The 125,629-nt window shown below is 44.6% G+C and overlaps 1 protein-coding gene and 1 long non-coding RNA gene across 6 annotated transcripts; one reads left to right on the forward strand and one right to left on the reverse strand.

The window, feature by feature from the left end:
• Positions 1-7,162: 7,162 nt before the first annotated feature.
• LOC125635107 (uncharacterized) lies at positions 7,163-47,893 on the reverse strand. 2 transcript variants are annotated; one of them, XR_007356148.2, is made up of 3 exons: positions 47,595-47,893; positions 37,794-37,910; positions 7,163-7,758 (listed from the first exon to the last, which is right to left on the reverse strand). It is a non-coding gene; the product is annotated as an uncharacterized LOC125635107 (long non-coding RNA). The 2 variants fall into 2 exon arrangements; XR_007356147.2 differs by lacking the exon at positions 37,794-37,910.
• A 77-nt stretch (positions 47,894-47,970) lies between these two features.
• Positions 47,971-120,409, forward strand: RNF24 (ring finger protein 24). 4 transcript variants are annotated; one of them, XM_048846350.2, is made up of 6 exons: positions 47,971-48,103; positions 89,239-89,388; positions 98,903-98,945; positions 102,769-102,810; positions 110,452-110,531; positions 113,625-120,409. In XM_048846350.2, exons 2-6 carry the CDS (start codon positions 89,246-89,248, stop codon positions 113,761-113,763), a joined length of 447 nt encoding a protein of 148 aa, XP_048702307.1. In that variant the 5' UTR covers positions 47,971-48,103; positions 89,239-89,245; the 3' UTR covers positions 113,764-120,409. The 4 variants fall into 4 exon arrangements, with proteins under 4 accessions (XP_048702307.1, XP_048702308.1, XP_048702309.1 ...); XM_048846351.2 differs by lacking the exon at positions 47,971-48,103 and adding an exon at positions 59,907-60,003; XM_048846352.2 differs by lacking the exon at positions 47,971-48,103 and adding an exon at positions 59,918-60,015.
• Positions 120,410-125,629: the final 5,220 nt, after the last annotated feature.

The raw sequence follows: 125,629 nt of genomic DNA on the forward strand, positions 1-125,629 counted from the left end.
AGTATCCTATCTTCCAACAGTGGTTAATGCCAGATGCTTCAGAGGGAATGAACAGAACAGAGCAATTATTGAGTGATCCATCCCCCATCACCTAGTCCCAGTGTCTGGCAGTTGGAGGTTTAGGGACACCCAGAGCAAGAGGCTTTTGATGGCAATTCATCCACACTTTTTCAAACAAACCTTACAGATGATGCAAGTTAATTGACACCTAAGGTCTGATGGTGAAGGGATAGATTTCTCTTGACGATTTCAGGATTTTTCCTCTTTTGAACTGTTATTTTAAATGTCCAGGATAGACACTTTGGGGGGGTTGGTTGAGGGCTGTCTATCCATGCAAAATATTATTGTGATGTAACGTTAATACTGCAGTTGGCATCCATTGTGCTAGTGCTCGGCAAGCAAATAATAAATGATTCTCTGCCCCAGACAAATGTGACAAGGTGGATGAGGTAATATCTTTTATGGGATCTGTGACATTGCACCCCATAATGCTTTATAAAAATATGCTTATGAGTGTAAATATGACATAACTGGAATATGTTTTATGCTAGATATGCCATGTAAAGTATCTTTGCAAAGGTTATGTTCTTCTGCATGTATTCATCCTATTTGTATGACTGTACCATTTTTATATCTGAAGTTATGAGCACTGGCTCTATGCTTGTATTTAAAGTGTTTGCTGTAGAAAGCACCTAAGGCAGATTTGGTCAACATAGTGTGAAGGGGTTATTCAAGTAATTGGGAGTACTTGGTTAACAATAGACCCTGATAGATCCAATCCACATCTGAGCTTTCCTGGGAATCTGTAGATTCTGTAGAAAGTTGATATATGCATGGACACGTGACTTGCCCATGTGACTCCAAAATTCCATTTTATAGCTGGATTCTACACAGGGGAAGAGAGCGGTTTCCACCCACAAGAAAGAAAATATATATGCCCCTAGGAAAACCCCTCCATTTTGTCTTCAGCTGGCTCAAGAGGTAGCCTCTCCACTCCAAAGAGGTGCCTGAAAGAAACTGGAACAAAGGCCAGTAAGTACAGGGGTGTGAGTGATTGCTGGACCCAGACTAGAAGGAGGCTAGTCTGTCAAAGAAGCTTATTGGAACATCTCTGAGGGTGAGATTTACCTGCACTTAGTTTCCTACTGTATTAGGTGAAGACTTGCGTGTTTTATTTTATTTTATTTGGTAATTTACTTTGTTCTGTCTGTTATTACTTGGAACCACTTAATCCTACTTTATGTATTTAATAAAATCACTTATTAATTAACCCAGAGTATGTATTAATACCTGGGGGGAGAGGGGGAAGAAACAGCTGTGCATACCTCTCTATCAGTGTTATAGAAGGCAAACAATTTATGAGTTTACTGTGTATAAGCTTTATACAGGGTAAAATGGATTTATTTGGGATTTAGACGCCATTGGGAGTTGGGTATCTGAGGGCTGGAGACAAGAGCACTTCTTAAGCTGTTTTCAGTTAAGCCCACAGCTTGTGTGGGACGTGGTTCAGACTTGGATCTGTGTTTGCAGCAGGCAAATACGTCTGGCTCAAACAAGGCAAGGCACTGAAGTCCCAAGCTGGCAGGGAAAACAGGGTCAGAGGTAGTTTAGGCACATCAGGTGGCAGTCCCAAAGGGGTTTCTGTGATCCAACCCATCACAGGATCCACTTCTGTTATTACCTCACCTGCCTCGTGTCTCTAATATCCTGGGACTGACACAGCTACAATACACTGCCTACATACTGTGGCAGTGAATCTGGGACCTTCAGCACCAGAACCACAAGCCCTGTCCCCTGAGCAGCTCTGCTAGTGGTCAGTAAGTAGCAGGGTTTTATTCCTGCTGGGACCAACCACTAGAGGAAGACGTGATCACATGCAGTAGCTCAGGCTATTATGTGCTGTAGCGACTGAACGATCCTTTGTCAGTGCTGCTGAGTCAAACCATGGGAGATAAGGGGAAGAAGTAAAAACGAACAATGGCTTTCAATGGGGCATGCAGAAGTGTGCCTAGAAAAGCAGGTCAGTTACTGCCGCACATTCGGGTGGCATTTGCTGTGACTTCTCCATGGCTTACTTCTAATTCTAGTGGGCCAAGTTCTGTCCCCAGCTGCACAGGATGGTGTCGGCTTGGGACCAGCGAGCTGCCTTGCTGTGTCATATTGGACTGGACAAACCAGGGCTCTGCTCCTGTGGGGCAACGCCCAGGGACAGAACTAAACGGTGTTCAGAGTCCTGCCCCATGGGCAGTAGCAGAGGAGGGACAGGGTACTTGAGAGCAGAGGAGCTAACTCTGATTTTGCTGTCCCGTCTCCTAACCCCAAACCTCTTGCAGGAAGAGAGAATGATGGAGGAGAGAAGGTGGGGGGAGCGGAAACAGCATGTCCTGTACTGAGCAGGCTGCTTGTTGTGCAGGAAGGAAGGTGAAATGTAAAGCAAACTCCTGTTTTACCTCTCTACCTGGGCTGGGCTCTTGTGGGGTTCTATCACTTATCTCTGCTCTCCACTCTGCCCTGAGAGCCACTGCTCACTCAGCCTGCACCCCACTTCTCTGTCCTCTGACCTCGTATCCCCTCATTCCTCCACATGTCACCCAGAACACATCAGTCTATTCAGCTTCCCCTGGGGCTTCCTTTGGTTTTCCCAGCAGGGTCCTTCAGTCCCTTCTGGGAGAAATGAGGGTCTTAACTAGCATACTTGTTCGGGTCTAAACTCACCGCATAGACTCATTTAATGGTAGGAACAATCATTTCTCCTTCTCCACTCCCCTGCCAACCAGCCTTTCACCCACAAGGCAACCGCTTTGCTTTTCTCCTGGTTTTACGGGGGGGATTTTCTCTTCTCCCCATCCCACTGCCTGGTCCAATCAGGAATCCCGCCCTCTTCCTGACAGGCTTTTACTACCTTGGCTACCCTCGACACGCACACTTTCCCAGGTGTGGCCTCTCTTTGCCACTGACCCTCAAACACCGTCCAGCATGCAATCTAACTCTCAGCAAACCATGCAAATGTGATTGCTGGGGAGAGCTGTGCAACAGTTTTGTCCCACCCTTGCCCAGCACCTTTCATTCAGAGATCTCCAAGCGCTTTACAAACCATCATTAGGGCTCATAATATCCATGCAGGCTAAAAAAATCAACAGTACTTCCATCTGACAGCTGGGTGACCACAGGGCCAAGTTCACTCACTGAACGGCCCTGGGCTGATGCCAGGAATGAATCTGCTCCAGAGGCGATATGGCATTTTCAGTGGAAAGCCCTCACCCTGGAATTCACGTCCCCCACTGGCCTTGCAGAGGCACAGCTTGCACTGTTTGACATGGCGTAAAGCCCACCTCCTTGAAGAGGTCCGTGTGTGAAGGGTGCTGGGAGCAAGTGAGGATGTGGGTAATTGCATTGGAAAATGCACTTTGGCTCAGGACAAAAGTAAAAATGGCATCATGGCATTCCATGGATTTATTTTTTTTACATTGTTTTTACTCCAGATCAAATGTGATCAGTCTTCATGTAAAAAGCAAGAGATTTACTCATTGCCATCCCTGCAAACACCACTAAGGGGACCAGAGTAAAGCTGGAGTCTTTTCATCTCCTGCATCATTCCCAGGAATTCCATTGCACTGTACTGGGATGCAGGAGATCTAGGTTCAATGCTCAGCCCTGCCACAGACTTCCTGGGTGACCTTGCGCAAGTCACTTAATCTACTCTGTGCCTCAGTTCCCCAGTTGTCCAATGGAGACAGTGCTTCCCCCGACTCAGAGCTGTTGTGAAGGTGCTTGAAGACAGTGATGACAAAGGCTCTATAAGTACCTAGATAGATTCATGTTACTGGAGTAACTGATCGGTCTTGCATGGAAGCTTTGCAACCAATTCTATTTATGGAACACAAGAAGGAGTGGAATCCAGTTCACGCTGGGTTACTGGGAGTAAAAAGCAAGAAGAAATTATTTTTCGCACTAAAGTCAGCAGCTCTGACCCTGAACACAGCCAAGTGACAGTTCAAATATTGTTATTATGTAGTCCCTTTTCACAGTAGAGCTTCACTTAAAAAGTAACTTGCAACATATTTTGTATTCAGCATTTTAAAAACTGAGGGGAGGAAAGTCAGTGATTAGGCTGGATATAGAACCCAGGAGTCCTGGCCCATCCCAGGCCCCTGCTTAGCCATTTTACAGAACAGGCCGGCAAATTGCAATGAAAATGTTGCAGGCATTTTGGAAGTTAGAGAGGCACCAACTCAAAAAAAAAAAAAAATCACAATGGCCTGCACTATATTTACCTGCTACTGTTTCAAACAACACTGAAGATGACAATGGCCCTGAGCCAAAGCACATTTAAGTCAATCGAACCGTCCTGTTAATATTAGTGAGCAGTGGAGCTATTCCTTGTAACTGAAAGGGATTAGAGAGAGACACATTTGTTTTTAGTGTATTTATTGTGTGTGCACGTTGTGCTTGTTAGGGGCTTATTCCTTCACCCGCTCACTTCCCTGGTCCTTCTCGCATGAACAGAGAGCAACAATACACGAAGTCCAAAGGTGCAAACAATTTGATGTTTATTGGGGTGAACTTCCAGCAAGCATGATTCCAGTTTCCTTCCTCAGTGTCCCCCTTCCCAGCTCTGACACCACAGAGCCTTACACCTGTGTCCCTGTTCCCATTCCTGCCCTTAGCCAAACATGATTCCAATTTCCCAACCCCCATTCCCTGTTCCCATTCCCCCCCCTTACTTCCTGATTGACTGCAGACTATGTAATAAAACTTGAGTTCTGCTTAGCTATACCTTAACCAATCGTTTTCCTGAAATTTAACTAACCAATCCCAACATATTGTAACATGATTATTTAACCAATTATATCCCACCACCTTAATTAGTTTACACCCAGCAAAATTAATTACACAGCAGACAGAAACAATCACAAAACCAGACAGAGACCATGCAAATAAATAACAGCAAAGTGGGAACTATAATGACAAAACAATACAGAAGTGAGGATTTCACAACTACATCTATAAAGACATCCAATGAATGTAGCTCACAAAAGTTTATGCTCAAATAAATTTGTTAGTCTCAAAAGTGCCACAAGTCCTCCTTTTCTTTTTGCGGACACAGACTAACACGGCTGCTACTCTGAAAAAAGACATAAGGATTTCCCAGCTGTGTCTATTGATAAGTGAGTTCTTACCAAACAGAAAACTATCAGACTAAACTTCCTTTTACATCTTCTAGGCACTTCCCTTTCTCTGGAGGCGATAGGCATTATCAGGACAGGATTGTATTTCTAACAGCCCAATAGCACCTTATTTCAATGAGACTAGTTTGGAATGTGAGGATGTGACCGTTCGTTTCCCAGCTTATGGCTGCCTCTGCTGCTTAGCCAAAGATCTTAGCCTAAGGGTACGTCTACACTACAAAATTACTCCGATTTTACAGAAGTCGATTTTTGGGAACAGATTGTATAAAGTCGAGTGCATGCGTCCACACTAAGCACATTAATTCAGCGATGTGCGTCCACAGTACCATGGCAAGCACCGACATTCTGAGTGGTGCACTGTGGGTAGCTATCCCACAGTTCCTGCAGTCCCCGCTGCCCATTGGAATTCTGGGCTGAGTTCCCAATGCCTGATGGGGCCAAAAATTTGTCACGGGTGGTTATGGGTAAATGTCGTCAGTCAACCCTCCCTCCGTGAAAGCAACGGCAGACAATCATTTCGTGCCTTTTTCCCTGGATTGCCCAAGCAGATGCCATAGCATGGCAAGCATGGAGCCCGTTCAGCTCACTGCAGCAGTTATGACCATTGTAAACACCTCGCGCGTTATGGTGCAGTTTTTGCAGAACCCGAACCTGAAAAACCAGGCAAGGAGGCAACGGCAGCGCAGTGACGAGAGTGATGAGGACATGGACACAGATTTCTCTAAAACCACGGTCCCTGGCAATTTGGAGATCATGGTGTTAATGGGGCAGGCTCATGCCGTGGAATGCTGATTCTGGGCCTGGGAAACAAGCACAGACTGGTGGGACCGCATACTGTTGTAGGTTTGGGATGATTCCCAGTGTCTCCGAAACTTTTGCATGCACAAGGGCACTTTCATGGAACTTTGTGACTTGCTTTCCCCTGTCCTGAAGCGCAAGAAATACCAGGATGAGAGCAGCCCTCACAGTTGAGAAGCGAATGGCAATAGACCTGTGGAAGCTTGCAATGCCAGACAGCTACTGGTCAGTCAGTAATCAATTTGGAGTGGGCAAGTCTACTGTGGGGGTTGCTGTGATGCAAGTAGCCAATGCAATCATTGAGCTGCTGCTATCAAAAGTAGTGACTCTGGGAAATGCGCAGGTCATACTAGATGGCTTTGCTGCAATGGGATTCCCTAACTGTGGTGGGGCTATAGACAGAATGCATATCCCTATCTTGGGACTGGACCACCAGGGCAGCCAGTAAATAAACTTCAAGGGGTACTTTTCAATGGTGCTGCAAGCACTGGTGGATCATAAGGGACGTTTCACCGGCATCAATGTGGGATGGCCGGGAAAGGTTCATGACGCTCGCGTCTTCAGGAACTCTGGTCTGTTTAAACGGCTGCAGGAAGGGATTTACTTCCCAGACCAGAAAATAACTGTTGGGGATGTTGAAATGCCTATAGTTATCCTTGGGGACCCAGCCTACCCCTTAATGCCCTGGCTCATGAAGCCGTACACAGGCACCCTGGATGGTAGAAAGGAGCTGTTCAACTATAGGCTGAGCAAGTGCAGAATGGTGGTAGAACGTGCATTTGGACGTTTAAAGGGTCGCTGGCGCAGTTTACTGACTCGTTCAGACCGCAGCAAAACCAATATTCCCATTGTTATTGCTGCTTGCTTGTGCTCCACAATATCTGTGAGAGTAAGGGGGAGACGTTTATGGCGGGGTGGGAGGTTGAGGCAAATCGCCTGGCTGCTGAATACATGCCGCCAGACACCAGTGCGATTAGAAGAGCACAGCAGGAAGTGCTGCACATTAGAGAAGCTCTGAAAACCAGTTTCATGACTGGCCAGGGTACCATGTGACACTTCCGTTTGTTTCTCCTTGATGAAAACCCACCCCTTCGGTTGACGCTAATTCCCTGTAAGCCACCCATCCTCCCCACTTCGATCACAGCTTGCTTGCAAAGGAAATAAAGTCACTATCATTTAAAAAACATGTATTCTTTATTAATTGATTATAAAAATAGGGAGATAACTCACAAGGTAGCCCAGGTGGGATGTGGGAGGAGAGTAGGAAGGAAGGAAAAGGCCATTTCAAAACTTGTTGAATGACAGCCTTCTGTTGCTTGGGTTATCCACTGGGGTGGAGTGGTTGGGTGCCTGGATCCTCCCCTCTTCCCCCACGTTCTTGGGCGTCTGGGTGAGGAGGCTATGGAACTTGGGGAGGAGGGAGGGCGGTTAAACAGGGGCTGCAGCGGCAGTGTGTGATCCTGCTGCCGTTCCTGAACCTCTACCAGATGCCGGAGCATGTCCGTTTCATCCCGCAGTAGCCTCAGCGTTGCCTCATGCCTCCTCTGATCTTCCTGACGCCACCTCTTATCTCAAACGTCCCTCCTGTCCTCATGTTCATCGGCCGCTTTCCTGTACTGTGCTACTGTGTCCCTCCACACATTCTGCTGAGCTCTGTCAGTGCCGGACGACTGCATGAGCTCAGAGAACGTTTCATTGAGCATGCGTTTTTTTCGCCGGCTTATCTGCGATAGCTTTTGGGACAGAAGAGGGAGGCTTGAAACATTTGCAGCTGCGGGAGGAAAAAAAAGGAGTGAAGTATTTTAAAAGATACATTTTACAGAACAATGGTTATACTCTTTCACAGTGAACAACACTATTCACATTACATAGCACATGTGATTTTGGTACAAGGTCACATTTTGCATCTTATATTGAGTACCTGCGGCTTTGTTGTTAGAGATCACACACACAGTGCTGGGCAACAGAATTCGGCTTGCAGGCGGCCATGGTAAGCCATAGTCTTTCAGCTTCGCCAGCAACCTTCATAACAGCAGCGCTCTCCTTTCCCAAACCAAGCAAAGCTCGTTGAGTTGGCCATTAAGTGCTGCGGTTTTCGTGTTAACATGCAGCAGCAGAAACCAAACTAACCCCCTCTCCCACATCCAATTCTCTGGGATGATTTGATTTAACGCTACTAAATTCGACATAAACTCATAATGTAGACCAGGCCTAAGAACAGGGCCTCAGACTGTCACTGTAAGAGAAGGCCCGTAAACAGACAGACTGTGATTTTGATTCTTTCTTTTATACCTCTATAACTAGCTAAGTGATAAGAATACACCTAAATTCTTAAAGTATAGGCCTTCGCAGACAGGCCTGAATATCTATATCCTAACAGTGCTTAGTCACTTTCACCTGTGTAATCAATTTCCCTTGTTTGTGTGGGAGATCTTCCATAGGAAGGAGAGAGAAATATCTTTACAAAAAGGGAAGTGTGATTGTAAAACCACAAAACTGGCTGGGTGCCTTCCGTAGATGTCAACTCATTGGGGCAGGGAGTGTCGTTTTGGTCTGTGTTTGTACAGCCGATAGCAAACAGAGCCCTGGGACATGACTCCTAGGTGCTGCTGTAATACACATCATAAATAAATAACAACAAGCATAGGGGCAGAGGGAGGGGGTGAAACTCTTCAACTCTGCCTTCTTTTTTCTTTTTTTAATTGAGTAGGTTTCAGGTTGCCGGATTCCTTTTAACAATATTTTAAATGGAATTATGAGGGCAGGGTCGCATTTTCATTGCTGGTGCCGTAAACAGACACAACCCCGCTATAATTAGCCCGAGCTCTGAGAGCACGCAGCTCACATGACCTCCAAACAAGGCTTTGCCCCAAACCCACATGGCCTTCCTGATCTCCAGGCAGAACTGAACAGTTCCTGCTGCTACAGAGTTCCCCTGCCAAGGCAGTGGCCACTTAATAACCTTGTAAGATGCCTGAGAAGGAAACATGATGTCCTAGAAGCATGACTGTCCTGTCAAAACACAAGCTTGGGGCATAAAATGGATGGATAGGCTGCAGCTGGGTTTGGAAGGTAAAAAATCAGGAGCCAAGTGGGACCAAGTAAAGTCAGCTCAGTTCTATGTGTAATAAGCCTCCAGCTTTCAGCTGTGTTCTTATCAGCTAAGCAGCAGAAGATCTGGTCAATTCTTGGTTGGGAGCCCTCCAAGGAGAATCCAGCAGGGAGTGGAATTGGTAATTCAGTAGCCACTGGTCTTTCCTCTGAGTCAGTGCTCCAGCTTTGGGAGAGCTCTGATAGTAGAATACCAGGGGTCAGATGTTCCTCTCTGATACACTTGGTGCAGCCCTTTTAATATTCATGGGATTGCGTCTGTATAACTCAAAGGACAATAGGGGCTTGCATTGCCAAAGCAAGGTACAAACATTGTCTGACCCTGACACCACTGCTGGGGAGATCAGTATCATCATCTTGGTGTTACAGATGGGGAAACCAAGATAGGTTCAGTGAATTGTCCAAGGCCACACAGCCTATTGGCAGCAGAGGCAGGACTAGGTCCTAGGAACTCCTGGCTCCAACCCCTATGCTCATTCTGAGTCTTCTTAGACCATACAGGGTGTTGTGTTTTATGGGTGTACTATATAACCAAAGTCCTGACCAACTGTTTGCTCATTAAAAATCAGATGGAATTTTTCATAGCAGGATGTGGGCTTCGGCCCTGGATTCCTGGCCAGAACTGAACCCCTCTACAGTTCTGTTATGTGCAGATCTGGAATTTTAATTTGGGCCCCATCGCTAGGTGAGTCCTTGCCATTCTGGGATTTGGAATGTCCCCAGTCTGACGAGTGGCGCTCAGCCAGCCTGGCCTATTACAGTTCCTCCATTGATATCAACTGTTCTACTGTCTCTCCAGGTGCGGTGGCCCGATATCCTCCTTTGGGTGATCGCTTCCCAGTGAGCCAGCATAACACTGACAAACCCCGGTCACCAGCGGGCAGAATCGAACCGGGGACCTCTGGAAATTACTGCATGAGCCTCTACAGCATGAGCTAAAAGCCAACTGGCTGGTAGCTCAGGCTGTAGAGCAGACTCATTTAATCTCTCTCTCTAATGGTCTCGGTGCCACTAGATGGGAAAGAACACCACATCCAGGAGGTGTGTGGGTTACACCAGCATACATTGCGCCTGCCCCACTGGAGAGGAGATTCACACTGAGCCCAGGGAAAACTTGCTCCCCCAAATTGCGTGTGCTTATAGAAGAGCGAGGTGAGAGGTGATGAGCAGGACAGTGAGCAGAGGGGAATCCAACCCAGCCTGATGTGAGAGGGCTGTTGTGCAGCCACCCAGTTAGTCCTGCTTAGGGACATATTTAGCTAAATGCCTCATTGACACGCTTAGCATCACACTTAAGTCCATGCCTCTTCAGAGATGCCCATTCTCTACCTCTACCTCGCCCTGGGCACAGGCAAGTAAGCCATCAGGTGTCAGGGGGTTGAGACTTTTTTTAGTGCCCAGTGCAGAGGGGTATTTTATCTTACTAGGGCTAGCAAGCAAACTCCATTCACTCTTGGGTTAGACCGCAACAACCTTGCATGCTTGCAAGATCAGAGCAAATTGTGTAGCCTGATACAGAACTGTCCCAAGACAGTGGCTTTGTGGCTTCACCTATTGTGACCTTGCTGTTACATTCCCAGAGATTTTCCCTAAAGTTACGTAACAGTGCAACCACTTTTGAAAGAGAGAATCATATGATAGAAACTGAAGATGGACAAGAGCTACGAGATCATCTAGTCAACCGCCACAGGGATCAATGCAGAATTTTCTGCTACAATAGTTATGTTCTATTAAACCCTCCATCAGCTATTCTCACTGTGTGTGCTTCAGATGCTCTCTGGAGTTTTACCCAGTCTAGTTTTAAAGAGACACTAGCTGGTTAAATTAGGTCCTAGGATGAAGTTTTATAAAAAGGTTTAAATAAAATAACAATGAGACATTATCTTTCTAGAGCACCTTCCATTTAAGGATCCAATCCCATGGAATTTACATGAACACATTCTGATTTCACAACACTCCTGTAAGGCAGGTAAATATCACCTCTATCTTACAAATTGGTGGGGGAAACAAGCACAGAGCCGCTAAGTGATTTGACCAAAATAAGACACCAAGTCAGTGGTGGAGCTTGATTAAAAACGCAGCTGTCTTTGCTCCCTCCCAGGCTAGTGTTTTGACCATAAAAATAATGGAAATTTTGCCCCAAAATTTTTGTTTAAAAAAAAATTCCTCTGAAAGCAGAGTTTTGTTTGGATAGAAATATTGCCTTGCTGTGTTTGCAACCCAAGCAGTGGAGCATTGTGCAAGGGGCAGAAAATGAAATGGGCTGAACAAAAGTGAAACTGTCTATTCAATTTTATTGTTCTGGTTGATGGAAATGAAAAAGCATCCAAACAAATAGCAGCAATGGTAGAAAGTCAAATAGATTTTTAAAATTATTTCACTGGTCATAAATCTTCGGTGATATTAATATTTTAGAAAGGAAGTTCAAGTCTGGAGTAATAGGATTGAGGCTCTGTGGGAGTTTTGCCTGAGATAGGACTGAAGGATTTAGACCATGATTTTTAGTGTTGTTTTAAATAACCCAAGCGATGGAGCTCGAATGATCTCCTTTGGGAAATGACTGCACAGTCTAATCATTCTTACGGTTAGGCTAAATACCAGGAATTTTTTCTTAAGCTGTACTGCGATTAACTTCACTCCATTACTGCAAGTAATATCCAAATCAACATACTGGCAGCTCCACTAGAGATAAGGCTGAAAGTCACTTACTGTTTAAAAGACGGATTCTGAGTGCTTTAAAAGCCACATGCTGACTCAGGTGGTCTTGAAATTTGCTACGTTCATGGGGGTGCAGGGTAGGGACAGTGGTCCAAATTTGGAGTCCTAATATCAAAGCAGCTTTGTCCTCTGATTCACAAAGGTTTCCATGTGGACTCTGGGCTGGCTTTCTGCTATGCACTCTGGTTTAATGGTTGTCCTGGATAATTCTAGTTACAACTCCTGACCCCTCATGCAGCTGAGTATCTTCCAATCGTATCCAAACCATTCGAACTGCATTTGAACTATAGGCACAGTGAGGCAGTTAGTGTCTATATAGAGAGCAGAATGAGGGACAGTTTGGAAGAACTCTGAATTTACAACATTCCATTCTCTGTACGGTTGATTATATCCAGATGGTCCATATTGCAACCTATGTTTAGAAGTGAACTAATATCTTAGGGCTAAGAGTGAATTCCTCTAATCCCCAGATGCCTTGCTCAAGCAGTCAGTAGTTTCAGAATGGTTCTTTATACATCTTGAGATTTCTTATTTTTGCATAAGAACAGCCATACTGGGACAGACCAATGGTCTGTCTACCCCACTATCCTGTCTTCTGACAGTGGCCAATGCCAGGTGCTTCAGAGGGAATGAACAGAACAGGGCAATTATCAAGTGAGCCATCCCCTCTCGTTCACTCCCAATTTTTGGCAATCAGGGGTATAGGGACACCCAGAGCATGGGGTTTTATCCCTAACCATCTTAGTTAATAGCCATTGATGGACCTATCCTCCATGAACTTATCTAATTCTTTTTTGAACCCCATTATAGTTTTGGCCTTCGTAACATCCCCTAGCAAGGAGTTCTACAGGTTGACAACGCGTTGTGTGAAGAAACACTTCCTTTCGTTTGTTTTAAACCTGCTGCCTATTAATTTCATTGGGTGACTTCTGGTTCTTGTGTTATGTGAAGGGGTAAATCACACGTCCTTATTCACTTTCTCCACACCCCTCGTGATTTTATAGACCTCAATCAGATCCCCCCCTTAGTCGTCTCTTTTCCAAGTTGAGCAGTCCCAGTCTTTTTACTCTCTCCTCACATGGAAACGGTTCCAGACGCCTCATCATTGTTGTTTCCGTTCTCTCTACCTTTTCCAATTCCAAGAAAAAACAACTGAGATGGGGTGACCAGAGCTGCACGCAGTGTTCAGGGTGTGGGCGTACCATGGATTTATATAGTGGCCATTATGATATTTATGGCCTTATTACCTATCCCTTTCCTAACGGTTCCTAAAATTCTGTTAGATTTTTGATGGCTGCTGCACATTGAGTGGATGTTTTCAGGGAACTATCCACAGAAACTCCAAGATCTCTTTCTTGAATGCTGAGAGCTAAAGATCACATCATTTTAAATGTATAGTTGGGATTGTTTTCCAATGTGCATTACTTTGTATTTATTGATATTGAATTTTATCTGCCATTTTGTTGCCCGGTCACCCAGTTTTGTGAGATCCCTTGGTAAACCAGGACCGGCTCTAGGCACCAGCAAAGCAAGCACGTGCTTGGGGCGGCACAATTCCAGGGGCAGCATTCCGGCCACCATTTTATTTTTTTTTGCTTGGGCAGTTGCGCTGTCGGAGCTTGGGGCAGCAAAAAACCTACAGCTGGCCCTGTCTGTAACTCTCTGCAGTTTGCTTTGGATTTCACTATCCTGAGTAATTTTGTATCATCATAAATTTGTATCATCAGTAAATTTTGCCACCTCCCTGTTTACCCCCTTTTCCAAATCATTTATGAATATGTTGAACAGCTCAGAGATCCTATTATTGTACCACTGTCATGTAAATATCCTACCATTCCATCCTCTCTTGTGTTTACTTCACTGCTGTTGTTTATATTCTAGTAGCATTTAGGAATTCCAGTTGGAGATTGGCGTCCTGGTGTGCTAGGTGCTGTACAGACAACGAGACACGCCCCATCTCAGACAGTTGACGATCTAAGTTTCAGACAGAATGCAACAGGCAGAAGAAATGCAGATGGGGCAAGTTGGAAGGACGAGGTTACAATACAATGAATGGAGGTTCGCAGAAACGAGCAGAATTCCTTAGCCTAACTAATGCTAGAAAGAAGTTTTTTGGAGGCATCGCAGCAGGGGCAGAATGATCAGACGATCCAACTGTTTTTACTCTTGTTGTATTACTGACGCGGCACTCCTTGTGCATTAATATTAGGTACATTTTGAAAGCCTGCCAGGAGACAATGGCTGTTTTATTGGGTTGTGTCTTTTTCTTTTAAAATGTTAATGGGAGGAAAGCGCTCCAAAAAGTTGCCAGCCAGGGAGTGAAATCTTCAGAAGAAGTGTAGCATAGACAGCAACAGCTATCCCCTGTTAATGTGCTTCACGTGAGCTCCAGTTACTGAGCACAATACAGGGGTAAGTAGGTTGGATGTAATGTCCTGTGCTATACAGGAAGTCAGAATAAATGACCTAATGGTTCCCTTTGTTCTGAAACTCTGTTAATCTAACCATGGGAAGGGAATTCCTTCTCTATGCTCCTTCAGTCTTCAGCCTCTCTGCTGTGGTTACCATTAAAGGTTGTTCTATGTGCAATGAGTTTGGCAATTCTCAGTGTAGGTCCAAGTGGACAAGTATCTATGCGACAAGAAAACACCCCCCACACTTGGTACGTTTTTTGTCTGTGTCAGCAAAGAGGACAAATGGGCCGCAGAGAATGAATTACCTTTTGCCCCTTACAGCTAGCTAGTTCTCTCCAGGACAGGGCTGGAATATATTGGCAGGGCAGTCTGGTGAAGCCTGGGCTGCTGCTGCCAGTTCTGTGTCTGTTCTGGGGGTCAAGAAAAGACTTTGTTCTTCCAGACTGCCACTCTGACACCTTCATGAAGGCCAAAACAGCTTTTAAAGAACCAGGCGCTGGCTTGCACTGCCGCTCCCCACCTGGAACTGTGATGTGGTGTAAGGAAGGCTCTGTATCTGGATTGACTACAGAATCAGACTCCAAAACATTTCATCTTCTGCTACCAGTCTGTGGCTAGAATAACTGAGATAAATCTAATTGCAGCATTCTGTGCACGTTAGTCATTGGCCCCTGGAGCCAACTTGCACATTGTCTAGGACAGCGGCCTTCAGATACGGAACTTCCACATCTTCCATCTTGATTTGAGTGCTTTCAAGGATGTTGGTGGGTGGTTGTTTTGTTTTTGTTCCCCCCCCCCCATTTGTTACATACTTTAACAAAACTGTAACAGCCCCTTGCTTAGATCCCTCGAGCATGGTGTGCAGCTGTTGGGGGGAAGAAGGGGGACTGAGGAATCCACACAACCGCTGGATCATTGTCATAAGTTCTGGGCTCTGTCCCATGTCTTCCTCAGCCTTCCTGTGGGATCTTGGACCAATCACTGAGGCCCCTCAGTCACTGGCCTGATGCTTAGAAGTGCTGAGCTGATTTTGAGGAGAGTTTCCGGAATCTGGACAGTTTGCAGGGTCAGGGACCCCAGCATGTCAATAACATAAACCCTTCCCACAAACGGTGGGACCAGGGATGACAAGCTCAGCTCTTAATGAACCCAGGCTCCTAGAGGAAAACACCTATAGACCAGCCAATGACAACTTCTCGGGGGGATTCCATGTAGGGAGACCATACAGCTCGTTTTGGCCAGGACAGTCCCCTTTTTAAAGCCCTGTCCTAACTTTTTTGGCAAAACTGACCATTTGTCCTGTTTGCTTTTGCCAACTTGATCAGCGACACCAGCCCCAGCTGTGTGGTGGAGGCAGGGCTTGGGCCAGCCCTGCAAGGAAGCGGGCCTCAGGCTAGCCCCACGCGGTGTCCCATTTTCCCTTGGGGAAATATGGTCACCCTAATTCCACGGCAGGGGAACCTGTGGCATTGCTCAATGCTGTGCCCTCTCGTCCGTAGCGGAACAGATTCAGGGGAAGCTTGCATAGCAGAGTTCTTGTAGCTATAGGCGGAAGGCAGGAGGAGACGCAGGGAGGGAAAACGGGCAGAGAAAAGAAAGCATCCTGCTTTCAAGGCTTATTTGTAACACCCGCAGTCCCAGCATGCTTCACTCCCCTGAAAGGAACCAAACCCTGAGCTCCTGGGTGAGATTTCATTCAGACCGTACTCAGATGGAGCTCACTGACTTCACTTCCTGGGGACGGAGCAGGTGAGACCTGTGGATGTGGCCCCAAGCGCTTAAGGGAATAATCGTGAGTCACCTTGCAGCAGCTGATATCTGGGCTGTAACTGAATGGACAGCTGCAACAACACTGCAAACTGCCTGTCTGAGTCAGTGGCGGGAGGGAGAGAACAGGTCTCTGAGCCATAACACTGATCAGCTCTGGGACTGTGAGGGGAAACAAATGTAAGTTCAAGCGTCGGTTTGTTGCTATTCCCCACCCACCCGATCATGCCCTTCCTGACAGGCTGTGGCTGTGCTATGAAACTTGCTGCAGCCCGTGGACTACTCTGCATGGTCTAAAGCCATTGATTTACCCGCAGGTGATGTGCCATCTGTACTTCAGTACGCTCATCACTTACGGCAAGTGCTTCTTCTAGCCATCACCCTCTGCCTGATCCTTCCCCTGCTCCACACAGGGCACCCCATCCACACCCAGCACAGCACCGATGAAGTGAGCTGTAGCTCACGAAAGCTTATGCTCAAATAAATTGGTTACTCTCTAAGGTGCCACAAGTCCTCCTTTTCTTTTTGCGGATACAGACTAACACGGCGGCTACTCTGAAACCAGTGTTACTCTGGGAGGTTTCCCTCCACCATATGGAGCCTGTGCACCACCAGAGTCCGATCAGGGCCAAGTGAAAAGAGTACCAGGATGAGGCACAGTAAAGAATCAGTTGTCTGCCCTTCCTATGTCCATCTCTTTCTCTCATGTACAGAGCAGCAGAACTGGTGCTCTAACTCTATCCAGGGCTTATATTCTCATACAGTATTTCCCGGAGCCCCCACCCACACCCTGCATTTGGGGCGCCAGGCTTCAGCTGCAGGGCACCAGGGCTTGGGGCTTCAGCCCTGCAAGTTTGAAAATATTTACTGGAGCTCCACTCTGGCCAGCTCCAGCTGAATTTAAGCCCTGACTCTATCCTTCCGCCCGAAGAGCAAGCCTTTATCCCTGGAGCTATAACAATCACTCTAGGGAGCTGGGACTAGTATCAGGTCTGTTATCCTCTCGGTGGCCCTCCCCTTAGAAGACAGCCTCATTCACATGAGAGCACATGGCTCCAGCTTGCACCAACTTATTTTGACTCTAGTTAATTTTTGTCCCTACGCTCTTCTCTTTCCTAGCGCTCTGTTCTCTGTCCTCTCTTGCGCTCCACTCTGCCCACTCCAGAGGGAGCATGTTCCGGCTGACAGGACTGGATTCCAGAGACTTTCGGTTTTACTTTTTTTTTTTCCCCTGCTGGCTCATGCAGTAGTGCAGCAAAGTAGATAGAAGAGATGCACTGTCCTGCCTGACTCCGCTGTTGGTATCAGAGGGTGGGAAGGGAAAGCTTTAATAACTATCTTTCCGGGGGTGGAAGAGCAATCACTAATATTTGGTGTGCAGAAGTGACAAGCTGATAACTGTTTGATAGTGGGTATGTTCGTAATGGGATTCCATCATTTGGTGACAGTACAAGGAGTATACAATCCAGATGAGACAGCAGTATGTGCTGGACCTAGGCATGTAAAGAGAAATGACAGGAAGGACCAAGGTCCAGTGTTGCCCATCCCTGCTAAATTACAGAAAGTTGATTCTGTGTAATGTGCCTGTTTGATCTGACCAGGCAATCCCTGCTCTGAAAGAAGACAGAAAACACCCAAAAGTTCCTGCCAATAGCACTTAGAGGAAAATTCCTTCCCGTGGCCAGATCTGGCAATCAGGTCCACCCTGCAGGTGAGTGCAGTCCTACAACAAGCAAGTCTCACTGAACTCAATGGAGCCGGGGTTTGCTCAGCGCTTTGCAAGATCAGGTGCCAGGGGAGCAACAACCCCTGTGGCCAAGTGTCTGACTCCACTTATTCGCTGAGTTTTTTTCCCCATTGAATCCTGTTTAAACTCTTCAATTCTCTGTGAGCTTGTACCATGGCTAACAGCACACTGCCTGCAATTGGAAAGGAAGAATTTGCTACATTTTTATTATCCATCCATAAACAATACCTATTCCACTTGTTAAGCTAGATGTGACACAATACAAAATCACCCTGAAATTCCTTCGCCCTGTATGCAGGGTATGATGCATAGATTCCGCATTTCTGCAACTATTTATAAAATGTTCCCAGTCCACCATGGCTGTAGGTGCGCACACAACATCTGGTTTAAAAAACAGCCCATGTTTTGACTCTTCCAAGGAGCTAGAATAGCTGAGGACTTTCCCCTAAAACAAATAAGCAAATGCTGGAGAATAGGGCTTGGTATGAGGCCCACATCCTAAAAACACACTCAGACAGTTTAGACCAGCAAAGGAGGCAAATTCCACAAGGGAGAGCTGTTCCTTGAGCCAGCAGCTCCCAGATGTTTAATTACAGAGACTGTGACAGATACAGCAATTTACTGCCATATTCTTAAAATACCTTATTGAATTAAGCTTAAGTATCTTTGGTGTCCATTGTATTAAATGACTGGTTTATGTATTATTGCAGGCCAGGAGCGTATGGAACCTCTCCAGGGGGAGATGAGAGAAGTAGGGGTTCCCTGGACTATACTGAACAATGTGCCAGACAAGAATGGACTTTTGGAACAAAAAGTCTTAAGTAGTTTTCCTGGGTAAGGTCTAGGGGAAGGTGAATAAAAATTCCCCACCTCCAGTTATGCAAAAACCCAGCCTTTTCAAACAAGGCCCTGAGGAGTGGGCCTTTGTCTGCTGATCCCCTGTTACATGGGCCCAAGATCAAAGGCCCAAGCAGTACAAAGGAAAGACTAAACTGTTTATGGTGGTTCTGGTTCTGAATCTGAGACAGTTCTGAACTTTTAACCATGGGGAAAACCCAGTTGTGGACTGGTCTGATGACAGTTTGAAGGACTGACACCTACCAGAGCCTGAGGTTGGAGGTGGGGTGCACTCCGGTCAGCTTTTTAGAAAGTGTGAGGGTTCTTTGACTGTTTTTAGTATATTTTCTCTGTACTGCTTTCCCCTTAAGAATAAATGTGCGTGCTTAGAAAAAGCTGTGTGGTAATGGATAACGCTAGGATGGGTAAGGTAGGATAGCAACTAGGCTGAAGCCAGAGTGGGTAGGTGGCAGTGCGGCAAGGCTCCAAGAAGAGTGCCATTCAGTAATCCAGGCCTGAGGTGACAATGCTATGAATAAGTAGTGTGATACAGTCTGGGTCGAGGAAAAAGTACTCTTGGCCATCCAGGACAACAGGGATTCGGGAATAGTTGGAGACACAGGAGCACAGACACAAATGGAAAACTTCTTGGACAAAGGCTGGGGAACTCAACAACAGGGACGAGGATACCCTCAAGATTCCCACCAACAGCTGCTCCTCCAGCCTCATCAAACCACTAGCAACATCTCTGTTGGGTCTGGACTGAGCCTCAGCCAGCAAACTATCACCTAAATCCTAATCTCAGCCAAGCCCTGGGAAAGCACCAGCTGGGTGTGACGAAAGCACAACCGGGCTGTGTGTCATCTGCACAGTAATAATGCTGCAGCTCTGATCTCACCATGAGCCATTGTCCCACTCCACCCCCTGAGCCCTATCAAAGAGGGAAGAGTGGAACCATCAAGGGACTCTGCCTACCCCAGCGAGGGACATCAGGAAGGTTAGCAAAGCCACACAGGAAGCGGTATCAGAGGCTACTCTGGACAGTTCTGGAGGATCAAGATCAGAACACTCTCCCCTCCAAATCCAGGCCGCAAAGCCAGCAGAGAAACGTAAGGACTCCAGAGCTGCCTTTAATATCCTTCTAAAAAGGCAAGATTAGGGACAGAGCAAGGACTGGTGAGAGCCAGTGACACGACTTCCTGAGAGCAAGGATGATGCACGAGCACTTCGTTGGACTTTGGAGACCTAGGTTCAAGCTTCTGCCCTCCCATGGGCTTCCTGTGTGACAGCGGGCAAGTCACTTACTCTCTGTGCCTCAGTTTCCCATCACTTCAGTGGGGATAACCGCACTGCTCGATCTCACAGCAGTGTTGTAAGGTAAATACACTAAAGATTGTGAGGTGCTCAGATAGTCTGGTAATAGGGGCCATGTACGTACCGTAGACAGTAAGGGTCTAATGACTGCTCATTTGAGGGAATAAATTACTATACCTTCTCATATAGAAATGTCCATCTCAGCCTTTCCTGTCACTAGCCACGAGGGGCATACATCCAACTTGCAGGTGGTGAGCACAAAGCGCCCCGTCCTCTGTGACTGAAACTAGTTTGAATGCCGCCAAAGATGTTGCAGCTCCCTTCACTACAGCAGTCAGCCCTGTCTGGATCCAACAGACCCATCTGCAAAGACAGCAGAAGATTCCTCATGGCACGTGGGATGGGAGAGGATTCACCAGGATGCTGACAACTCAGGGCAGCTCCACTGGAGAGGACTTTGCAGACACAGTGGTGGAGAAGGAAGATTTTTTCCCCCTATACCAGTGCAGCAAGACAGGGTTTTCAAATTCTGTGCCACAGCTGACCATAGTCGGTGCATGATTCCCACCAGCCATGTGCTAATCTCCACCCCACATCGCTCATTGTACATGCAGTATGTTCTGTAGAGTGTACAGCTGTTGCCTGTTCCCTTTTTAGCCTGGGATCATCCCACTTGTAACTCAGTAATTGGGGGTCACAGCGTGTTAAAGGGTCCCAGAATGACTTTCAAGGATGCCCAACGCTGTCATGTTCGGAATGGTTCCGAATCCAAACCTGGATTAGGATCAGAATTTCACAATTGATCTTATTTTTTTTCCCCAGTATTGCCCACAGTGTGATAAATGCTTCCCACACAAAACAGCTCCATCTTTAAAATGGGTCGGATCTGAACTTTGGAACGTCCAAAACCCAGATCAGAACTGAGGAGCATGGCCCTGTCTCTAGGCACAAGACGGCAAGTTACCGTGAAGTGAACAAGGCATGTGAGGACTGTGTGGCACAATAGTCCATGAAGGAAGTATCCATCAGAGATATCAGTACAATGCATTTTTTATCTCCCTTCTCACGTTGACATGTTTGCCCACTTCTAAAGTTTGGGAGAGTGTTGGATTATCAGCTTGTGAGCACCAGTCTGTCCGCCCACCCCAGCCTCAGCATGGGTCACAGAAGAGCAGAAAGAGAACTGGAAACAGGCAGGGAGCCTGGTGGTGGAACATGAGCAGGGCCACACCAGGCTGTTTGGGGAGGCTCAGCCTCCCCTGGCCTATGATACCCATCACCCATGGTCTCCTCTAAAAGACCCCTCCCATAGCAGGCTGCATGGAAATAAATTTATCTACCTCACACAAAGGGCTCAGTTAACCCTGCCAGGATTTGAACCTGAAGGCGTCTAAGCAACCTAAAACTGACACTTAAACCACTAAAAGAAAAGGAGTACTTGTGGCACCTTAGAGACTAACCAATTTATTTGAGCATGAGCTTTCGTGAGCTACAGCTCACTTCATCAGATGTTTACCGTGGAAACTGCAGCAGACTTTATATACACACAGAGAATATGAAACAATACCTCCTCCCACCCCACTGTCCTGCTGGTAATAGCTTATCTAAAATGATCAACAGGTGGGCCATTTCCAGCACAAATCCAGGTTTTCTCACCCTCCACCCCCCCAAACAAATTCACTCTCCTGCTGGTGCTAGCCCATCCAAAGTGACAACTCTTTACATAATCAAGTCGGGCTATTTCCTGCATAGATCAAGGTTTTCTCACATCCCCCCCACCCCCATACACACACAAACTCACTCTCCTGCTGGTAATAGCTCATCTAAACTGACCACTCTCCAAGTTTAAATCCAAGTTAAACCAGAACATCTGGGGGGGGGGGTAGGAAAAAACAAGAGGAAACAGGCTACCTTGCATAATGACTATGCAAGGTAGCCTGTTTCCTCTTGTTTTTTCCTACCCCCCCCCCCCAGATGTTCTGGTTTAACTTGGATTTAAACTTGGAGAGTGGTCAGTTTAGATGAGCTATTACCAGCAGGAGAGTGAGTTTGTGTGTGTATGGGGGTGGGGGGGATGTGAGAAAACCTTGATCTATGCAGGAAATAGCCCGACTTGATTATGTAAAGAGTTGTCACTTTGGATGGGCTAGCACCAGCAGGAGAGTGAATTTGTTTGGGGGGGTGGAGGGTGAGAAAACCTGGATTTGTGCTGGAAATGGCCCACCTGTTGATCATTTTAGATAAGCTATTACCAGCAGGACAGTGGGGTGGGAGGAGGTATTGTTTCATATTCTCTGTGTGTATATAAAGTCTGCTGCAGTTTCCACGGTAAACATCTGATGAAGTGAGCTGTAGCTCACGAAAGCTCATGCTCAAATAAATTGGTTAGTCTCTAAGGTGCCACAAGTACTCCTTTTCTTTTTGCGAATACAGACTAACACGGCTGTTCCTCTGAAACCTGTCACTTAAACCACTAAGTTAGCCACTTTATCAAGCAAGCACATTCACCCACCGCAAGTATGAAAGTAATTGTCTCTTCTTCTTTTAAATGCCTCCCCACATATCCAATGCGGCCATTCAGTTTTTAAACTGAAGTTTGTTGCTGTGCATTTACAATCCTACTGATCAGGGAGATCCCTAAAAGAAATCGTTAACAGGTTTTTGCAGAGGAAGATAGTTTTGGAGCGGGGGAGTATCTCATGGAGCAGAGAAAGGTGATGGGAATACATACAGTGGAGGCAGACGGGGGAAGGAACAATGAAGGAATTCATATTTTAGAAATCCTAGAAGCTCGTATTACTCATAAGCCTTCCTTGCTGCTCCATTTATCAACCAAGATAAACACAAGCGCCACAAAGCTTCACTGTTGAACCAGAGAGAGGATGTATCTGACAAGCAATTCCCAAACAGCCAGGCACTCCCAAGGATATCACATAACATCCCCCTTACGTCATCCAAGGAGGAGAGCCAGACCAACTGGATTACATTACTTCTCTTGCCTGCTGCACATGGCAACAGCCAGTAGAGATGTGGCAGGGCCCATTTCGCCCACTGTCCTTTCAACTGGAGCCCTGCTCAAAACTCCACTCGCTTTATAAAGTGCACACGGGACTATCACTGTGTTGAGCTTTTGCAGCACGTATCTCAAAGCGCTTTGCAAGCAGGAATGGGAGCTCACAGAAGTGAGATGGAACAAGCCAGTGAGCTCACCCAGTCTCTCTCCCTGCTAATGAAGAATTGTTCCCTTTCTTGATACTCAGTTTACACTTCCCCATTATTACTGATTTGCAGTAGCACCTAGGAGCCCCCGTCATGACCAGAACCCCATTGTGCTAGGTGCTGCACAAACACACCACACACAAAAAAACGGTCCCTGCCTTAAATGCATTATATGAGTCCCAGCAGTCTGTGTCATCCCAGCTCCGCTCCCTCCTTGGAATGACCATCACCATTTTACAGAATAGGGAACTGAGGATCACTGAGTAACCAAAGGTCACAGAAGTCTGTCGCAGAAGTGGGAACAAACCTGTCTCCTCATCCTTTGCCTTAGCACCAAGTCTGACCAGCCCCTTCCTGATTTCTGTATGTATACCCAGTATCTGACACTCAATGGGTTAATTTCTGGCCCCACCCCACTCCCCCGGTACATCATGCAATTCTGCTTGACTTCAGTTGGATGCACATATCTGTGAACAAAACTGGATCTTAACTAAAACAATAATAGTTCTCACATTATCTTGCACTTACAGAGACCTTTTTATTGCAAAGGACTCCTGCGCTCTCTACACGCTTCAGAGATGGGAATCACTGGGCAGGAATGCAGCGTCTGTTTAATATCATGCAACACTTCACTGTAGTGTGCGACAGGCAGTGGGAAGGAAACTGTGTATACAGCTGAACCTGTAAGCAGTATTTCAGGAGCAGTAGGCAAGAAACAATTGCCCACAATAGGCTTTGGCCAGGACATTTTGGTCAATGATACTATTCCCAGGGAATCTTTAGTAACACATAGTCAGGGCTTTGGTCCTCCATCTCATCCAAAATAGAATCCCCAATTTACCAACCCTCTGCAAAGGTATCGAGGTCACTGGCTGCTCTGAGGGAGAGAGTCAGCATGGTTATTTCCTACAGCACTCTGAGTCTTCCATCCGATCCAAGTACTGACCAGACAGGAGACTGTTTAGCTCCTGAGGTGCCTTGTCCCTACCTAGGAGAGGCTGTCTCTGTAGGAGCAGCAGAAAGGATTAACCCCCTCGGACCAGCTACATCCTGGATATTTTCCCTGAACCTGCCAGTAATGGTTAGGGGTTGTGTGATGTGGACCCATGTCCCCAGTGGACATCTTGAGATTGCTAGGTCATTTTACAGAAGAGGCCCCCTAAACAGCTCTCAGATGGTAACACCGTCCAGTCACTGCCAAGTGAGTGTAGCTTTAAAGGGACCAGCCAGAACTAACAGGTGCTGGGGTCACCTGATAACGGATCTATGCCCTGCCAACAGACACCACTATCGTATAAACCATATAAACTTTCAGGATCTGAAAGCTGAATTCTGGACCTGGGCATTTGTGTACACACATATGCCCCTGACCAGCTAATCCCCCTACACATCCTGTTCCCTTTGCAGCCCTCTCTTTATGGATTTTGATTTCTATCCATTTTGCTCAAGTTGAGCTAACTACCCAGACCACATCCACTCTAGGCGTAGACTTTTCCATAGGACTTTGGGGCCCCTGAAGTCCTGTAGCTATAACATCCACTTGCAAAACTGCAAGTTGATTATAGCGATGTACTTAAAGGCTCACGCCTGAGAGGTGAAGTCAGCAGTAGCTGAGGATAATCAGAAGCTTGCTGGATTGGTCCCTTCCTCCGACATGATCTGCAAAAGGAGACAGATACAGGATGAATCTATTACAAAGGCAAATATTTTTGCGGGGCGAGGGGCAAAGGAGGATTGCATCAAGCTGTGAATTCCTTGCTGACACCTGGAACAAAGACGTATCTGTTGTGCCCCATGGCCTTGGTCTCAGGGATTTAAAACGCATGTGTTTATGTTTTGGTTTCCTTGACTTAGGCTGAGTACACAGAGTGGTGGTTTCTTTCTGAGCTGTGACTGGAGCAGAGTTAGCCCTTTGTTAAACATCACCCCATCCTTCCATGCAAGCATCTTAAACACTCATTAAACCCCAACACCCCGACACTATTTACAGAAGGGGAAACGGAGGCACAGAGCAGGTAAGTGACCTGCCACAAGGTAAGTCACTGACAGAGCCAATCAGAGAGCCCAGGAGTCACGACTCATACTCTTCTGCTCTGGCCACCAGCCAGGGTTCCCGCCTTCATCCCTTTGTGGTTAACCCCTTCCGTCCACAATTGGGCAGCTTCTGTGTTGGAGGCAGAAGCAGAACGTTGTGGGGCTGCTCTCCCCGCGCTCCTGCGTTTGGAGAGACAAGTGTGCATGTGGCTTAAATGAAAACAGACCCAGGGACAGGGAGTCATTTCCTCAGGAGGAGGGTTTAAAAAAAACCCGAAGAGCAGGCACGGGAACCACAGCTGTGGGCCTGTCGTCCAGAGCGTGCAGTCCTGGAAACAGTTCGGGCTGGACTAATTAGGCCAAGAGTTAAAAACTAGGAAAGGCCAAAGGAGGCTCCTGAGTCCATATTTCAACATGTAAATAAGTGACCTGATTTGCAAAAAGCACTGAGCTCCTAGCAACCCCTGCCTCCATGGGCCTTTGCAAGCAATTTCAATACTGGTTAGCAGGAGGAGTGTCTGTCCTCCAGCGTTTCACATGCCATCACGTCCTGTCACTTCTAAGCACGACGAGGCAATACAACGTGAAAAACGTGGCACATGGTGACCCCGAGCTACCATCTTAGGCATTAGAGAGGGGTGAGAGGGTCCATCTCCCTGCTAGGGATGGCTTCAAACAGGAGACTGAGCCACAAAGCTGCCCTGCTCCCAGCATGAACCATGCCAAGCTCCCCACAAGATGGCAGTGACATGATCAGAAGCCACAATGATGGGCGCAGCACAAGACCCTTGCTAGATGGATAAATAACAAAGGAGCTCGAGAATTGCCAGCAGATGGAGGGAAGTGATTGTTCCCCTCTATTTGGCACTGGTGAGGCCACACTGGTGAGGCCAAAACTGGAATACTGGGTCCAGTTTTGGTCCCCTCACTACAGAAAGGATGTGGACAAATTCAAGAGAGTCCAGTGGAGGGCAACAAAAATGATTAGGGGGCTGGGGCACATGACTTACGAGGAGAGGCTGAGGGAACTGGGGTTATTTAGTCTGCAGAAGAGAAGAGTGAGGAGGGATTTGATAGCAGCCTTCAATTACCTGAACGGGGGTTCCAAAGAGGATGGAGCTAGGCTGTTCTCAGTGGTAGCAGATGAAAGAACAAGAAGCAATGGTCTCAAGTTGCAGTGGGGGAGGTTTAGGTTGGATATTAGGAAACACTATTTCACTAGGATGGTGGTTAAGCTCTGGAATGGATTACCTAGGGAGGTGAGGGAATCTCCATCCTGAGAGGTTTTTAAGGCCCGGCTTGATAAAGCCCTGGCTGGGATGATTTAGTTGGGGATTGGTCCTGCTTTGAGCAGGGGGTTGGACTAGATGACCTCCTGAGGTCTCTTCCAACCCTAACATTCTATGAATGGGCATGGATTTGAACAGCCCTAGATAAACGGTGGGAGGAGAGGAACAAAATGGAAAATAACTGACTCCTAAACACAAGGCTCCCAAAATACTGGCCAGATTGTTTACACACACACACTATCAGTTTTTTTAAATAATCAATTAGTCAAATGGTCTGGTGGAGACAAGGCAGGTGAGGTAATATCTTTTATTGGACCAACTTTAGTTGGTGAGAGAGACAAGCTTTCAAGCTACACAGATCTCTTCTTCAGGTCTGGGAAACTAACAAAGTGTCATTGTTAAATATAAAATTCCTTCTGCACTATTCTTGAATTCTCATGTTTGAGCAAAAAATATAGTTGTTACTCTATGCTGCTGTCATTTTAGATGCAGTTGGGATAAAAAATAACTAGCTGAAAAAGGCAGATCTTCTTGTTACAATTTCACCTTTAAAGTGGTACTGACAGGGAATGCAATGAGTAATGCTAAATGAGCTGGGTGGTAATAATAATTAAATAACTACACTGACTTATTTTGTTTAGGCGAATCCATCCTCAGCTGTCACAGGGTCCCCGCAGGCTTTCTCCCTCTTGAGCCTGCGCCCTGTGTTTAGGCTGGTGTAATAAAGACTCTTCCACACCTTCTTTTGCTGGATCACCCAAGTGTCTTTATTTACAGTGTTCGTGCAGTTCCCAGATTCCCCAACAGCTAGTGGCCCACAGACTCTCCCCAGGGTCTCCTGGCGTTTGCGGCTTCCTTCTTTGGTAAGGAGACAGCGATACCACCCTCCTATCTCCTCTCAGGCTAGCCTCCCCACTGAGGTTTGCCCAGGGCTTTTATAGCCATCTCATGCCTCAGCCCAGCTGTCCGCACTTAGCTTAGCATGGTCCTCTGAGCCAGCCCTCATTAGGGCTTGCAGCTGGGCTCCCTGCTCCTGGACAGAGAGCAGGATGCAGCCAGCATTTTGGCAGGGCCTTAAAGGGGTTTACTCCTGCCTGCAACTCAACATATAGGATTTGAAGACTATCCACCTTCAAGATCACCATCATTTTTCTATAGTTTCAGAGTTATCTGCCAATGATAGTGTTTCAGTCACATCATGTATATCACATATCCACAGGATATCACCTGTAGCAAAAAACAAAAACAAAAAAAAAATCACTCCATCACCCAGAAACAACCATAAATAAGTTTGTGATAAGAACCAGCAGATTACAAAAAGAGGTAACTGATGACAAAATTGCCCGATTTGTTTATGCAACAAACTCGCCTTTCCGTATGATTGAGAACCCACACTTCATTAACATGGTTCAGTCATTAAGACCAGGATACAGTCCACCCAACAGCAGGTGTGACAGGCAAACTGCTGCATAAAGTGTATGAAAGAGAAATTGAGCAGTGTGCAAAAGGTCTAGAGGGTGAAATTGTTAACTTGAGTCTTCATGGGTGGAACAATGTCCACAATGATCCTGTTGTATGTGCTTGTGTGACAACAGAAGAATGTCTTCCTTACAGAAGCAATTGATACATCAGGAAATGCGCACACAGCAGAATACTTATAGGTAGCAGCAGTAAAAGCTATAACAAACTGAAAAAAAATTCAAATGTCTAGTACACAGTTTGGTCACACACAATGCTGCAAATGTATCCAAGATGAGAAGAAATTATTTAGAAGAGAGTCCCAAGCTAATAACATACGGCTGCAGGGCTCATTTGATGCACCTCCTAGCCAAAGACTTCAGTGTTCCAGAAATAAAGGCTAATGCTGTTGAAATTGCAAAATACTGTCATAACAACCACTTGGCAGCAGCTGCTCTGAAAAAAGTGGGAGGAACCAAGCTAACTCTCCCACAAGACCTGCGATGGAACTCAGTAGTGGACTGTTTTGAGCATGAAATCAAGAACTGGCCTAATCTGATGACAGTTTTGTGAACAAAATCATGAAAGAATAGATGGTACTCTCACAGCCAAAGTTCTCAGCGTTGGGCTTAAGAGAAATGTTGAACACATGCTGAGTACCCTGAAGCCTATTTCTGTAGCCTTGAACAAAATGCAGGGAAATACCTGTTTTATTGCTGACGCTGTTGAAATTTGGAAGGAACTGAGTGAGATCTTAAAAAGAGAAATATGCAATGATAGAGTTAAATTACAAGCATTAAAAAAACAAATGGGACAAGCACTGTCTCCTGCTCATTTTCTTGCAAATATTCTCAATACTCGGTACCAGGGTCAAACCTTAACTGCTGAAGAAGAGGAGTTGGCTTGTGACATGGACATCCAGCAATCATCCCTCCATAATGCCAACTACAATAAACTTCAGAGCTACGGGTGAACCATTCAAGAAATATATGTTTGCTGATAATGTTTTAAAGAAAGTCACACCAGTGAACTGGAGGAAGTCACTAAGCACTTGGATTCAGAGACTGTTGACGTGATAATCTCACTTTTAACAGCAGTAGCTTCTTCTGCCAGTGTAGAGAGAATATTTTCTTTCTTTGGACTAATTCGTTCCAAATTGAGAAATCGTTTGGGACCTGAAAAAGCAGGAAAGCTCATTTTTCTTTTCCAGATTATGAACAAACAGGAAAATGAAGGTGAAGACGACTGAGTTAGCTGCAGAAGCCAAAATTTTAAGTTTCTCATGTTGACCTGGAGGATATAGTTGATTTAATTTTTTTTAAAAAAATATTTCATTTAACTATTTTAGTTAAAAACAATTTTAACAAAAACAAACCTGATTTTAAAAAACTTGAATGTTTAACGAAATTCAAAAATTCATATGCTTGTTTTGTTTAAAATATTATATGTTTGCTGTTGAAGAAAAAAAATCCAGAATACATAACATTGTTGTTTTAGTTAAATAAAACAATTTAAAAGTCTGTCCTGACATTGTCGTGGGTAGTTCTGGGTACATATCGTGATTTTAGCTCCCTGAAGCCAACCCTGTAAGCCGTGTCCTCAGTCGCCCCTCCCGGCGTCAGAGCAACGGCAAACAATCGGGCATCTGAGAGTGCTGTCCAGAGCAGTCACAATGGAGCACTCTGATGGGGCTAAAACATTGTCGCGGGTGGTTCTGGGTACGTATCGTCAGGCCCCCATTCCCTCCCTCCCTCCGTGAAAGCAAGGGCAGACAATCATTTCGCGCCTTTTTTCCTGAGTTACCTGTGCAGACGCCATACCACGGCAAGCATGGAGCCCGCTCAGGTAACCATCACCCTATGTCTCCTGGGTGCTGGCAGATGCGGTACGGCTTTGCTGCACAGTAGCAGCAACCCATTGCCTTCTGGCAGCAGATGGTGCAATACGACTGGTAGTCGTCCTCGTCGTGTCCGAGGTGCTCCTGGCCATGTCGGCTGGGAGCACCTGGGCAGACATGGGCGCAGGGACTAAATTTGGAGTGACCTGACCAGGTCATTCTCTTTAGTCCTGCAGTCAGTCCTATTGAACCGTCTTATGGTGAGCGGGCAGGCGATACGGACTGCTAGCAGTCGTACTGCACCATCTTCTGCCAGGCAGGCAAGAGATGAGGATTGCTAGTAGTCGTATTGTACCATCTTCTGCCAGGCAGGCAAGAGATGAGGATGGCTAGCAGTCGTACTGTACCATCTTCTGCCGAGCAGCCATGAGATGTGGATGGCATGCAGTCCTTCTGCACCGTCTGCTGCCAGCCAAAGATGTAAAAGATAGATGGAGTGGGTCAAAACAAGAAATAGACCAGATTTGTTTTGTACTCATTTGCCTCCTCCCCTGTCTAGGGGACTCATTCCTCTAGGTCACACTGCAGTCACTCACAGAGAAGGTGCAGCAAGGTAAATCTAGCCATGTATCAATCAGAGGCCAGGCTAACCTCCTTGTTCCAATAAGAACGATAACTTAGGTGCACCATTTCTTATTGGAACCCTCCGTGAAGTCCTGCCTGAAATACTCCTTGATGTAAAGACACCCCCTTTGTTGATTTTAGCTCCCTGAAGCCAACCCTGTAAGCCGTGTCGTCAGTCGCCCCTCCCTCCGTCAGAGCAACGGCAGACAATCGTTCCGCGCCTTTTTTCTGTGCGGACGCCATACCAAGGCAAGCATGGAGGCCGCTCAGCTCACTTTGGCAATTAGGAGCACATTACACACCACACGCATTATCCAGCAGTATATGCAGCACCAGAACCTGGCAAAGCGGCGACGTCAGCTCGGTCACGTGAGTGATCAGGACATGGACACAGATTTCTCTAAAAGCATGGGCCCTGCCAATGCATGCATCATGGTGCTAATGGGGCAGGTTCATGCTGTGGAACGCCGATTCTGGGCTCGGGAAACAAGCACAGACTGGTGGGACCGCATAGTGTTGCAGGTCTGGGACGATTCCCAGTGGCTGCGAAACTTTCGCATGCGTAAGGGCACTTTCATGGAACTTTGTGACTTGCTTTCCCCTGCCCTGAGGCGCATGAATACCAAGATGAGAGCAGCCCTCACAGTTGAGAAGCGAGTGGCGATAGCCCTGTGGAAGCTTGCAACGCCAGACAGCTACCGGTCAGTTGGGAATCAATTTGGAGTGGGCAAATCTACTGTGGGGGCTGCTGTGATGCAAGTAGCCCACGCAATCAAAGATATGCTGATATCAAGGGTAGTGACCCTGGGAAATGTGCAGGTCATAGTGGATGGCTTTGCTGCAATGGGATTCCCTAACTGTGGTGGGGCTATAGACGGAACCCATATCCCTATCTTGGCACCGGAGCACCAAGCCGCCGAGTACATAAACCGCAAGGGGTACTTTTCGATAGTGCTGCAAGCTCTGGTGGATCACAAGGGACGTTTCACCAACATCAACGTGGGATGGCCGGGAAAGGTGCATGATGCTCGCATCTTCAGGAACTCTGGTCTGTTTCAAAAGCTGCAGGAAGGGACTTTATTCCCAGACCAGAAAATAACTGTTGGGGATGTTGAAATGCCTATATGTATCCTTGGGGACCCAGCCTACCCCTTAATGCCATGGCTCATGAAGCCGTACACAGGCAGCCTGGACAGTAGTCAGGAGCTGTTCAACTACAGGCTGAGCAAGTGCAGAATGGTGGTCGAATGTGCATTTGGACGTTTAAAGGCGCGCTGGCGCAGTTTACTGACTCGCTTAGACCTCAGCGAAACCAATATTCCCACTGTTATTACTGCTTGCTGTGTGCTCCACAGTATCTGTGAGAGTAAGGGGGAGACGTTTATGGCGGGGTGGGAGGTTGAGGCAAATCGCCTGGCTGCTGGTTACGCGCAGCCAGACACCAGGGCGGTTAGAAGAGCACAGGAGGGCGCGGTACGCATCAGAGAAGCTTTGAAAACCAGTTTCATGACTGGCCAGGCTATGGTGTGAAAGTTCTGTTTGTTTCTCCTTGATGAAACCCCCCGCCCCTTGGTTCACTCTACTTCCCTGTAAGCTAACCACCCGCCCCTCCTCCCTTCAATCACCGCTTGCAGAGGCAATGAAGTCATTGTTGCTTCACATTCATGCATTCTTTATTCATTCATCACACAAATAGGGGGATGACTACCAAGGTAGCCCAGGAGGGGTGGTGGGGGAGGGAAGGAAAATGCCACACAGCACTTTAAAAGTTTACAACTTTAAAATTTATTGAATGACAGCCTTCTTTTTTTGGGGCAATCCTCTGTGGTGGAGTGGCTGGTTGGCCGGAGGCCCCCCCCACCGCGTTCTTGGGCGTCTGGGTGTGGAGGCTATGGAACTTGGGGAGGAGGGCGGTTGGTTACAGAGGGGCTGCAGTGGCAGTCTGTGCTCCAGCTGCCTTTGCTGCAGCTCAACCATACACTGGAGCATACTGGTTTGGTCCTGCAGCAGCCTCAGCATTGAATCCTGCCTCCTCTCATCACGCTGCCGCCACATTTGAGCTTCAGCCCTGTCTTCAGCCCGCCACTTACTCTCTTCAGCCCGCCACCTCTCCTCCCGGTCATTTTGTGCTTTCCTGCACTCTGACATTATTTGCCTCCACGCATTCGTCTGTGCTCTGTCAGTGTGGGAGGACAGCATGAGCTCAGAGAACATTTCATCGCGAGTGCGTTTTTTTTTTCTTTCTAAGCTTCACTAGCCTCTGGGAAGGAGAAGATCCTGTGATCATTGAAACACATGCAGCTGGTGGAGGAAAAAAAAAGGGACAGCGGTATTTAAAAAGACACATTTTATAAAACAGTGGCTACACTCTTTCAGGGTAAACCTTGCTGTTAACATTACATACATAGCACATGTGCTTTCGTTACAAGGTCGCATTTTGCCTCCTCCCACCGCGTGACTACCCCCTCAACCTTCCCCCCTCCCTGTGGCTAACAGCGGGGAACATTTCTGTTTAGCCACAGGCAAACAGCCCAGCAGGAATGGGCTCCTCTGAGTGTCCCCTGAAGAAAAGCACTCTATTTCAACCAGATGACCATGAATTATATCTCACTCTCCTGAGGATAACACAGAGAGATAAAGAACGGATGTTGTTTGAATGCCAGCAAACATACACTGCAATGCTTTGTTCTACAATGATTCCCGAGTACGTGTTACTGGCCTGGAGTGGTAAAGTGTCCTACCATGAAGGACGCAATAAGGCTGCCCTCCCCAGAAACCTTTTGCAAAGGCTTTAGGACTACATCTAGGAGAACCGCAAATGCCAGGGCAAAGTAATCCTTTCACACGCTTGCTTTTAAACCATGTATAGTATTTTAAAAGGTACACTCACCAGAGGTCCCTTCTCCGCCTGCTGGGTCCAGGAGGCAGCCTTGGGTGGGTTCGGGGGGTACTGGCTCCAGGTCTAGGGTGAGAAACAGTTCCTGGCTGTCGGGAAAACCGGTTTCTCCGCTTGCTTGCTGTGAGCTATCTACAACCTCCTCCTCATCATCATCTTCTTCGTCCCCAAAACCTGCTTCCGTATTGCCTCCATCTCCATTGAAGGAGTCAAACAACACGGCTGGGGTAGTGGTGGCTGAACCCTCTAAAATGGCATGCAGCTCATCATAGAAGCGGCATGTTTGGGGCTCTGACCCAGAGCGGCTGTTCGCCTCTCTGGTTTTCTGGTAGGCTTGCCTCAGCTCCTTCAGTTTCACGCGGCACTGCTTCGGGTCCCTGTTATGGCCTCTGTCCTTCATGCCCTGGGAGATTTTGACAAAGGTTTTGGCATTTCGAAAACTGGAACGGAGTTCTGATAGCACGGATTCCTCTCCCCAAACAGTGATCAGATCCCATACCTCCCGTTCGGTCCATGCTGGAGCTCTTTTGCGATTCTGGGACTCCATCATGGTCACCTGTGCTGATGAGCTCTGCATGGTCACCTGCAGCTTTCCACGCTGGCCAAACAGGAAATGAGATTCAAAAGTTCGCGGTTCTTTTCCTGTCTACCTGGCCAGTGCATCTGAGTTGAGAGTGCTGTCCAGAGCAGTCATAATGGAGCACTCTGGGATAGCTCCCGGAGGCCAATACCATCGAATTGTGTCCACAGTACCCCAAATTCGAGCCGGCAACGTCGATTTAAGCGCTAATCCACTTGTCAGGGGTGGAGTAAGGAAATCGATTTTAAGAGCCCTTTAAGTCGAAATAAAGGGCTTCATTGTGTGGACGGGTGCAGGTTTACATCGATTTAACGCTGCTAAATTCGACCTAAAGTCCTAGTGTAGACCAGGGCTTACAGATCCAGACGAACACGGCTACCCCTTCGATACCTGAAAGGGCCGGGGCATTTCCTGCGCTCCGCACTTACGGTGCTAAGGAACTTGCCTGGGAGAAACTGGTGAGTCTGGGCTGCCCCATTTGCTTTCTTGGCTCATGTGCATGAACATTTTAAATGCAGTGCATTGAAGACGATGCGATTCAGTGCAACTTGGTGCTACAGCTGTCTCTACTTTCTACCCCAGGATTAACCATTTATTAATAAAGGGTCAAACCTTCACTTCTGTTAAAATGAATAAAAAAGAAATGCAGGGCAAAGGCAGCATGCGCAACCTCTGGCAGCCCCCAAAAGCTGCCACCATTCGGTGATATCACAGCTGGGCTTAACCTAAAGCTGCCTGAGCAACTTACTGGGCCTACAAATATGCCCCAGGTTTGCAATTGTTCCCAGATGTGGGAAAGCTTTGAGTACTGCAAGAGAAGAAGAGCTTTAATTCAAATTCGTGGCCAATAGCTAAGTGTGAGCATGCCTACTCCTTGTACCATTCTACCCCAGGATTAACCATTTATTAATAAAGGGTCAAACCTTCACTTCTGTTAAAATGAATAAAAAAGAAATGCAGGGCAAAGGCAGCATGCGCAACCTCTGGCAGCCCCCAAAAGCTGCCACCATTCGGTGATATCACAGCTGGGCTTAACCTAAAGCTGCCTGAGCAACTTACTGGGCCTACAAATATGCCCCAGGTTTGCAATTGTTCCCAGATGTGGGAAAGCTTTGAGTACGATTGGCCAATATGTAAAGCTCAATATAACCAGTTCACTGTGGGCATTTAGCAAAGATTAGGGAGATCAGTTTTGTCAATGGGTATTAGTGTTACAAGTCATCCTCACAAGTCTTTACACTCTGTTTGTTCAGCGTAAGCACATCTCAGGCGTGTTTTGGCAAGTCCCTCTCTTGTCTGAGCTGGGATTCCCACAGCACTAAAAAGATTTCATTAGATAAAACCACCCAGCATAACTCATGTCGCCTGAGGTTAGAAGCCGCTATCCCCTTCAAACATGCTGGCAGTCTTCTGATTAATCCTATTTCTGCTGTGTCAGCACTATCTTGACATAATCCTTCATTGGTAGGGGAAATTAGATTATTGTAGGGCTGTCGATTAATCACAGTTAACTCTCGCAATTAAAAACATTAATTGCGATTAATCACAGTTTTAATCAAACTGTTCAACAATAGAATACCAATTGAAATTTATTCAACATTTTGGATGTTATTCTACATTTTCACATATCTTGTATTCTGTGTTGTAATTGAAATCAAAGTGTATATTGTTTTTATTACAAATATTTGCACTGTAAAAACGATAAACAAAAGAAATAGTATTTTTCAATTCACCTCATACAAGCACTGTCGTGCAATCTCTTTGTCGTGAAAGTGCAATTTGCAAATGTACTTTTTTTTGTTACATAACTGCACTCAAATACAAAACAATGTAAAACTTCAGAGCCTACAAATCCACTCAGTCCCACTTCTTGTTCAGCCAATCGCTAAGACAAACAAGTTTGTTTACATTTACAGGAGATAATGCTGCCCTCTTCTTATTTACATCACCAGAAAGTGAGAACAGGCATTTGCATGGCACTTTTGTAGCCAGCATTGCAAGGTATTTAACGTGCCAGATATGCTATACATTCGTATGCCCCTTCATACTTGGGCATCATTCCAGAAGACATGCTTCCATGCTGATGACACTCGTTAAAAAAATAATGCGTTAATTATACTTGTGACTGAACTCCTTGGGAGAGAACTGAATGTCTCCTGCTCAGTTTTACCCGCATTCTGCCACATATTTCATGTTATAGCAGTCTCATATGATGACCCAGCACATGTTGTTCATTTTAAGAACACTTTCACTGCAGATTTCACAAAATGCAAAGAAGGTACCAGTGTGAGATTTCTAAAGATAGCTACAACACTCACCCCAAGGTTTAAGAATCTGAACTGCCTTCCAAAATCTGACAGGGATGAGGTGTGAAGCATGCTTTCAGAAGTCTTAAAAGAGCAACACTCCGATGTGGAAACTACAGAACCCAAACGACCAAAAAAGAAAATCAACCTTCTGCTGGTGGCATCTGACTCAGATAATGAAAATGAACATGCATCGGTCCGCACTGCTTTGGATTGTTATCGAGCAGAACCCGTCACCAGTATGGACGCATGTCCCCTGGAATGGTGGTTGAAGCATGAAGGGGACATGTGAATCTTTAGCACATCTGGCATGTAAATATCTTGTGACGCTGGCTACAACAGTGCCATGAGAATGCCTGTTCTCACTTTCAAGTGACACTGGAAACAAGAAGTGGGCAGCAGTATCTCTTGCAAATGTAAACAAACTTATTTGTCTGAGCAATTGGCTGAACAAGAAGTAGGACTGAGTGGACTTGCAGGCTCTAAAATTTTACATTGTTTTATTTTTGAATGCTTTTTGTTTTTACATAATTCTACATTTGTAAGTTCAACTTTCATGATAAAGAGATTGCACTACAGTACTTGTATTAGGTGAACTGAAAAATACAATTTGGTGGGGTTTCAGTGCAAATACTTGTAATCAAAAATAAATATAAAGTAAGCACTGTACACTTTATCTTCTGTGTTGTAACTGAAATTAATATATTTGAAAATGTAGAAAACATCCAAAATACATAAATAAATGGTATTCTATTATTGTTTAATAGTGCAATTAATCAGCTTGGAAAAGAGGAGACTAACGGGGGATCTGACAGAGGTATATAAAATCATGAGTGGTGTAGAGAAAGTGAATAAGGAAAAGTTATTTACTTGTTCCCATAATATAAGAACTAGGGGCCACTTAATGAAATTAATGGGCAGCAGGTTTAAAACAAATAAAAGGAAGTTCTTCTTCACAGAGCGCACAGTCAACCTGTGGAACTCCTTGCCTGAGGAGGTTGTGAAGGCTAGGACTATAATAGGGTTTAAAAGAGAACTGGATAAATTCATGGAGGTTAAGTCTATTAATGGCTATTAGCCAGGACGGGAAGGAACAGTGTCCCTAGACTCTGTTTGTCAGAGGGTGAGATGGATGGCAGGAGAGAGATCACTTGATCATTACCTGTTCTCTCCCTCTGGGGCACCTGGTATTGGCCACTATCAGTAGACAGGATACTGGGCTGGATGGACCTTTGGTCTGACCCAGTATGGCCATTCTTATGATTAATTTTAACAACCAATTGACAGCCCTAGATTATTGTTTATTTTATCATAGTACTTAGAGAGAGTGATTTCAGGCTTTGGACACACACAAAGCAACAGCTGCTGCCCCAAAGAGTTTACAAACAAGGTCATTGGAAACAGAACCCAGGACGCCTGGATCCCAGTCTAAGGAGCTACCCACTGACCCATGCTGCTATTTAAGGGATAGGAGAGTAGATGACCAATTATCTCTTTTCTGAGTCTTAGCTATGTTTAAACAAAGGCCCATAGGTCACACTGACCCCTAGACAGCTGACTGCAGTCAAGATGAATTTGGCCCCTTCTTTTTATTTGCTTTTTCCCCCTCCCCAAGCAGCATCAGCAGTCATAACCAACTATATGACGATCTTTACCTATGAACCAGCTGCCAGTGATACCTTAACACATCAATGTAGCCTGGTCCTTTCACCATCCGCCGACCATCACATGACAGGACAGAAATCCAGATCCCATGAGTTCAACACCAAATGCTATGAAAAACCAACACAAAAGGAGGCATTACCAGGCATAAAGTTCCCTCGGTGTTCAGCTCCAGGAGTCATTATTTCCAATTGTTGGTCATCTACACTAACAAACAGAGAGAGAGAACACAAGCCTTTGGAAGGAATGGGAACACACAGGCTGGGGCTACACTTAAAAAGTTGTACCAGCATAGCTACATCAGAAAGGAGTGTTATTTTCTAGGATCAAAATTAAATTAATGGCAATTCCTTGTACAAGACTATATGCTACAGGAACTGGGACAGAGCCTTGGGCTTTGTCTATACTACAGAGTTTTGTCGACAAAAGGCAGCTTTCATCAGCAAAACAGTGGCGGTGTACACACTACACTGCTCCTTCCACTGGCAAAACTCTCCTGCTTTGCCAACAGAATAAAACCACCTCAACGAGAGGTGTAGAGCTATTTGCGGCAAAGTTATATCGACAAAGTGTCAGTTTAGATACCGCGCTTGCTTAGGTCACCGTAAATGGCCTATCTGTAAATTTCAATGATTATTAATGGAAATATTTGTTTGTCACTTTGTGTGTGTACAGTAAAATTGACAGTTACAGACACTTATCGATAAAATTCTAATTCTTCCAAGCCTATGTAGTGCCAACAAGCATGTATTTGCCTTACCAGCTATTTTTAACAGCTTCCCTATATATAAAGTGTTTTCCTTCTGTACTATGTTTACTCCTGATTTTCCTACATTTGCTGTTCTAATTTACCCAGGGATGTTGTATGTTAAATACAGTGAAGAACCTTCTCTTTTGAATCTTCTTTACCTTGTGACTACTGCTTTCTAGTCATAACAACCAACAACAAGCAAAGATTGATCTGCCCTCCTAAGGAACTACTTTGTTACATGGGGTCTAAATTGGCTGTTACCACTCAAGAAAGAGATCTTGGAGTCATTGTGGATAGTTCTCTGAAAACACTCAATGTGAAGTGGCAGTCAAAAAATCGAACAGAATGTTGGGAATCATTAAGGAAGGGATAGATAAGAAGGCAGAAAATATCATATTGCCTCTATATAAATCCATGGTACGCTCACATCTTGAATACTGCATGCAGTTGTGATCACCCCATCTCAAAAAAGATATATTAGAATTTGAAAAGGTTCAGAAAAGGGCATCAAAAATTATTAGGGGTATGGATCAGCTTCCGTACAACGAGAGATTAATAACAGGAGTGGCAGGTTTGTAGAAATTTGGGTGGTGTCCAGAACCCGCACCCCCAAACTCTGCCCCCCACCTGCCTAAGGCAGCTCTGGAGCCCTTACATTTCTCTGCTGGCTTTGAGGCCTGATTTGGAAGGGAGAGCGTTCTGATCTTTTTTCAGAGTAGCAGCCGTGTTAGTTTGTATCTGCAAAAAGAAAAGGCGTACTTGTGGCACCTTAGAGACCAATACATTTGTTTGTCTCTAAGGTGACACAAGTACTCCTTTTGAAAAATTGACATGTCCTCAAAGTATAATCAAGCCAATGGGAATCTGTTCTGATGAGGTAATGCTTGTTATCTGATGTTTCACTGATTGAGTGTGTTGTCACTTTATTTACAGTTGGAGACTTGTAGGGGTGGAGTCTGTGGAAGGTCAGAGAACTTTCTCTCCCCTGATGGAGCTCGGTGAAGCTCGTTAAAAATCACTCTCATGGGACTTTCAATTATTGTTTCAAACAACAATTAGGCAGTGAGGGTGGGATCAACGGTTTGTTTTTGAAGACAAAGGGGAAAGTACTGACCGGATCTTTAAGTTGTCAGGTGTGCAATTATGCGCCTAATTTGCAGATGCAATTACCATGACCGCTTGCCCGAAGTCTTAACAGAATTTCCTGTAGCACCTAACACTGTAGTATTTAAGCAATCAGATGATTTTCAGGTATGCAAATCAGGCATGCAATTGTACATAGGTTTTTGCAATCACCTGGGCTGCAGACCTTTTGAAAACAAGATCTGTTGGTTTTGAAAAAGACGGCAAATAGCTCGTTTTCTGGTTTTGAAAAAGACAATGAATAGTTTGTTTTCACAAGGAGACTAGCTTGCTCTTTGAGGACAGATGACCTCCAACAATTTCTAGGAGGGTGGCAGGAAGAAAACGCTGTGCTGCCATCATCATTAGCAAAGGCAGGGTATTGGGTTCAGGCAAAAGGATACGCGTGGCAGGGAAACCAGCTGAAACAGAGTTTAATATGTTCATTATACTGTTAAAGAGGGCAGGGAAACCAGCTGAAACAGAGTTTAATATGTTCATTATACTGTTAAAGAGGCTTTTTAAAATTCATCTATAAAAGAACATCTTAGCTAGAAGATATAGGGCCCCATTCATTTCCAGCATGGAATTCAGCCTGCAAACTCCAGGTGACAATGTCTCCTCCCCTCGGAAATGAGATCTCAGCAGCCCTTGCCACCACTTGCAACCTCTCTTTTGCTGGAAGATCCAGAGCTAGCTGGAGCCAGGACATCCAGGAGATGTACAGATTCTTCAGTGCTGATGCTGCTTATGATGAAGCCCTGGTGGATAAAGTTCCTCTTCCCTGGTGAATTTCACCTAAGATTCACCTTCCCTAATTCCTGCATGCAGAAACCAGATTAACCCCTGTGTATCCAAGCTCAACGGTTCTATGATCACAGTGGTGAAGTCGTCTGAAGAGCAAGTTTGAAGGAATTCATCCAGTTACAGTAAAATACATAAGATGCAAAGCAAGCCCAGGACCTGCTAACATTAGTGAGCTGTGGACTGTCCTGACATTCACTCCATGCCTGTCTGCTCTAGTAAAACATCCGGCTAAAGCAAGATCTGTGTGACTATTTGTCACCAGGAAACAACATCTCCATCTCTGGGAAGAAAGAAGTGCTTGGAATGTTGTCATGTCCTGAGCTGGGTTTGGTGAGATAAGGCTGAGCAATTTATAAACAATAACTCAGTGTTTCCCAAACCTGGGATACCATTTGTTCAGGGAAAGCCCCTGGCGGGCCGGGCCAGTTTGTTTACCTGCTGCGTCCGCATGTTCGGCCAATCGCAGCTCCCACTGGCCATGGTTTGCCGCTCCAGGCCAATGGGGTCTGCAGAAAGTGGCGGCCGATTTGTCCCTCAGCCCACGCAGCTTCCCGCAGCCTCCATTGGCCTACAGAGGCGAACTGCGGCCAGTGGGAGCCGCAATCGACTAAACCTGTGGACGTGGCAGGTAAACAAACTGGCCCAGCTCAGCAGGGGCTTTTCCTAAACAAGTAGCATCCCAAGTTTGGGAAACACTGCAATAACTCATTTGGGGAGCAGTCACTAGCTCTGTATGAGTTCAGTCCTGCCAAGCCTCTTTGAAGGAGAATCTGCGTATTATAACCAAAGTAATGCTGTCGCAACATTCATCCATGTACATCAAAGCACTGTAACAACCATCCTTGAATTAAGTTTCACAACATCCCTGGGAGCTAGGGAAGTATCATTACACTAGATTTACAGATAAAGGAAACTGAGGTACCCAGAGGGAAATGACTTCCCAAGATCACCAAGTCAGTGTGTGGCAAAGCTAGGAACGGATACCAATCTTCTGCTTTAGCCCAAACATTTTTCAGCAGAGCCTGATTTCATTAACCTTTGCACTCTTCCATCTTAGCATCGCTATTTGGGGTTTAACTGGCCTTTCTGGAGAACTTCCCTGAATCAATCACTGTTTGAGCTGGGCAGATCTATTAGAAAACATCCAACCTGGATTTAAACATTGCCAGTGATTGAAAAGTTGGTTAACGTACTACAGTGGGACTCAGGAGACAGGTTCAAATCCCGGCTCTGCCACAGACTCCTTATGTGTCCTTGGGCACTTTAGTCAATCTCCGTGCCTCACCTCCAGACGTCTTAGATGGGGAGATTCCCCTACTTCACCGGCTGTTTTGTGGATATGTTCATGAGGTATCAGATGTTACAATGAAGAGCCTGCACAGAGCATGGTGTTTTCCCTTTGCAACTGCTCCAAGCTGCTGGAAGCCACAATTAGTGTGAAACCTAGAGTAGGTGCTCCAGATGAGTGGCTTAATCCTTACAAAGTTGTTTCTTTGTAGTGGGATTGGCTTCTGTGCTACATACATCTCAGGGAGGGTGCATGCTTACAGCACACAACGACAACACCTAACTATGGGCATCTTAAATATTCTGAAGGGATGCTCTAATGCCCTACCTGGAAGAAAATTAATGAGCAGCAGATTCCCACTTAGAAGGCCACGGATTGCACAGATGTTTATGGCTAAAGATCAGCAGAATCAAAATAAAATAAACCTGAATCTCTCTACCAACAGTGCTAGACTGGGAATAGCTGAACATTAAATTTAAACATGCATGTATGGTCAACCTAAGGCCCTCTCCCCACAACTACCTCAAGCAGAATTTTGTAATCAGTTTGTGAAACTCTCCTTTGGGCCAGTAAAAAACATGGTTTAGAGTGGTGTCCACACTGTAACCGCTCTGTCTGTATCAGTGGCTAGACAACATTTGGACATCTGTCTCCCCATGCTACAACAGTGCATTCTTGGAAAATATGGGCAGTCATCCCATACTGCCTCAGCAGAGCATACACAAAGAGTGGCATTAAAACATATGGGACAACGTCCTACTGCACAGACAGCAGGGAGGAAGGAGGACTGGCCACACTGGTTACAGTGGCATGACTGGGAGGGCCAGCTGCACTGCATAAAAAACCCAGTGTGCTGAACTGGTTCCAGGGAGACAGCCAGGTATAACGTTGGCTTCTGGGAAGAAACAAGATACTGTTTGCAGCCACAGTTACTGAGGCTCAGATCCTCAAAGGTGTTTAGGCTCCTAAATCAATGGAAGCTAGAAGCGTAAATATCTTTGAGGGTCTGGGCTAAGTGCACAAAAACTATGCTTAGGGCCCGCTAGTTGACCAATCTGGTTAATAGTCTCAAAGGCTCTTCTATCACTGTTTTATATAACTTTGTGATCCTATTGAAATCTGGCTTCAGATGTATCTTTCCATCTAAGCAACTTTTTCCTTTTTCGGGAGGCGGGGGTAGGGGAAGGGTGGAGCACAGAAGTACCTACTATTGGCAAAAATGGAGTCAGCTTCATTCACATCCTGGTACTTTTGGTGCATACACCCTAGCATCGTGACATCATGCTGATGCACTGCTCTGAAAACCTCCTTACACTCCTATTTCCCCACTCCCTCTAAGAACGTTGTGATGCAATAGAACCTTAGTTGTCTTCAAAGACGGGGATGATGATTTGTTACTTAATGTTATTTAAGGAGTGTGTTATTAAAGGCACATAATGCTAAGAGCATGCACATTTCCCTGTTGTTCTTACTATGATGCATAGGGTTACCATCCATACATGTTCCAATGGGTTTATTCCATTTTTTTCAGAGAGGATGGATCCACAAGTGCTAGGTGCAGGATGGGTTGGGGTCCCAAAAACCCTGTTGGGTCCCATGTAGTGCTGTTGTAGCCATGTTGGCCCCAGGATATTAGAGAGACAAGGTGAGTGAGATAATATCTTTTATTGGACCAACTTCTGTTTTGAGACAGACAAGCTTTCGAGCTTACACAGAGCTCTTCCTCACATGTGGGAAACATACTCAGAGTGTCACAGCTAAATACAAGGAGGTGCAAATTATTCAGCATATATAGTTAACACATATTTCAAGTTTCAGAGTATCAGCCCTGTTAGTCTGTATCCGCAAAAAGAAAAGGAGGACTTGTGGTACCTCAGAGACTAACAAATTTATTTGAGCGTAAGCTTTCGTGAGCTACAGCTCACTTCATCGGAATGCATCCAATGAAGTGAGCTGTAGCTCAAGAAAGCTTATGCTCAAATAAATTTGTTAGCCTCTAAGGTGCCACAAGTACTCCTGTTCTTTTTACATATTTCAAGGCCATTCAAGGTGAAGTGGCCCACTAACAACCCTCCAGTCATGGGGGGAAGAGGGGAGAGAGGAAGGAAGGAAGGGGAAAAAGGCTGCTTGGGAAGGGGGTTGTTAGTGGGTTATAGATTGTTGTAAGAAGGTGATACGGTATTCTTGTCTTTTTATTGTTTTTCTGTGAGAGTTCATTTGCAAGTGCAGTGACTGTCTGGTTTCACCCACATAGCTGTTAGTGGGGCATTTACTGGGCTGGATGAGGTACACCATTTGTTTTGATAGGCATAGGTTGACCAGATAGCAAGTGTGAAAAACTGGAACACTTTTTTTTCCTCGGGATGGGGTCAGCATATCGTTGTGCATATAAGACAAAACCCCTAATATCAGGATGTCTGATTACCCTCAGTAGGCATCAAGTATCAGAGGGGTAGCCGTGTTAGTCTGTATCCACAAAAACAACGAGGAGTCCGGCTGCACTTAAATCTGTTAGTCTTTAATTTGGGCATAAGCTTTAGTGGGTAAAAAAACACTTCTTCAGATGCCTAAGTAGGCATGTGTAGGACCCCTTGAAAGGTGGGTTGTGGTAGGTGTTGATCACTCTAGCAGCGGAGAGATATCTGCAGGTTTTGCATCTGCTGTTCTGGCAGGGTCTGTTGCCACTTTGGGTTGGTACGTCTTGGGGCTAGTCTACACTGGCAACGCGCAGCGCTTTAACGTGGCTTGTGTGGTCGCTGCAGAGCCACCTCCACGAGGGCTGCGGCTCCCAGCACTGGTGCACTGTCTACACTGGCACTTTACAGTGCTGAAACTTGCAGTGCTCAGGGGGCTGTTTTTTCACACCCCTGGGTGAGAAAGTTGCAGTGCTGTAAATTGCCAGGGTAGACAAGCCCTATGTCTGTGGAGAGCTCACCTGTGGGTGAACCCTTTTTACAAAATGAGCACCCTGTATCTGACCTCTCAGGCCTCATTCTCAAAGGAAAACGGCACAGCACCACAACGTCCTCAAAAGACAAGCCTGGGAGTTTAAAATGGTAACTTTTATAGATATTAAAAATCATGGACTGAATAGAGACACTGGATTTACAGCTTATTACAAAAACTATAACCCACTAACAACCTTCCCACCACTGCCAGCACCTCGACAAGCTGCCTTTTTTTCCCTTCCCTTTCTTTCTGCCCTATGACTGGAGGGAGTATTAATAAGGCACTTCACCTTGAATGGTCCCTTGAAATATGTGAAAAGAAAAGGAGTACTTGTGGCACCTTAGAGACTAACCAATTTATTTGAGCATGAGCTTTCGTGAGCTACAGCTCACTTCATCGGATGCATACCGTGGAAACTGCAGCAGACTTTATATACACACAGAGAATATGAACATGTACACTGCAATTAAAAACCCACGGCTGGCCCGTACCAGCTGAGTCAGGGTCAGCAGGACTCAGGCTAAGAGGCTGTTTAATTATGGTGCATACATTGGAGCCCAAGCTGGGGCCCGAGCGCTAGGACCCTGCATAGAATCATAGAATATCAGAGTTGGAAGGGACCTCAGGAGGTCATCTAGTCCAACCCCCTGCTCAAAGCAGGACCAATCCCCAACTCAATCATCCCAGCCAGGGTTTTGTCAAGCCTGACCTTAAAAAATTCTAAGGAAGGAGATTCCACCACCTCCCTAGGTAATGCATTCCAGTGTTTCACCACCCTCCTAGTGAAAAAGTTTTTCCTAATATCCAACCTAAACCTCCCCCATTGCAACTTGAGACCATTACTCCTTGTTCTGTCATCTGCTACCACTGAGAACAGTCTAGATCCATCCTCTTTGGAACCCCCTTTCAGGTAGTTGAAAGCACCTATCAAATCCCCACTCATTTTTCTCTTCCGCAGACTAAACAATCCCAGTTCCCTCAGCCTCTCCTCATAAATCATGTGTTCCAGTCCCCTAATCATTTTTGTTGCCCTTCGCTGGACTCCATCCAATTTTTCCACATCCTCCTTGTAGTGTGGGGCCCAAAACTGGACACAGTACTCCAGATGAGGCCTCACCAGTGTTGAATAGAGGGGAACGATCACGTCACTCGATCTGCTGGCAATGCCCCTACTTATACAGCCCAAAATGCCACTGGCATTCTTAGCAACAAGGGCACACTGTTGACTCATATCCAGCTTCTCGTCCACTGTAGCCCCTAGGTCCTTTTCTGCAGAACTGCTGCCTAGCCATTCGGTCCCTAGTCTGTAGCGGTGCATGGGATTCTTCCGTCTTAAGTGCAGGACTCTGCGCTTGTCCTTGTTGAACCTCATCAGATTTCTTTTGGCCCAATCCTCTAATTCGTCTAGGTCCCTCTGTATCCTATCCCTACCCTCCAGCGTATCTACCTCTCCTTCCAGTTTAGTGTCATCTGCAAACTTGCTGAGGGTGCAATCCATACCATCCTTCAGATCATTTATGAAGATATTGAACAAAACCGGTCCCAGGACCAACCTTTGGGGCAATCCACTTGATACCGGCTGCCAACTAGACATGGAGCCATTGATCACTACCCGTTGAGCCCGACAATCTAGCCAGCTTTCTGTCCACCTTATAGTCCATTCATCCAGCCCATACGTCTTTAACTTGCTAGCAAGAATACTGTGGGAAACTGTGTCAAAAGCTTTGCTAAAGTCAAGGAACAACACGTCCACCGCTTTCCCTTCATTCACAGGGCCAGTTATCTTGTCATAGAAGGCAATTAGATTAGTCATGCATGACTTGCCCTTGGTGAATCCATGCTGCAAGGTGGGAGAGTCCCAGAGCTTGGGAAGCAGCTTGGCGTCTACTCTGCAATTAAAGAGTCCTTTAGCCTGAGCCCTGGAAGTTCAAGTCAACTGGTGCAGGCCAGCCATAGGCCTACCCTCCGAGTACATTTCCCAGACTGGAAGAATAACTCTGTGTAAGTTCAGAAGCTCGTCTCTCTCATTAACAGAAGTTGGTCTAATAAAACATATTACGTCACCCACCTTGTCTCTCTTTTGGGTCTCAGGAAATGCAACCATATTGTCCAGCAGGACATTTTATTTCACTTTATTGAGCATCTAGCTGTGTTCTATGAGCTTTACAATGCCACAAAATAAAAACAGGACCAATTCTACATAACACAGCCCCAGTCCATCGTAAGTAAAATACAGGTTTCAGAGTGGTAGCCGTGTTAGTCTGTATCAGCAAAAAGAATGAGTACTTGCGGCACCTTAGAGACTAACAAATTTATTTGAGCATAAGCTTTCGTGGGCTAAAACCCACTTCAGTTATCCCATAGCCAAGCCCTGAAGAAAAGCCTTAGAGGATAAATAGATCAGCTTTACCAAAAACTTGGCACCACGGACAATGCACCTGTGTGATACTAGGATGGGATGCCCCACTCTTGGTCATAACCAAGGATCACACGTTAATGGGGATATCATCTAGGAGGCATTACACCATTCAGTCTTCTTTGTCACTTCACCCAAGCTCTTGATCACATAACATTCTATGGCAAGTGCAGCAATTGCTTACCTAGAGAAGCAAGATTAGGAAAATATTAATTGTTTTTTGTACTTTGCTTTTTTTAATGCAGTTTAGCTGCTGGACATGTGACTAAGGAACCAGCACCACCCGACTCGTTAGCTCTCTACCCGCCATTAGGAAACCTCTATACTGGGACACCCAGAAAAGCAGTTCCCCCCCAGTCATGAGGTGGCTTAAAAAACAAATCATGAGTTTGGGGTTCCTTTTATCTGCCTTCTGGCTTTTCTGCACATTTCTCTGAAGCCACAAAGGGCTAGGAACTCACTTTTTGAAGAGAAACGAAAAGCCAAGATTCTCACATAATCACAGGACTCCCGGAGCCGAGGCTTTCAGAAAAACGCCAACCATCCCGAGCCGCGGCACAAGAGGTCGCAACGCCGGGGCAACCCAAGCCAGCGACGCCCGCGGGCTCCGGGGCGCGGGGCGGGGACACGGCAGCCAGGCCCCATGGGCCCAGGCCGGGGCACGCTGCGCGCCTGGGCACCCCCAGCCTGGGAAGGAGGCGTGACCAGGGCCTTGCAGAGCGCGGGCGAAGGGCGGGAGGCGGCAGCCGAGACAGACACGCCCCCCGCCGGCCCCGCCCCGGCGCCGCTCGGCGCAGGCGCAGAGCGGGAGGCTCCCCGCGCGAGGCAGGAGGGGAGTGGGCGGGGCCCTCCAGATCCGGGTCCCTGGCGCTCTGGCAGAGCCGGGCTGTGTGTCTGTCTGTCTGTCTGTCAGCGGGAGCGAGGCGGCTGCGGCACCGACGGACTCCCTCCGCCAGGGCGGCATCTCTGGGTGAGTGAGGGGCGGGGCTCCCCCACGGGTGCAAGCTGCAGGGAGGGGGGAGAGCTGCCCCCAAACCCCCCCCCACCCCGGGTGCAAGCTGCAGGGACGGGGGAGAGCTGCCCCCAACCCCCCGCCCCGGGTGCAAGCTGCAGGGACGGGGGAGAGCTGCCCGCAACCCCCCCCCCCGGGTGCAAGCTGCAGGGACGGGGGAGAGCTGCCCCCAAACCCCCCCCCCCCCGGGTGCAAGCTGCAGGGACGGGGGAGAGCTGCCCCCAAACCCCCCCCCCGGGTGCAAGCTGCAGGGAGGGGGGAGAGCTGCCCCCAAACCCCCCCCCTCCGCCCGGGTGCAAGCTGCAGGGAGGGGGGAGAGCTGCCCCCAAACCCCCCCCTCCCCGGGTGCAAGCTGCAGGGACGGGGGAGAGCTGCCCCCAAACCCCCCCCCGGGTGCAAGCTGCAGGGACGGGGGAGAGCTGCCCCCAACCCCCCCCCCGGGTGCAAGCTGCAGGGAGGGGGGAGAGCTGCCCCCAAACCCCCCCCCCCTCCGCCCGGGTGCAAGCTGCAGGGAGGGGGGAGAGCTGCCCCCAACCCCCCCCCCCGGGTGCAAGCTGCAGGGAGGGGGGAGAGCTGCCCCCAACCCCCCCCCCGGGTGCAAGCTGCAGGGAGGGGGGAGAGCTGCCCCCAACCCCCCCCCCCCCCCCGGGTGCAAGCTGCAGGGAGGGGGGAGAGCTGCGCCTAAACCCCCCCCCCCCCCCCCCGGGTGCAAGCTGCAGGGAGGGGGGAGAGCTGCCCCCAACCCCCCCCCCGGGTGCAAGCTGCAGGGAGGGGGGAGAGCTGCGCCTAAACTCCCCCTCCCCCCCGGGGTGTACGGTGCAGGTTGGCGATGGGGAAAAGCTTCTTGTTCCCCCCGCCCCAGGGTCTCACTAACGGACGGGGGCACTACAGGGAGGAGCTGCCTCCTCTCTTCCTGGGGCTTCTGGCAGCTGGGAGGGGCTCTGACCTGCTCTGGGGGAGGAGACCTAAACCCCTTGGAGGGCAGAGGGAGGTGAGCAGTGGTTACCTCCAGATACCTGCTCAGGGAGGGGAGCCTCAGCCCCTCCACCTGACTGAAGTGGGGCAAGGAGTGGTGCGAGGAGGATAACTTGGCCTGACAGTGAGAGGGGATGGAAGGGGAGCATCTTTCTGTGCAGCGGAGCCCCGGGGGCCATCATGCGCTCCCCATCCTGCAGAGCGGTTGGCATCAGCCATGCCCCGTGGGGAGACATGCAGGCCCCCAAATTCCCGACCCAAGTTCTCAATTTGATCTGGTCATATCTGGCTGACATCCTGGGCTGTGCCAAGGTTGCCAGCAAGTGCAAAAGAGACACCCCTCTCAGGGCTGTGTCAGAGGTGGGTGCAATCTGCCCAGGATGGCACAATCGAGTGTGTCCTCTCTGTTGCTCTGCGCTGCTGAGCTATCTGGTGGAGACATAGGGCAGAGAGGTTGCTGCTAATGTATTGTTGTAGCACATCCTATGGCTTTTTAGGGGCTGAGACATACATTTGTGATTCTGATAAAAGCATCATCTTCATATTTAAATTGTACCATGAGATGGACTTTCCGGCCATGCAAGCACATACAGAGACAGTCTAAGCATCCGAGAGGCTGCTGTTTTTGGGGTGGTGGGTAGATTACACAGCGGAGAATGCTGGAGAGAAAATGCACCCTCTGCTTCTTGGCTTGCATCATATGTCTTTGTTTTAGGGTGCATGGGCAATGCATGGTTTAGGGAATCTGTGAGTTGATGGGAGGAAGTCTTAAAGCATAAAGACTTGCTATGGAAAAGATGTATTAGGTCGTTTAGTCTGTTCCCCCAGCCAGTGCGGAATTGTTCCCAGAGGTGTATTTGCTGGTGCAATACTCATGATGCAGGGCTCCGTTAATATCTGTAATGTGTAAGTCAATCCAAGTAGCTCTCCTCGAACCTTCCACGCACACCATGTGCAAATAGCTAGGTGGTGCCAAATCCTCCACATCTGTGTATGTGTGTTGGATTTCCCCCACACACACACACCCCTTGACAGGAGGTTTTGATTACATATTGCTCTGGCATGCTCCCCGTCTTTGATGTGGAGTTTTCTGTCATGTATAACGTGTTCAATATCAGGTAACCCAGCTCAGTGGCTCCTCTCACAGGGCTGCTAGAAAATAATGAGATGCATTCCTCATTCTCATTTTTACAAAGGAATAATGTCTGGGCTCTTGAGCTGAAATTTTGTTGCACTGGCTTTTCTTTGTTTTTGTTACTGCTCTGCAGGGCTGTTTCAACTAGGAAGGGCTCCTATTCACAGTCTGCAACTGACTTTAAGCCAAATAGAGACAAGAGCTGTATGATTCTGTTCTTTTATTTAATCATTTCTCTTTTGTACCTATTTTTTGTCTGTGGGGTGCACACTAGCTGGAGTGTTTCCTTTCCTTAGCTGCATAGTTCACATTTCATTTTTGTTATTTATTTGTTTGTGCTGTGTGTGGAGTAGCAATCAGCTAATTTAGATTAGGTATGTTGGAGAACTATATCATGAGTATATACTATATCGAATAGACATATAGCAGTCTAATGTTAGCTGGTAAACTAAATGGCAACTGAAGCATGGTTCTTAAATTAATTGCTGAGAGCCCTCTTCTGTTTTACTATGTTTCTTTATTCAAATACAGAAGTTAGTGATGGAAAAGATCTATTACAACAGATAAAGTCCATCCCTCTCCAAATGCAGGCTATATATACCTCTTGCTACCAAAAGCTCATTAAGGCCCTAATTCATAGGAGCACTTAAGTTCATGTTTGATTTTAAAGTGGACTACTCACATGCTTAAAGTTAAGCATATCTGCAGAGCACTTACGTTGAGAGGAAGAAGAAAAAAAGGATGTGTGAAAGTGAATAAAATATAGATCCCCTTCCCAGAATCCTGCCTAATTTAAAGGGCAGTTCTAGTATGAAAAAGGATTTGCAGTGCAAACAGGGAACAGATCTATTGACTACACCAAGGTGCCATTTTTACAAGATCACTATCTGCTTTATTGGGGTGGGGGACAGAAATGGAAGAATTTATTCTTATGAGTAGTGGTAGAGCCAAAAGAGCTCTGTGAGAGAGCTGCATTTACTTCTGGATCATGCTTCATCAACAGAATTGTTAAATTGCAGTTACAAGACCAAATTCTACTCTTTGGTACACCTATGCAACACCTTTGAAAATAGCTGGTTGGTACAAGTGTAACTGAAAGCAGAATTTGGCCTGCAGAATTTTATCATCATGATAATGCAGAAATAGGAAAGAACCCAGCGTGACTTGTAGGTTGTGGGTTGAGTCTAGTGCCTGCAAACAGGAAAAAACTGTCTTTTTTTTTTTTTTTTTTTAACTTATAAACTGGACAAATTTGATATGAAATCAACCTCACAATATTAGGCTGCTGAGTCACTTTTCAGAGTGAAGCCATGCTTAAAATCTCATGTCCTGTTTTGTTTAATACATACTGTATAGAACCATATCACCAAGGTGGAACCTGTTCCTAGGCACATACATTTGATGTATTAATTTTGGCAGTACCTGTGTGCTTTATCATGTCAAAATTATTGAACTGAAATAATTACTTATCTTAAACAATAGTCCACCCTGTTATTGCTTAGTAAGGGAAATACAATATACCAGAATAATTCCAGGTGTAACTTCTAAGTGTGTGGAGTTACACCATAGATAAGTTTGGCCCATTTAGTCCAAACAGTGAAATGGCTTGTCTCGATAAACTACACTGATGAATAAAACAAAATTTGCCCATATTCTTCCTGTTTGAGTTATGAGACAGCAAAAATGGAATGGAATGTTTCAGACTTTATTCTTGATCCCAACCTGGGTAACCTACAATGTTTATTAATAAACTAAGCAACTACAATCTTCTTGGTACGTGTTTATATCAGATGTAAATAAAACTACCTTAAACTAGTTACATAATAAAATTAACACAGGTGAAACAGATTATTTATTCAGTTACTGTATTCATAAAGCACTTCCTCTGGTTACTATATTTGGAGTGCTAGGCAATCTATAGCAAAACCTTAAAGAAAATCTTGGCCCAGAGCCCAGAAAAACTAGCTAGTTTTTCCCTCAAATAATACAGAAAAAAAGAAAATAGTCTCAAAAGGAAGAACTCCTTGGGGGCGGGCAGAGATGCCAACCCACCCTAATTTTCTGTAATGCTCCTGATTTTTACATGTAATTACTAATTCAGGTTTAAGCCTACAAATTTTGCAAGCATGCGCATACTTGATGAGTCACACACACATGCACGCCTGACAAACACAGCAAATAGTTCCGCAGCTCTGGGGGGTGTTCTTCACCACCCTTATGGCACATGCACAGACTGCAGTGAGTGTCTGATAGGAAACAAGCTATGGAGATTTTGAGTGGGCCAAGATGTTGCTTGTTTCCCTGCCCAAGCCACGGGCTGTGCTCTAACTGTGACCCTGCTGGACTATGTTGATGTGCTCTGGTACCTAGTGTGTGCCAGTAAGGTCCGCTTGGGCAGTTAGTGCACGACATGCAGCTTTGTGGCTTGAATGGTGAATCCAGTGCCCCAAACTCCATTCAGAATCACTGCAGCTTGCCTCCTGTCAGACCCTCACTGTGCAGTCTGCAGGGGAGGAGGGGCAGGGCGGGGCAGCAGGAAGAGAGAGGGAATGGGACAGAGGAAGCTCAACCTGATAAGGAGGCCCAGAACTGACCTAGGTAATTAAGGGCCCTATGCAGAATAGAAGGGCAGTTTTCCTAGGGCTGATCCTCCCCTTCACCCTGTTTAGGGGTGGGGGTTGGGCACAACAAGGGGGGGGCATGCCCTCTCCTTGGTCATAGATAGTTGGGAGAGGTCCAGGTTTCTCTGTGGGGGGAGAAGTCCCAGTTATTTTAACATGCATGGAAATGCATCTAAAATGCACCACAAGCGTTCAAGGCATTCCCCTAAACCCTCCCATCTTTATGTGGCTTTGTACCTTTGGCCCTTGCCGCTGGTCCAAGCAATCTCCATAATTCCTCCCTAGCTCCCCCCTCCCGCCCGCAGAAATACCCCTGAAAGTCTCAGAGCAAAGCCATGGTATCTCTGGGAGGGGTGGAAAGAATCCAAAATGTATTGACCAATGTGGGAAAGCCTTGTACCAGATGCCAGAGACAGCCAGGAGAGGCAGTGTGGTCTAGTTGTTCAGGCCTGGGACTGGCAGCCAGGGGAACAGGTTTCTAGCCCAGACTCCCACTGGTGCATCTCTCTGTGTATAGTACATGCTTTAGCCAAGGGAGACTCCAGTAGATCTCCTCAAGGCGAGGAGGAGGGGGAAGTTAGACAGGCTGCCACAGGCTAGATTCAGTTGTGCGTTCCAGACTGAAAGCAACTAAAACCCAGGCATCTTTGAGTGGCTGCTGACATCAGCAAGGGCAAATCCATCACCAGAAGATTGTCCGCTAGTACCGCTACATTGATCAGAGCTGCCTCCATGACATGAGACTGTTTGATTCCAGGGCAGATTTGAAGAGGCCCTGGGGGGTTTTCACCTTCCTCTGCAGCATGGGGCCTGGGTCACTTGCTGGAGGATTCTCTGCACCTTGAAGTCTTTAAACCATGATTTGAGGACTTCAATAGCTCAGACAAAGGTGAGAGGTTTATTGCAGGAATGGGGGGTGAGATTCTGTGGCCTGAATTGTGCAGGAGGTCAGACTAGATGATCATAATGGTCCCTTCTGACCTTAATGTTTATGATTCTAGACTGAGCTCTGTATCATCTGATCCAAGTGGTATTGGGGCTTCCCAGCCAACACTTCCTCGATAACCTCTCCTGAAAAGGGTAGATGAGAGACTAGACAAGAGACTGGGATAATAACATAAAGTGAAGGCTTTTTTATGCCTATGGACCACACCTTTGCACATTAAAACACAGGACCCTTTCCATCTTTATGCTTCTCTTTAGTCATCTACAAAGCCAGCACTTCTCCACTGGCCTTAAGCTCAAGCTCACCGTTAGAAACTGAACCAGGGGTGTTTGTTCCCCCCTGCTCGGACATTGTAGCAGCAGTGAGGGCCCATCCTCTGCTGATCTAGCCAATGAAAGTCATAGCAAGCATGATGTCTGTCCTCTTGGCAGATGCACCAAGGATGGAACTGGGAACCTGCAGACTTGAAAGCCTGAGCTGCATCAGTTTGAGCCAAAGCTCTGTACCTGGGGGCTGTAAAAACTTATCCACTGGAACAGTGCAGAAGGGGAGCCTGTAACACCCACCCACCCACCAGTATGTTACACAAGCAGCAACTGACTTTGTCATAGGCTACAGGTATATCAGGCTGCTGCCATCCAAGTGTCGTTCCAAATGCATAACTCTCCTGCTCTTGCAGTGGTAGAGATCAACAAAGCTATTTTACCCTTCACAGAACATCAGTAGAATCAGTGATTCTAAATAGAACACAAGGTGGTCTTACTGGTCAACCTCTACTGCTGCTCCAGCTTTTCCCCTAGCCATTCACTCTCTCCTCTGTGCAGTCAGTAAACCAAGGCCAGCCCTAGGGTAATGCAAAGGCAGAGGAAGCTTCTTCCTGGAGATGATAATCACTATGCAAAGCCTTTGATCTCAAGGTCTGAATTTATATGGGAAGCATTCATACCCCAGTGGAATGCAGCAGCTGTTTAAAGGTGACCCATACAGCAGAAAAAAATTGTGACCCATTTTAATTCTTTATGATGTGTACATAAAGTAGGCCTGAACATTTTTGCTTTGGTTTAGTTCTTAAAACTTTCACCCCAAATATTAGGGTTTCCTAACTTTCTGTTATGGCAGAACATCTATGGCTCATAGCTGGATCTTGTAATATGTTCTGAAGCTGGCTAGGCTTTGGCTTAGCTATTGCGGGAGATAGAACTGATGTCAAAGTTGAGCGTTGTTGACCCAAGACATTTTATCTACAGTTTTGCAACTTTTCTTCTAGGCCTTGTTAGCTGCATTGTCCCAGAAGACACTTGGCTCAGAGGCTTGTAGTTGGAGAGGCTATTTCAGATATACAAAAGCCTTGACCTGCTCACAGCCTTGTAAATGACAGGTTTCGGAATAACAGCCGTGTTAGTCTGTATTCATAAAAAGAAAAGGAGGACTTGTGGCACATTAGAGACTAACCAATTTATTTGAGCATGAGCTTTCGTGAGCTACAGCTCACTTCATCGGATGCATACTGTGGAAATAAGGCTCAGGGTCTTGAATTGGAAATGAACTGTGAGCCAATGGAGTGTATAGAGTACAGGGGTGATGTGATTCCTCTAGCTAGGGAGCTGGGCTATCGTGTTTTGCACAAGCTGGAGCCTCTTGGTTGCTTCTACCTTAACCATAATAACCACTCTCCTGGAGGTGACCCATTCTAAAAGGTACATATTTGCTGCAAAAGTTAGGAAGTTAAACCTCTGAGCTAGTGGAACTTATTGGCCATTCATTCATCTGGAGGGGACAGATGAACTATCAAACCAGCAATTGACTACGATAGCCTCTTTCACTGGCGCTGATCAGTTAATTGAACTAACTTATTTATTCCTGAAAAGAGAGAACGAGATTTTTTTCCAAGCAGCAAAGATAGTCTGTTCTACAAAATCTGGTGGGCCCAGCAAACTACAAGGGCCTGTTAGTTCTCTTAGTCATCATTTTATAATATTTATAATATGGTGGTGTCTAGAGATCTTGATCAGGATTAGCAGTCTTTTATGCAAACAAATAACAAACACGGTCCTTGCTCTGAACAGTTGACTAGGAAGTGGCATGTAAAGGGAGGGGAACACTATCAAAAATACAATTTTTGTGTACACATAGAGTTTTTTTCATCATCATGATGTAAAAGTACCAACCACGCGGAGCAGCTTGTCCTCAAGCTGCTATTAATTGGCTGATTTCTTGTAGGCATCATGGCAGAGGTGCGTCTTGAGGAGAGGTTATTGGCCTTAGAGTACAATTCAGTGTGGGTGCTCAGTGCATAAGGGTCAGTGTGGAAGAAGGCATAAGGTATGTTTGTGTGAGAAGCTGCCCAATGGGTGGAACAGAGGAGGCAGGTTGTAATGTGATAAATCAAGCTCAGATAAATAGGGAAAGCAGAGTTATGAAGTTTGAGAAGCTTGAGCTTGATTTGTTGCTATAGGGAGAGCCAGAGTATGAATACAAAGAGAAGGTGGTGAGGCAAAGGTGGTGATCTTTGTAGCTGCTTTTTTGTATGGCAGTGCTAGGGGACCAGAAGGGGGAGTCAGCAGTCATTAGGACCAACGAGGGCCTGGATGAGAGTATTGACTGTTAGGACAAACAGAAGAGGTTAGATCTTTAAACAGGATGTGAAGAAAGACGTGGCATGACTTAAGTTACAGCCTGGATGTATGAGGTAAGGGTGGGAGGAATTCAAGATGGATGACCCACAATGAGGCTCAGCTATGGAGGGTGGTGGTGTATTGGCAGTGACAGGAAGCGGCATTAGTGAAGAAGGTTTGGGGGGAAAGCATGAGCTCAGTTTGGCTATGTTAAGTGTAAGCTGGTGGAGACTTCTCGGAGGAGAACCGTTGGATAGACAGGCTGAGATGAGGAGCGAATTGAGAGAGATGGCTTGAGAGCCCAGAGGATAGGTGTGATTCAGCAATATATAGTACTTGTGGCACCTTAGAGACTAACCAATTTATTTGAGCATAAGCTTTCGTGAGCTACAGCTCACTTCATCAGATGCATACTGTGGAAAGTATGCATCCACAGTATGCATCCGATGAAGTGAGCTGTAGCTCACGAAAGCTTATGCTCAGATAAATTGGTTAGTCTCTAAGGTGCCACAAGTACTCCTTTTCTTTTTGCGAATACAGACTAACGCGGCTGTTACTCTGAAACCTAGCCATATATAGGTGACAGTTTAAACCTCTGTGAGCAATGAAGTCACCCGTCTACAGGGATTAAAGAGAGGAGAGGATCAAGACTGGAGCCCTGTGGGACTGTCACACAGAGAGATGGGTGTGTGTTGAAGACTCCCACCCTACTGAAAGATTTTGAAGTGATCCGAGAGGTAGGAAGAGAACCCAGGAAAGATGGTATCTCAAGCCAAGAAAGGACATGATTTTTAGCAGTGTCCTATCAACAGTGCCAGGAGCAGCAGAGAAGTCAAGGCAAATGAAGGACAGGCCCTAGGATCTTGAGAGGAAATGATCATTAGAAACCTTGGGGAGAGCAGTTTGTGTGGACTGGAGAGGGTTAGGAGGGACTGGATGGAATCTAAAATGGAGGAGAGGATCTCAAGGCAATGGCATGTTCACTGAGGTGGAGGTGGGGCAAAGTTAGAGAAGCAGCTGAGTTAAGACCACAGCAGGCTTGTATTTTGAGTGAAATTGGCCAGAAAAGGTTGAAAGGTGAAGGAGGAGAGAAAGGGGATGGCTGAGAGTGGGAACGCAGTAGGTTGATTAGTTAGGAGAGAATGGAGTGGAAGACAGCATTCTGACAGAAGGAGAGGATACATGTTGGCAGGGAAAAGCAGAAGAGAGTGAGAGGGAAGGGAAGGGAGGTTGTGGTGGCAGCTTTTCCTCTAGAGAAGAATAGTCCATGGCCTGGACTTGGGAGACCTGAGTTCAATTCCCTGCTCTGCCACAGACTTCCTGTGTAACTTTGAGCAAGTTTGTTTAGCCTCTCTGTGCCTTAGTTCCCTATCTCATAGGAGTGTTGTGAGCAAAAAAGCCGTTAAATATTGTGTGGGGCTCAGATACTTCAGTATATGGGGACCATATAAGATGATCTGACAATTTTTTTCTTTGAAAAACAAGCAAGATTTTGCAAAGAGTGAGTTAAATATAGCAAACCCCTAATAGAGTTTGAGGTATAGGAGTCAATGAGGATGGAGAAATAAAGCTGTTTGGTAAGAGTCTACAGCAGTACTGAAGGAGGGAGAGAAGAGAGTTGCAGTGGAGGAAGACTGCATGATCGTGAGACTTTCTCCAGAGATGTTTTTGGGCATGGGAAGAGGAGGAAGCAGATGTGGGAGTAAACCAGGTTTAGGCGTCCAGTTGTTATAATATATCCCTCTTTAGTAGGTTTTTAAGGGCACTGTCAAGCTATCAGGTGTTTCTAGGTCCAAATTTAGATTTTGTGGGTTTGTTTTACAGAATTCATAAAATTAAAAAAAAATCTTAGTATTGAAACATTTCATCTGGACAGGTTGTGACTTTTAACAGTGTCTTAGTTCATGAGAACCTGTGCATGAAACTGTCTTGTCTACTTTAGTTATCCACCCTGGCCAAAGTGATAAGAAGGTGGAAAGTACAAAGATATTTATATTTTTGTTTGCGTAATCTAGAGTATTAGCCATCCAGGAATCAATTTTCCAATATGGCTTTTAACTCTACAATGATTTGAGGAAAAGCTTTATAGTAAAAAAGAATCTGAAAGTATTGTGTCAGAAGAATACTAGGAATGTTCTGATATTAAATCTGATATTTAAATTAGAATTTTACCAGAATTTTAAAAATGTCCACCGGCCCCTACTTTCCTGTGTTTAAACACATAGCCTGACCACCTTTTTATTTTTAAAATTAAAAGGCTCTTTTTAAACCATCTTTACATTTGAGATATGCAAAGAACACATTGAAAGCAAGAACACTGTGGACATACAGATTAATGTACTAGAGAAATATAATCACCAGAAAGGATTACTTTAAACTGTATTATATATTTAGGGATTCAGTATATTAAAATGAATCAAAGAAAAAAATGCATCTCTCTTCAAAGTAGCTAGCTCATTATTGCATTTCTCTTTATACTCAAGAGGAAAAGACCATTATTTTTAAGAACACTATTGTTATAGAGACAGGTTTCAGAGTAACAGCCGTGTTAGTCTGTATTCGCAAAAAGAAAAGGAGTACTTGTGGCACCTTAGAGACTAACCAATTTATTTGAGCATGAGCTTTCGTGAGCTACAGCTCACTTCATCGGATGCATACCGTGGAAACTGCAGCAGACTTTATATACACACAGAGAATATGAAACAATACCTCCTCCCACCCCACTGTCCTGCTGGTAATAGCTTATCTAAAGTGATCATCAAGTTGGGCCATTTCCAGCACAAATCCAGGTTTTCTCACCCTCCACCCCCCCACACACGAATTTACTCTCCTGCTGGTAATAGCACATTGTAGGGAGAGTGGTCACTTTGGATGAGCTATTACCAGCAGGATAGTGAGTTTGTGTGTGTGGTTTTTGGGAGGGGGGTGAGGGGGTGAGAGAACCTGGATTTTTGCAGGAAATGGCCCAACTTGATTATCATGCACATTGTGTAGAGAGTTGTCACTTTGGATGGGCTATTACCAGCAGGAGAGTGAATTTGTGTGTGGGGGGGTGGAGGGTGAGAAAACCTGGATTTGTGCTGGAAATGGCCCAACTTGATGATCACTTTAGATAAGCTATTACCAGCAGGACAGTGGGGTGGGAGGAGGTATTGTTTCATATTCTCTGTGTGTATATAAAGTCTGCTGCAGTTTCCACGGTATGCATCCGATGAAGTGAGCTGTAGCTCAGGAAAGCTCATGCTCAAATAAATTGTTAGTCTCTAAGGTGCCACAAGTACTCCTTTTCTTATTGTTATAGAGAATCTGTCACTGGAACAATAACTCTTATCTGATGGGACTAATGCATTCTTGCCCTCTGATCGATCATTAACATTGTTTTTATGAGTGCCTCTCGGTTGATGATTAAAAAACAGTGGTGCTGTTTTAAAAACCCATCTCTCATTTTGTTTGTTGGCTGTGACTGTCATAGCAGATGTGTGTGTCAGTTACAACTCCTGCGCTTCGTCAGGGCTGTCTGAGCTGTATTAATTTAAAACACCACAGCTATCACCCCAGCAGTGCCAGTGAGTCGTGGGGTTAGTGGAGCTCTTTGTTTGACAACTGCTGCTGTATTGTGTGTGTGTGTTTTTGTTTTTAATTTCTTTACAGATGTCCATCTCCGTTCAGATGTCCAGTTTTCTGTAAGTTGTGCTCTGATACTAGTAGTTAAATACAGGTAGCGCCTGCTCTGTAGTGGTTTAAATATCCAGCATTACTATGGTAATAGCAGGAAAGGCTTGGGTATTGGAGGTGCACTGTTTTTTCTGTTCTCTCACATTAGGGTTCATGTACCTGAACTCCTATAAATCGGTGCTTTTAAGATGAACAGACTCCTAGTAAAAAGAAAAGGAGTACTTGTGGCACCTTAGAGACTAACAAATTTATTTGAGCGTAAGCTTTCGTGAGCTATGGAAGCTTATGCTCAAATAAATTTGTTAGTCTCTAAGGTGCCAGAAGTACTCCTTTTCTTTTTGTGAATACAGACTAACACGACTGCTCCTCTGAAACCAGACTCCTAGTAGATGATTTAAATGCAAAGTTCTCGCCATTAGAGAAAAGTCATGAGAAAAGGCGATTGGCATGAAATATGTCTGCTCAATATGAGCTAGTCTGGTTTATGAAGGAAACTTTTGTGCTAACATGAAAATTTGAAATATTGGGAGTGGAAGTATTTAAACTGGTGATTTGATAACGATAAGTTAAAATACAAGAAGGGACGGTTGTGACTGCAGACTAATGTACAGTATTGTGATTGCAAATGGACATTTGTAATTTATGTTGCTTCATAGAGAGGGTATATGCATGTGCAGTAGCTGCCATTGCACTGGCAGTCTTAATTCAAAGCAATGTAAAGTCCATGTGGTCAAATGTTGCAGTGCTAATATTTATCAAGTGATGACAGCGCTGATCAGGTGTAAGAGCAGTGAGGTCATTGTTACAAAATGAGCGTGGGCTTACATCAAACTATAATGTGAGTTCTGTTTTTAGCTTATTGTTTATACATTTGGCCTCTTTTACATGCTTACACAAAGAATGTTGCATGCTGAGTGTGATATTGTGACGTTGCTGAAAAGCAGAAAGGGAGTGACTGCTTTTTCAGCTGAATGTTTGCATGAATGGAGATTACTCATAGCATTCACTGTAGTAGGAAAAGAGCCTGAGAACAGAGATGTGGCTTCCCTTTTCGTGCTGTTTAATTTCTTTCTCAGTCATTCTTTACGGCTTGTCTACATGCAGAAATTGACTGGCATATCTCTAACCAAATAAATATTCTGCTATAGCTGGGCCAATCAATTTCCCCACATAGACCAGGATTAGATACAATTCAGAACTTCAGTGGAGGTGTCAGTGGATTTTATTTTTTAAGAGATTTATATTGGCAAAAGCTTACTTTTTACTCTATCTACATTTTGGGTCAGATTTGACTTGATTCCCTTCAAATAAATTGTCTGTTATATCATCTGTCCATTGTTTAATGCACTTTCTATTTTGATTTCTTTTCATTGTCTGAGAGTGTTTTTTATGACACAGGAACTAAATTCGCAGTAGGATCTTGCTAATGAAGGATTGAATAAATATGACTATTTAAAAATCAAAGGTATTGTATCACAATGTAGTCTGTTTTGAGAAATGTAGTTGGTTTCTAATGACAGATAATACTTCACAGTACTTCCATAGATATCCTATAGTATATTTTTACAAGTAATTAAATCTTAGAAGTGCAAGTTTTGACTACAGAACTCTGCCGTTAAACCTTGGCTGTGAAATGGGGTGAGACTGCCAGGATTTTTGAGAGAATTATCAGGCTTGCTGATAAGAGAGGGAGGTTCTGCTGAAACTGTTTTGAACTTTTCAGTGTCCAGTGACCAGAGCAAAATAAATTTGTTTTTATGGAGCCGATGTATCAATTGTTACTTTCCTCCTCCAACAACTGAGACTGTAAGACAGTGCATAGAGAACATCTCTGTGACACATTTTCTTCCGCAAAATGTCATGATGTCATTCATAGCTCTGGTCTAGACTGCACAGTTAGATTGATGTAAGGCAGTTTACATCGACCTGACTCTCTAAGTGTCTACACTAAAATGTAACTCCCACCGATGCAACTCACCCTCTACACCGACTTAATAACTCCACCTCCACGAGAGGTGTAGCGCTTAGGTCGATGTGGTTAGGTTAACGTAGTGTCAGTGTAGACACTGAATTGCTTACGTTGACTGTTGCTGCCTTTTAGAAGCCACCGCACAGTGCCCCACACTGATAGTTAAGCAAGCACTCCTGGTGAGGACGCACACCACGGACACAGGAGCATAGTGTGGACATGCAAATGCGATTTAATTACTGCAGTGGCTGTATGTCAGCGTAACTTAGGTCAGCGTAATTGTATAGTGTAGACTTGCCCATAGGTTTCTCATGGTGCTTCATACATGGCAGGAATTCATCTTGGACGTGAACTCAGATGTTTCAACTACCTTGTGTAATAGTCAGACTGACTAAAATAGCAGTTGGGTTGAATTTGTTCTTGCATGCCATATATTATGGGGCAGGGTAGTTCTCAGTCCTGACTCTGCTTACTTACGGGGGAAAGAGTAGTTGTTCTTTAATGGGAAGCCAGATGAGGGTTCCTCATCTGTGACTTTCTGTGTGGTAGCAGTCTCTGCAGGATGTGGATTGTGCTTTGCTTTCCTTTACATCAGGTTCAGAACTCCTTTAATTTGCTAGTAAGAGAATAATTCTAATCCTTTTCAATGAGATCAATGGATTAGCGGTTTATAAAATTGCAGGGATTATCTCTTTTTTTTTTTTTTTTTTTTTAAGCAGCACACCACCATTTGTGTACCCAAAGTAGTATAGGTTTAAGAAGGAATCTATTTGCTGTTAGTAAGATTTTTTTTTTAATTTAAATATTGAATTTATTTGTAGGGTTTTTTAATAAATCCAAGAACTTGAATTGATACCTGGTTTTTTCCTTTTATTTAAAAGACTAAAAAAGAATGCAGTTGGTGCATACTCAGTGTTGTTCATTTCTCAGGCCTTGTCTACGCTGCCACTTTCTCGCTCAGGGATGTGAAAAAACACCCCCTGAGCGCCGCAAGTTTCAGTGCTGTAAAGTGGCAGTGTAGACAGTGCACCCGTGCTTGGAGCCGCGGGGGTAGCTACCCCCCCCTTGGGGATGGGTTTTTTACAGCGCTGGGAGAGCTCTCTCCCGGCACTGGTGCCGTGACTACACAGCCATGTTAAAGGCTGCCGCAGCCGCGCTTTAACGATGCTAGTGAAGACAATACCATAAGATATTTAGGGTACCTTTCTGCAGCTCCTACACAGGGGGAATTGCAACTGACCCTGGAGTTTTGCCCGAATGAGGTATGCAGGATCATACACAAAGAGGATTTATTTTTGAAGCCACTTGATTATGTAACCTTCATTTGTTTGTTTAGAATGAGTTTTAACTTGTAGGAAAAGGACTTCAGAATCAGTCCCCTTGCCTCCTGTGGGTGACTGGCAGACCCTAGTTGGACCAGAAAGGAAGGGCTGTTTTTCTAGCCCTCTTGTATCTGATGTGAAGGGGAGAAAGATCAAATTAAGTACTTACATTCCAAAAATGTAAAAAAAAAGAACCACTCTTAATTCTAATAATAAAAAAAAGACCCTATTGCAAAAATGCTGTTCCTTGGAGTCCAGGAAAAGTAGGTTTTAGTTGGACAGATCTGAAGGTAAGGATTAAGTTACACCCTACTGACCCTCCCTCTCCCCCTTCAAAGTACTGCTTAAAATCTTCCTTTGTGTGTGGCTAGTTTAAAATAATTTTCTCCCCAGCTTGTTTTATTTCTGTATTTGCTTGACCTAGGTAGGCTAGGTGATCCTCATTGTCCAATTGCCGAGCTTCAAGCCGGAAAACCCTGGCTGCCCCCCAGTATGCTTTCAAAGATGTGCTCTTTTAATGTATACAAAGGAAGGCTCATGATTTCCACTGCACTAATGAGGCCATGGTAGTCTCATTGAAATGTGCCAATAGCTGCCATGGTGGTATTTGAGCAGCCTTGTTCTGTGAATTCAAATGTGATTTAACATGGCAGCCCCCATGGAGCTGAGGAAAACTGTTTTCTCTTACAGAATTTCAATAATGCTGCTCTTCTGCACTTAAAAAAAATTATCATTCCACCAACACAGTTTAGCCTGTGGAGCCCCGGTGTAGGTTTAATTCCAGTCTTTTGTTTTTAAAATTTAAGCTTACGTTTTGCTGAGTTTTTCCTAAAGACAGAGGTGGTACAAAGTGTATAGAAAGTAGGGAGGGTGGAATTGAGGAAAGAAACAGTCTGCTCAATTTCTTTTCTCCTGCTGAGAGGCTTGCATAGTGGTAGCAAGAGGGACTTGGGAATGCTGACAGGTTGAGATTATGGTTTGATAAATGGACCAGTTTAAAGTATCTTTAGCCTGTATTAAAAGCTTGTATTACTACTCAACTGCGTCATATGCTCTCTTGACCTTTTAAAGAGATACTTTGCATAGCCTGGATGCTCGTTGCTAAGTTGTGTGGCTGGTGCCTATATCTTTTGCCTTCCAGTAGAAGACTCTAATTACATGAAGTTATAAAGTTCTGGTATAAGACCTCTTGACCACTGCAGCGCTCTCTCTTGTGCTGGTGGCTTAATTTTCCTAGGCACTCCCAATATCTTTGCAGCAATCTTACAATAAATCTCAATAAATAGTGTATCCTAGGCCCAAAAAACCACTGTAAAGTGAAGTTAAGGCTGCAAGCAGTAACATAAAGGTAAAAATCTTTGTATTAACGTAGTGGGTGAGTTTTAGAATTGAAAACTGGAAAATTCAGAGTTAAGGTTTAAGCCGATAAAAAACCTAAACAAGGAAACAGAGGAATTGGGAACTCGGGTAGGCAACCCATCAGGGAGTTATTCCTGTGCACCCCCTACCAACCTGCTATACACGTGCATCTATTGCATAAAAAAATCCAACTTCATTGCAGTTGCCTTTGACTTTCTATTCTCTAGCTAGTATCTGGCTGCAGAAGTGGGGAAGAGGTTTCCTCCCCCGCAACAGAACCAAACACCATTTTTTAAACATCTTAATTGCAAACAGCTGGTCTGATTAACTTCGAAATTTTTCCTTTTTTCATTGACATACAGTTGAGTTACACACTTTGAGGTCTGCTTCTGCAAGGAAAAAGGCTAGAAACTTAACTTAAAAAAAAAAAAAAATCCTGCAGCCACTGTAGGTCTCTAGCAGTCAGTGTAAGCCTCTCTGATCCAATGTGCCCTTCTGATGTTTGAAATGCTAATAGTTTATTGATTAAAAACTAGAGAAGAGACAAAACTTAGTGAACTGAAATCATCTAGTCAAAAAGTAATATAAATGGCCAAAGAACTTAGATTTGCTGAACTGAGATGAATACTCCTATTTTAAGGGTGTCATAATTTAATAACCTCTTATCCAATTACGTGGATGAAAAATTCTACCTCTAGCCCAGACTTAAACTACTAATTTTGAGGCCACTACAGTTTGGCTTGTGAATTTCTTAAGGGGGCAGACAGTATCAGCCTGGCTTATAATCAAAATTGAATTTTACCCTTAATAATGAGAGCACAACAGTAAATTACTGTAATTTTTTTTTCCTGTTTCAAATTCATCCTGTAAAATGACATGATCAGGTTTTGGATTTGTTTTGTTTTATTTTATAAACTGTGCAGGCTCGTACCACTGAGTATACAGTAGGGTGGGAGGAACTGTAGGAGGGAAAATCATGTTGTTTTATGGCTGTCACTGTTTACTCAAACAACACTACACCCTGTGCAAGGCCCCAGGAATGCTGCTGCGTTCACTGGCCAATTTTGCAGTGTTGCGGAGGGAGTCACAGTATTCAGTTCTCTTCATTTCCCCTGCTGCAGTTCCCAGCGTGGGATAGTGGAATCTCAGTATCCCTGACTCTTTACAATTCCATGGAATTTCTTTAACCGCCTCAGAACAGTTGAAAAATTCCGCTTGCCGATAGTAAAGCATACACAGTATTGAAAAATCACAAGATGCGGCCCAAAATATTGCGTGAACTTGCATTAGGACTTTTTTTTTTTCTTCCCACCAAACTGCTGAGAATTCTGAAAACCTTTCCTCCTCCTCCACAGAAAACAGCTGTTACTTTAAAATGTGGGGAAAGAGAAACCATATATTTAGCACATTTTGAGGTTAACATCTTCTGTTGGCATCAGGAAGGATGTAAAACAAACAGTAAAAACGCATTGGCACAAATTCCTATCGGAGTAGGGTGAGGAATGCCTTTTTTTTTTTTTTAAGGTTCTTAAATAATGTTTCAGAGTAGCAGCCGTGTTAGTCTGTATCTGCAAAAAGAAAAGGAGGACTTGTGGCACCTTAGAGACTAACAAATTTATTTGAAAATAAGCTTTCGTGAGCTACAGCTTACTTCATGATGAAGTGCTACTTTGGGCATCCCTGGAGACTGAAGTCTTGTGTTCACAGAACAAGGAATGAGGGTAACAGCAGTACAAGATTTGCTCCTGGGGCATTCTGCACCAAATAATTAAAAATTCTGTGCCAAAAAATAAAAGTTCTGTGCACAATATTTTAAAATTCTGCAAATTTTATTTATCAAAATAACACTAGATAATCACACCAGTTTCAATTATTTTGGTAATTTATTTCAAAAAACCTGTCAGCAAGTATGTCTGTAACAATACACACACACACAGAAAATTCCCCCAGGAGTAGAGAGTTAAAGAAACCCCTATGACAACCCAGTTCCTGTTTCTCTGCCTCCTGCCCAGCCAGGGGGCCAGACACCCAGAACCCCTCCCCCCCCAGAGCCCAGCCATGGTGCCCCTGCCAGCCAATACACCCTTCCCTCCCCCAGAGCCCAGGGATCCAGAGGGAGAAACAGCCTGATGCTGGGTCCCAGGCTTGCATGGAGTTTCCTACGCACCGCCGTCTCCTTCCCTCAGGGCATGCTGGGAACTGCAGCTGCCAGGAACCCTCTTGCTCCCTCCCCTGGCAGTGTTTTCTGTGTGTGAGCTGGACCCTGTTGGGTCCAGCATCCCCTAGTGGCGGCCAGCAGCACTGCATCCCATTTCTGTGCGGGAAAGGAAATTCTGAATGCACTGCATTAATTTCTGCAAAATTCTGCAGTGTGCAGTGGTGCAGAATTCCCCCAGGAATAAAGATTCTTCCCTTCTAGCCCCATGCTACTTGGCTGTTCCACAGCTAGTCCTTGGAGCCACCTGGTCCCTTTTCAAACTACTCCCTAAAATCTTTTGAGATAATATAGCCACCTTATTTAGTTCCTCCTCTGTATCCCCATTCTGAACTCAGCTAGTCTTTATTTCATTTACCTTTTTGGTTCTTGGTGACCGACAGCATTCCTGCAACTAACACAAGATGCCTACCTTAAACATATGCTGTGCAGACTATTAATCTCTTGGTATTTTATTTCTGACTATACTCCGTTAGAGAAATGATGAGATGTCTGTGTATTAACATAAAAGATATGAGCGGGCCTATTCACGTTCTCCTTAGCAGCACTCCTTGTTTTAGTACAGTGGTTCTCAAACTTTTTGTATTGGTGATCCCTTTCACACAGCAAGCCTCTGAGTGTGACTCCTACACCCTGGGGGCTGGGGCTGTCAGTCCCACACCTGGGGGGGCAAAGCAGAGCTGGGGCTGTTAGCCATGTGCGGGGTTGACAGGTCCAGCCCCACAGCTGACCGGGGGGCTGACAGCTCATGACTCCCACATAACCACCTTGTGATCCCCAGTTTGAGAACCCCTGTCATTGTATAACAATTCATGAATTGGCAAAGAAAGTAGTTTTCAGGATTTTGGGGGGATCAGACTTTTGGAGGGACCCTGTACCTAATGACTTCCTTCTCTGAGCCTCTGCCCTTATTCAGTCATCATTGTAAATCCATGGATCACCAGTGCACTTGCCATGTAGCTAAGGCTAAGAATTAGCCACGGGTATTTTTAGTAAAAGTCATGGACAGGTCACAGGCAGTAAACAAAAATTCACTGCCCTGTGACCTGTCAATGACTTTTACTATAAATACCCATGATGACTAAATCTCTGCGCCTGGGGCCCCGCTACTCTGTGGGGCCCCTGCTCCAGCAGTGAGGGCTGACTGCCCCCAGCAGCCCATTGCTTCAAGGCCCCCGGGGACTACTCTCCCAATGGCCTTTGGGGCTGTCCCTGGGGCTGCTGCTCTGGCTGCCCCCGGGGCCACTGCTGATATTGGCACATCTCCAAGCAGCGGCCAGTGTGGCTGGCCTGGCGACAGCTGCGCCGGCCACCGCAGCTGTGGAAGTCATGGAGGTCGCAGAAAGTCATGGAATCCGTGACTTCTGCAACCTCTATGACAGAATCGCAGCCTTACCTATAGCTAACTGTATCTGGCCTCATAGTATCCATGAATTTACTGCTCAGTGGTACAAGGGTTTCCTGTTTGTATTCCACAGTGGACTCTAGTAATCATGTACAGGGAAGACACGGGAGGCCAAGAATGGGCACAGCAAGCTAGAGGCCAGTGGGAAAGAGGAAGAAATTAACTGAATTGAGCAATAACGGTAGAGTGCTGTTTTTATCTTTATTGTGAAATGCCAGCCTGGAACGTTGACTGCTATGAAGCAGAAAGAGGATGTTGTGTTTCTACATCCACATCTCATGGAGCAGCTTCATTCCTGGCTTTCAGTGTCTTTATTTAAAAGGAACATATGGATTTGTGTTGAAAGGAGAGCCATTTGGCGCCACTGTGAAGAATTGCACATGGATCTGGAGTTTTAATTTTGTTTGTGTGTCAAGGATTCTTCCCTTTCAAATTCAGGGGGAAATATTAGTGGAGAGTTGCTTGGAGTGTGATCTAGTACTTAAAGCAGAGGATGAGAGCTTGTAGTCCAGTGTTCTACTCCTGACTCTGTCACCTTGGACAATTCACTTAATCTTTGTGTGTGTCACTTTACACCTCTCCTCCTCCACTTGGCCTGAGGGGGTCAACACAGTAGTGTGTAAACCCAAATCCCCAATATCTGAGTACATACCAGACAGGGATAGTGAGACCTGACAGGGATAGTGAGACCAAGATGAGTCTCATCACATCATTTCTTCTCCAGCTGCACACATCATTTGGCTAGAAGTACTAACATGGCAGGATCCTAGTCATTTTCACTCTGCTGCTGTTGCTGGGCAATGGGAAACAGAATAGACATGATCCTCTGTTGCTTGGGGGTGATAGGGAAATAGAGAAACTACCTTGTTAGTTTTCCAACCTCACCTGTACCCTGAGTTCCTACAACAATCGCAGAGGATCTTGCCTGTGTTTATTTCTGCACAGCACAGGTCTCCCATGACCAATAGGACCAGCAGAGAGAAACTGACCTTTGAGCATGTCATTTTAGCACTTTTGCTCCTCCTGTCTGGTCTGTGTGCTGGACAAGTAGCAGCACAGGACATGGGGGACATGCAAATAGGATGCCACCAATTGTGCACCAAATTTGAAATCCTAAAGATTACCAGATAGTCCCCTCTCACGAAGGGAAACTAAGTAAATGATAGGTTTCAGAGTAACAGCCGTGTTAGTCTGTATTCGCAAAAAGAAAAGGAGTACTTGTGGCACCTTAGAGACTAACCAGTTTATTTGAGCATAAGCTTTCGTGAGCTACAGCTCACTTCATCGGATGCATACTGTGGAAAGTGTAGAAGATCTTTTATACACATAAAGCATGAAAAAATACCTCCTCCCACCCCACTCTCCTGCTGGTAATAGCTTATCCAAAGTGATCACTCTCCTTACAATGTGCATGATAATCAAGTTGGGCCATTTCCAGCACAAATCCAGGTTTTCTCACCCTCCGCCCCCACACACACAAACTTTTGTGCTGGAAATGGCCCAACTTGATTATCATGCACATTGTAAGGAGAGTGATCACTTTGGATAAGGTATTACCAGCAGGAGAGTGGGGTGGGAGGAGGTATTTTTTCATGGTCTCTGTGTATATAATGTGTTCTGCAGTTTCCACAGTATGCATCCGATGAAGTGAGCTGTAGCTCACGAAAGCTTATGCTCAAATAAATTGGTTAGTCTCTAAGGTGCCACAAGTACTCCTTTTCTTTTTAAGTACATGATAGTATTTTATGAAAAATAAGGAAGTGTGGGTACGAAAGAAGCGACAACATTATGCAAGGTTCCTGTTCGCCTATGCGAGATGGGCAATAGTGACCCTTTAAAACTGGACAATCTAAAACTAGAGTCATTGTTCCACCATCATAGCGTTAATACTAGCCTACGCTGTATATGGATTTGAAAAAACGCTGCATGCTTTCCCACCACCCTGGCGAGAAATGAAAGTCAGTGCTGAGGGACACGACATTTTGATCTCCTATAGAGGTGTTGTGGCAGGAAACAGTGAAACAAAAGGCCAAAGGAAAAAATTCTTCAAGTACTATTTCATAGCTAGGAGGGGAGAAGCAAATACATGGGTAGGACAATTTTGTGGGCACAAGCAGTTAATGGATGTAATTTAGGTTTCTGCGATTCAGTACACTGGATATGGATCTTATGACTATTTCCAAATGTGTGTTGCTGGCTGCTCTGCAAGCTTTCTGTAGTTATGCCACGCACGTACTTTTCTGGGTTGGACTTCCATTGAAACCACTGGCAAGAGGATGGACAAAATGACCTAATGAATCACTTCCATTTCTCATTTCTGCTTCAGTCCAATCCGAGCACATCATGAACGAAAAATGTTCTACTTTTGTTTTGAACTTCATTTCCTCACTATTTTAGGCTGGTTAGAGGTTCTTTTGATTTTTCTGTAAAATGTTAAATCAGCCCTGAGCAGACTGTGGCCTGCCTTCCCAACAAGCACTGGATGAAGGAACTTGAACTAATGAAAACTAGAGATGATCTATTTTCTGCATTTATTTCCATGCCACTCTTAGCACAAATTCGTTCACATGTAAGGGTACATTTAAGCAGTTCCTCAAATTTGATGATTATTTTCTAACTTAAATAACAGGAGTGAACCGCTCTTGCCCTGTATTGTAGGCAGAGCTGATGGGGCCGCATAGAATTAAGGTTGCCTGATGCTTTCCATTATAAGACTCTATTTTGAACTGCTTATGACTTTTTGCCAAACTTTAGCCATTCAGTCTGAAATTTTCCATATGATCATGTAATCAAAGACCATATCATGCGTATACACATGGGGACTGAATTAAGGCCACACAGGAACCTTAATTCTGCCATTTCCTATTGAGTGCTTGACTTTGCGACCTTAATTTTCTTTTAACTTATTTTTGGATGTGATATTAGATAGTGTTGAGGTAGCTACAAACCACTCTTTCTCTAGCGCTTATAGCTTTCTGCAAAAAAAATCACCTATTCCAGTGGTTCTCAACCAGGGGTCCGTGGCCCCCAGGAGGTCTGCGAGCTGGCTTCAGGGGTCTGCGGGGCCTCGGGCCCTGGCAACTCAACAGGGATGAAACTGGGAGGAGAGCCGCAGGGCTGAAGCCGGGTGCCCCGAGCTCTGGTGCCCCCCGTGGGGCTGAAGCCGAGAGCAGAGCCGTGGGGCTGAAGCTAAGAGCGGAGCCATGGGGAGCCCTGAGCTCTCTCCCCCGTCACACACACCCGGTGGCTAAAGCCAGGAGCCCTGAGGCCCCACAGCTGGGCCCTGAAGTTTTGTAGTATGTTGTGGGGGGCCTCAGAAAGAAAAAGGCTGCAAGTTTTTTCATTTCAAAGGTAAATTTTTTTTTTTTTTTAGTTGAGTAAAATTCCACTTGGCCATTAGGAGTTAGCAGGATGTGGAAATTTTTTTCCACTTTGCAAAAGATTTTGGGGGGGTGGGGCTCATTTCCTACTCTTAGGTAACTTACATTGCTGTACTGTAAAATGTTCAGGTTTGTCATAGACTTAGTCTTCACTGAGGACAAACGCCTTTGATGTGTTGGAACAAAGTGTGCTTTCATGTTTACTTTGTTCTTTTAAATAAGTTTGTATTTTTGTAGTGTCTTCTATCCAAATATTTGTGCTTTGAAAACATGAATTAAACTTTGCAACTTTCTTAGGGAGTAGGCAAGGGATATACGACCATTCTAGGGTGGCATGTGGGAAGTCCTTAAGAGCACACAGCAGCCCTGCTTAATGGCTAGGCGAGAAATTGAAGAATGTCATAAGCAATTGAAAGTGGAAGGGGATTTTATGTAGGTTTGGAATTTGACCAGGACACGGGGGATGCTTGTTTCCATTTCACCATTGCAGCTGCTCCATCATGCTTCCTTTCTAACATCCATATTCTTGCCAAAAGATCCATAGGATCTTTAGTGACCACTGGTGGTCATTAGACTTTGGTTTTATGACTCATCTGAAACATGGGACATCCATCAGCATAGCAACCTCATGGCATAGGCTTTATATACTAGTGACTGAGGGCGGAGTGCTACCTCCTGAATCACCATTTCAACACCAGATCGGTGTCTTAACCTCCAGTTGTGTATGCGCGGGGCCAAATGCCAACTTGGCATAAGTAGGTGCAACTTGCATGGAAATTACTCATATCCCTTATCTTAACTTGGTCCTATGCCCTTACTTGTTTCCTTATATTATACTTCCTCTGTGTACTGCAGTGCACTTTGTGTGTGTATAAGACCAGGAGCAGTTCTGAGTCGCCACAATGCCAAGAAATAATAGGGTTACAGATGGAGTTTCAGCTTTTTGTGAGAACAAACACACACTAGTTAAGTAACTTTAATTAATTATACCATGTTTCTCAAACTAATTGAACTTTAGGTTGCTTAGCAAAAATATTAGTAGTAGCTCCATGAGCCTTATAAATTTAATTTTATTAATTAAAATTTCAGATTATATTGCTGACCAAGTTGTGAATGAATTAATATAACTTAGGAAGTTAAAGCTTATCAAGACATAATAAATCACAGTAAAGCAGTACACTTATTCTAATCTCTCCTGTTTCTGGAGAGGTAACTTTGGTACCATTATGGCATGATGACTCTTTATTATAATTCATTTGCATTACAGTAGCACCTAGAAGCCAGGGCATCATTTTGGCAGACACCGTACAAACATATAACGGAGAGTTGCCTGCCCCAAATCTGTGTGGATAAAACAAACACGTGGAGGGAAATATAGGTCTTTATCAGTTTGCCAATCAAAAATTGTGTCACTAAAGCAGTATTCCATATTCATGAATTTACAAATGTTTAACATTGTCTCGGATAAGTTTGTACCATCTTATGGTGTTTTTAACACTATAAATTCTATAATATATTGGTACTATATAAAATATAACAACACTCAAGTATTTTATTAAGATTATTAATATTCTTGTTTCGGCCATTGTCATACATTTTATTCTGAACTTCTTTGTTTCTGTGAATCCGATTAAAGTATCGGATTTATGTATAATTCATGTCATCAGAAAGACAGAGCTGGTAACTACAAGAGATGCAAACCTGATTCCAGATAGCTAGTTGGTACTGAAATAGCATGACCTGGACATGTGCTCTTAGCCAGTCATAGTTCATGTTACTATTTTGCACAAATTCCCATGCGTATCAGACTGGCTGGGGATAAATAATAGCCAAAGAAAGAAAGTTATTTTCATGGACAATATTGTAATTAAGGGAATTTCCATAACAGTATGCACTAGCTACTAATATTGTCTTGCTCTTGAATGACGTGATATCCAGATGCTTGCAAAATCCGTCACTTTTTGTAACCTGTATGGTTTTCTATATATTATCTTCATTATTATTGTAGATTGCTTTTAATAAAACATATTCTTGAAAGGAGCTAGTCTCAAATTCATTTGGGAGGGAACAGGATAGGGTTTTAGCATTGATTAATGAGAGCATGTTGGTGCAGTACATTAGGTTAGTTTAACATCTTGGCTGGACTCTGAGCAGATATTAGATACATCCCAGACAGCCAGTTAATCAGGATCTCATAGCAAATGTGTATGTGTATATATTGTGGAAACATCATGTTGTCCTTTTTCTTTAGGCTGTGTTTCCAGAGCCTATTATAAAACTACAGAATATGAAAATGGAAACAAGTATCATGGTTTTTTCTCCACTCCTTTTCCCTTTGCTCTAGTGTTTAGTTTTTTTGTTTTTTTTAATTACTTAGACATTATTCGCAACTGGAACAGATCCTGCTAACTTTCCCCTACTTCTTTAAATGAAACACAGAGTGCATTCTTGGCCCTTGGTTTAGCATTTGCTGGCAAAGAGCCTTTTCCCCAAAGAAGTATGTAGCAATTGCAGAGTAATTTTTTATTATAGCTTTTGTGATTGGAGACTCTCACCTTAACTTTTCACACAAGTAACCTCCCCTTTGCGTGTGCTCATAATTTGCTCCAAAATGTTCCCCTTGGGTTGAAGTGGCCCAGGCTTGGCTTTACTACAGAGGAGAAGTTAGAGGAAATTCCATTGAGCTGTTTTGGTGGGTGAGGTGGTCAGCTTTAAAAATAGTTTTTAGGGGTTTTTTTTGCTGCTGTTTTCTACTGTGCCCAAAAGATCACGTGGAATTCAGTTTAGATGTGTGCACCTGGTGAGGATTTTGATTATTGTATGTATATATCAAATGAATAAAATAATCATATCTCATGGCTGAATGCATACCTCTGGGTATTTGAATAAGGCTTTGTCGATATTCAAAGTTGCCACCGGTTTAAATTTTGAGTTAACTGTTTTTCGTTAAATCGGTACGAAAGCCTGTGAGGGCTTATAGACTTTAAGGTCAGAAGGGGCCATCATGACCATCTACTCCAGGGAAGGGCAAACTGTGGGCCGGATCCGGCCTGTCAGGGCTTTCAATCCAGCCTGCGGGATTGCCAGCCCTGTGGCGCAGCGGGGCTAAGGCAGGCTTCCTGCCTGCCCTGGCCTCGCACCACTCCCAGATGTGGCCAGCACCACGTCCCTGCAGTCCCTGGGTGGGTGGGCAGAGAGCTCTGTGCTCTGCTCTCGCCTGCAGGCATTGCCCCCCGCAGTTCCCATTGGCCGGGAACGGGGAACAGCGGCCAATGGGAGCTTCGGGGGTGGTACCCGCAGGTGAGGGCAGCATGCAGCGGAGCACCTACTCCACCCCACCCCCAGGAGCCACTGCCGGACATGCTGTCCACTTCCGGATGCGGTGTGGGGCCACGACAGGCAGGGAGCCCGCCTTAGCCCCGCTGCATGCCTCTGCCACCCCAGAGCCGCTTGAGGTAAGCGGCACTGGGCTGGAGCCCGCACCCCAAACCCATCCTGAACCCCACACCCCAACCCCCTGCCTTGAGCCCACTGCCGCACCCCTCCTGCACATCAGCACCCTGCCCTGAGCCCCTTCCTGCACCCCAGCCGCTTGCCCTGAGCCCCTTCCTGCACACCTCACCCCATCCCACATCCCAGCCCCTTGCCCCAGCCCTACATTCATGGCCCTGCGTACAATTTCCCCACCCGCATGTAGCCCTCGGGCCAAAAAGTTTGCCCACCCCTGATCTAGTCTGACCTCCTGCACATCACAGGCCACAGAACCTCACCGACCCGCTTCTATGATCAGCCCACAACCTCTGGCTGAGATATGGAAAGTCCTCAAATCTTGATTTAAAGACTTAAAGTTACAGGGAATCCACCATTTACTCTAGTTCAAACCAGCAAGTGACCTGTTCCCCATGCTGCAGAGGAAGGTGAAAAACCCCCAGGGTCTCTGAATTCATTTTAAACCTGACTTACAGGGTTTTGCTCCTCTGTAGCTTAAACTAACTTCAAATCATACCTCTAGTTAAATTGATGCAACTTTGAATACAGACAAGACCGAAGTCTTTTACTAAGTTTCAGTGGAGGGGGAGGGAACTAAGTTATAAATAGTTTGTTCTAATGATCTCTTGTTGATGGTTTGGGGAATCTAAGTACAGCTTATAGAAAAGGAGTACTAGTGGCACCTTAGAGACTAAGTACAGCTATGAATTCTGTTTGTTATTGGGGAGAGGCTATGCATATATGTATCAGACTGCAGGCTCCATTTTGAATATGGAGCTTGCCTGCCTTCTCTGTCTTTCTACCTCCATGTTCCAGTGAAATTCCAAGGTGATACAATGGAGGATCATTAAACCTTGATGGTCCTCTATTCACATGGAAGCCATAGGGGAGACAAAGTTGGTTACTATCCAGGGCAAACCAGTTTCTCAAGTCTGAACCTCCCCAGGGAGGTAACTTAACAACAGATCACCTGGTGGAGGACTCTGATCACCCGATGAGGTGGATCTTACCAGACATTTTAGCAGCAGAGAGAAGAGTGATAGACTTTGCATCCGATGAAGTGAGCTGTAGCTCACGAAAGCTTATGCTCAAATAAATTGGTTAGTCTCGAAGGTGCCACAAGTACTCCTAGACTTTGCAAAGCTTCCAAACCCCTGTGTGTTACCTGCTTCAACTATCACACCTTCCTAAAGGGATAAACTGTAAGTCATATTGCTCACAATGTTGGAGTTCTGGGAAAGAGTGGGCTTTAGCCACTGGGGAGTTGAGGGGAGCTGGCACTAGTCCCAGGTGGGGATATGGATCTCAGCTCTCAGGAAGGGGTTCTAGGAGGATCTGCACCCCAAGAGTGTGCCTAGAGACCCAAAGCCGGAGGCAGTGCCTGGGCTTTCCTCAGACTCAGGAAGTTTGAGTGCATGAGCCCAGCATGTGGGCCCAAATTAGCAGTCTGTGGCGTGACCCTCAGGGGAACCCTTACAAGGGGCTGTGACATCCCTTCTGACCTTAAAATCTATGAATCAGTGAAAACATTTCTGAGCATGCTTCCTGGGAATGTGTTAAGTTGTATCAGTCTATTGAAGCCACACCCATTTCATTAGATTGTTGGGGTGCTAGGAAAAATGCAGATTCTCTGACCAACCTAACCAGGAGACATGGAGGGACAATGTGAACAAGGAGATGGTGAATGTTGCACACATGCACTTATAAATCCTCTCCCAAATCTCTGTCTTAACACCGAGAACAGAATAAGATCACTTGGGAATGATGGAGAGGGACAGTTGCATTCCAGTTTACCACAAATGCTAAGCTTCTGTTTAAAAATATTCTATTTCTGTCTTTTCCCATTGCTAAGATAGAACTGTCACATTACAAACTGATGCATTGCTACCCTTTTAACCCACTTATGCTGAGAACTGTCTCCATCCACTGACAGTGAAGGCATGAGCTCTCTCTTCACCCAACCCATTCACTAAAGTCCAGTATGATCCAGAGAGCTTACATGAGCTATTTGTGTAATGGCATTAAGTCAAGCAGTTTCTTTCCTGTTTAATAAATATAAACCAAGTGAACAACATACAGTTGGAATTCATGTGTTAAAATTAGGAAATGAAAATGTTGAGTTCTCATACTAGTGTTACCTTGATGGCATTACACATAGTGACCAAATTCATGGCTCATGTGATTTCATTGACTATAGTGGCATTTGGAACTTGGCCATTTTGTATATTTAGGTCCATCTTTAATAGTCCAGTTTGCAATCAAAAGTATATGTGAGCAAAGCTGGCAAATGCATGTTCCTGTGCGTCCTGTAGCTGTGAGTCCTGTAACTTCATTTCCTGACTCCTGGGCTTTTTACATTTTTAACCTTAATCTTCCATTAACTCATACTTTAATATAATTGCTTTTGTAAGTGACAAAGAAATAGGCTTATGTCCCAGAGCTAAACCTTGGCATGTCTGACTCATTGAATTGTGTAATAAAAGAGGAGAGAAGAAGTTAGTTCTGAACTAGAGGCTTTCTGTTTTAGTGCATTAATCCCCTGGTTTTAATTCAAATTACCTCAGCTGAAATGTGTGAACTGGCAATTTACATGGAGGATTTTAATTCCCTATTCAGTGTGGATCTAGTGTTTAAAATGTTCCAGTGTAAAGGGCCATGCATGCAAATCTGATGGCAGGATCAGGGCCACAAACTGTAAGCTGTTCCTTATAATGTGTTAGTACAGAGCCAAGCACAGTGGGACCCTGATCTTTATTAGGACCTCTGGAAACTACTAGTACTAAGGCTTCTTCTAATTGTTTTTTAAAGAAACAAACATTTTCCAGTCCTGAGCACTTCCTGGACACTATGGTGCTAATAAGCGATGGTCACATAAACACCACCCTGTGCCAGAAACCTACTGACCGCTATTCCTACCTACATGCCTCCAACTTTCACCCAGACCACACCACACGATCCATTGTCTACAGCCAAGCTCTACGATACAACCGCATTTGCTCCAAACCCTCAGACAGAGACAAACACCTACAAGATCTCTATCAAGCATTCTTACAACTACAATACCCACCTGCTGAAGTTAAGAAACAGATTGACAGAGCCAGAAGAGTACCCAGAAGTCACCTACTACAGGACAGGCCCAACAAAGAAAATAACAGAACGCCACTAGCCATCACCTTCAGCCCCCAACTAAAACCTCTCCAGCACATCATCAAGGATCTACAACCTATCCTGAAGGACGACCCATCACTCTCACAGATCTTGGGAGACAGGCCAGTCCTCACTTACAGACAGCCCCCCAACCTGAAGCAAATACTCACCAGCAACCACACACCACACAACAGAACCACTAACCCAGGAACCTATCCTTGCAACAAAGCCCGTTGCCAACTGTGTCCACATATCTATTCAGGGGACACCACCATAGGGCCTAATCACATCAGCCACACTATCAGAGGCTTGTTCACCTGCACATCTACCAATGTGATATATGCCATCATGTGCCAGCAATGCCCCTCTGCCGTGTACATTGGTCAGACTGGACAGTCTCTACGTAAAAGAATAAACGGACACAAATCAGACGTCAAGAATTATAACATTCAAAAACCAGTCGGAGAACACTTCAATCTCTCTGGACACTCAATTAGAGACCTAACAGTGACAATTCTTCAACAAAAAAACTTCAAAAACAGACTGCAACGAAAGACTGCTGAATTGGAATTAATTTGCAAACTGGATACTATTAACTTAGGCTTGAATAGAGACTGGGAGTGGTTGGGTCATTACACAAAGTAAAACTATTTCCCCATGTTTATTTCCTTTCTCCCCCCCCCCCCCCCCCACTGTTCCTCAGACGTTCTTGTCAACTGCTGGAAATGGCCCACCTTGATTATCACTACAAAAGGTTTTCTCCCCCCTCCTCCCCCCCCACCCGCTCTCCTGCTGGTATTAGCTCATCTTAAGTGATCACTCTCCTTACAGTGTGTATGGTAACACCCATAGTTTCATGTTCTCTGCATATATAAATCTCCCCACTGTATTTTCCACTGCATGCACCTGATGAAGTGAGCTATAGCTCACAAAAACTTATGCTCAAATAAATTGGTTAGTCTCTAAGGTGCCACAAGTACTCCTTTTCTATTTTCCAGTCCGTATGTCACCTTTTTGCTACCCTCTGATGTCCCTTCCTCATCCTGTAAGAGTTTTTCTGTCCATATTCTTCTAGTTAAGCTATTTTATTTGTAACATTTCTTATGGACCTACTAGAACTTTCCTCCAAGCAATCTCTTGGGACTTTTCATGGGAGTATACTGTACTTTTCCTCTTTCAGGGTCTGTTACGATTCAAGATATTCAGTCTCTTTTCTCCTATAGCAAAGTGCTTATTTTTAATCTTCCTTCAACTTGCTTATTCCTTTCGTGTCTGGGATTGTTGACATCTCTGTCCCACTCACACATACACGTTCACACACACACACACACACACACACTGGTCTACGCTAGAAGATTATCTTAACAAAAATCCACACCCCTGAGCAGTGTAGGTAAGCCCACCATAGCCCTGGTGTAGACAGAATTCTTCGACCTAGCGACCACCTCTCGAGGAGGACTACCTATGCCGACGAAAGCACCCCTCCTATCAGCACAGGTAGTATTACACTGAAGCGCTACATCAGTACAGCGATGCCACGGTAGCATTTCAAATGTAGATAAGCCCCCGGGCACACAACCGTCTAATCCCCCCCCTCCCAGAAACTTCACACGCTGCAAGGTCACAGGGTTCTGCTGGAGGCAGTGGCAATTAGAGCCATACGGAAATTCAGCTTTGAACAGAATTCCATCCCAAATTCTCACACTGGCCAATTGATTTTTCAAATCTGTCTGAAGCTGAGTTTTTAGTTGCCTTCCCCATACCCACACACACATGCTCAAATACCAGTGGCATAGTTGCCCTGGCTGTTTTTCATTGAGTTCAGTTGGTGCCCTACCATGATCTGGGGGAGCAGATTCTACCCCATTCTGGTTTCTTACCCATGGGCACTGGTGCAAAATCTCCTTTTCTCCTTGAGTATAATTCCTGTACTATCCTCTCAGTGCCATTTTCCCTCCCTAATGAGAGACATCCCCAACCCCTTCTGTATTTCACTGTTGCTCCCACCTCAACTCCTTTCCTCAAAACCGCCCTATTTCTTGTACACATGCAAGGTTGTCACTTGCTCTGGCATACAAGGAGCAACAAACGATGCAAGATCATCTAGAGCATGTTGAATGCATGCTATGCTATCTCAAATCCTTCTTCATTACACTTGCTTTTTCCTAGGCCCTGATCTTCTGCCCTTATTATGGATAAGAGGGTACATCAAGGCACTCTTACCCCTTCCTACCACATTTATTTGATTACCCTAGAATAGAAAACCTTTTTGACAAATCTCTGCTTATTTTACAGTTTATCTCTGGGTGACTGACCAAATTCTCCGTTGGCTTCCCATCGAAATATGAATAGTGAAGGATCTGATGTGTCTGGAAGGAAGGTGCCTGGGGTAGGGAAAGGAGTTCTTTACATTAAGCAAAGCACTTACAAATAGGGACAGAAGCAAAAAAACACTTCATCAAAATTTTAAAAAAAACAAAGAAAATCTTCTTTCTTTTTGGCTGCTGCTTCATAGATCTGTGAAGTAGACTAAAATACAAGTTAAAAGAAGAGCCCAACTTCTAAAAATCTGTCAGTTTATACAAAGTCCCTTAAAGCTATTTGTTTCCCAAATCTCATGCAGAATATTTTCAGTCTAACCTTTAATGGTTTTTACTTGACACTTTTATTTCCCATGTCTTTATGTTAAGTTATGGAATAGAAGAAAAAAATTAACTTGCCAGGTTGACCCCAATGTGGCAAGAGTTAAATGTATTGTATTGCTGAAAGAATTTTATGCTGTGAAAAGTGCTGGACTGACAGTCCTAGAGTTTGAAGTCCTTTCTTTACTTATAGATAGGCTTGGCAGAATTCCAGTTTTGTTTTGTGTAAATTCACCAGTTATATCAGGTTTTTTAAAACCTTTTTTCTGGTTTTTATTTATTTGTTTGTTTACTTATTTTTAAATAAATGTTTGGTTTCACAATGGTGCCGCAGGGGACTCCCTTTGCAGCAGGTGACACCAGATACCTGCAGACACAAGGTGCAGGGGAGTCTTTGCTTGCAGACTATTACCAATAGATATTTTTTTCGTCAATTCATTGTGTCCGGTGAAATCAATGTTTACTGGCAACTAACGATTTATTTCGAATCCTGTGAAGCCTGTTCATAGAACATGCACAGCATGGTCAGCACCCAGGCAAGTTTACTTCCACTTCCATCAGTATGCCTCAAGGCAGTTCATTGATTTAAGTGGAACTGATGACTTGAGTAAAGGCTATATAAGGCCTATTATCTGATTGAATTTCATTTGGTTTAATTAGGATAGTTTTAGGGCGGGTTTAATCGTCAGCTTAGACCCACTTACACTTTTTTCAGGTATTGGTTGGTTAGGGTTACCTCATGTAAGGAAGGAATGACTGAGTGGATCAAAAGGAAAAGGAGTACTTGTGGCACCTTAGAGACTAACAAATTTATTAGAGCATAAGCTTTCGTGGGCTACAGCCCACTTCATCGGATGCATAGAATGGAACATATAGTAAGAAGATATATATACATGTACAGAGAAGGTGGAAGTTGCCATACAAACTGTAAGAGGAAGGAAGGTGATGTCTGTCTGGATCAGATATTTAAGACTGCCCATCTCTTCTTTTCTTTAGTGGTTAATAAACTGCCTTTTTACTTCCTGCTCTGAAGAATGTTGCTTTAACTGAGTTTTTATAGTTAAACTGATACCAAAGGTCATAAATATAAAAGACCATGGCATATATACTGGATAACATAATGTCTGAACACAACAAAATTCGAAGCACTAGTCGGAGGATGAAGAATTGCTCCCAATGTTTTTGTTTCAGAATGTGAGGTAAAATGCAGCCAAGTCACTGGATAAAAGTAAGAAGTGATGTGTAGCATGTGATGGGTGAAGGAAGTAATACTTATAAATGGTGTTCAATAGAAAAACGAAGTAGAAAGATGTGGCAAGATCAGCCTATGGAAAGCTTTTGGTTTACATAACCGTTTGTTTAACCCTGCTGCTTTTGCAATACTGTTTAAAGTGTACCTGTAATAAAACAGGAGGAGATACATCCTTCCCAAACTCCTTTCTTCGGGAGGAGGGGGAAGCTGCCTTACCCGCTTTGTTGTGATAGCTTTTCACGCTGAAAACTAGCCATTAGCATTAAGAGCCTGCTTAATTTGACAAAAGGAGGAAAACTGTAACACTATCCTTATCTAGTTGTGTTAAGGTGTTGTACGGAGTTCCAAACAATCTATGTGTGGCTGTTTTGTTTGTCCTTGTTGTTATACCACAAGGGGAGGGTCAGGTTGGCATGTTGACTTTGACTTTAACTAGACATTTCCTTTCTTTTGTCTTAGATCCCATATACACTATAGCTATCTTGGGGATCCAGTTACAACACACACCCTAAAATGGTTACAACATGGTTCCCCCTTGCAATGTAAACGTGACCAAATTGTGTTTTAACAGAATCCTTGATCCGTAGTACAGCCTTTGACTAAACAAGGCTGCAGTAGCCCAGTTAAGGGACACATGAAAAAACCCCAAACTCCTACTGCAAGACCAAACTGTATTAACTCTGTCTAGACAAGGAAAATAAGTTTGGGTTTGGGTTTTTTTCTTAAATCAACGTAGTTGTCACAAGATAGCTAATCCCATTTGAAACACAAGGCCTCAGACAATTGTGTTATAAGCAGTACCCGAGAAGTGGCTTTAAGGGTGTATACAAGCTTCTAGACTCAGAAGTTATTGGAGCATTTCTGCTTTGGCTCAGAGGCTCTTTTGGTACATATTCTGGTCTTTAAGGATTTTAATCAAGCTTAGAAGTTGCAAGAAATTACTATGAAAACTCTTAACTGCTATCTTATGGAACTGAAGCCAGTGAGAGAGAACACAGCAGTATTACAGCATGAAAGGTAATTTTAAAGTTACGGAGACACCTTTGTTACTCGGTGGGGTATTAGTGAAAATAAACCAGAGCCAAGTTGGAAGGTGATGCAAATCCCAAATATGACTGATGCTAGCACATGTTGGAAGAACTGTTATGCAGGTTTGAGTAAAAAATCAATATAAATGATCTCGTTCCACAGCTCTTACAGGGGTGAGGGCAAGCAACATAAACGAAGGGTAGCGTTCTGTGCGCTAATTCTTTTGGTGGGTTTTTCATTTCCCATGAAAACTAAGCTTATACATTGTATAATACATGCACAGCCATCTACCTTATTACTGTTTATAGAGGAGCATAAGAGTACGCAGTGCTTTCAGAACAGGTAAGAAGGCCCTGGTTCCTTGCTCTGAAAGTGGGTAGTATAAATCCTGTAAATGCCATGCAGGTAACAGTGGCTCTCATGCAAGGAGGAATGAAAGAAACCACAACGAGATCAGCAGAGGATGGTTTAACGGAAGAAGTGGGTTTGAAAAAGGAAAGGGCATATTCATAGATTCATTCAGCGATTCTAGGGCCAGATGGGACCATTGTGATCATCCAGTCTGACCTCCTGCATAACACGGGCCAGAGAATTGCCCCAAAACAATTCCTAGAGCAGAGCTTATGGAATAAATCCAATCTTTATTTAAAAATTGCCAGCAATGGAGAATCCACCATGACTCTTGGTAAATTGTTCCAATGGTTAATTACTCTCACTGTTAAAAATTTACACCTTATTTCCAGTATGAATAGCTTCAACTTCCTGCCATTGGATCAGGTTATACCTTTCTCTGCTAGATTGAAGAACCCATTATTAAATATTTGTTCAGCAGGAAGATACTTAGGCTATGTCTATGCTACAGACCTTACAGTGGCACCCGCTATCCCGCTGCACCACTGTACGGTCTCTTGTGTTGCTGCTCTATGCCAACGAGCGGTGGTAGCCGTGTCGGCGGGAGAGCATCTCCCACCAACATAGTGCTGTCCACCCTGCTGAAATGTATGTCGGTGGGGGGGGTTCACACCGCTGATTGACAAAAATTTTACTGACAAAAGTGCTAGTTAGACAAAGTCTTAGACTGTAATCAAGTTAATCGTAACCTTCTCTTTAAGTTAAATAGATTGAGTCCTTGAGTTTATCACTATAAGGCAGGTTTTGTAATCCATTAATCATTCTTGTGGTTCTTCTCTGAACCCTCTTCAATGTATCAACATCCTTCTTGAATAGTGGGCACCAGAACTGGACACCATATTCCAGCAATGATCACACCAGTGGCAGATACAGAGATAAACTAACCTCTCTTCCTACTCGAGATTCCCGTTTATGCATTCCAGGATTGCATTAGCTCTTTTGGCCACAGCGTTATACTGGGAGCTCATGTTCATCTGATTATCCACCTCCACATCCAAATCTTTTTCAGAGTCACTGCTTCCCAGGATAGTCCCTCATCCTGTAAGTGTGGCCTATGTTGTTTTTTTCTAGATGTATACGTTTACATGTAGCTGTATTAAAACGCATATTGTTTTCTTATGCCTAGTTTACCAAGTATTCCAGATCACTCTCTAAATCAGTGACCTGTCGTCTTCATTATTTACCACTCCCCCAATTTTTGTCATCTGCAAACTTTATCAGTGATGATTGTGGTTTTTTTCCAGATGCTAAATAGCGTAGGGCCAAGTCCCAATCACTGCAGGACCCCACTAGAAACAGATCTACTCAATGACAATTCTCAGTTTATAGTTACATTGAGACCTATCAACCAATTTTTAATCCATTTTGTGTGGCGTGTTAATTTAAATCATTCAAGTTCTTTAATCAGAATGTCATGTGGTACCAAGTCAAATCCCTTAAAGAAGTCTGACTATATTACGTCAATATGCAAAGGGAGGAAGCTATTCCAAGCTGAGGGGAATTGACTTCCGCCACACCCCAGAAAATGGCTCCGGAGGTTTTAGACTGTGCTGAGGGTGGTGGCAGGATCATTACAATGCACACTTCCTTGGGCTGCCCCTTTTTCCTTCAGTAAACTCTGCTGTCCGCCTGTTCGGCATCAGTCGCATCACAGCACATCTCTGGGGCTTAGGTCAGGTCTACACTAGCAGCTCTTTGCTAGTATAGCTCTACTGATTTACCGTATCAGCAAAGCTCTTCGAGTGTGGAAGCAGCTTATACCAGCAAACCTGAGCTGCAGCTGATCTAGCTTATTCTAGGAGGGCCCTATTCAGGTTCTCTTCAAATTCAGTGTGTTGTGTGATAGTACATAAAGTCACTAATGGTGTAGGCCTGGGGTGCTCAAGTGACTGACTCACCTCCTGTCCCTTCCAGCCATCTTAGGTAGGTCAGCTTGTCCTCTCTGATGATCCCTAGGCTGAGACTGAGTTGAGCTATGGGCAAGGACTTCTTCCTACAGGTTTCCAGTGTGTGGAAGTCCCATCCTACTAAATGTCCACTAGACCCCTTCTGGTTTGTGTTTTATTAATATTCTCTATCTTACAAGGTACTCCTATTGAGGCCAGGTCATTTGACCATCACCACCTCTTTCCTTTTCAACACTTGTATTTTTGGGATTCCCTTCCTGCTGCCAGGAGTGCCAGGAACCAGTCTTCTTCCGTCATTGTTTTAAATCGTACAGTGTCCCAGATTCATACAATGAGCACTTAGTTAATCTCAATTTATATCCTATTCTGGTACAGAATTCCAGTAATACTGGACAGTTCTTGATTAGAAGAGAGAGCCACTCTATTTGAATTTTTATGTGAATGCTTGTATCTGAAGTAGAGCTGGGTGACTTCTGTTTCTCTGTGCCTCAGTTCCCCATCTGTCAAATCGGGATAATAGTTCTTCCCTACCTAACAAAGGTGGTGATAGGCACCTATACTGCAAATGACGAGGACCGAATAAGTGCATTAGAAAGATAAGAGCTCCAAAGTTCTGTTCCCCTGCTTTGAAAATCAGGGTCGAATATTTATTTAACACATATCTATTTGCACAGATGCAACTTTGGATGTGGAAATAAAACACAAATGCAAGTGCAAGTAACTCTTGGATTTATATGTAGCATCAATGGTGCACAAACAATAGCACTTACGAGTGCACACAAAAATGTTTGAACATGCACAAATAGGACTGAATGGAGCCTCCTTTTGAAAACTCATTTGCCTTTGTACTTCAGTTTCTTCATCTGTAAAGTAGTTCTTGCTTACAGACAGCCCCCCCAACCTGAAGCAAATACTCACCAGCAACCACACAACAAAAACACTAACCCAGGAAGCTATCCTTGCAACAAAGCCCATTGCCAACTCTGGCCACATATCGATTCAAGGGGCACCATCATAGGACCTAATCAAATCAGCCACACCATCAGAGGCTGATTCACCTGCACATCTACCAATGTAATATATGCCATCATGTGCAAGCAATGCCCCTCTGCCATGTACATTGGCCAAACCGGACAGTCTCTATGTAAAAGAATAAATGGAAACAAATCAGACATCAAGAATTATAACATTCAAAAACCAGTCAGAGAACACTTCAACCACCTTGGTCACTTGATTACAGACCTAAAAGTTGCGATCCTCCAACAAAAAAAATTCAAAAACAGACTCCAACGAGAAACTGCAAAATTGGAATTAATTTGCAAACTGGACACCATTAATTTAGACTTGAATAAAGACTGGGAGTGGATGGTTCATTACACAAAGTAAAAACTATTTCCCCCTGTTAATTTTCCCCCTACTGTTACTCATCTTCTTGTCAGCTGCTGGAAATGGGCCATCCTGATTATCACTACAAAACTTTTCTTCTCCTTCTGATAATAGCCCACCTTAATTGATTAGTCTCATTATAGTTGGTCTGGCAACACCCATTTTTTCATGTTCTCTGTGTATATATATCTTCCTACTATATTTTCCACTGCATGCATCTGATGAAGGGGTTTTAGCCCATGAAAGCTTATGCCCAAACACATTTTAGTCTCTAAGGTACCACAAGTACTCCTCGTTCTTTTTTTCGTAAAATAGGGATAATTTTTCATTAAGCTTCACGCTAACAGCGGGTAATTCAGCCTTGCAAACTGCACGCTCACTCGCCTTGGGCAAATCATTTGAACAGGTAAACATCTTCTTTTTAATTCTTAAGTAGAGTTGGGCAGGTAAATTTTTTGCCTGATCTGATGTATGTTCATTTGGGTTTTGGAAGGCTGGGATAAATTAATATTTGCATGATCTTTTTGCAAGAGGGCTGTTTACAAGCTATAGTAAGTTACAATAATAAATATGCACTTGTTTCCAAGGATTTCAAAGCCTTTTCCAAACATTGCTGTATAAACTCTAATTAGTAGCACTGTAACTTAAATGACTGTGTACAGACATTAATTAATCTATTTTACCTGATTATAAGGTATTTTATTCATTTTATATCTAGATTTACCTGCATTCAGTATACTGTCTGTTATGCTTACTGTAAAATATTGGCATCCCATATAATGAAACATGAAGCTGAAATCATGGGAGAGATCATGTGTTAAGCAGCTGCTTGCAATAATGAGTTTATACAATGTAATTTGGTCCCTCTGTTGGGACTTGATTTTGGTCTCATGCTTGAATCTTGGTAAATTGACAGCTGAGCTGACTGCCGCCTGCTCCTTCCATACTTCTCCTGTGTTGCCCTATCCAAATCAGCTTCACCTATTCAAAGATGATTTGGCACTTTAGTAAGCCCCCCGAATGATCAGGGAGAATCAATGAAGGTTTAGACAGAGGCGTACACCCTACAACCTGTCTTTGAGCCAATCTGCCTCACATGGGTAGACTTTAGCAGACCCGTGTGAAAGTTGTAAAATCCAGTTTTATGGCACTTGTAATTTTCCAAAAAGAAAAGGAGGACTTGTGGCACCTTAGAGACTAACCAATTTATTTGAGCATAAGCTTTCGTGAGCTACAGCTCACTTCATCGGATGCTCAGGAAAGCTTATGCTCAAATAAATTGGTTAGTCTCTAAGGTGCCACAAGTCCTCCTTTTCTTTTTGTGAATACAGACTAACACGGCTGCTACGCTGAAACCTGTAATTTTCCTGTGGCTGTGCCATATGTTAGTGGAAATCTCCTTGCATTCTTCTCTGCCCCCATGCAGGCTTACACTAACTGCAGCATAGGAAACCACACCTAAAATAAAAGGGAAACGCCATATTCAAGTAGGAATGCTAGCTTTGCTTGAGCCAAGACAAGGATCAGCTCAGTGTTGATTTGAACAGGTTTGGATAGCAGTCAATTATTTGCATGTTTGACGTTTTCAGAGGGGAATTTCCACTAGATGAGGAATTGGTCTCAACAATTGTTAAAAAAAATAAAATCCTCTTAATTCAAAGCCCTTCAGCCCTTTAAACATTCCTTTCTTGGTTGTTCAGGTTTCAGGTATGGATGGTCACTGGCCACAATAACATGTACTATGTAAATGTACATCTGTGGTAACTCTTTGTGGCATTTTTTTAAAGCACTTGCATGTGTTTATCTGAAGGGAAATAACTGGATAAGATCACATAAGGAGGAGAAAAAGTTCTGTCTATGGTTTATTGTCCATCTGCTCTGCAATAATGCTGGACTGGTCTTGGGATTGCTAAACCAGGACCTTAGCTCACGAAGAAGAAACTTGTGGGAGCGTGAACTAGCCAACATAGCATTTCTCTTCCTTTCCCCTCTCTTATGTCACAGGGAACAATCAAATGTTGTTGGTACTGCTGGAATGCTTCCTCAGGGGCATGGGAGTCGTACTTGCCAGGAAATGGGATGGTCGTCTTTATTTCTCTCCTTCTAAAATGTTCAAGCTGTCATTCATCACTTTAAAAATTAACACGATTTTGATTCTTGGTCTCTTCTGACTGCACCTAAAAGCCTTCTGTTTTATTTCTGTTTCCTCACAGCCCATCCATGAGCTCAGATTTCCAGCATTACAGTTTCAGGATGCCGAACATTGGGTTTCAGAACCTGCCTCTCAATATATACATTGTGGTTTTTGGCACTGCCATATTCGTCTTCATCCTTAGTTTACTCTTCTGTTGCTACTTGATCAGGTAAATAAACTACCATTACTATTTTCTGAAGCCAACTGAAATCTATTTGGTCCCAGTCATGTGATGTGCCAAACATTTCCCGTGGTTCATTCAGGCATGGAGAGTACTATTAAGCACCTTGCTGGAGGCACTCTGCCTTTTCTAGGATTGAACCCTTTTAAGTAGTGTTCAAAGAAAACATTACACTGTTTTTTCCCCCACCTAAATGGTAAAATTTTCCATAGGCGCAGCAAGACGTTAGATTTAATGAATCCATTGTTGATTTACTTTACAGGTATTACTTGAATAGATTTGGATAGTGCTGTCTTCCCATCTGGTACTGCAAACAGTGTTGTCTGGTCTTTACCACTGGATATCATCTATGAAATTATTTTAATTCTCCATTTTTAAGTAGAGTAATTTGCTCTGTGGCTTAGTATTAGACCCACACATTCATATATATTAAATCCATCCAGAGCACATATAGTAAGTACCTAATTGGATCCAGGCACATTTCTAGAGTTGAGTCTAAAGGAAAGCAATTATAATGTACTGCTTTTAAAGTGGATTTTTTTGTAATTTAAACGTGCATGAAAAGCATGATTTCTTGGCATCAGTGTTTTCTGCTTGCTGCTTATAATATTTTGATGCATCTCTCCCTTTAATTAATAACTCATGTACTGTGTGCTTAAGAAATGTTTGATACCTGCCCCATTTGCTTTTGTACACAAATTGCTCATTCAACAGCTCAGTTTAGAGATTAATGATGCAGAGTTGACTTGTTAATCTGAACAGTGATGAATGCGGTCCGTAAAGGTCATTCTGGTTTTGGGAAGTTTGAATATTTAATTGTGAGGCAAAACTATTTCTCCCAGATAGAATGGGAGAATGGAAACATAGCCAAATAAATAAATACTAACCTACAATAGAGGGGAGAGAAAAAAGTCTATTCTGAAAAGTCAGCACACTGCAGTCTGCATGATTCAAGGCTGTGTCTGCCTCTCCTCAGTGGTCAGGAACAAAGGATCTCTTTGTGAAGATTTCAGTTTATTGGCAGCAGTTGCACTTCACCCCACGCACATCTTAGATACCTTGCAAAATTCCTACTGAAAACCTACATACACACAGCTGTTCTGCATATTATCTTTCTCGTTAACGTCTCGTTAACGTTTTACATTTATGCACACACTCCTCCTCTTTGGAGCCTGTCTCTTGCCCAGCGTCAGACAGCAGGCTGCCCTTTACGCTTTCTCCCAAGCTGGTATTGAAAATGGTTGTTTCACTAATGTAGACGAGATCAGCAGGATTCTACACCCATTGCTGGATGCCTTGTTCCAACAGGAGTGAAGCACTTTCTGCTACTGTGAACACTGGACCCATTGACCCTGTTTACACTGGCTGGATAGCTGCTGGCATGGGGGCAATGGGGCTGCTGTGTTTAATACCTAAAAGTCAAAACCAGCAGTTTCAGTAGCGTAGATATCCCTTAGATCATAAAAGCAGAGTACAAGCACTCAGTAATGTTCACATATTTGCAGCTCTATAACTGTTGCCCGAAGCAAAGCAAAGCCGGCTAAAACTTTTGGATGACTCAAAGATGGACAGAGTGATAAATAATAGTGAGGACGGGTCAGTCATACAGAGTAATCCTGATTGAATGGGCCCAGTTTACCAAGCCAACAAATTTTAATACATCCAAATGCAAAGTTATACATCTAGGAACGAGGAATGCAGGCCCCGTCTACAGAATGGAGGACTGTATCCTGGAAAGTAGTGACTCTGAAAAGGATCTAGGGGGGGTCATGGTTGACAAGCAACTCAACATGAGCTCCCAGTGCTATGTTGTGGCAAAAAGGCTAATGCAGTCCCTGGATGTATAAACAGGGGAATGGGAGTAGGGAGGTGACTATACTTTGGTAGATGGCACTGGTTAGACCAGTGCTGGAATACTGCATCTGGTTTTGGTGTTTGTACTTTTAAAAAAAAAATCTAGACAAATTGGAGAGGGTGCAGAAAACAGCGACGAAAGAGATTTTGAGAGCTGGAGAACATGCCTTACAGTGAGAGACTTAGTGTTCAATCTGTTTAGCTTATCAAAATGAAGATTGAGACGTGACTTGATTACAGTGTGTAAGGACCTTCACAGGGAGGAAATACTAGGTACTAAAGGGCTCTTTAATCTGGCAGAGAAAGGCCTAACAAGAGCCAATGGCTGCAAACTGAAGCTAGACAAAAGTTGTGCCTAACTTCTAATTTGCATTTAACAGAGAGGGTGATGAATCATTGGAATAAATTACCAAGGGAAGTGGTGCATTCTCCATCTCTTGATGTCTTCAAATCAAGACTGGAGGCCTTTCTGGAAGAGATGCTTCAGCCACACACAAGTTACTGGGCTCAGTACAGCAATAACCGAATGAAACAGACAGGCTGATCTGTTGGTCCCTTCTGGCCTTAAACTCCATGAATCTGTAAAAAGCCTCCCTCTCTTTTATAGTCATAATCAGCAATTCCATTTGTTGTTTGCAGGATAAGCATGAACCTGAGAAACCTTTTGTATGGGAACAACTTACATTAGTCAGGGCCTCGTATATGATTTGATTTGCAGCCATGTAAATTGCCACATAATTGTCCTCCTTTGAATTTACTGCATAATTGTGCTCCAGAACTTCAGCTTGAATTTCTGAAATAACATTAGATCTCCACCTGTCATGTTTGTAAAGATAGCCTTCAAAATATGAGCTGACTATAGAGACATCTGCCTGAATCTGCAGAGTCTCTGAAGCAGTAGCTCCAGAGAGAAGTGGGCACTGTCCCTTCATACCAGTAGAGTTTTGACTCTGAGGTGTAATTCTTTACATGTCAGCATTAGTAACTATTCCATTGCTGACCAGCTTAGTAGAAATAGGCAAATGTACTCGGATGTCTTTATTGGATGCAGTGGCAGTAGGATTGGATGCAATGAGGGAATTAGTTGCTGTCATGATTTGCGTGGATAGAGAATGAGGAATTCAAACTCTCCCTGTTCCATACAAACACCTTAAAAAATTAGCCCCATCTGCCCCTGCTCCAAAAGGGGTAAGAAAAGATGCATCTTTTTCACAGTTCCAAAAGCTTGAACTACCTCTTGTTTTTCAAAAATAAACTCTCCTCCCGCACCTTTTTTGTGTGCCAAAATCCCCAGTAATACGCTACCTACCTGCCTAAACCTTCTGCTTTCCCCTGGCAACTTCTGCAATGAAGTTACGATTTTAATACAAAACTGCATTTGGAGTAGGATAAAATAAATATGAATAAACAGTAACAGATGCAGTATTGACTAGACCACACCATGATACTGACTGGACCAGATCATTTAGGTCTTGCATGATGCACGAGGGCTTGATTTTAATGCAGTCTGTGAAGCCAAAACAGGGTTTTGTTCAGGTGCTAACGCAAAGTATCCCGTTATCTAACTTTTTACTTGTAGCAATGCTGGTCGCTGAAAAAAGTGCTTTTTGCAACTAACAGATGGAGCTTGTGACATGAAGTTATTTGGTACATGTTTCCCATATTCCATTCCTTACTACACCATCGTGCTGCTTCCAAGCATTTGGTTTTAGGAGTTGCAAATAAAGCCGATAAAAGAGCACCCCCTAGGTAACTTGATGCACTAATGTGTCAGACTGAATGTACTGGAAAACAAACGTTGGTAAGACCTAATTCCTGGTGTATTTACAGCTAGGCCAATGGCTGCCTGGATTAAAAAAACGGTAATGCTGTTTGGAGAAACTGCCAAGTGAGCTGCTTTTTACAAAAGTGGTAGTGTAGACCTGCCCTAAAGTCCATCTAACTTACGTTGCGCAGGGGTGTGAAAAAGACATCGCCCTGAGTGATGCAAATGACAGCAACCTAAGCCCTGTCCAAACCAGTGCTGTGTCAGCAGGAGACACTCTCCCTCTGACATCACTTCCATCTCTCACGGAGGTAGAGTAATTATGCCAACGGAGAGCGCTCTCCTGTTAGTATAGAGTGTCTTCACTAGACACACTACAGCGGTGCAGCTGCGCCGATGTAGCGCTTTTAGTGTAGACCTGCCCATAGTTTCAGGAGTCAACTGTATTCCTACCTTCTGAAGCTCCATAATACACTCCGTGGGAGCCAAGAGTTTTCCCCTCCACGATCAGATTGGCTTTACACAGAAGTATATTGGGTTATATATGAAATCTGTCCTGAAAAAGAGGGCAAGAAGGCTTGCAAGAAGGGCTGAAATAAAATTAAATGTTCTTCTACTCTTAAAAGGCATGCAGATGTGGAACATTTAATTCCACTCTTTTAAAGTAATGCTGCCTATCATGTTGCTGTTTGGGTGCATTCTGCCTTAAGACTATAGACTATAACAGGGTTCAAAAAAGAACTAGATAAATTCATGGAGGATGGGTCCATCAATGGCTATTAGTCAGGATGGGCAGGAATGTTGTTCCTAGCCTCCATTTGCCAGAAGCTGGGAATGGGCAACAAGGGATGGATCACTTGATGATTACCTGTTCTGTTAATTTCCTCTGGGGCACCTGGCACTGGCCACTGTCGGCAGACAGGATACTGGGCTAGATGGACCTTGGTCTGACCCAGTCTGGCCGTTCTTACGTTCAGCCTTTTAACAAGGAAAAGAAATTTTGCAAAGACAGTTGCTGATTTTTTTTATCTGCTTTAACTTTGGGGAAATTAATTAATGTGACACCAAATGTATTGCATTCAGTCCATAAAACCCAAACTCGGAGGGTTACTAACACCAGTGTGTTCCTTTAAATATTTTAAAGGGGTGTTTATGCTAATTTAAAGTAAATGCTAGTTTTGTCCATAATCAAACTTTCGGACAGTTTATAGTGTGTTCATGTTTATGGTTGCCACCTTTGGCTGAAATATTTCGAACTATGTAAGGAAGCGTGGGGCACTTCTTTCCCAAAGAGGCTGTTTGTTCACTTTTGCCCTTCCGATTTTAAACATGCTCAGATTAAACAAGTCATTCCTTGTCAGCTGTGGAAAGCTAAAGATGCAGTATCTCTTTGTTAAAAGCAGATCTCTTTTACCACGGAGAGAATTACCACACAAATGTACTGCTGTTGCGCTGAGTTTGGGCTCCTTCTCTTCTTTTCGTTCTTGCCAATTGAAATAAGGATTTGTATTCTCATATAAACCTATTTTCAGCCCATGGAAATTATACAGTCATCTTGAATATAATGGGAACTTTTTATTGCATGGGTTTGGTTTTTTTTGCTTGTTCTTACTTGTGGATTTCTCCCCAAGCCCATTGGGACAGTGTCAGATGTCAAGGAGGCGTTGTATTTGGTTTGTGTCTCTATGGTGAATTGCATTTTTTGACTGAGTGTCACAAATTGTTTCGAATAGCTCTCTCGGAAGTCTAGTAGGCCAATTCTTTAATGAATTCCACTTTGAATATAATATCGCTTCTGGCGTATCACTGTTGCCTATGCACAGAATACTGACATGATGTTGTCACTGAATATACAATACTAAGAAAGCTGGGTACTGTACTCACTAGGAAGGAGAAAACATTGGTCTTTTCAAGCTGAGAATCCTCTCAGTTCAGGATTTGAAGGAACAAAGGGAGGAGCAAATAAATGTAACCAACAGAAGCTAATAGCAGCTCCAGCCAAAGAGTGATCTTTTTCATAAAGAAGCAATAGAGAAGGGACATTCCACTGTACTTCCATTGTGGGCTGTAACTAGTAGATCCATTGAGACAGTTCAGCCAGAGATACTGCATCTTTAAACGCTACTCCGGTGCAAAATGTAAGACTTTTATGAGGTTTTTTCTTCTAGACTGTGCTGCCTGGTTTACAGATTTCTATCTTTGAACTCGGAGAGGTTAAGTGTACTAATAATGGAGGTAAATCTATAAAATGTTATTTCCTCTGAATTTTGTTAAGTTAGTAGTTTACTCACTTCATTACTGAAGCATATTCTAATTGTACTTGAAATTGAAAGAAACAAAATTATCCAAAGCGATGCAATATTCCCTTTTTAAAGAGAGAATCCACTGGGTGTGGGGCATAAACATTGGAAGGGGATTCTAAATTCTAGCTGAAATGAGTGATTAATTTTGGAGATTAATATGTCTTCACTATCTTGCCGCACTAATTGTGGAGAGCATGTTTTTAAAATACTGCATATTTTCTTCTCTAAAGATACCATCTGCCAGAACTCACTCTGGATACCAGCTTTCTGGCATGGGACTGGTGAAAAAACTCCTCAGGCTCTGAAAGGTTCCTTGGCTTCTAAGGGCTTTGGTGCTGGGTTGTGTTAGGCTTTTTATTTGGGAGGGTGCAGGTTGGACCCTCTCAGTTTTAGTGCCTTGGTGTGACATTGGTGCCTCTTATCCAGCAATTTAGTGCTGGAACGTGCTCAGTGCGTTAGCACCAGAGACTTTCCATCATTTCGTATGTGATGCTGTAGCATGTGCAGTTGAAGAGGCTCAGCACCTGCATGAGAGCTTTGGTCTCTACTTGTCCAATGTCTCGGTGCTCACAACATAGGTTGACCTGGGAGAAGGCAGCCTCCACTGCATAAGCAGTGTTTCCATGAGGCATTTGCAAGGCAGCTGTGGGGTCCTCTTTCCCCACTGTCACAGAGCATTCTTGCTTGCATTTGGTCTCCAGAAAGGAATCTTGGTTTTGGTCTCTCTGGACTCCAGAACTTGTTTCCCAGAAAGGGGAGGCCACGGTCTCCTGTCCCCAAAGATTTTTTTTTGCTTCCTTGGGGATCCCCCTTGAGCTGGCCACTTTTACCCTGACTCTTATTATTGGCATATCCTACAGTCTGTCTGTGATACCTCTCAATGATAACAGAGATTTCTTAATCCCAGTGCACCTGGTTGGCATTTGCCTTCTAGTTGCTGCCTGTTGCAAGTTTTATTCTGACTATTGGGCCATCCGTTGAGTGAGAATTCTAGTGGATGGTATCTTTAGAGAAGAGAAAATGGTGGCCCTAGAATTCAGCTTCTCTGTTGGTAGCTTCTGATAGATTCTCTCCTGCTACTTATTCATCACAGTTTCAAAATTATCTCGATTGGGATGAGGTGGAGATGATTGCCTCTTGATTTTTTTTTTTTTTTTTTGTGACTGGTTTATGTCTCAGGAAACTTTGCTTCTTGTACTCTCCAAACTGATAGGAACATGTCAAGGGTAGCGCTTTAAGCTCAGGGATGGTGCGTGTCAGCCTGATTCATGGTGTTAAGTGCAGCCCTTAGGGACCAAAAAAACCCTGAGAGCCTGGGGAGTTCCATCAGTGGAATGCTAGGGAGCTGAAACCCAGGAATGAGCATCCCACTGGAATGTTTTCAGAGAAGCAGAATTGCAGGTCAGTAAATTGCATGTCTTCAAGCAGTGTTGGAGACTGCAGTGAATGACGGTTCAGAAAAATTACTTACATCTGTCTGGCCTTTATGCTTGCACATTCAGACCATGTTCTAAAAGTCCTTGCCCAATTCTTTAACATCCATAACTTTCCTCTTCAGTTTTATGAATGATTTACCAAATGTCAAGCTTAAAACGAGAAGCTATTTTTGATTTTATAAGCACAATTGACATTTGTAAAGGGTTTTGTATCTTCAAATGAGCTGTATAAATGACGCTGCTGTTATTAAGGCTGGCAAATATATTTTTAATAAATCTTAAATTAAAAATCATCAATGTAATCCAGCCTAGAGTAGCTGTTAATACCTAGTTCTGTCTTTGAATGTACGTGTTTATAATGGAAACCATGGCAGAGCATCAACCATACCAGCACAGCTGTAATACTAACAGACTAGGAAATGTGCTGCTTTTTCCTCTCAGCCCCATACCCCAGTGTAGGCGTTTTAGGCTAGGCCTGCCATTGGAGGTTTCCAAAAACAGATGTATAGCTTGTGAAACAAGATTAACGTTAAATACATATAAGTTATGTGGATTGTAACTTTTCGTAACCATGTTGGTACACTAAGCATTTTCTGTTGATTCTAAATTAAGGCTCTGATGTGTTTAATGTATTTTTTTGTTTCACTCATTTTTGTCCCTAGCAAATGGGATGGGACACTTCCATCTGTGACTTAACCGTTCATTCATTTTCATAAATAAATACTTCATCTTTTGTCCCCATTTGGAGTTCCTTGCTATTCAGGAGCTTTTTAATGTGGATTCATCCACTTAGTCTCCACCTCTTGATTCATGCCCAAAAATGAAACTATACAGAAAACAAAAATTGTACTTGGCTAGCAATGTGAAAGCCTTAAGAACTACTCAGGATACCCTACACTTATGCCTCTCACTGCATAGAATCTTAGAATATCAGGGTTGGAAGGGACCTCAGGAGGTCAACTAGTCCAACCCCCTGCTCAAAAGCAGGACCCATCCCCAATTAAATCATCCCAGCCATAAAATCTTTAGTATGGACCTCATTCTGATCTCACTTAAAATTGATTTTACTCCAGTGTAACTCCATGAATTCCAGATGAGTAATTCATCATATACACCAGCGTAAGTGAAAGTGGAGTCATGGCCTATAATGAGCTCATATGATTATGGCTCCACAGTTAAATATAACACAAGTTGATCAGTTGTTAGGTAACCACAATCATTTGGTCTTCTGCTGAATTAAGTACATGAAAATAAATTCCCAGGTTAAAGTTTCAATTTCCTGTAATTTTTAACCGTGATTATCTCTTTGGCTATTAAATTGCCTCATGTCCCTTAACTGCACTGAAAGCTGCAAAATCTCACACCAGGTTTAAATCATTCTCATATTTATTTTCCTCTTAAAAAGGGATATTTATCTTTTGCTTTTTAACCAGTGCAATGACTTACCTTGAATGTTTCTCTATAAGACATTGGATATCAGAAAACTTCTTTGAAACAATATTACATGTCAAAAGCATAGCGAACAATTGGCATTTGAGATTAATTTAACGACTCAGTACAATGAGTAGGGCTCGAATGGTAAATATTTAAAAGGGACAATTCTCTTTTCATTCTATCCACTCCCCACATTTAAAGTATGAACAGAGGTGCCTTTCTCCCCTACATTCCCGAGGCACTGAGCCCTGAGTATTCTGCACTTTCCCATCACCAAAAAAAGATGCAGTGTCCATTCAACCCAGCATATGAATCTTAGTGAAGAAGTAATTGGGGGGAAGAGAAATGGACATGTATGTTAGTTGTTTGTCCTAACAGTAACTTATACAGGTTAAGAGTTCGGTGAGCGTCATTTAACAACTCAGATAATGCTTTTGCAACAAATTACATAGTTCAAAAAAGACAAATCGTAGAAGGTTCTCAGCAATTGAATGGAGATAGATATAATTGGAGCGATATAAAAGCTCTTAAACTAACTCCCTGGGAACTGGATACTGCATCATTATGTGTCCTATATTTTTCAAAACTAAAAAAGTTATTAAATATGAGGGGGGAATGAGAGGGTTTTTTTTCTTTTTCTCTTATCTGGTTTCGTGCTAATCCTGATATTTTGGCCTATTTTGTTCATATTTTCCTTTCTCGATTTCTAGGCTCAGACATCAGGCACACAAAGAGCTTTATGCCTACAAACAGGTGAGATGTTAAATAGGAAACTATTTTTTCTCCCTCTCTTCTTACAGATAAATCTGAGCAAGAACTGTTAATTTCTTGTGATGGTCACCATTTTAGGTTTCCACTGAGCTGTTCCAGAGTTTGAGGTCTTGCCATTTTAGGCCTACCTCTGCAAGTACTTACATATGTGCTTAACTTTACTCACATAAGTAGTTCCATTGAAGTCAATGGGAATATCCACATGTTTAAAGTCACACACATCCATGTGTTTTGCAGAATCAGGGCCTTACTCTATATCCGTGCATGTTGTCAGTTGTTCCCTACAACGATCTAGGATTTGTATTCTTAATGTTACTCCCTATATACCGGATGCTTCCTCAAAGTGATGGAGAAAGGATGGAGTCGACTAAGCAGAAAAGAGAAAATCAGGGATTTATAAGAATGTAACTTTCAAAAAATGTATTTATAAGTGGAGCAGCCATGTGGCAGGAAATTGACTGGTATATCATAGCTCAAACCCAATAGTGAGCTCTGGGTCAAACTGTGTGAGGCTAGATAACAAAAGGGAAAAATACAAGACTTTCAGCCTCCTTCACACAAGGAGAGTTCAGTTCCTTCACAAAACATCCAAGGCTTTCACAGATGGCAATTAATGTAATCAATTAAAATCCTGTATTTGACTGGATTTTCCTGGTTGAAGGGAGGGGGAGTTGCCAATTGAGGCACTGACTTTCTGTGCCTGGAGCTTGCACTGTCTAGAACGGTCAGAAAAACCTGAGTGTACTTTTCCTCATGGTGGGATCTGTTCCTGTCCTGATTGAAGTCAAATGGGACTTTTGCCATTGCCTTGAATGGCAATAGATGTGCCCCAGCAACATGACTCTCAGTTCTTGCCATGTTTACAATAAGTAGTAATATACCTTTCCTACAGCAATAAAAGAAAAATGCTGTCCCAGTGGATCTAAATTCAGTTCCCATGAACTGTATCTTGCTGGGTTAGATTACACTAATCCTGAGGGCATTAAAGCCGTGTACTGAATTTGGAATAGTGGGATTTCTCTGTAGGGAATGTTTCCAAGTATTTTTGGCAGATCAAACAACTTCTTCCACTCACTCCCATAGACACACATCAGTGTCTGCTTCAAAATAAACATTGCTAATAAATTAGTGGCAGGATAAATTTAAACGCCCTGCTTTCTTTAGTGTTCTAGCTATGTTGGTCCCAGGATATGACATACATAGGGTGGGTGAGGTAATATTTTTTATTGGACCAGTTTCTGTTGGTGAAAGAGAAAAGCTTCACAGAGCTCTTGTTCAGGTCTGGAAAAAGTAACCAGAGTGTTGCAGCTAACTGTGTGGTGGGACAGATTGTTAAGCACATGGAAAGAGACCCCTTAAAATGAAGTGGGCAATCAGCACCTCTGCAGTCATGGGACAAAGGAAGGTTAGGAGGGCCTCCTCCGAGGAAGAACTTCTGGAAAAATTAACACTCACCAATGATATACCTGAGGCCAAGTCTACTGCGTCACTCAGGGGTATGAAAAATCCACACCCCTGAGCGACATATTTATACCGACTGTAATCCCCTGAGCGGATGGCACTAGATTGGCGGGAGAGCTCTCTTCCATCAGCTTAGTGTCTTTACCAGAAGCGCTACAGCAGTGTAGCTATGCTGATGCCAGCTTGTAGTGTAGACCTGCCCGAAGATACTTTCATCCTTTGGACAGATGACCTAAACTACCTCATAGGTTTCCACCATCTGTTCACCAAACTCTCTAGAACACTTCCACACCAGCCTCCCGTTCCTCGATGCTGCAATCAGCTTAAGCAAGGGAACCCTACAGACAGCTATCTACAAGAAACCCAGAGGTCACCACACTTACCTCCACAGATCCAATAACGACCCAGGACACACCAGGAAATCTGTTATCTACAGACAGGCACTCAGATACCACAGAATCTGCTCCAAGGAGAAAGTCCAGGATACGCACCTTAATCAAACAAGGACTGAGAAGTAAATTGCATCACGGAACAGGCCACCCAAATACTGCAAGAGAACCTGCTCCAGTAGGGTGGGAGGAAGGGGACACACTGCCCACACACCCCTAGTTGTCACCTACTACTCCCACCCTGGAACCCATATGGGATATCATCAAACAATTACAACCTATACTTGACGGCGACCACATTCTGAAATAAATCTTTCCTGAACCTCCTCTTCTGGCCTTCAAACAACGGCCCAGCCTTGCCAAGCTCATCCTCAGAAGCAAGCTTCCCACACCCCAGGACACACCAACTCAAAGTGGCACCAGACCTTGCCAGAACAACAGATGCAAAACCTGCAGACACATCTGTGCTGCTACGATGATCAGTATCCCTCACAACACACCTTTTCAAGATCCATGGGTCCTACACATGCCTATCACAACCTATGCAGTACCTCACCCAGCGCATCAAATGCATCAACAGCAACTGTGTGGGAGAGACCAAACAATCACTATGCTGTTCAATGAACTCAGACAGAAAAATAATAAAAGACAAAAACTCCTTATCACCAGTGAGCAAACACTCTTGACAAAGCAATCATTCCATATCTGACCTCTCAGTCCTGGTCCTCAAAGGAAACCTGAAAGTCTTTCAAAAGACGAGCCTGGGAACTTAAATTCATAATTGTGCTAGACACTGAAAATCATCTCAGAGACACTGATTTTATGGCTCAATGCAACAATTTGTAACCTAATATCCCTCCTTTGTCTTACGACTGCAGAGGTGTTAATTGCCTCTTTCATTTTAAATGTTTTTTTGCAACATGTGTTGGCCCCTCATGTATAACAATCTGTCCCAGCCTCTATTTAGTCGTGACACTCTGGTTACCTTCTCCAGACCCAATCTCTTCCAACAATAGAAGCTGGTCCTCACCCACCTTGTGGCTCAGGGTTCTTTAGTTTTGGTAATTTATCTTTCAATTCTGTAGTCTGAGCAAGCATTCTGACATTAATAACATTACAAATTTACAGTCCTTTGATTACAATCCTACTCCCTGCTAGTTAGCCAAAGGAGACACAGAACTCTGAACAAAAACAAGGGAAAAAGGATGAATTGGTAAGAGGAGGAAATATCTGAATAATGAAGTTCATCAAACAAATATGGCATACTTGATTTCAGAAGGAGGTTCTCTAGATTTCATCCCCTTTTTTGGATTAGCAGTTGTAATCTGCACAATAACTGCCTTCCCTCTCAAATGTGTTCTTGGCGAGCATTTTGAAAACTGTTTTTACTAGTTTAATATTCATGTCTGGTTTATTTAGGCTGTCGAGTTTCTGGTGGGTTTTTTTGTTTTTAAACTTCTAAAAATATTAGCTATAATTTGCCTACACATGTATATCAGTGTTCAAAAATATCTACGTTCATGAACTATCTGTAAATCTATATATCTATATAAAATGCCCTCCTTCGAAGCTCCAGGTTCCTGGGGAAGCACAGGAGAAACTTAGAGTAGTGGAGTAAAAGACCCACAGCAGGCCTGGGTCAGCTGACTTGGGCTCCCATTGCAGAGCTAAAAATTGCTTTGTTGATGTTCAGGCTCAGGGGACCCTCCCTCCTCACTGGTTGTTAGGGATATTCAATTCATATAGCTAAAGTGGGGGAAATACTGCACAGAAATTTTCACTTTTAAATTACTTCCGTTAAAGATTAAATACAAAGGAAATTATTTACATCAGCTTTATTTATTTAAAAGGAAATCTCTGAAGACCCAATTGATGTAATTGGCACCAGACAATTGAAGTACAGCGATCAGAAATGGTAGAAGTCCCGGTCCTAATGCTGTCTCTCTGTCTTGCAGGTTATTCTAAAGGAAAAAGTAAAAGAGCTTAATCTGCATGAGGTAAGCAAGTATTGTTGGGCTGCAATGAGTTACGCCTACAGAGCAAGGCCTCTTTCTGCAGTTCAGGAGTCAGCTGTTTGTCATGTTCCTTTTCTGGAATGATTATACAACTCGTGTAGAGTTCACACATTCCGGCTTCTATTCACTAGTGCAGACTTGTGGTTGAGGGAGATGGGCAGAGTAAATAAAGAATAACCAAAAATCTACAGCTAAGAGGGAACAAATGAAAAGAAAAGTCCGCCATGTTACAATTTATGGTGTAAATAGGTCAGGAGCAAATAGAACAATTGATTGTTCTCGATCAGTGTTGTTACAGGTGCTCATTTCTGCATTTATATCAGATTAGAGAGACACCATGGGTGAGGTAATGTCTTGTACGCCTCTGTGGAAGCTTGAAAGCTTGTCTTTTTCACCAGTGGAAGTTGGTACAGTAAAAGATATGACCTCACCCACCTTGTCTCTCTATTGTCCTGGGACCAACACAGCAAACAACAGTGGTTTACATCTGGTTGGTACTTAAGTTCCAGAATACCAATCATGTGCCCCCAAATGATTATTTAGGCACCTGTGCAGAACTCAATGTCCCAACTTAAGCCCCCCAGGACTAAAAAATGGGTTTTTATGCTAATATTTTAATTGGAGGAGGGAGGGACAGAGTTTGCATCTAAGGTCAATTTGTCTGGAAGGCTTTGTCCACAAAACTTGATGCCATGAAATTATGATATGAGTGGGGGGTTGGCATCTATGACTGAATGGCTTGTTGGCTGTTTTTTGGAAAGAATGAAGCAAGGCAAGAGGTGAGATAGAAGCCGGCAAGGAAGAAGATAGAAATGGCTGAGAGAAATGAGTGGTGGAGATCTTACTAATGAGGGAAAACATTCTGGATTTAGTGAAGGCCCCAGCGCAAGGGGGACTGTACACCCAACCTCTCTGATTGCAGCATAGCCAGTGTTTAACTGTAGACTTGTAAGTGGGAAAGGAGTTGAATACCAGGTTGTCTAAGAACAGAAAGGTTGTTTACAGTAGTGAGGAGCTGTTGCCACATCCTTGTTACTTAGTAACCCAGTTTGGATTTTTAATGTGGTTTCAATGTTACAGGAAGGTGATCAGAACAGACTAATGACTAAACTGTCGGCTCTTGTCCCGCTTAAACTTAAACACACTCGTTTCCATTCCGTTTCTGGGTGGCCAAAGTGCATCTCCCTGACGCAGCCATGGCGTAGTACTCAACGCTGTAGCCAAAATGTTTGTATGACTCTCTGCAGAAGACAGGTTTCTGAAAGGACAGCCCCCACAGCACACCATCTCTCTGCTTCTGTTGGCTCCAGTTGTTGCCATGAATTAATAGGGATAGAGGCAGCAAAAGAGACCAGAACAAAGCAGAAATAATGGAGGGTTGAGTAACTGCAATGGACAGACACCCGTGGCCTGAGGCAGCATACTGTGTTGGTCAGACAGAGGGTCTGCAGCAGTCATGGGGCACTGGGAGCACAATATGTATGTTATGTAACGCACATCCCCAGTCCCCGAACTAGCTAAATGTAAACAGATGCCATTGTCATGGTGTGTCCTAGAATTTTTTAGAAGTCTAATTTAATGAAACAACTGGAAGCCTGACTCTGAAATACTTCTGTATCACATGATTTGCTGTTGCTGGATCAGGAATGCTCCTACACTGAGGTTTGGGCAGGATGTTGGGTTGGTTTGGGGTGACTCGGGGGTGGGGGTGAAGCATATGGGGACAGAAATAATGTATGTAAGATGATAGAAAACTGTAGATAAAAGAGAAAGTCAAATGTGGGTCCCTCAATGCATCCGATGAAGTGAGCTGTAGCTCACGAAAGCTTATGCTCAAATAAATTTGTTAGTCTCTAAGGTGCCACAAGTCCTCCTTTTCTTTTTGCGGATACAGACTAACACGGCTGCTACTCTGAAACCTGTCAAATATAACAGTATAAAGGTGATTTCTGGCTCAGTCTGGCCAAGACTTGGTAATGGGTCAGACAGGTACGTTTCTGGTTGCTACCTGAGTTGGGCTGAGTAAACTCCGTGGGACTTCATTCCAATTTAAAAACACCCAGCCACCTTTGCTTCTGTCCATTATGATTGCAGAGATCTCCTTCACAGTATGAGCCGTAACAATGCTGCCTTCCTGAGTCTGCAGATAAACGATACCTTGAGAGGTAGAAAGGGCACCCATTCACACCAGCAAGATGTCTACTTTGGTACATTCAGAATTATGCCGCTGCTGATTACTTTAGCAAAAACACTGCGTCCTTAGACTCATAGGACTGGAAGGGACCTCGAGAGGTCATCTGATCCAATCCCTTGCACATAGGGCAGGACTAAGTATTATCTAGACCGTCCCTGACAGGTGTTTGTCTAACTTGCTCCTAAAAATCTCCAGTGACAGAGATTTCACAACCTCCCTAGGCAACTTACTCCAGTGTTTAACTTCCAGGATTGTGGTGGAGCATGCACCAATTAGCACCACTTCTCCCAACCCTCACCACCCTGCCCCCTTCACCAGATGCCTAGATGTACGTGTACATTGTTATGGGTTGAAATTGTATTTGGCACTGGTGTGACTGCTGCTGGAATACTGTGTCCTGTTCTGGTGTACGCAATTGAAGAAGGATGTTAATAGATTGGAGAGGGCTCAAAGAAGAACCATGAGAATGATTAATGGATTGGAAACCATGCTTTGTAGTGAAAAACTCAAGGAGCTCAATCTGTTTATTTCAACAAAGAGAAGCTTAAGGGGCAACTTGATCACAATTGGAAAGTAGGAACATGGGGAACAAAAATTTGATAACAAAGGGTAGGGAAGGAATATCCCACAGGACTACTGAAGTTTGCTGGACGGTCTCAAAAATATTCCCCATCAGAAACACCATTTTCTCATCTACCTCTGATAATTAGACTTGCAGTAATACGTGTGTGCCTGCTTCATCCAGCAGCCAGAGTTAGGCAGGCCTTTCGCCTGGTTTTAAGGCAGGCGGTCCTCTTTTTCTGTGGTCACACCGATGCAGGCGGAGCAGTGTGCTCTTCAAAATGGCGTCCTCCATGCGGTGTGACCTTGCACATACCATATGTGCAAGGTCTCACAAATGGGATCACACCTGGGCCCACACCATTCCCAGAAGTACTGGCATGTCCAGTATTCTGGGGATGCAGCAGTGGCTATCTTAACCAGCGTACACTCTTCACAGCATCTGCGCTGCCACTGTGAAGCATTCACGGTGTGCGGTGGGAATGTTTATTTACCGAAGGAGCTGAGATACACCTGAGACTGCACCTGGAATGATATTAATACTCAGTCCACCTGTGGTGCCTCTCGTCCACGGTACTTAAGGCCCTGGTGCAGCGTTCACTTCCAGGCACCTCTTTACCAGGAAGATGTAGGCGAGCTGGAGAGACTTCAAAGAAGAGCAGCAGAAATAATTATGGGGCTTCAGCAACTTGGCTTAGGAAGGAAGATGAACAGACTCCAGTTCACCTTTGGGGCACCAGTTGCTGCTCGTGACAGCTAGCAGACACTCAGGAGGGAAAGGAACCCGTAAAGCTCTTTGAGTCCGCACATCTGCTCTATTTTCTGTAGTGCCACTTGACAGGCTCTTAACATGTAGCAAACTGTGTGTTCACGGTACTGGAGAAAAGAAGTCTGGATAGCACTCTGGGGCCCAATCCTGAGGGCTCGACTTGGGCAAAGCTCCACTGAAGTCTGTGAGAGTTTGCCTGAGCTGCAGGATTGATCTGATCTGTAAAGAGAACTTGAGACTGATGACTGGATATACTCAGTTGATCTTACTCCCTTGGAAAAGGCTTGAGCAGTCAAGAACTCCTTGTGTTCCTGCAGCTCTGGCCCTTAGAGCGTGCTGCCCTGGGACAGATGGTCTCTTTGCTCAGCCTTTTGGGAGCTTCCAGTTTCATGAGAAGAACAGCATCAAAATACAGCACAGCACATTAAAGAGCCCTGCACTACTGCCAGCACAAGTATCGATGATGCAGCCCCAGTGAAAGGATCATTTCAGTGAAGAGTCAGAGGTGAAAGGAGTTGGAAGCATCAAAAATGGGTGAGGGGGAACCTGCGATTCAGAGGAAGGAATCAAAATGTATTCCTCATACAAGCACTTCCGATAACAAGCCACCTTTAACGAGCTTCAATCAGCTCTCATTTTACTTGTATTTCAGGATATTTAACATTCTGTTCCTTCGTATTTAGGGCTTGGAAAGCCAGGAGGTGATCATTATAGATACTACTTCTGTACTATTTCACATATGCAAAGCCCTGGGCAGATTTTCACTAGCCTTCATAACACTCTGTGAGGGAGATGAGTATTATCCCTATTCTGCAGATGGGGGAACTCAGGCAGAGCGGTTAAGTGAGTTGCCCAAGGTGACCGAGGTGGCTGAGTCAGGATTAGAGTTTAGGAGTTACTGGCTCCCAGGTTTATGCCACTAGATCATGTGCCTCTTAAGTTTGTAGTCTCTCTATTTTATCTTTTACAAGACACTTCTGCATTAGCCTCACAGAAGGCAAGTAACTCAGAAGGACCCCACCCGCACTGGGCCACCTGCTGTGTTTGCTGAACTGGATTAGCATGACTGGTCAGCCATCTTGGGTGGATGGGATCAGACTGCATCTATACCAAACTTAGAAACTCTCTCCTAGCCTATACCCCTACTCCTAACCAGGACCTCATTCCTAGTTTTTCATACAGTGAAGATTTAGCCTAAAATACTGTTTCTAAACTTGGGCTTAACACTAGCTAGCCAACCCCTGTTTTAAAACTGAGCTGGCCTGAAGTGGTTTTAAATCTGGTTTCTAACTAGCTCAACCCAGTGTAGAAGAGAATAACGCTCTCATAGGCAAAGTATGGATGTTTAACGTCAACCATGGTGGCAGTCTCCCTGTAGAGCACTGCTGAGGAAGAGGAACACACAGAATAAATGTTAGAAAGGAAATCAGACTGGGCTTTCCCAGTGGAAAGGAGTCAAAGTGGATCTAAAAGAAGGGTAGTTGCAGAGTAGTGGGGTGGTGAAAGCCCTAGTCTTTTCCCTGCTGGAGATCTAATGGAAATGAGGTTGGGGGAAGTCCAACTTGGGAGCCATCTGCACTGTAGGAGCTTTCATGTTGAGAAACCCAATTACAGCGTAGCAATCCCAGGACTTACATTGTACAGTTGAACCTCAGAGTTACGAACTGACCAGTCAAACACACATCTCATTTGGAACCGGAAGTACATAATCAGGCTGCAGCAGAGACCCTCCCCTCCCCAAAGGCAAATACAGTACAGTGCTGTGTTAAACGTAAACTGCTAAAAAAATAAAGAGAAAGCAGAATTTTTTTCTGCGTAGTAAAGTTTCAAAGCTGTATTAAGTCAATGTTCAGTTGTAAACTTTCGAAAGAACCACCATGATGTTTTGTTCAGAGTTACGAACAACCACCATTCCCAAGTTGTTTGTAACTCTGAGATTCTACTGTAATTTGACTGAGTTGTATTTTCACCTCCTCCCAAACCAATACAGTCCAAGGTTGTAGCATGGTCTGGGACGACCGTTGAAACCCGGGTCAGCCTGTCCGTACTATATGACTAAACTATGTATTATATTAAGCCCCTCCCACCCAAAAAAGAGTAGTTTCCACAGTGCAGATGGGAATGTGATTCTTAACAAAGAGCTATCCACACCATGAAAAGCACCCACACAGTAGTCTTGAAATAAGAGAGGCTGAAGAGTTGGAATAGCAGGAGTCCTTACGGGCCAGGATTAAGGTGATTTGGAAGGATTCTCCGGGTATCTTGTACAGCACAAACCCTGGCTAGGTCAGGTATAAGGCAGGCTATTTGACCTGTAAATTCAGCTGCAAATATCTCCCCACCGAATAATTTTTTTTTTACCAGCAATCCAGTGGGTTAGTGGTACATAGGTGCTGGAGTTAGGGGTGCAGAGGACGCTGCACCTCCCCCTGGCTTGAAGTGGTTTCCATTATATACAGGGTTTACAGTGTGGTTCACTGGCTCTCAGCACCCCCACTGTACAAATTGTCCAGCACTCCTGTAGTGAGCGAAGGACATCATGAATTTTATAAATAGGATATTACTGCCAGACAACATGTCATTTACAGGGTTTCCATACTGAGTAGGAAAGAAGTCTCTGTTTCTTGTGTGCATAAGCTTTAGTTGTTCACTTCTGAAAGTCAAATGGATCATTAACAATCTCCTGAGTGCTTCTGCTTTGCTGGCATCATTTCCATAGATCACTGAGTATCTTGGTGCCTTTCTGCAAGTGCATATTCTACTATGCTTACTGAGTATCTCTCTTGAAATATCCCAGTGGTCAACAGTGGAAAGTTGGCTGGATCTAGGAGCCTATTGCCAGAGAGGTGTGGCTGCTATTGACAGTTAAGCCAAGAGTGTCAATGAAGAGCTAGTGACAGTTGTGTGGGAGTGAGTTTTACATGCTAAGAGAACTTTTTTTTTAAACCAAGAGCATGTCACAAGGTGGGGGAGAGGGCGGTCAGGTAGTCTATGTAGACTGACCATCTGTCTGATCATCTTCAGCGATAAAAGGCGATAAGTTGTGTTGGGGTGATTAGAGCCCAGTCATTTGTATTAAATGCAGAGAATGTTAAATTCTTTGATTTGGATTAATGTGTCAGATTAACGAACTGAGGCCCTTGGTTACTTATCACTTAAACTCTCCCAACCCTGACACATGTGACTATACCAAACTCCGATTGGGCTGTGCATGGTTACTCAGCATAAGCCTCACAGGACGGGTTCTGCACAGCACAGACCACTTGCGGTTCCCTTATACTGTCTCTGGGTTTGCCCATACTAGAGGAAAAACATTGAGAAGAAGCTTAGCCCTTCAGAAAGGCAGTGATGTCAGAGTTGTGTCCAAATGTCAAGACTGCAGGTTCACTGTGGCCATGTCTACACAACAAAATTATGTCGACCTAATTTATGTTGGCATACAGCCACTGCAGGTATTAAATCACTTGTGCATGTACACCCGTGGCTCCTTGTGTGGGTGCTGCACGTCCTCCCCAGAAGCGCTTGTATCGATTGTCTTGTCAGTGTGGAATGGCTCCTGAAGGCCCTTAGCAGTCAACATAAGCTACGCAGTGTCTATACTGACATTGCATTAACCAAATTACATGTAGCGTGACTCTGTCGCTCGGGGAGGTAGTGTTACTAAATCGGCATAGAGAGGAGGCACTTGTGTCAGCGGGAGCCAAATTTAAGTGAAGATACTTCCAAACGTAGATGGATGCAAGGCAGCTTATGTCGACCTCACTATGTAGTGTAAACCAGGCCTGTAACTCTGGCCTCTGGATGTTTTTCCCCTACAATATTTTTGTTAAGATCACAAGTGAATAACGAAACCCGTTTTCGCTGAAGTGTGTTCTGTCCCAAGGCAGAGTCGTAGTGAGACCATTTGACAAATCTGCATCCCTGACGAAACAAGATGAAACAGAGTTCTTTAAAATACTCCAGTGTTAGTCAAGAGAGCAGTTTGGTGGAGAGGTTCCTTGGGGAATGTTTCCATTGACTTAGCCTTACCTACAGAGTATGTATTCAGAAGGTTTTCCATCAACTGATTCCATTGTCTCTCTGCTTTCTCACCTTTCAGATCTGTGCCGTTTGTTTGGAGGAATTCAAGCCCAAAGATGAGTTGGGAATCTGTCCATGTAAACATGCCTTCCACAGAAAGTAAGTGCCGAGCTACCAGTCGGTACAAAAGACCAAAGTTATGTTTACAAAAGCCTTGCAAGTCTCTTGGAAACACTGGCAGCACTAAGTAATTGATGGCCTCTGAATTACAAAGGCTTATATTGTGAGCATCTGCCTGTGCTGTGTTCTAAAGGATTAACAAATGCTACTCCTCTTTAACAAGGCCTCGTTTACTGTATTAAGTTGAGCAATGTTTACTAAAGCTTTGGAAATCTAGTCACAGTTGCCTTGAAAGTTGGTGGGAAAAGTTGTCTGTGCACGAGCCTTGCCTTTAATGGAGAGACTTGTCTTGTCACACATTCACTTGCGTTGGAAGTCTAGGGTTCCAGGAGGTGTATGCGGTGCTGTACCACGTGTTGCACAGTGAAACCTGCCCAGGGTGGGCCTTCATTCTAAAAGCACAGCTCGCTGCAGCGCAGAATGCTCAAAACAAAGCAGGACTCGCAGCATGGGACTGGCTTGCCTGGTGGGGACAGAGCCTTCCTGGAGAGTTTGGAAGGGAGCAGAGGTACTTGGCAAAGGGTATACAAGGCATCTCAAAGCGTCTGTGGACCATGAAGTGTGGAGTGGGTGATGGAAATCCAGATAAGATCGGGTGAGGAGTAGCAAGGGATGTATGAGGAGCTGGAGGTGAGAATAGAGGTGTGCAGAGGCTGATGAATTAATAGCTGGAACTGGATGTGTAAAGAGAGAGGGAAGGAAGTGAAGGGACTTGAGTGGCAGAGGAGATGTGATCAGAATGGCCTGAAAGGAAGATAATCTTGCCAGTAACCTTTCTGACAGGCTGGAGTGGAGAGAGTAGAACGCAGGGTGGAGGAAGCTTACAGTGATTGGGGTGGCAACGAATGAAGACCTGCACCGAGGTCGTAGCAGTAAGGCTAGCAATGAAGTAAATACTTGTCCTGAAATGCAGTTATCCTGTTAATTTGTAGGCTACGTATTGTTCTTGTATAGCGTACGATGTGGGAGAGGGAGCGGCCATGGCTGGCCTCTAAATCCCACTGCAGTCACCTTTCACTCTATCCCTGGCTGGAGAGAGGCCAACAGCACTCTAGAGCTATTGGGCTGGAACGTTCCAGTTTAGTTCTGAACTTCACACCCTGCAACAGGATTTTAGTTGAGCTAACACACAGTAAAAGCTCATCCACTCTCCCCCTCCCTCCGCTTCCCCCAGCTTGCTGTCCACCAAGTGATTCTAATTGTTGGCTATGTAAAGGAACTGTTAGACTATGTCTACGCTGCACTTCCGTTGGTAAAACTTTTGTCGGTCAGGGGTGTGAAGAAACCACACCCCAACCAACGAAAGTTTTACCAACAAAAAGCGCCGGTGTGGACAGCACTTTGTCGGCAGGAGACGCTTTCGCACGGACAAAGCTACCGCCCCTTGTTGGGGGTGGTTTTATTTTGTTGGCAGCAGAGCTCTTTCTTGCAGACAGAGCAGCTATACTGCGTACCTTACCACGTACCTTACAGCTGTAAGGTGCATAGTGTAGACACAGCCTCAGATTTGCTCTAAAGCAGTGCTGTGTGTTCCCATGGTATGAATGCATAATTTCCCCCTCCCCCAAAGCATGCAACCTAAACAGAGAGTGGAAAAATGCTTTCCCCACCATGCAAAGGTGGTTTTTCAGTGACCCAGATCTGGACGTGGAACTAGGTTTTGTGACTTTACTCCCTCAAAAATCTGCAGATCCATAAATCATTCTAGCTGTAATGGCCTGTATGTACCCTCTGTGCATGTCTGTGTTCATGCACCTGTTCATGCCTTTAGATCATAGTGTTCCACGACAGATATTCCACACGCTCTGTACAGAGATGCAGCACGCTCTACTGGAAAGAGCTGCATGAGCTTCTGGAGCTAGATCAGTAATAGACTCTCTCTCTTGTGCACAAGGCATCCCAAAAAGCCTTTTGAAAGAAAAAAGCCAGACACTGGTAGCTTAGCACCCAATCCTGCAAAGTGCTGAGCACCTCCCGTGCTTCAGTGGGAGTTGAGGTTGCTTTGCACCCTGCAGGAGCAGAGCTTTGTGACTTAGCAATAGCTCAAATGCAGCCTTTGGGTACTAGAGCCTGTTCCCCAGGGGAGAGAGACTACTGGTGAAGAAGCTGGAGTTAACCCCTCCTCCCTTTGGAAAATGTCACTGGTTCTTTACCTTCCCCCTGTTGACCTGCCAAAGATGGTCAGAATTGACATCCGGCACGTAGTACTTCCCATGCTGCAGTTTTGGTGTGAACCCAAGTCCTGGGACCGGGCTCAAATCTGCCAGATATTTTGCTCTGAGGTGGGATTGCTACCTGCAGGGTTGTGCTAACACAGGAACACTCTGGGCCTAATTCTCCAAGCGTGCTGCGTGCAAAGCAGCCTCTGAAGAGCTCATCTCTGTGTTGGGGGGTCGGCAGAAGGCCAGAGCTTGAGTTGAGGATGCCAGCTGTGACCGTTTCGGGGCTTCTGTAAGGATGGGGGTTTGCTTGGATGGTGCTTGCTCTTTAAAAAGAAAGCAGCATTGCAGCAGTGAGCATCACCGCAGAAGTCCATAATGGCGTTCATCCCAGTTCCGCAGAATCAGGCATGTTTAAGTGCAGTTTTTTTATTTGCATAAGGGGGTGGAGGTGCGGAATTTTAAAATTCTTTGGGTGAGATTCTCTGACAAGTTCCAGTATCGAGCTGGCACAGCGATTTTCCAGCTATAAAAATGTCTGTTCACTGTATAAAACTGACTTTCTACACGTGAATGCAAAGAGGGACTTTAAGATGAACTAAAACTCTGGAGGTAGAAATGCGCCTAATAGGATGAAAATGGCAGGTGAGTGTGGAAGCCAGGGGTCTGGGGCTTGATTCCAGCTTTGTCGCTGACTCTCTACGTGAACTTGGGTAAGTCATTTCACTTCGCTCTGTTTCCACAGCTTTAACATGGAGATAATGATTTCTACCTCCAAAAGGCTGAGAGAATTAATGTTTGGCAAGTGAGAGGAGGTGCTCAAATGAGGGGGGCCAGAGAAATGTACAAAGTGTTCAGTGGTGGTAATCGGGTTCAGTGTGAATTAACTCTGTCCTCTTTTCTTCATTCCCAGGTGCCTCATTAAGTGGTTGGAGGTGCGAAAAGTGTGTCCACTCTGCAACATGCCTGTCCTACAGCTGGCACAACTCCATAATAAGCAGGACCATGGGCCTCCCCAGGGACCACTGCCTGGGGCAGAGAACATTGTATAGATTCTCCTAAGCAAAGGACACTTCCATCACAAAAAAATCACAAGGATGAAAACGATGGACTTATGCAGAGAATCGCAGATCTCTGAATCTGTTCCTTACAGCCTTGGTGCATCTACCAGGATTCCCTTTGTCTCATGAAGAGCTCCCACGATGCACTTTAGGGGATGGGGCCAGATGCTTGGACTTCAGAACAACCAAAGCAATATGCCACCAGCACAACAAGAAGACAAAAGGCAACAACAAGCCTATGTGTTTGGGTTTTTGAGAGCACTTTATGACGGACCCTGTCGCCGATATTACATGTGTAGGCCTGGTACCTGTTTCTGGCTAGTTGACTATATGGTGTGCTGAGTAGGAGGGTTAATGTTACGAACACAGTAAGAGAACTTACAAGGGCAAGTCTTTCAAGACCCTGGCCCCTGGGTACTTTGAATGGCAGATCCTATGCAGCCAGTGGACATCTTCTCATCTCAAAAAAACAAAACCAACCTTCACACCCCCTTTAAAAACTGTCTCCATAAGGCCAAACCCAGCCAGTGATTACCTCACGCTGAATTGCTAGTGGCTGGAGAAATGAGCAAGGGTTTTACATTGCTCCTTTAAGGAGAATTTCCTGAAGTTGTGGGATTACTCGGAAATTTAAATTTTGACAATATCCTGTTAGCAGGGACAGCACTAGACCAGTCTGCCTCCAAGACAGTGCAAGCGCATAAGCACTCTGGGCTGAAGTAGTTCCAGGGGAAGGTTTGCAGGTACTGTCCAGTAAGGGAACTGGGTCACTCTAATGTGCACGTATGGCCTGATTGTGTCGGAGATGCTGAGCACCCATGGCTCCCCAGTCTTCATCTCTGAGAATCAACCTTTATGTGACCCCAGAGGAGCAGTGAGGTTGGATCTGATCTTGAGAACATCCATTGCCCCCGAGTGTTCTGAAAAGTGACGGGATGATTTCCTACCAAGCGCTGGCATTAAGCTGGCTTTGGACACAGGCACTTACTGCAAACTGCACAGCAGCCATACACGTGTCCTTATTTTCCTCTGCAATAAAAAAGCCCATTTGAAAAATCTAAGTGCAAGGCCCAGCGGTTACATGCTTTTCTTCCCGTCTTGTGTAGTTGGTGAAGCATGATTGCAGTACACCGCCTCACTCTCCCACACGCCCTCCTGTCTGCACAATCACAATCTCAAAGGGCTGATTTAACCTTGGCGCAGACAGGCCCAAGTCCACTAAATTCAGCAGAGCTCTGCTGCCTCTTACTTCAGAGCCAATGATAAACCTTGACTATCTTGTTTCTTTCTCTTGGCTCTGAACTAGAGAGAGGTACCATGTCGTTCTGCTGGGTGCAGAGGTATTCAAGTCGCCCTTTTGAGTTCTGTGGCCCACTTGAAATGGATGTGTGTCGGGATAAGCGGCAGGGCATAAGGTCTGTTTGTGTATGTACGTTTCTTGGGGTTGAGGAGTACCCTTGGTGTTTGGCCGAAGTATATTGAAGCAGAGTAGGTTTCCGATTTCTAGCTCCGCTTTCTGAGTGATTCAAAAGTGCTGACACTACTGAGATTCCTGAATTAGACCAATAATAAACCGTACAGGTGCGACTGGATCAGAGGGAAATTAAATGTACGTAGCTAGGCATTGTCTAAAATGCCGTAAATGTGCGTATTGCTTACTGCCTTGGCTTGCCAGCCCTTTCTCCTCCTAGGTACACACCTGCATGCTTAGCATCTGTTGAGTGCCGTCCCATGAGAGCCTCACAGCTACTCCCATTCAAGGCGGATCCTCTGGTTCTTTAACAATGTTCCAGGAGCCTGATATCCCCTGATCCCTTTGCTGTCGCATCCAATCCAGTTTACATCTCATGTACTACCAGGAATCCTTTTGTCTTCTAAACATTGCTTTATAAGGGCCAAATCCTGCTGCCATTGATCTCAATGGAAAAACTCTCCTGAACCTCTGTGGCATCAGGATAGGGGACATCCGAGGGGGAAGATTCACTTACTCGTGAGTGCCCTCTGCCCTGACTTTGACTATTGCAGCCTGCATGTTGTTTGCAGACTGTATTGTGACGGGATGGGAGGGGAAGGCACGTGTATTTGTTTATAAACGTTAACCTGTGGCTAGTTCACTCTGCTTATTTGCCTGCTCGCAGGTATTTGCATGAGCTGTGAATGACTGAACAGTTTTGCAGAGGAGCTTTGCAACAACCAGTGGGAAGAAGGATGGGTTGTGAACATCTACCATTAACCACTTTGTCCATCGTGAACTTCAAATTCCCCATTTAACCAGAATAGAAAAGGTCCAAATGCTGTTATTTCCCTTTTGTCGATCAGCACCAAGCTGGTAGTCATCGGCAGTATTGATTAAAGAAACGTTAGGTGCCTTTGACCTTTGCACCCTTTACAGAGCTACGGTACAGTACCACACCACCAGCAGCTCTTGCAGATGAAACCAACAATCCTACCATGCCTCAGCCTGTCGATTTTCTGTCTCTGGTCCAGCCAAGCAGGGCACGCTGGCTTATAGATGGATGTCCGCAAAGAGGGTTGATGACTTGTCTCTCTAATGTAGCCTAATATATGCATTTCCAATGTGCCTACACAATAATTTAGGTCAGACTTGAACAAAAAACCTCCTGCTGCCACTGAAGTCAATGGGGAATTTTTGCCACGGGCTTCACTAGGAGCAGGATTTGATCCATATAGTCTGTCCTGTGATACGTGCACCCTTCCTGACCCCCCACCACTACCACTGAGCCTTTCTGTGTACTTTATTTTTTTGCCACAGCCATTTTTTAAGTCATTCAGAAGAATCTGTGTTCTGAACGTTTTATATATGAGACTCTTACCTAAGCAATTAGGTATCTTAGATTGTATTCTGAATGGAACAAAGATCTGGATTTGAACTATGAATATAAAGTGACAGGGCTGGCTTAGTGTCTTCCCTGCTGTCTCCTGGCTGTGCTGATAATTTTGCATTTTATTTCTGTGATGAATACCACAGGCTACAGTGCTGTATCTCATTCATAGATTCATAGATACTAAGGTCAGAAGGGACCATTATGATCATGTAATCCGACCTCCTGCACAACGCAGTCCACAGAATCTCACCCACCCACTCCTGTGAAAAACCTCTCACCTATGTCTGAGCTATTGAAGTCTTTAAACCACGATTTGAGGACTTCAAGGAGCAGAGAATCCTCCAGCAAGTGACCTGTACCCCATGCTACAGAGGAAGGCGAAAAACCTCCAGGGCCTCTTCCAATCTGCCCTGGAGGAAAATTCCTTCCCGACCCCAAATATGGTGATCAGCTAAACCCTGAGCATATGGGCAAGATTCACCAGCCAGATACCCAGGAAAGATATCATTGAGGATAAAACTGTGTGATCCCTGCATTCTTGTGACCTGGAAAAAGAGCCAGCCTGGCTGAACTGCTTCCTAGGTGCCCTGCAGGAGAAAATCCGTGAATTTCTTCCCTGAACGTCGAGGCCGCTGAGGATGCTCGCTAAGAAAGTGGTGGCTTTTGGTCTCCACAGTAAATAAAAGTGACCCATAGGCTGGTCTCTGGCAGCATACAACTCCTGGAGTCCGTGTCCCTCCATTCCTGCGGCTGGATTAGAATTTAGTATGAATTCAACTCCTGACCTTCCAGGTTCTCAGTGCTCAGAGCTTCTCCAGAAATCATGGAGTTCTGTGCAAGGACAGTTTGCAGGATCAGCACTAAGGATTTTTTCTGATGGCTCAGTTGGTGAGTTGGTAATAGGGTAGTGCAAAAAGCTTCAGGTCTGGGTAGTAATCTAGCCTAGGTCTGCAGTGTCTGAAAGTCACGGCCACATGATGGCGGTTGAGTGATCTGCGAGTTGGCAGTCTTATTCCCTTTGTTAGCATCTGGTCTCTCCATTCCCAGACACTTTATCTCATTTGGTACCCTTGTTGGGAATCAGAGTAGCAAGGCTGAGAAATGGGTCATGGACGCTTCTTCCTTCTTGTTCCTAGGGGTGACTCTTCAAAGCAGGGACAGAGGCAAGGGAGATGACTGCATGATGCTGTTTGCAGGACCGCTGTCTGTTCTGGGCATAGATCTTCAGTCTTGAGAGTTTCAATCTATAATTAGTTTATTTAGTTTCACTAAATTCTCTGAAACAAAACTTAACTTTTCTGGTTCTATGGATCATATCAAGTTACAAGCAAACTTGAAGCCATGCTCTGATTGGTCCCCAAATCCTATAGGGGTTGGTAACCATACAGATATATAGAATAATGTCAGCACAGCAACTGTAAAACTGGGAGAGGGGAAGGTTAAAAGCCTCTTGCAGAAGCTGGTCTGAATTGGTGCCACTTGAAATGTCCTCTCAAATGGCCAGAGGAATTCCCTGCACTTGCCTGGTGTGCTATGTCCTTCAGTGTTTGGTTGAACGAGTACCTACAGCATGGCTGATTTATTCCTTTTGGCTTTATCAGAATATTCAGCTCCCAATCACATCCACGCAGTCAATGAACCAGTGGAGTGAGATGTATTTTATTTTAAAGGGCTGTTACAGTGAGACTCCATCTTTCTCCTGTTGCTGTCCATTTTAGAGCCATCTCAACCGTACTCAGGTTCACCTTGCTGAGGGATGTTATGAAGGTAGTTTGCCAGTTCCACTCTAGTCTCTGTAACCGGTACACCACCACCTTGTGTATAGTATCTGTCTGGTATCTCTAGAGCAATTGACTACCTCAAGAGAGCTATTTAATGTCTTAAATGTCAGCGGTATATGTCACTAATGTATGGGGGGGAGGGGTGATACCCACATCCCGGAGCATATGAATGTGTTGTCCATTTCCCAGCACTAGATTCTGCCAAATAGCACTCAGGCTCTTGAGCAGATTTGTGGTTTGTTTCACATTAACTGGTGGCCAAAAGTGGCACAGATCCCTGCAAACTCAGCACTTCCTTGAGACAGTGATCCGGGCTTGTGGGGGGAATTAGGCTAAAATATTCACAGGAACCACATTCCTGTCTAGTAAGATTCCCTTTCCCAATCTTGTTAGTCAAAAATATTTGTTTGACAGGCCACCTACCCACAACTCCCATTCACTTCAATGGGATTTGTGTGTGATAGGGTCTGATCTTGAGAGGTGTCAGAGCCTATTCAGCCAGTGGATGAAAGTAGAAGCCCTCATGGCAAATGCAATTGTATCTCCCTGGATTGATTGGTCCCTTCGTATATAGACCTTCTAACAGTATTCTCTCCTCTAGTATGTACCCATAACTCCCACCAGTTAATGGGTGGTACATGGGTACATATCTGTGTGAGAATAGGCCACTAATTTTAGCAGGTGGCCAAATTTAGTTGCAGTCAGTTCATGGTTGGTTTCTTATAGCTGAACTAGGACAAGTTGCTTATGGATAATCCCTACTAGCTTGCTGTTTCTCTCCCAAGTGCATGATAGATGCAAATTTCCATTCCCAGGAGTTGAGTGGACAGGATCTCTGTGAATGGCCAGTCCTTGGTGCCAACTCCTTTTGTGATACAAAACATACACTGTTCACTGTAAAAGCTAAACCTTGTGGCAGAGAAGGTATTTAGAAGTATAGATTCTACCATGTGTCTATGTCTTGTGTTTCTTTCAAAAGTTGACTGCCTTTATTGGAGAAAATTAAGCAACTTGTAGTCAACATTTGAAAACTCTCTTGTGTGTATTTCAAAGCAAAAGGCCCAAGTGTTAATTAGTTGCCATAAACCAGGTTGCACTGACCCATTGGTCCAGAGCATTTGTAGTGGTGATGGTGGATTCTGAAGCTTGATCAGATTTCATTGTCTTGATGAGGAAATGGAGCTGCAGGGCATAGCTCTGTGTCCTCCTGGATGTGTCTTCCTAAAACTCTTTACATGGTTGGTGAAAGCTCACTTTCCCCCTTGCTTGTTTTTGGTGACCCCAGTATTGAGCTGTTTGCCAGTGGATGGCTGACCTGTCTGATCTCTCACCCCAGTGTAAATCTGGAGTAACTCCTTGACCACCAGTGGATTTATACCAGTGTGAGATCAGAATCCAACTCCATGTCATGGGGATAACTATCTATCGATCAGCCTCTAGATGACTTTGGATGTAAATGGAAGGGGCAGGCTATTACCTGAACTATTTCTTAGGAGTTTCTCTTTTTTGCTTCAGTATTTACAACCCTCCCTACTGAAGGGGTGCAAGAAAGGGGTCATTCAGTATTACATTGTACAGGCTTTTCTAATGGCAGAGTAGACTGTTCTTTCCAATCCTTTTAGAATGGGGCTAAAGTGTCCCATTACCAATTAGTCTGTGTAGTTTGATAGCATCAGTACCTGAACTGTCGCTAGCATTTGACCGGTCTTGTGATTAGGCCACCAAGGGTTTAGGTTGGGGGCGGGAGGGTGGCGTTTTCTCCTTCTCTGTAAATACTGTGTGACTCCTGAGATGTTTATGCCTCTGGGTTCATAGACTGTTTGTACACTAAGAGTTCTGCAGCAGAATGTTTTTTAAAACATTCACTGTTTTTTGTAAGCTATATTTTTGTATATTTAATTGCTATTTTAAAATTCTAATGCATCTTTTTTGCTAATCACACTATTGTTAAGGAAAAGAGAATTTGCATGTGATTGGACTTGAAATGTAAATAAATGCGGATTTTGGAAATCGTGCTGTGTTGGAGTCACTTCCGCCACCATCTCACTGAATCACACATGTTCACCTGTCTCTGGTTTACGTAGGTCACCCCCAGGGTGACTCTGGCTTGAGTCCATTGCTTACAAATAGACGGTACCTACTGCTGGGGGCAGTCCAGGCCAGGACACCATGGTGAGATTGAGTCAGCAAAGACTTGCCCCCTCCTTGCTTTTCCCCTATAGGTCCCAAAGCAAGTAAGCACCATTATTCCACTCTGATAGGTGAGGGGAAATGCAGAAAAGTGACTTGCCTGAGGACCCACGGTGAGTTGGGCAGCATGGAACCCAACACCCTGTCCCCTGTCATGTGCTACCTCCCGGGTAAGATTAGAACTGGTCATCTTAAGGTGGTGAAGACCCTGGATTCCCTGTCACCCCTTGCACTATAGGCCGAGCAGAATATTAAAGCCTTATGGCTGGATTGTCTGAGGTGCCGAGTATGTCCATGGCTCCAGTTCACTGCAGTTTGGAACTCTTGTGTGCTCAGGGCCAATGGAAATCAAGCCCTAACTGACTTCTAGCCTGAGATTGGCCTGGGCATCCCACTCCGTAAAGTGATCTACATAAACGATTTGTTCTGCTGCCTCCATACGAGACTGATCCAGGCTTATGCTTAGCATTAACAAGCTACATCTCCCCCTGCTGGCTACACTTCTCCCTGTCCCCTCAATGCACTGTAGACAAAGCTGACGCATTAGCTGAATGAGAACTCCCCCATGGCAAGCCAGCCAGACCAGCACTTTCCTGGCTTGTACGAAGTGTCCTATTATTCAGCAGAAACTTCCAGAGTTCAAATTGTTCGGCTTTCCTCTGTGCTAGCAACTACTCCCTGTCCAAAAAGGAAAAGGAGGACTTGTGGCACCTTAGAGACTAGCCAATTTATTTGAGCATGAGCTTTCGTGAGCTACAGCTCACTTCATCAGATGCATAAAAGTGGAAAATGCAGTGAGGATGTTTTTATACACAGACCATAAAAAAATGGGTGTTTATCACTTCAAAAGGTTTTCTCTCCCCCCACCCCACTCTCCTGCTGGTAATAGCTCATCTTAAGTGATCACTCTCCTTACAATGTGTATGATAATCAAGGTGGGCCATTTCCAGCACAAATCCAGGGTTTAACAAGAACGTTTGAGGAACGGGGGCGGGGGTAGGAAAAAACAAGGGGAAATAGGTTACCTTGTAAAATGACTTAGCCACTCCCAGTCTCTATTCAAGCCTAAGTTAATTGTATCCAATTTGCAAATTAATTCCAGTTCAGCAGTTTCTCGCTGGAGTCTGGTTTTGTAGTTTTTCTGTTGCAATATCGCAACTTTCATGTCTGTAATTGCGTGACCAGAGAGATTGAAGTATTCTCCGACTGGTTTATGAATGTTATAATTCTTGACATCTGATCTATGTCCATTTATTCTTTTACATAGAGACTGTCCAGTTTGGCCAATGTACATGGCAGAGGGGCATTGCTTGCACATGATAGCATATATCACATTGGTAGATGTGCAGGTGAATGAGCCTCTGATAGTGTGGCTGATGTGATTAGGCCCTGTGATGGTGTGGCATCGGGCTTTGTTGCAAGGATAGGTACCTGGGTTAGTGGTTCTGTTGTGTGGTATGTAGTTGCTGGTGAGTATTTGCTTCAGGTTGGGGGGCTGTCTGTAGGCAAGGACTGGCCTGTCTCCCAAGATTTGTGAGAGTGTTGGGTCATCCTTCAGGATAGGTTGTAGATCCTTAATAATGCGTTGGAGGGGTTTTAGTTGGGGGCTGAAGGTGACGGCTAGTGGCGTTCTGTTATTTTCTTTGTTAGGCCTGTCCTGTAGTAGGTGACTTCTGGGTACTCTTCTGGCTCCGTCAAACTGTTTCTTCACTTCAGCAGGTGGGTATTGTAGTTGTAAGAATGCTTGATAGAGATCTTGTAGGTGTTTGTCTCTGTCTGAGGGGTTGGAGCAAATGCGGTTGTATCGTAGAGCTTGGCTGTAGACGATGGACCGTGTGGTGTGGTCTGAGTGAAAGCTGGAGGCATGTAGGTAGGAATAGCGGTCAGTAGGTTTCCGGTATAGGGTGATGTTTATGTGAGCATCGCTTATGAGCACTGTAGTGTCCAGGAAGTGGATCTCTTGTGTGGACTGGTCCAGGCTGAGGTTGATGGTGGGATGGAAATTGTTGAAATCATGGTGGAATTCCTCAAGGGCTTCTTTTCCATGGGTCCAGATGATGATGTCATCAATATAGCGCAAGTAGAGTAGGGGTATTAGAACAACGCTTCCTCAGCTCTCGTCCCCTAAGTCAGCCATAAAAATGTTGGCATACTGTGGGGCCATGCGGGTACCCATAGCAGTGCCACTGATTTGAAGGTATACATTGTCCCCAAATGTGAAATAGTTATGGGTGAGGACAAAGTTCAGCTACCAGGTTTGCCGTGACATTATCGGGGATAGTGTTCCTGACGGCTTGTAGTCCATCTTTGTGTGGAATGTTGGTGTAGAGGGCTTCTACATCCATAGTGGCCAGGATGGTGTTATCAGGAAGATCACCGATGGATTGTAGTTTCCTCAGGAAGTCAGTGGTGTCTCGAAGATAGCTGGGAGTGCTGATAGCGTAGGGCCTGAGGAGGGAGTCTACATAGCCAGACAATCCTGCTGTCAGGGTGCCAATGCCTAAGATGATGGGGCGCCCAGGATTTCCAGGTTTATGGATCTTGGGTAGTAGATAGAATATCCCAGGTCGGGGTTCCAGGGGTGTGTCTGTGCGGATTTGATCTTGTGCTTTTTCAGGGAGTTTCTTGAGCAAATTCTGTAGTTTCTTTTGGTAACCCACAGTGGGATCAGAGGGTAATGGCTTGTAGAAAGTGGTGTTGGAGAGCTGCCGAGTAGCCTCTTGTTCATATTCCGACCTATTCATGATGACAACAGCACCTCCTTTGATTATGTCAGAGTTATTTCTGATGCTGTGGATGGCATTGTGTTCTGCACGGCTGAGGTTGTGGGGTAAGTGATGCTGCTTTTCCACAATTTCAGCCCGTGCATGTCGGCGGAAGCACTCTATGTAGAAGTCCAATCTGCTGTCTTGGCCTTCAGGAGGAGTCCACCTAGAATCCTTCTTTTTGTAGTGTTGGTAGGAAGATCTCTGTGGATTAGTATGTTGTTCAGAGGAGTGTTGGAAATATTCCTTGAGTCGGAGACATCCAAAATAGGATTCTAGGTCACCACAGAACTGTATCGTGTTCGTGGGGGTGGAGGGGCAGGAGGAGAGGCCCTGAGATAGGACAGCTTCTTCTGCTGGGCTAAGGGTATAGTTGCATAGATTAACAATATTGCTGGGTGGGTTGAGGGAACCATTGCTGTGGCCCCTTGTGGCATAACATTCATAAACCAGTCGGAGAACACTTCAATCTCTCTGGTCACGCGATTACAGACATGAAAGTTGCGATTACAACAGAAAAACTTCAAAACCAGACTCCAGCGAGAAACTGCTGAATTGGAATTAATTTGCAAATTGGATACAATTAACTTAGCCACTCCCAGTCTCTTTCAAGCCTATTTCCCCTTGTTTTTTCCTACCCCCCGCCCCGTTCCTCAGACGTTCTTGTTAAACCCTAGATTTGTGCTGGAAATAGCCCACCTTGATTATCATACACATTGTAAGGAGAGTGATCACTTTAGATAAGCTATTACCAGCAGGAGAGTGCGTTGGGGGACAGAAAACCTTTTCAAGTGATAAACACCCATTTTTTTATGGTCTGTGTGTATAAAAACATCCTCACTGCATTTTCCACTTTTATGCATCCGATGAAGTGAGCTGTAGCTCATGAAAGCTTATGCTCAAATAAATTGGTTAGTCTCTAAGGTGCCACAAGTCCTCCTTTTCCCTGTCCAAAGGAAAACAGTCACCATCAACCTGGGAGAGCCTGGTGTTGGCAATTCAACCTTGCATTGTCCAAATGCAATGTCCTGCCAAGCTAGATGGAGCTGAGCCAATCATTCACAACAAAGAATTCAGGTGAGGAATTCAAGGGTTACTGTGTATTCTTCCCCAGCTCCATTGGGGTGCCTTTTGGCTAGACTTCAGACTAGATCCCTGTCTGTACAGAAGAAGTTGCTTGGAAGGTCTTCCCAGATGAGTAAATAGCTACTTAAGACTGCGACTACTCTTTGGTCAACAGTTCTACAGCTTTCCCTGGGGGGTTTCTGATGCCAAATACAGAAACAGCAGCTGTGACATTCTCACCCTTGAAAGATTTGCCCTCTCTGGAGCAGAGACTTGCCTTCCCCAGGGTGGTGGTGGTTGTTTCCAGTTCAGGGGGTTCTTGGCTTTTCCATACCAGGGCTCTTCAATCTATCTGGGATTCTCCCTTCCCTTTAACCATATGGATAGGTCGGAGCAGTTGTGATGCTCTGACACCTATTTGCAACCCCTGGGGGGGGGGGGGTCACAATCCCCAGACTAAGAAGCCACATTCTTGTGTTCCAGGAGCTGGGATACTATGGCAATGGAATCATCTGGAGTAGGCCGTGCCAAAACCCGTCAATGCCAGATCGTCTTCTGGGAGCAGAATGGAACGCTTCAGCTCAGCGAACCTTTCCCTGCCAGGGGAAGTGTCAGCTGCTGTAGCAACTGGAACTCTGCTGCTGCCCTGGGCCAATCCCCATCTGGCCCAAAGGAGCCTGAATCGCCTCCCCAGCTCCATAGATGGGGGCTGCTCCTGCAGGGGGAGCACAGGGACAAAACCACACACTGCTGTTGTTCTTCCAGGCCAGCTCTGAGCAATCCGCTCTGACTCTCCCCCACCCCCTCCGGGGCTGGTAGTGGGAAGCAGAGTTCTTGACTGATGGCTGCAGCAGCCTGTCCCTAAAACAGGAAAACCAGCCCTTCCCCCATCAGAAACGAGGCACTGCTGGTTCAGGGCAGGTTTCCTTACTGAGCTTCCCTGAGAAGTTCTGGTCTGCCAGGGACTTTCCATGGTGCTCTTGGCACTGAAGTAATTCAGGTCCCAGAGCTACATGCAGTTGCTGCCTAGTGAAGGGTTCGGCTCAGACGCCTTTTGTGTGTTGTCTGTTGCTTTCACGGGGAAGCAGCAGCTCCCTGGGCTCTCCCCCCGGTGAGGTGTTGGAGAACGCAAGGGAAAAGAGGAAACTTTTTTTTTTCTTTTTTGAACCATCCTAGCAAAAGTAACCGAACTAGCCCAGAGAGTATTCCA

The sequence above is a fragment of the Caretta caretta genome, chromosome 4 (assembly GCF_965140235.1).
Source record: "Caretta caretta isolate rCarCar2 chromosome 4, rCarCar1.hap1, whole genome shotgun sequence".
NCBI lineage: Eukaryota > Metazoa > Chordata > Testudines > Cheloniidae > Caretta > Caretta caretta.

Bases quoted from the DNA above. Each gene is read 5' to 3' on its own strand.
- RNF24 (XM_048846349.2), top strand. From the start codon at position 60,089: ATGTCCATCTCCGTTCAGATGTCCAGTTTTCT. The intron at 89,389-98,902 runs GTAAATAAACTA...CTCGATTTCTAG, and splicing joins TTCTGTTGCTACTTGATCAG to GCTCAGACATCAGGCACACA. The intron at 102,811-110,451 runs GTAAGCAAGTAT...CTCACCTTTCAG, and splicing joins AAGAGCTTAATCTGCATGAG to ATCTGTGCCGTTTGTTTGGA.